Raw genomic sequence first — 143224 nt, 5'->3', positions numbered from 1 at the left:
CCGAGGTAGTTGATGGGAGGACATCGGCTAGTTGGCTGAAGCGATGGGTGAGCCAGAGAACGAGGGTCTGCCCCGGGGCGGGGTGGGGGCTGGAGCGGGGCAGTTCCAGGTCCTGGGGAGCCGGCGTGGCTCAGCTGCTCACCACACCCCACGGGGGTGCCCGTGCTCCAACTCTTTATTGTTCGTGGCTTTCCTGCTGGAAGGGGAGATGTTTGTCACATATCTCTCTGTTTTAGACGAACGGTCCAAGAAGTCGAGTTTGGGCCAGCCGTCTAAGAACGGGCAGTGGGCAAGTCACCTGAATTGAGGATGCCCTGAGACTGTACCTCCAAGAAATCAGGGTGCTGTGACCACAGAATTAGGAATCGATTCGGGGGGGGGGGAGTCCTGCAGACAACCGACACCCATGGCCTTGGGCTCAGAAGACAGGCAGACCTGGATTCACATTTATGATCTGCCATGTGCAGTCTGAACCTCGGTTTCCTCATCCACAAAATGGGGATAACAGAATGCGCTCTGAGGGTCAGGAGAAGCATCACCAGATGGTGCTTAGGAAGCCCCTGGCCGTGCCTGGCACAGGCTAGGACCTCAGGTAACAGGACGCCGGGAGGTCTGGCTCTAACCCACCCCACTGTCCCCCAGAAGAGACTCCACAGGTTCACTGTAGACAAAGGGGCTGAATTCTCCAGACTGTCTCCAAGAAGGCCTGATTCCTAGGATGTCCTGTAGCCCCAGAGGCAGGAGACTCCTGGCAGGACAGCATTTATCAGCAAGACATGCAAGAGGTCAGTCTGGGGTGGGATGAAGAAGGCGCGTCGGACCCTTCATCTATAAGACCTGGAACACCCTGGACCACCTGCCCTGCCCTACCCCGGAGTCAAGGAGATCTGCAAGGAGTGTGGAGAAAGCGACAGGGAGACTTTGGGGCAAACAGGAGGCTGCCCACTGCTAGGTGTGGGAAGGACCTGTGGGTTTCTCGGGGCATGAGCAGACCTGAAAGTAGGAATTCAGGGCTCAGGTCAACGTCACAGCCCCCTGCTGAGTTCAGGGAGGGATGCTGGGAGTTGTAGCTGTGAGCCAGCCTCCAAGATCAGGGACGCTAGGAGTCAGAGCCGAGAGCGGACCCCTGCTGACCGTGAGCACTAAGAGAAGGAGGTAGAGGCTGAGCCAGGGCTGCCTCCAACAGGCACCTCTTCCTGAGAGAGCCTCCCCTCAGGCACCCGCCTCACAGGAGGCAGCCTCAACGTGTTGGACAGAAATACAGGCAAAACCCTGGGGCAGAAGAGTAGTAAAGCTGCTATCTCTGACACGGGGCTGTCCGCAAGACGCAGCCGGTCTGAACCGCCCAGAAGAGCAGAGCTCACCTGCAGGGCGCCAGCACACGAGGAGGCAGCTTTCTCTGGGACCAGACTCCAGACAAGGAACACACCACAGCACACGCACGTATGTTCACATGCCCAGGTATGAACACGGGTGCACGTGTATATGCACGTGCAAACACGCCTGCAGACACGTGCACAGGCACACATGCACACTCGTGCCCCCCGCCAATGCACACGCAAGACCCTGGTGTGGAGCCCAGCGTTCATGTGAGATCGACGTTTTAAAATGAATCTTAACGATCAAAATGAAAAGATTCTTTTCAATAACCACAAGTGATCAGAAAGTAACAGGACGGGCCTGTTGTCCTGAGGGGAGGCCAGCCAGAGGATGAGGCTCAACGGAGCACCGTGGGAGCGGTTGTTAGACAAAGTAAGATGCGTGATCACCTTTCCCTGTTGACCTCGAAAGCTGAGGCCCTTCATGCAAACCGGCTTCATTAATTACCTTTGTTGCCCCATCTCAGGCCAGGAAGTTTCGTTGTCACCCTCCCAGCACACGGAAGACATCTCCGTTAATTTGGGAAACTGGTGCATAAGCTAAAATTTGGGGGAGTCGGAGGATTTCTTGCTGCAACTTAGCTGCCTTCATGCCGAAGAGTACGTTTGCAGAGAGGTTCACCAGCGTAAAGGGGCTAGAGAAACTTCTGTACCTAGTCAAGGTACAATAACACTCTCCTCCATACACTGTCATGTTCCCCGCTCCCCCACCCCCTTCAGGCATCTCCATTTCCTCCCAAATTAAAATGAAGTATGGGAAGGAGCTGGGGATGGGAAGCCCGCTCCTGGCATATACCAGCTGTGTGACCTGGGACAAATCACTGCCCCTCTCTGATCCCTGCGTCCTCACCTGTCCTGTGATGATAACGCCCGGCTCAGGGAGGCTGTAAGAAGAGCAGACGGAAGACCCTGGATGGGAAAGGCCCCCTCGCGGGTGGTAACCCCCTAGACGTGCGAGTTACTCCCTTTCTAAACATTTTCGTGACCCCAGCTACTTACCCGCCACTAGGAACCAGATCTGACACCGTAAAAATTCCCTTGTTCTTTCATTCAAGACCAGTAGAGGCAACTAAGAGACTTGGTCCCCGTCTTCTAAAGAGACAGGACACTCTCTCCACTTTGTCCTAACGAAAGAAGTTTCTGGGTGGGTTTGTTTTTTTTTTTCTTTTTTGGCAAGCCCCTCTTTTGCGCCTCGCTCCTACCACCTGACTTCACACCTCCTGCCTGGGGGAGCCCGTGACAACCCGTATGCTCTCCCCCTCCCACCCCTGTTCACAGATGGGGCTCACCAGGGCTGCTCGGACAGGACCGCAGTGCTCCTTCGCTTCCCCCATCAGGCTCCGATGCTGACCGAGGCCTCCGCTAGCCTGACCTTCCTCTCCCTGGGAGGGACTCTGCTAGAAGCTCAGGCTTTTCCTCTCTTACCACGGGCTGTCTTCCCCATTCACTGATCCTCTGGCCCATGAATCAAAGCTTGTCTTTTTTTTTTTTTTTTTTTTTTTTTTTTTTTTTTTGCCTCTGCTACCAGCCCTTGAGTTTCTGATTTCACCATTAGCTCATTGAACAGTGGCAGCGTTCCCAAGCCTCATTCAGGAAGGCTCCATCATCGGCAGGAGGCCGAGCCCAGGGCACTGGGGCAGAGCCGGAAACGGACCTCTTCCCCTCGGGGAACCTCATCCCCAAGGCCACCCCCAGAGGCAGGGTCTCGGGCCCAAGTGTGACTCCCTGGGCCTACATGTCCTCATCTGTAAGGCTGGGGTCGGCATCCCTGATCCCTGCAGATGCTTTGTGATGTACACACTGTAAAGTTCTAGAGGAGTGAGGGGGTAGCGATGTGTGGTGCAGGATAAAGGGCTTCGTAGGCTGTGAAATGCGACACCCGTGCCGGGCATCCGTGCCTTTGCAAACACCGGGGAGCTACTGGGTTGTGCCTTTCACGATGTCAGGAGAATGCTGTCCCGGGTGTGGACAAGCCACTGGTCCTGGGAGCGTGAGAAAAAGGGCTAACAGAACGATCCCCTCCTGGAGGCCAAGGACACCTGGGTGTGTCTTCAGGCCCCCTTGTACCCTCAATTTTCAGGGTTGGTATTAAATAGGGTAATAATAATGACTACAATTGCTTTTTTCATCTTAAGGCAGGTGACCCTCACACCATGCTCAGGGTAAAAGGGAAGCAAAAGTAGGATTTCCTCCTCTGTAAATGAGGTTGTAGAATCATCTGTCCTCCACGGTGCCTTCCCACGCTGGCTTTCAGGGAGCCCCGGAGTCACATTTCCTAGGTCCGTGGGACTGGTCAAATGCAACCCCTACGCAATTGTCAAAACTGTATTTACTAAACCCTTGCCCTGTGTCAGTTTCCGTACACACAGAGCCTCTGGTCATCCTCAGTTCAACCCGACGAAAGGGAAATTGAATCACCCCATATGGCCGAGAGGGAAGTTTAGGTTTTCGGGTGTATAGTCATTTGCCTGTTGTCCCATAGCTGAGATTCAAAACCAGGCTCCAGGTCTGAGCTCCTTCCGTCATACTCCGCCACCTCCCCACCAGGATGGGGCGCGGGGAATGGATTGTTAAAGCTGCTTCTCCCTCTGAGTGGTGCCCTGTGAGCTGCTATGGTCATGATTCCTACCTCACAGGGCAGGACACTGAGGCCCAGGTACATGCCCATAGTCACAAATTGCCACCCTCTGGCCACAGAGCCTATGAGCTTAGCCATGGGGCTACACAGCAGTCCCCATGTGGAGGCGCCCCGGAAGATGCTGGGAAGGAAACAGTGGGAAGCATGGGGGTGCCAGGCAGTACCGTTAGGTATGAGAGAGGTTCAGCATGGAGTTTCCCCAAAAAGTTGAAAATAGAGCTACCCTATGACCCAGCAATAGCACTACTGGGTATTTACCCTAAAGATACAAATGTAGTGATTTGAAGGGGCAAGTGCCCCTGAATGTTTATAGCAGCAATGTCCACAATAGCCAAACTATGGAAAGAACCCAGATGTCCATCAACAGATGAATGGATAAAGAAGATGTGGTACGTATATACAATGGAATACTATGCAGCCATCAAAAAACCGAAATCTTGCCATTCACAATGACGTGGATAGAACTAGAGGGTACTAGTTCTAACTAGTACTAGTACTAACTAGTAATAACTAGAGGGTACTAGTTCTAACTAGTACTAGTACTAACTAGCTAAACAAAATAAGTCAATCAGAGAAAGACAATTATCATACAATCTGACTGATATGAGGAATTTGAAAAACAAGACAGAAGATCATAGGGGAAGGGAGGGAAAATGAAACAAGACAAAACCAGAGAGGGAGACAAACCATAAGAGACTCTCAATCTTAGGAAACAAACTGAGGGTTGTTGGGCGGGGAGAGGGGTGAAGGGATAGAGTGGCCGGGTGATGCACATTGGGGAGGGTATGTGCTATGGTGAGTGCTGTGAATTGTGTAAGACTGATGATTCACAGACCTGTACCCCTGAAAGAAATAACACATTATATGTTTAAAAAAAGTAATAATAATAAAATTTTTAAAAGAAGAAATAACCAAAAGAGGAGCAGTTCCCATCCCAGACCAGGACAACAGGAGTCTTCCTGTCGGGAAGTGGGGGTGGAGTCCTGCAAGGTGAACAGAACAGGCACGGCAAAGGAAGAGAGAGGAGTTCCCCACACCATGCATGTGGGGGGACAGTATATGGCTCAAAGGACATGAAGTTTGGAAAGCTGACACTAAGTCCCCTTCTGGTGGGCTGGAAACCAGGAACAGGGCTATGGTGCCCAGCAGGGTGGGGACACGCCTCCCGCAGGCAGTGACAGTGGGTGGAGAGGAAGATGCATGCTCAGGACATGTGAAGGAAACCCCCGATGCTTCCATAAGAAGGAGTCCGCAGTCACAGGAGACCCAACACCGACAGCCCTCAGCCCTCAAGGCACACCAGCATAGGCCAATCTCAAAGCCCTAGAGCTGTAGAACGTGTTGAGTGCTCTCGAATTCAGCTTCCCAAATTCGACTTGCCACAGGACTTGCTGTCATTTTCAGTCTGACACCCTAGGAAACATGCAATGGAACTAATGGAACTAATGTTCCATTGGAATTCACCATGAAGAAGTGAGCTGTGGGCATGCACGGGTCGAACAGAGGAACGTCTGGCACACAGTGGGTACCGTGAGAACGTTTGTTGGCTGGACGAGGAGACACAGCTGAAGCAGTGCCCACCATCCGGGAAGGGTCAGGGCTCCGGGGGAGGCTTTCTGTCAAACCCTCCCCCCCACTCCAGACCGTGAGCATTTATGGACCTTACTGTGTGCCAAGCACTTTACTACATATCTTACTTACAATATCTTCTCCCGTTCACATGACAGCTCTATGACACATGGAGAAGATAAGAAACTAGGGGCTCCCAGTGGGGTCAATCAGACGAACATGCGACTTTTCATCTCAGGGTTGTGAGTTCAAGCCCCATGTTGGGTATAGAGATTACTTAAATAAGCAAACTTTAAAAAATATGCCAATCACCATTTAACAAAACAAAACCAAGCAAAAAAAGAAGATTAATAAACCGGCCAATGGCCACTCAACAAAAAAGTGGCAGAACTGGAATTATGACCTAAATTTAGCTAATTCCAGAACCCTTTTTCTCAGCTGCTAGATGTTACTGATTCTCCAAAGTCCACATTTAAGCATTCACCCCTTTGACTTAAACATCTGCTGTTCAACATAAACATTTGAGGTCTGTGTCACACTATCTTATCAGGCATTTACAGTGGGTGTGAATGTGTATTTTGGGGTTTTTTTTTAAATATGATTTTTTTTTTTTTTGGTCAGAGAGAGAGAGAATGAGAGCACAAGCAGAGGGAGTGGCAGGCAGAGGGAGAAGCAGGCTCCTTCCTGAGCAAGGAGCTGGGTGAAGGACTCGATCCCAGGACCCTGGGATCATGACCTGAGCAAAGGCAGACACCTAAACAACTGAGCCACCCAGACATCCCTGAATGTGTATTTTGAAGAGTATCTGTTATGTGATTATACTAATACAAACACCAGTATTGATATCATCCCTAGTATGTCCCTGTTTTCACAGGGTATTTGTCATTGAACCCATATTACGTGCCAAATATTGTTATAAGCACTTAAAAGTTATTATCTCTTTTAACCTTCACAACAAACCATGTCAAAATGTGATAGAATTAGTATTCAACAAAGACTGACCTCCCCCCCTACTATGGGGCGCCTGGGTGGCTCAGTGGGTTAAGCGTCTGCCTTTGGCTCAGGTCATGATCCCAGGGTCTTGAGATTGAGCCCCATGTTGGGCTCCCTGCTCAGTGGGGAGCCTGTTTCTCTCTCTCTGCCCCTCCCCCTGCTCGTGCTCTCTCTCTCTCTTTCACACACATACACACCCACACATGCTCTCTCTCTCTCTCAAATAAATAAAATCTTTTAAAAAAAAAAAAAGTGAGTTTGGCGCTTAGTAGAGCTTCAGGGACTCCTCCCAGAGAAGGGCACAGTCTCCAGGGAGTGGGTTCCACGGAGAGGCACTCAGGCCGTATCAGCACATCGGTGGTGAACAGTTGCTGAACTCGGATAAAGTTAGCGGCCACCCTTAGGGAGGATGGCACTCCCAGGCCACGTCCTCCTCCACCCCCCTGAGGAGGAGGGAGGAGGCAACGGACCAGGGAACAGGAGAGCAAGAGAAGGAGAAGCCCGCATACAAGAGATGGTGTGGAAGGAAACTCCGTGCTCCGGACCATGGAATTATTTTATTTAAAAAAAAAAAAAAAAAAGCTTCAGGAACATCACTTTGTGGCTCCCTAAGTCTCGTTTAGTATCCTTGCTGAGCCAATAGAATAATCAAGGCATCCAGGAGGGATGTGACTTGTTTGAGATGAAATAATGAATCGTTTTCTCAGTCAGTAGGAATCCAGATCTCTCTCGCAAGTCCGGGACAAAGCCCAGTTTGAAGATGCCACTAGGTGTCTATGTGCGAGAGCTAGAAAGGTCCTTTTCATGCCTGGGATCCACGCTCTGAGACGGGGAAAGTGAAACCCAGAAGGGCCATTGTCCTGGAGAAACTCACAGGGCAAGACCCACCGGATTACTCTCCCATTGAAATTCACTGTGATTCTCACTTGTAGGAAACCATCCCATGGCAAAATCCAGAAACCACTTTTGCATTAAAACGTTCATCTCATCATTCTTTATAATCACGAAGAATGGAAACATCCTTACCACCAACAAGAAGGAAATCGGTCGCATATGTCCCCAACTACACAGCCTCTGGATTTGGGGTCCATTAAACTGCTCTCCATTTTTGGAAGACTTGCCACTTCAAACTTAACTTCATGTCTTTGCACATGCTGTTCCCTCTGCTAAAATTCCCTTCCCTGCATTGTCTGTCTATAATTTCCTGCCCACTCTTCAACACACAGCACAGACTTACCCAGAAAAATGAACAATGTATTTTTATATGGCCCCCACCTAGCTCGGGCTTGGCATATAGCTTGACATATAGAACTGATCACTTAGGGACGCCTGGGTGGCTCAGTTGGTTAAGCAGCTGCCTTCGGCTCAGGTCATGATCCCAGCATCCTGGGATCGAGTCCCACATTGGGCTCCTTGCTTGGCGGGGAGCCTGCTTCTCCCTCTGCCTCTGCCTGCCATTCTGTCCGCCTGTGCTCGCTCTCTCTCCCTCTCTCTCTGACAAATAAATAAAAAAAAATCTTAAAAAAAAAAAAAAGAACTGATCACTTAGCAATCTATTGAATAAAGGAAGGGACCATCTAATGAAATAGCAAAGACAAATATGAAGGTGTCCTGAATCTCTATCCAGAGCTATTTATTTCTCTTGACTTTTTTTTTAACCTAGCACCCAAAACCAAAAAACAAATGTCTAATGTCTAAATTATATAGTTTGGCATGAACTTTCACCAGATCTTTACCCCTTCCACCATCCTCCCCAAGCAGCCTCCCCTGGCACCCAGGCCTTTGCTCCCTGCAGCCTGGCTATAGCTGGGGCCATGTGGTCCAGTCCACGAAGATGTGTAACAAAGAATCAATCCAACAACCAAAACACTCCAGATAATCCATGCTCCTTCCTTATGTGTCTCGGACACAGCAAAGGAACATACACTGCAGCAAAATGTCTTAAATCCACCTTCCCATTGGCCTCTCTCACCGCCCCTATAGCTCCTTCTATGTGCTCTCCTCCAGCACCCTGAAAAATTCCTCCTGAGCCTTAAATGGTGGGCTTCTTGTCCATTTCCTTCTGTCCCTTTCTTCTTGATTCTGTAGCCCCCAGGATGCCTCCCCACCGCCCCCCAAAAAACTAGTCAGGAATCAGAAGGAAAACAAAACAAAACAAAACAAACAAACAAACAAAAAAACCTCAGCCAAACCTCACAAGCTGACAGCCTGAAAGGAAAAACCAGGAACACTCCTTCAGAAATAAACTGTTCTTTTCCACGGCATCCTCTTATCCAAAGAATAAGTTTTATTTTATAGCCTCTCCGTTTTGTCCACCTGATGTTATGTCCTCAGCTTCTTTTCTTCCAACTTGCAACATCACAAGCGATGCTACTATGAAATAAACCAGCAAACGTCTATGCCCTGAACCTTGCTCATCCACAACTGACACTCTCCTGACTCGAGTCAAAATGGCAGAAGGGCCCCTGACCCCCATTCACATTCCCCCTCTACCTGCGTCAGTGTGACTTGTGTAAAGGCTACACGACAAAGGTCTGGGTATTGCCAGCTTCTTTTTTCAAGGGAAACATTGTGCTTGGGCACATTTTATCTACAGAATCCATTGAACTTGACATTGCTGGATACTTACTTAGAACAAATACAAACTAGCAGGAACCACATCAAATATTCAGCACACACAACGTGAATCTGATGCAAGCACTTACCACCACCTGCGCCCCTGACAACCTGCCCCGTGGAGGCTCCTGACATTTGCACTGTTCAACCAGGTAAATTCAACTCATCGGAGGTCAGCAAGGCCCGGCCCCCAGCCTCTCACACACACTTTTGTGTCTACACTCGCTTTGAGGAGTCACCAACCACTCGCTTCCTATGTTTCCAGTTGATTTGGCATTTTATAGGCAGCATAGATCAATTGGAAAGTGAATTATCCCTGGTAGTGACTAATAATAAGATAATAACGTTATAACCACCTCAAAAAGTGTGTAGGAGCTGGAGAAAATGTGGCAAGAGCGGAAAAATTGAATCAAGTTATGCAAAAAAAAAAAATTAAAGCGGGTGACTTTGCAAGAAGGCAAAGAGCAGTTAATTTGGCTTCGGAATTAAATTATTCCTCTGTTACAGACGAATTTAGCAGGGCAAAATGTAGGAAAATGTATTTAAATGATCATTGAGGTAATAAATCCAATAAATCGTTTTGATCCTACTGAGTCTCTCGGTTCCTTTGTTTGAACCTATAAATGCCGTACCACAGTCTGCAGTAAGATCTCTCCGCACCACTGTGCCTACACCGCCTTCCACCTCACCAGCCACGCTCCAGCCCCACCAAGCCTCCGGATTCTGTCTCGAAGTCTTTGCACCTGCTAGTCCTGTGCTTGAATGTCCTTCCCAGATCTCCACACGGCCTCCCCATCTTCTTTCAGGTCTCGGCTCCTTGGAGGGTCCTTCTCTGGTCACACCTGCTGAAGGGGGACTCTGCCCCCTCCTCCTCCCACTATTGGGTGACTGGTCTTCTTTCTCTCTTTCCCACAATCCTACCTTTTTATCTTTCATAGCCCTTCCTGCTATATGAAATTATTTTATTATATATACTGTATCATATTATGTATTACATACATAGCTCTTCATTTATAGTTTCATTGGAATGAACAGATGTAGAAGTAGAACATAGCAGGGGCGCCTGGGTGGCTCAGTCAGTTAAGCGTCTGCTTTCAGCTCAGGTCATGATCTTGGGGTCCTGGGATCGAGCCCCATATCGGGTTCCCTGATCATCAGAGAGTCTACTTCTCCCTCTCCCTCTGCCCTTCCCCACCCCATCTCATGCTTTCTCTCTCTCTCACTCCCTTTGTCTCAAATAAATAAATAAAATCTTTTTAAAAGAGAAAAGTAGAACACAGTGTTGACAGCAAGGCCTTGGGGTCAGAGAGCTCTGCTCCCACCAGCGGGGATCCTGGGCGAGTTACCGAACCTTGTAGAGACTTGTTTTTCTCAACTGGGATGATAATACCCACTTCGTAGGGCTTCCTATGGACTGAACTGTGCCCCCTACTGTCACCACCACCACCAAATTCATGTGTCGAAACCCTAACCCCCAAGGTGATAGTATTTGGAGGTGGGGGTCTATGGAAGGAGCTCTCAGGATAGAATCATGACCCTTGAAAGGAGACATCAGAGAGGGGCACCAGGGTGGCTCAGTGGGTTAAGGCTCTGCCTTCAGCTCAGGTCATGATCTCAGGGTCCTGGGATTGAGACCTGCATCGTGCTCAGCGGGGAGCTTGCTTCCCCCTCTTTCTCTGCCTCTCTCCCTACTTATGATCTCTCTCTGTGTGTCAAATAAATAAATAAAATCTTTTTAAAAATTTTTTAAAAAGAAGAGATCAGAGAGCTTGCTCACTCGCTTGCTCTGTGCTGTGAGGACACAGCAAACAGGCGGCCATCTGCAGGCAGGAAGAGGGCTCTCCCCAGGAACTGAGTCTGTCGGCGCTTTGATCTTGGCCTTCCCAGTGTCCTAAACCGTGAGAAATAAATGTCTACGGAATTTTGTTCTAGAAGCCCCAGCTGACTGAGACAGGGCTTTTTTGAGGACTTGATGAATTAATGGATGTGAGGCAATTAGAATAATGCCTGAAACATAATAAGCTCTGTATGCGTTTTTAAAACTTTTTATTATGGAATATTTCAAACACAGACAAAAGTAGAGAGAGTAGTATAATAAATATTATACTATGAAGCCATTAAACCCTGTGAAACCATCACGGAGCTTCCATAATGATCAATTCAGCCTTGTTTGAGCTGTACTTCCATTCAGTTCTCCCACCCCTAGCTTACTTAGAAACAGATTCAGACTTCATATAATTTTATCTGGAAATACTTCCAGATGCATCTCTAAAACACAGGGACTCTTGGTATTAAATCTAACCACAATATTGTCATCATACAGAAAAATAATGAGCACGATACCACTGTCACACCTCAGAGCCAAACTTCTGTCTTGGCCTTGGCTACCCCCAGACCTAGATTAAGGTCTGGCATACAGTAGGTGTCCAACTAACAGGGGTTGGAGAAAACCAATGATTCTTTCTCTTTGCTTCAAGTGTCTATGAGAGTCTCAGTATCCCTGAGGCTTTCTCTAGTTAGAGTCATCTACTCTGTCCACACGTTCGTGTTAACTTCCTTTGAGCTTGCATTGGTCTTTAATATCTTCTCTAGTCCTAGAGGAGAAGGGCAGCAACAGCATTCAATCAATATCTCCCGCTCCCCAGTTAGTTGCTTGACCCCACGTAAGTCACTGGGCTCCAGGGGTGGCCAGCATGCCATTGACTAGAATGATCTCAAAGTTCACCTGGAGGAAGGGAGACCTGGTAATAACCAGATCCAATGAAAGGGAAAGTATCAGGGAAGAACACAGTTTACTAGAAGTGAGAACGTATTGAGGCCCCTGTTAACCAAATTCAGCTGGAGGTGGTGGGGAAGCCATGGGGGCAACAAACCGAGAGAGGAGGACTAGATCAACAATTCACGGGGATTTAATATGGGGCAGAGACAGTATTGCAATTCAGTTGGAAGAGGGGTAATTGTTTAATTAATGAAATTTGCACAACCAGCTCTCTTTTGCAAGGAAGTTGAAACCTCATTTGACCTCAGATGGATCAAAGTGTTGACATCCAAAAAAATAAACCAAAACAATAAATATCTTGGAGGAAAAGGTGGAAGAGGACAGGGTCAGTCATAGAGCATTTAAAAACAAGAAAGTCGGACACCTGGGTGGCTCAGTCGGTTAAGCATCTATCTTCAGCTCAGGTCATGATCTCAGGGTCCTGGGATGGAGTCCTATGTCGGGCTCCCTGCTCAGCAGAGAGTCTGCTTCTCTCTCTCCTGCTCCCCCTGCTTGTACTCTCTCTCCTGCTCCCCCTGCTTGTACTCTCACTCCCTCTCTCTCTCTGTCCAATAAATAAATAAATAAATCTCAAAAAAAAAAAAAGGAAAAGAAAACAACAAAGTAGTATGTAAAAAGACACCTTACTCTCCAAAATTACTTTTGCAGGAACAGATTCCATTCACAACATCAATATGAAAATAAGGAATTCAAGTATAAAACTATTTGGCATTTTGCAGCATATACAAAAATTAAATCATTGTGTTGTGCACCTGAAACTAATATGAGGTTATATGTCAATTATTCTTCAATTAAAAGAAACTATTCCCAACATAGTTGTCAAATAAAAAGTTAATATTTATAATAGACAAAGAGCTCTTATAAATGGATAAGAAATTCACGAAGAGGATTGTGTCAAAGGGTAAGACTCAGGAAGACAAGGTGCAAATCCAGACGGCCAACCAACACATGGAGAGAGGCCCTAACTCACTAGTTGCACGGGAACTTGAAATGACAGTAACTGTGAGATTTCATTTTGTCCCCATCAGACTGGCAAAAACTAAAAATACTACTAACACCTATTGCTGGCATGGATGCGGGGAAATCGACTCATAAGATTGTTGTTGGAAAGGCGACAAGTTACAGCATTGCTGGAAAGTGATGTGAAATTTTTAAAAATACATATACCCTCCAACCGAGCAATCCCACTCCTGGGTCTCTAGTCCATCGAAATAAAAGCTCCAGCTGCAGGATACGCATACATGGGTGGGTCCTACAGCACTGCTTACAGGCTCAGGGTGCAGGGGCTGACAGGAAGTAGAGTGAATGCCTGTCCGTCAAAGACCGGATGAAGAAACGAGAGTGACTGCTCACTATGAAATATAATGCTTGTAATGCATTACAGGAATGAATTAGGGCTGATCCAGCTGACTCAGAGCCTCACAGGAGTTGCTATTTGAATGATAAAGCAAGATGCAAAAGCGGGGGCCTCCTAGGACCCTGCTTTGTGAAACAGCACTCAAGGCCCACACGTGCGGGGCACAGGAATAGGAGCAGGTGGGGGTTGACGGGCGCACTGCTGCAGATACTTATGATTGTGTGAACGCCTAGGAATACACAGGATATTAACATGGGGATGAAAGGGATGGGAGAGAGAAATGTGTACGGAGGAGGGAGACAGGCCAAAGGAAAAAAAACGGGGAAAGAGCTAACATGGTGATGTGGTCCCTGTTAAGCCCTTCTGCAGATCATCTGCTCGCCAATCCCAGTGGGGAGGTGAGAGGAGATGTGTGAGAAGGGGTAGCACCAAAGGGCCTGGCTTGATCAGAGGAAGAAGGGGAGCATGGCTGGAACTTGGGGTATATGTGGGGGTCGGGGGCTATGGAGGGAATAAAGCAGATGAGATTGGAGGAGACGCGGCCAGGCCTCACAGAGCGTAGACCCCACTGAGGATTCTCAGCAGGGAGATGCTACCATCTCCCACCTTTGCCGGGCACCCTCTGTGTACCCTCTATGCACAGCTCTAGGTGCGTGATCTGAATTAATCCATACTATCTGAGGCGGCCGTGTGATTTCTCCCATTTCCAAGCTGGAGGAATTGAGCCTCTGAGAAGGGAAGCATCTTCCCCGAGATCCCTAGGACTCTAACCCCGTCTTCTAGTTCTAGACTCCGTGTTGTTCCCCCTACCCCATTCAGTGTGGTCTCTGTAGCTAAGTACAACCCACTACATCAGGGGTTAGGACTAGGTGTGAGGCCAGCAAGAAAGCAAGAGCTCAGTAGATGCCCACCTGTCACTGACTCAAGGAAGGGGAAGGACAGGTGCCCCGCAGGACCTCTCCCCTCTCTGGGGCAGAAACTCTACACGGGCAGAGCTGTGGGCAAACCATCATGAATCTGCCATTTGCTGCTTGACTTGGCATGTTCCCCTCCCTGAGCCTCAGTTTCCCCAGGTTTTCTGTACTATTAAAGGATGATGAGGCTGGCACACAGTAGGCAGTCAGCAAAAACGAGACCCTACAGCGCAAGAACCTGAGGGCTGGCATCTTGACTGTCTCATTTCCTGGCTGTGTAACCTTGGGTAAGTTGCTTACCCTCTCTGTGCCTTGGATTCCCCATCTGTTGAATAAGAACTATGACAGACCTCCCCTGGAGGGCTTACTGTGAGGGTCACGGGAGTTCACGTGACCTGAAACAGACCTGGTGCACAGGCCACGCTCAACCAATGTGGGAGCTGGGTGGTCAACAGACCCCCCGTCATTGAAGAAAATGTGCTCCTCTATCACTTTTGCTCCTCATCTCTCTCCTTCCCCCCAGCCCCCCCCCACCATTTATCAACCAACATGTTGTGGTTTTGTGCCTGTTTTGTGCCCAACTCTGCGCAGGATGGAAAGGACAGAGCAATGCTCACGAAGACAAGAGTGCAGTCTCTTGGGACCCAGGACTGACCAGGAAAGACGAGGAACAGTGTTTGCAGCACAGGGAAGTGAGGCCCCAGGGAAGGAAGCTCAGGGTGTGCAAGAGACTCCGCTGACACCAACGGGGGCACGCACAGGCGCACAGGGATTGTTGAAGAGAATGCTACATTGGGGAAAGACGAACTTGACACCCTGCAAAATTCACCGAGGTCAGGAGGCAGGGTCTTCTCTACCTGCCACCACTGATTGTCCCCATCAGGCCTGGACAACAGGTGCTGGGCCATATCTGGTAGGCTTTGGACCTGGCTACCCTCCCTGCCCACCACAGAGCCCCCTTCGCCATCTTGACCCCTCCTACAAGGAGCCAGGTCAGCTCACTTACAGAATCAGCAATGAACTTGGTAGAGCATAACAACCAATCGTTCGTACTGAAAACTTCCAAGGGGGAGACACACACTCGATCGATCTTCATGATGACAACAGCCCCATAAAGTCACCATGACGTGCATTTTACAGATAAGCAGACAGAGGCAGAGAGGGGGAAGAACCCATCTCAAGCTCACCTAGCTTGTGGGGCAGGCGTGAATCAGGATTTCTAGCCCTTGGCCCTAGCACCCCCCAGGTTCCCCACGTTCTGGTCTTTGGGTCAATAGCTCAATATGGTACCAGCTCCTCCTTCCCTTATACCCAAGGCCTAGAGAGAGAACTCTGCCAGGCTCAGAACTCTTCGCTCTTGAGCCATTCTTGGGTGTGATTAATGCCCCTTTAAGCCCCTTTAAGTTATGGAAGCCCATCCCTAAAAGGCAGGACCGTCGGCTTTGGGACTGCTAGTCCACTGGAGGAAGAGGCAAAGGTCACCTCCTCCATGAAGTCCTCCCCTCTGTTGTTTTCTGGGCTGTCCTCCTGTCACACCGGGGACTGCCCTCTACCACTCCATCTTCGGGCATTGGTTCCTGCCAGTGACGGCCTTAGTTTTGCTCACTTTTGTGTTCTTCGCACAGAGCTCTCACCCAGCTAGCACTGCTCTTGATTCAATACCCTCCCTGATCTGGCCCACCTCCCCTGCCAGCGTGATCTCCGCCAGTCCCTCCTGGCACCTTAGCAAAACAGAATTACCTGCAGTCCCCCCCACACACACATGATAGCAATTAAACAATTAATTTGTAATCAATTACCCAAGGTCTGCTTCCTGGGCGTGTGTGATCCCGGGGGCTGGGACCACGCCAGTCTCACTCACTATGTGCCTTGGCACATAGCAGGTGCTCAACACCAAAAAAAAAAAAAAAAGTTAGAGGATAAAGATTTTATTTTTAACAAATGGTTTGCAAAAATCACAAACACCTCTTGGGTTAGAAATAATTAAAAGATTGAGGGATTGATTTTCTAAATCTTTTTTTTTTTTCAAGTATTTATTTTCTAACAAATTCTTGTTGTGGGAAAGTTTCACCTTCCCTGTCTTTTCAACTACTGTTCCTTCTGCCTGGAAAACTGTGCCTGGCCTTCTCTGTCCCTGTCTCCTGTTCATCCTTCCAGACCCAGCTCCGCAGCCACGAAGTCCCAGAAACCCTATTGCTGAATACCCAGGTGACACTGCCTTGCCTTCCTCGCCGTGTCCGCGTGTCCCCCTCTGCCCTCCGTCCACATCATACTGACTGCCACCAGCAGGTCTCTCTCCACTTGACAGATTGCCTCTGAGCAGGGACCACATCTTTTTTCATTTTTGTATTTTATTCAAAGCACGTAACATCCAATAGGAGCTCAACATGTAGCTAATATTTATTTAGGGCTTACCATGAAGGAGGCACTGGAAGTACTTTTTTATTTCATTTAATTGTCAGCATAACACCTCGAGGCCAACGACACTGCCCCATTTTTCAGACAGGCCAGCTGAGACTTGGGAATGTCTGGTCGCTTGCCCAAAGCCACAAGGCTAGGGAACATCTGATCCCCATCCTTCGGCTCTTGTGGACCTTGTGGTCCTGCTCCGCCACTCAGCTGCCCCTCCTCTGGATCTGCCCAAAATCTACAGAGAGAGGAGTGCCCTCCCTTCTCTTTGCTGCTTGTCACCTTTCCAAGTTCCACTTTGCCAGGGGACGTTGGAAGTCCACCCCCCCTTCCTCCCAGAAACCTCCAGCACCTTCTGAAGACACTGTTGGCTTCCCTGTGCAGAGTTCCAGGCCAACTCTCCTGGGATGTTCCAACCAGGCCATTCTGATTTCCTGCCTCCTCTTGCCTGCTGGAGCCTCTGTTTCTCTTCCTACTAGCCCAGGGGCTTTCTCGAGCAATACACAAGTATTTGGTGAGCACCTGCCATGTGCTAGACAGTGTGGGGCCAACACCGTGGGGGAGGCAGGGAGGATAATAATAATACGGCCAGACCCTTGTCCTTACACTAGAACTCAGAGGATAGATGTATACATAAGGTGTGTGGTGCAGGGGTGCTACTAAGGGTTAAGGAGAAAATTTCAGCAGGTAAAGAATGAACGATGATAGAGGAGGGGCAGGTAGGTTTCTCTACCCAGTGGTCGATTGGGTCTCTGAACAGACAACTGTGGGAAGGAGGGACTGAATCAGCTGCCAGGGGACAGGCATCCCAGACACCAAAACTGTGATGCAAAAGCCCTACGGTGGATGTGGGGCCGTGGGATCCAGGCATGGAGTCTGGATTGACTGGAAGAGAGGAGAGAGGGAGGGAAGTGGCAGAGGAAGGACTTCGAGGTGGCTGAGCCTGGTCATGAGGGACACCCAGGACCCATTCTCTGTCCCCTCCCAAACCTGCTTGTCCACACACAAGGGCTCCCTCTCACTTCTTCCACCACTGGATTCCCCCAAAGAGTCACTGGAAATCGCCTTTTCTCCCTGCCCTTCTGCCCTACTGTCTCTTGTTTTACCTCTGCATCTTTATGTATCCTCTTTATTGTATTATTTTTTTCTACTCTGTAACTTTCTGATTGATTTTCTATCATCTTATTCTCTATCATGGCTCGGTTCCTGGAGAAACTGCACACTGGCCGGGGACCCAGGTGTGGGGGAGCACTTCGGCGATTCCGAGCTCAGACTGGGGCTGTGAGTCCCAGGTGCGAAAGCCACTTCTCTGTGGGACTTCCGGTCATGGCCACGTCCATGTGTGGATGTTCAGCTTCTGGTTCTCCCCAGGCTCAGGACTAACTTCATGTACTCCTTTACGAGATGAGCTGGTCCCACTCTTCCAGCCCTTTCTGGCAGTAAATACTTGGGTCTCCCTGAGGCTCTCTCCATGGCCCTCAGCACTGCAAGGCATGAATCCCGCCTTGTCTCCTAGCATTGTCCTTCCTCCCAGCCCCACAGGGCCTCCCTGTAGTGCCTGCTCAGCATGAGGCTGAACAGCCAACCGCACGAGAAGTCTCTGGTCATCCATGGTGGCCTATGCTTGGGTTAAGAGAGCAGAGAGCAGAGGAGAGCAGAGCAGGCCCACGAGGGGCAGCGCAGAGAAGCCAGGCCAGCGCTGGCTTCCAGTCTTCCCACAGCATCTGGGGGCCACCCACACCTCCCTCTCCCCACCCCATCCGCCAAGTGTCAGGAGTTTCTAGAGGCCTGCTCCCACTATCTTCCAAATGCTTGTATCTGGTCCCTACTGTTTACTCCTTACAACCTTGACCTTATTCCTTCATTCAAAAAATATTCTCTGAGCACCTACAATATTTCCAGCACTTTCAAGCATTGGGGATACTGTAGTGAACAGGACCAGTGTGGCCTGACATCCTGGGGGAGGCAGGTGGCTAGGGAGAGACTTCAGATAATAAACAAGAAATGTCAAGTTGTAAGAAACACTATGATGTGAACAAAAACAGGCTAATTGGGGCACCTGGGTGGCTCAGGCATTAAGTCTGCCTTCGGCCTGGGTCATGATCCTGAATCCAGCTCCCTGCTCAGCAGAAAGCCTGCTTCTCCCTCTCCCTCTGCCCCTGCTTGTGTTCCCTCTCTCACTGTATCTCTCTGTCAGATAAATAAAATCTTAAAAAAAAAAAACAGGCCAATGGCATATAGAGTGGCATGTTAAATTGTGCGACCAGCAATGACTTCCTGGAGGTGATCTTTCAGCTAAGACCTGAATGATGAGCTGGAGATCCAGTGTTCAGGGAGGAAAACATTCCAAAAGAAGGAATAGTAAGCGCAAAGGATTTAAGGTAGGAAAAAACTCGGTACCTATTAGCCCCACTTACAGATGAGATAAGCTGAGGCACAGGCCAGTTTCTGCCAGGAAGTGGTAGAACGAGGATTCAAACCCAACACTGTCTGACTCCGTGGCCTGTCCTCTTCCCACTTCAATGCTTCTGCCCAGACAAGGGCCACATGGACAGTGACCCCAATGGGTGCCCATTGCCCCGGTACCCCTATAGGTGACCCATCACCCTGGGCACAGTGGTCTCTCTGGAGTCAACCCCAGCCTTCCTTCCATTCCCATCAGCCACACCAACCTCCTGAGGTCCTCACACTGCTTCAGATCCCTTTGCATTTGTATGTGCTGTTCCTCTGCTCCAAATGCCCTCCTCTCTTCCTTGACCCATATGACCTTTCTCCTGGCCTTTGAGAGTGAGCTCCTTAGCAAAGCGAAACCTTCTGAGATACTCCAAGAGAGAAAGAAATGTGTCCTTCTGAACTTCACTCATTCATTCATTCATTGGTTCAGCAAAAATATATTGTGGACCTACTATGTGCCAGCCGTTAAACAGAAATTCCAAATCTGGAGAGAAGTACCACAAGAGGATACTCCCCAGGGGGCTGTGGGAGCACGGTGAAGAATGCCACATACACCCCAGACCTTCATTGGGCAGGGTCACACTGCCCCAGGAATTAGCCGTCCGCTTGCCAATCTCCCTGATTTGGGTATTTTAATCTCATCTGCCTCCCTTGCACCTCAGCCTATGGCCTGACCCAGAGCAGACATGCATTTAGACGCATGCATTTAGATTTTTGTACCAATAAAGTAATTCATTTTTATAGAGCACCTACCATGTGCTGGCAGGATTCCAGGTGTTGGAAATATAGTACGAACATGACAGACCAAAATCCCTACCTTTGCAAGGTTTTACTCTGGGAATGGAGTTGGGAATAGAATGTAATTGAATGAAGGACTGATAGTCCTAATTAATGAATAAACATGCGGAGAAGAGGAAGAATGGGAGCAGGGAGTGGAGAGGCAGTAGAACGTACCAGAACCACACTCAGGACCACAGCAGAATTCTCAGTCTCCCCACACCCCACATCCACCCCCCTCCAGGCTGCTTCTTTCTCAGAATGACTATCTCGGTGACATGCACCAGTATAGATTAATTTGCTCCCCAGCACCCCCCAAACCTCCACTTTTTTCCATCCCCATTGCCACTACTGGTCCAACCCACCACTCTGTATTCCCGGGAGCCCCGTCACAGCTGCCCTACTAGCTCTCTGCTTCCCTGTTTGCTTCTCACATGCCCCGTCCCCCCAGCCTCCTCTGGATAGCTTCTTACCTTCCCACCTCCTTTCCACAGCCTCCATGTTCTGAGCCTAAAACATTTCCTGTCACTCTCTTTAGATCAGTCATAGTTAGCATGATTTCCCTAAAACCGGCCAATCATCTTTTCCCGTCTGTGCATCCTTTTAAACCCTGGCCCATGCTGTTCCCTCAGCCTAGAACGTTCTTCCTCTTCTCAGTTCCTCTTCACCCTCTCACCTGCATCCTGGCCTAGCTCTTTCTCATTCCTACATCTCAGTTTAAGGACATTCCTCCAGGGGCAAGGAATGACCTAGGTTGGGTTTGGTCTCCGTCACCTACAATTCTCCTCGCCTCGGTGTGGCTTTTCCTTAGCTGTCTGCTCTTCCTGCTTGTCTTCGGGTCCTTGGAGGAAAGAACCACGTCTGCCCTGCTCAACATGCCCAGGGAGTAGCATGAAGTTGGACACATAGTACATGGTTGATTTTTTGAACCAATAAATGAACTGCGGGGTTTGGAGCTAGCAGAACTTAAAGCAACCTGAAATATTCCAATCCCCATCCTTCCAGTTAACTTGATACATGAGCTTCTGCTCACTCACCTGCAGCATGAGATGTAATCTGCATTGACAACGTTGTTGGAAAGGTAGGTGTAAGCATTCTGTGAAAACACCCAGCACCTAGAAGTCACTCCCTAAATTCTTGCCAAGTCTGTGGATGAGAAGTAAAACCCAGTGGAACACCCTCATTCAGATAGTTTGTGTCTCGGGTCAAGGCTACAGTTAAGACATAGGCCCTCAGGCTCGGCTGCTGGACTAGAATCTCAGCTCTGTCACTCACTAACTGGGCAGCCTCAGGCCAGATACTGAAACCATGACGTGCCTTGGTTTCCTCATCTGTAAAATGGGAATCATGATCGTACATGTCTCATAGGGTTGTAGTGGGATTCAGCCCAGATCTGTGCCTAGTCTGTTGGCTTCTGTTACTGCTATTAACATGTGATACTGACAACCACACTGTAATGTTCCTCCCCTGGTCCTCCTTGACAGATGAAGAGAGGTTCCCAGAGAGGTTAAGAGACTGCCCAAGGTCAAAAATGAGGAAATGGCAGTCTTGTGCTTCAAGGCCAGGTCTGCTGCACCCAAATCCCATGTTATTTCCACTCCATCAAAGAAGGAGCTCAAAATAGGCCTGTGGCATTTCAGCTAATTTCCTCTAAGCCTTTCCCAAGTAACCAACCGCAGGCACACAAAGCTGCTCCCCTAAGAGCACCCATTCAGCAGCTGCTAAGTCTGTGTGCCCGGTGGACCCAAACCATGTAATGGGGCTCACACCGAGCCAGCTCTTCCCAGGCAGCCTTGTTGGGTCTGCAGAAGGGACCTGAGGAGAAGGGTAGGTCAGTGAGGGGGAAGGGGGCGCAGAACAGGAGTTAGAGCGAAGGACGCTGGAGACCAAACTGGATGTAAAAGTGGGGAGAAGAAATGAGAGGCAAGCCACATTTATTGAGCGCCTACTGTGTGCCAGGCACATCACCCATCTCATACTATAATCATTCAGCCATTGCTATCAAGCATCGGCTATGTCTCAAGCCCAGCACGAGGTCCCCAAGACGTCATGATGAACAGGACATAAGGGCTCACAAGTCAGTGAGAGAGATGATGCCTTCACAGTGAAGTGTTGGAAATGGGATGGTAGAGGCCTGAGCATGGTGGTGGTGGTGGCAGCGGTGAAAAGCAGGGAGTAACTAGGAACCACTCCAGAAAGGAGGAGGAAGCAGTACCAATGCTTTTGTTTTATGTATGGTAGACCTGAGGCTCTAAGAAGCCAACTTATTTGCAGTCATGCAGTTAAGCAGCAGAGGTTAACCTGTGGCCTCAGGCCTGTTCTGTCTCCAGAAGTCTGCTCTGTCCATACTGACAGCCCAAAGCTGTTACATTCCCCCCAACCCCTTTTCTTCTCTCAATGATGATCTGGCCAGGAGATTAATCAATGCTGCTAAAGCTGTAGCTACCGTCAGTGGCTAAGGTGTTACCAGCTTCTGTGGGCAAACTGAAGTTCCTGAGCCTCTGCTACTGATTCCCTTTGAGCAAAAGATTCAGGGGTTGGTATGTAATGGGATGGGCAGATAAGGAGGACTCTGTCTCTAGTCTGAATGGACTTTGTGGACAGGTCAGAGGCTATCAAGGTGACAAGCATAGGAGAGGGCAAGCTGCTCAGTCCTGTGTGGCTTTAGCCAACCCTCTCTCCACTACCCCCCTACCCCCGCCAAAAGGCCTAACCCTCCTAAGAGGCCTTCCTGCTTGTCCTTCACTTCCTCCCTACAGACCAGAGCCAAGAAAATCACCCACCCGAACCACGGGCTGAACCTGCTAAGTTCCCTGCTCAGTGGATCAGCACATTAGCCCCTCTCCCACCCCAATTCCCATCCCCGTCCTCAGAGGATAAGAAACAAAACTGGAGAAATCCTCAGTCTGCAAATGTCTTGCTCTATCCTAAAGGTACCTTAGCAGAAGTTGTTGAAATTGTCCTTCTGTTCTCCAGACACCAACACCGTATCCCATATGCCAGGGGCACAGCAATTGCCCCTCGTAAGAGGCCTGCCCTTCTGAGGAAGAAACGGAGCATGAGAAAAGAAGTTTTCTGCAGGATGGAGAAACAGGTCGGGTTTCTACACCAGTTATACCTGCAGACCAACTTCCTAAGGGAAGGAAGATAGACAACACCAAAAAAAAGTCTGTTTTTAATTCGATCACCTATCACATACTCTTTGATAATCACCAAATCACTGAGAAATTGTGATCTTGAGACAAAAATGGAGGGAAAGAGAAGAAAATATGGAATAACTGAGTTTTGTGATTAAAACATCTGTAACCCCCAAAGAACCCGCCAGACTTACACCTCTCTGTAGGCTCCTCCCCCCAAAAATGAAAAACTGCACCTATCATGCCTCATGTTCTCCCACTCACTTAACTACGAAACTGATCAGAGAAAATTGTAATCAATAGCAGTACGAATCTGACGGGCTTCTTTCTCCAGGAGTCACATTAAGGAAAAGTTGCACATGCAGAAAGAAGTAGCGCTGTAATTAACCCAGGATAGCATTCTGCTGAGGAAGAGGGGAGGGTTGTGATGTGTCTCGGGGTTCACAGCAGGGAGATTTATATCTCCTCCAATCCAGTTTATGAATGACGTGGAAAGTTAGAGGGATTCACATCTCTCCCACTTCCCCTGCAAACATGTTCATCCCTGCAATGGAAATCATTGCCCAAACCCCAGCCACCAGTCACCCTTTCGCACCTCTTTTTCCATGAATAATCTTTCCAAAATGTCTGCTAGTAGGAGCAGATTCAGAATTTCACCGAGAACTAGAGAGACACACACAAGGCACTATACACCCCCTGTGAGCCGGAAGAGACAAAGAGAGGAGAGAGGAACCACCAAAAGGAGACGTGGCCAACATGCCAATAAAATAAAACGAAACAAATCCCCCGAAGCAGCAAAGTGAAAACACATATAGACGGTGTTTGTAGTTACCCATCCAGGCTATATTTTCACCGCTTCCAGGCAGAGAAACGACGGGTTGAAGTTTTGTGCCCATCTGACTGTGATGGGAGGGTTGCATTTGAAGCTCTGGGCACGTAGAGATGGAATGAGAAGGAGGCTGAGCTGGAAGAAACACCAAGGGGGGAGGGCAGGGGAGAGAGAGTGAGAGAGAGAGAGAGAGAGAGAGAGAGCTATCTCTAGCTACGCCTTCCTCTGAGCTCCGGGAGCCCAGGAGAGCGCTCATTTTAGGACTGGGGAGAAGGGTAAAAAGAGGAAAGGCAGCCCCCCTCTCTGCCCTGGCCTTGCCACCCCCGAAGGGAGGGAGGACTCCAGCCCCGCGCCCCCCTCCTGGCGGGCCGCCCAGCGAGCCGGGGAGCGCGCGGAGCAGGCGGCGCAGGGAGCTGTCCAGTTCAGCACCACCCGGTAATGCAGTAGGTGGGAGCGCCTCCGCCGGGGGCCGAGCCGGCTGCGAGTGGGGGGGCAGGCGGGCGGCCCATCCTGCAGCAAGACGCCGGCTCCCTTGCTTCCAGGAGCTTTGCAGATAGGGGGAGGGAAACCCGCCTCGATTCTCCGGGAGAAACCCCTTCCCTCCCCCACTTCGCCAACACTACCCCCGCCACCAACAACAATAACCGCCGCCGCTGCTCGTCCTGCCGCCGCCGCCGCTGCCGCCGCCGTGCCTGCCCGCCCTGCTGCCGCCGCCGCCGCCGCCGCCGCCGCTGCCGCTGCCGGGGCAAAACCATGGAAGGCGAGACCCCCGCACCTGTTCAGCTGAGATCAAGGGCTTACAGAATACTGGGAAGTCTGGTCTGAAACGAAAGCGCCCGAGACCCCTCCAAGGAAGAGAACTGGCGAAGCAAAGGATTTTCATGGCGCAGGCCGCAGAGCCGAGCACGAAGACCGAAGGTTGCCTCCCGGCTTTTACAATCTCTAACTGTCTAGGTCCCGACCATGAGAGATTGTGTTGAGAATGCGGCTGTTCCCTGGTTCACTGTGGAAGCCATCTCCAAATTAGCTATCACATATGGAAACTGGAGACCAGAATTTTAGGAAAAGAGATTAAGGCATCTCACTTGGGGGGGTGGGGGGTGTCTTTTTATTTTTTTCTTTTTTAAAAAAAAAATACTGCAACTGGAACAGTTTCTGATCTCAAAAGGCAAGCCTCTCTTCCCGTGTGATCTTTATAATTTACACTCTTTTCCGTGAGCTTTCTTACCTCCCTGTTTTTATATCTCTCCATAGTCTCTATTCACACATATATCCATTATATTAGTAGTGGAATTATTTTTATTTATTTATTTTTTTTGCTTTAGTACTTGTACCCTCACACCACTCTCCCGAGAACCAGAAGTCGGTTGGGTGTTTATATAATGAAGAATTATGGGGCTGTTTGATCGAGGTGTTCAAATGCTTTTAACCACCGTTGGTGCTTTCGCTGCCTTCAGTCTGATGACCATAGCTGTGGGAACAGACTATTGGCTCTACTCCAGAGGGGTTTGCAAGACCAAAAGTGTCAGTGAGAATGAAACCAGCAAAAAGAACGAGGAAGTTATGACCCATTCTGGATTATGGAGAACCTGCTGCCTAGAAGGTATTTGATTTCCCATCTCCTCCCCCTCTCCACCTCACCCCTCCCCTTCTCACTCCCCCTCCCCACCCTCCTCCAAATAAGTCCCCTTTACATTCCACCATTTTCTTACTTCACTCCTTCCACCACAGATCAAGGTTGGCTGGGTTAGTTTCAGAGGAAAGAAAATCAATAAGCAAAAACCATACTCAACTCTCAAACCTCCACCACCCCCTTCCCTTCAACCTCTTCATTGGAATCATCTGTGATATGATGAAAACAATCAGAGATTGTCTTTAAAAGTCGAATGAGCTCTGCCTGCTTTGGAATCATTAGGATTTGCCATTTGGTGTAGCATTGCCATTTACAAGGGGGGAAAATAATTGCTTCTCTCAACACTGCTCCTCTTTTCGTAATGAAGAATTGGAAAATGCTCTTCCTTTCCCCCTCCTCCACCCCTTACTCCCCAAAAGTCCCAGACACATCATCATCTGCAAATCTCCTTTAAAAAAAAAAAAAGAATCTGTTGTTTCTAAGAATCCTTATTTGGTAAATCCTAATTATTCCAGGATCTCAAGCTGAGTTCAAGAGCATTTCGTAATGTCTATGAGCCACACATATCTTTCGGGGCGACTGACTGCGTGTGTGTATGTGTGTGTTTTAACGTTTACAAAGTCTAAAAATACATACGTCTCTCGCAGGAAACAAGCCCAAGTTCTAATAAACAGCAATTCACTTGAGGGTTCGTCTGAGAACCAATTCACTTGCACGCAGAGTGACATGTCTGTTATCCAGAAGGGACAGCAGCATTGCAGCCAGCTTGAGCATCAGACATTTGTGCAGGGAGGCCAGGAGCGAGGCGAGGGCTTGGGGAGCCTGAGAGGGGGAAGGGGGGGCAGTGGACCTGGGGTATCAGCTGTTTGCCTTGATTTTGCAGGGTCACTGAGACGTGTGTGTCTGTGCATGTGCTGTGGGCCAAGGGGTCCCCGCGGTGTAAAGCCTGGGAGCTCAGGGTACAGATGAAGGCATGTGTTTCTGAGATACATTAACAAGCACAGAAAAGAAAGAAAGAAAGAAAGAAAGAAAGAAAGAAAGAAAGAAAGAAAGAAAGAAAGAAAGAAAGAAAAAACTCCTGCAGGTCATACAACCTGCATTTAGCAACAGACTTGAATATGAGGGACTGCATTCAAACGGCTATGTATATATATATACCTATCTGTATGTACAAGCTACAGCTACCCATAGAAGGATGTGAACAGAGAGCTACATGTTTGTGTGGAGAGAAAGGCTTATGTGCTTTGCTTCTGACATGAACCAGTGCCGGAGGCTGTTTGAGGCAGCGCTGGGAAGCGGGGACTGCAGGATTGTTTGTTAAGCTCAACATGGGATAGCGATGCAGGCACTGGAAGCCAGGAGATGGGGGAGAAGAGAGGGAAACGGATTGGAGAGGGAGAAACTGATGTGGCCCCAGGGTCTAACCCAAACTGTGCAAAAGCCGCTCTTTGGGAAATGGTTATGTCTGGGAAAGAGCACCGTTTCGTGCCCCCCTCCCCACATTCTTGGTGCAAACGGTTGAGTGATGGCCGAACATGTTTTGAATAGCTAAGTGACTTCATTGAGCGATGGTCTATTTGACGCATACTGCATTTTGTGCCCTTTCTCAATCCAGACCGCTGCCTTGAACATAGTCTGCAGAGGAGCTGTATGCTGAGTGCTCTGTGCTCTTCCCCAGCCAGAGAATCAATATCAGGAAATTAATAGGGACTGTTTTAAACACACCCGTCCTTAAAAAATGAAAAGCCTTTCAAGCAGCTTGTCATTAGCAGTGGAAAGGCTTCCATTTAATTAAACATTTATGGCAGACTTCTCTTCCCAAAGAGAAGAAAAGCAAAGTGAATGAGAGTTGCTTTAGGGAAATGATCGTAGTAGCAATTTGCCTTCCTTGGATTTTAGTTAGATGGATGGAGCCAAGAAATTAGAGGAAAGACGGGACATTATTTTAGGAGAAATATACTCAGAAATTGGTAAGTTAGCATAAATATACTTTGTTATCAGGGTTTTACTTGCAAATTCTTCAGACTGTGTTCTCTGAAACAGTTTATAATTCCCAGAAGGCAAGAGGACTAGAGGTGGCTTTGGATCACTTGTGTATTAAAAAGCTGAAGTATTTTCTTTTAAATTCCATCTGTTTGGTGCCTACGTCCCCAAATTTGCTGCCCATCCCCTTTAACTTTCTCTCCATGCTGCACCTCCTGTCACCTTCCACCCCTACCTCTCCCCACCCTGAACTATCGGTAAAAGGGTTAGCATTACAACACTTTCCCAAGGGTTGTGTGATGCTCAGCGGGAACTGTGGGTTTGGCCCCTCTCCCAGGTCTGGGGCTTCCAGGCAGTGAGGGCAGGACTGGACCAAGCTCCCTTCAGGACTCTATTCCCTTTCCACTTGTAGCCAAGGCCCAGGCAGGAAGGGTGGGTGCTTGGAGACCCCCATTCAACGTGGCCTTCCATTTCCAAAGCATCTGTCCCTGTGGGGCTCTGTGGGTTGGGACCACCTATGGAAGTTGGGCTTTGGACCCTTAGGAAGTGGTTTAAAGATTTTAAGCCACTTATTTTCACAGACTGCACTGATTTCCGAAGACTGTTCAGAGCATTTACTTCTGAAGATTGGCATAGACGGTTCTCATGGGGAACCGTTCTCCTTCCTTTCCGGAGCATTCAAAATAGGGTCAGCCTTTACGGAGATCATGTTGTCAGCATTTCACCCGTCCCCCAATCTATGTTTTTTTGTGTGAGAACTTGGACTTTCAAAAAAGACTCCCCAGTCACCTCTCCATTGTGTTTCCTGCCCGCACCCCCCAAAAAAGTTGTGAACAGACCTCAAATCGCCCCCAAGATGCTGCTGATAACTCCAGATGAAAAACAACCCTGTCGGCTTCTGATCTCTTCTGCTTTCTGGCTTTCACTCGGGCTTTTTGTCGCCTGAGATGCGTTTTCTTCCATTCACTTATTGATGAAAATAATAATCAGGAAATAGTTCCCTGCCTCTGTTGCTCCTTCTGAAGTGAATCAGTCTGCTGACGAATGAGGAGGGTCGGGACCACCTGTTCGCGGTTGACACCCAGCAGGAGAGGAGAGGAACCAAGAAGTGACAACCTTTATTATGTTTTCCTCTGCATAGTGAACAGCAGCGTCTCTGTGTGTGAACTTGAGCTCTCTAGCAGACTGCGAGTCCTTAGTGGGACTGAAGGTGTGGGACAGGCTGCGAGAAGATACAGGTAGGTGGAGCCCGATAGGAGAAGTCCTTGAACTTTTCAGGAAAGCTGTGCTAGTGCCTCCGAATGGAGAGATGAGTTGGCCCTTTCAGGGAACCGTTCAATAAGATCCACAACAGGACCCGAAAACATCATTTCTGAGCGAGGCATCTCTGGGCCGTGCTGTGGCTTGCTGCTCAGGATATTAACCTCTGTTGTCACCTAAAGGAATCATCGTCTCCAGGGACAGCAAGAAATTCACTCTGTGTTTGTTCTCTCCTTCGCCTCCCTCCCCTCTGCCCTGGCTCCACGTCTCCCCTAGAGGATTTCCAGCCCTGCAGAGGAGGAGCCAACGGCAGTACAACGTGGTCTATAGCAGAAACCACCCTCCCTCTCTCGCTCCTTGCATTGCCGTGCGGCAGCGCAGAAATCTTCCTCTCTGTCTCCACTGTTTCATTCTCTCTGTTGGATTTCCGAGCTCCTCTTTCATCCACGGTTTCTCCCGTCTTGGCTTCCGGGTGCTGCTTGCTCACCGTTGCTACCTCCCCACTCCCTTTGAGCAAGAAGTGTCTCCATCTTCTTGAACTGTCTTTGCCAAGCTGAGAGTTGCATACCCTTTGCTTGGCCTGCAGGGTGGCAAGTGCTCCACGCTGGGTCCGGCCCTGGCTCTCTGGTTCTCCAGAAGGAAAACATCCATCTTTTATTTTAGGGATGACAACAGCTTCCCAGATAATCTTGCCTTTTAAGTGTGGATGCTCTGAGTATGGAATTTCCTAATGGGCCATCGCTTGATGCAAATATCACTCGAGAATCCCCAAGATAATCTGATTCTTTGTAGGCACTTTGCACACCATAGGTGCATAAAAATATTTATCAAGGGATGGATTTTGAAATTCTTCAAATTATTTAGGTAAATTCAAACATCATAAGGACATGTGACAAGAGAGTGATCAAGAGAGGGACAAGGGGGTGAGGAAGTCAGGATGGTTGGTTTGTTCCTCCTGGTGCTTCTTTTTTAAAAGAATAATAACGAGTCACAAGATTCATTAATTCAGTTCAGAAGGAGTCCGTCATTAGGGTTGTGCAGCTCCTAATTGGCTAGTGGAAAATTATCAGCAGACTCTCTGCAAGCAAGGAAAAAAATAACCGATCGATTTTCTCCCCTTTTCTGCTTTGAAAGTACACCAAAGTCCAGTTGGATTGTAATAGTCACCAGAATAGACACTTTGGGTAGAGAGCAGCCATTATGGACCATCCCCATTTCGGTACTCCAGAACCTTCTATTCTCTAGCAAACCTCCCCCACCCAGCACCCAGGACCCTGAGAATAGTCCCTAAGGTCTTAGGTTCTGACCATCGGTTTTCCAAAGAGCCAAGCCCCACATTCCTAAGCATCCTCACCTGGGAAGGCAAACTTGAACCCTTTACTGTGGAACACACTCTGGGAGTCCTTGCCCACTCACAATGCCCTTCCCGCCGCCACCCTCCACCCACAGCCGCCCTTTACAGCTGAGCAGAACTAGGCACACAGAAGTGACATCACGTACCACGGCCACATGGGCAGAGCCATTCAGAACTTGAATCCAAGCCCCTCGCTTCCACCCTGCGCGCCTTCAGAGGGCTCTACGCACATACCCTGGCCTACTGTGGCCCTGTGCTCATAGTCACTGTTAGCCCTGGATTTTATTCTGTGTCCCATTAAGTGTCCCCCATCGAGGGCCCAGCCTGAGCTTGCCGGGAAATCTGGGTTCTGACACGCCTGACTCTCCAAACGCCACTCACTCCAGCTGCCATGCGCCTTGCGGAGTGACCCTTCTGCCATAACCCCCCTCATTCCTGCGAGGCCGAGGAAATGCGACACTGAACTTCAGGCCAGACCCACCAAGCGCCTCTTTGGGTTTTGCCCTTTCATTTTCGGAAGTATCCTCAATGTCAACTATCCATTGGTTTTATGTTTGCAAACATGTTTCAGGAAACAGCAAATTTCGGTCCCCTGGAAGTCATGGAAGTCTTCAGAGGAAGCTTCGTGGCGTGTGGGGTGGTTGAGAGAATTTCGCAGCCGCACGGGCCTGGGTTCATTCCAAACACTGCAGCCTGGGAGATCCCGGGCGGGCTCTTTCTCCTCTCCAAGCCTGTTTCCTTCTCCGAAATAGCGTTCTCACGGGGTGGTTTCTCTGACGGACTTGCCTGCGGTTGCAATCAAGCACCCCAACCTGCACCCCTCCTACAGCCCTCCTGACTCTGTCTTCTTCTTTACAGAGTACTTACCACCTTCTAGCACAGTACCTCGTCTCCTCATGATATTTGGTGTCTGTCTCCACCCCCGGACTGTGCGCTCCAGGAGGGCAGGGACTGCCATCCATTTTTTGCATGTTGCTGTAACCATGGCAACCAGGACCTTGCAAGCCACCAACCCGCCTTTGTTGGGGCAGGAAACGTAGGACAGGTGGGGATTCGGAAATGGCGGTCCCGTCACACCATCACAGGGCTGTTCTTTCAGTGATACACAGTGATTGGTGGTGGCAAAAGCATCTTTTTTTTTTTTGACATTCCAGAAAACGGTGAACTTGACACAGAGGAGAGCTGGCAGGGGAGGCAGGTTGGAGGGGGGTGGTTAGGGTAGGGAAGAGAAAGAGAGAGAGCAAGAGAGAGAGAGTGGTGTTCAACACACAAAGGATAAGAATAAGGAAAGATAACAAAAAGGAAAGTGGAGAAAAAATAAATGCCTGAGAAGGAAGTGCTGGGGGGATGAGCGTCCTCTAAATAGATCCTGGCCGCGCTTTCCTGCCTCCACATCACTCACGGTGGCTGGCACAGGGATGCTCGGGGACAGCTTCCCCTGAGTGTTCGCTTTCAGGTCGGGGAGCGGGGGGGGGGGGGGGGGGGGGGTTTGAGGAGAAGATCCCGGACGAATAATGCAAAAGATTTTTAACCTGTTCAAAATTCGATGGTTCCGTTTAGCCTCAAATATAAGTATTTTGGCCACAAGACCTGTATTCAAATGATACAGGCATTTTCAGTTTCTCGGTCAGTTTACGGGTATGGATCAGGCCATTCCTTTGCTCATTTATTTGTTAAATCTTGGATGAAGTTCTGCAAAATGCCAGGTGGAAGTCAGGATGGGATGAGGCTCCTTTCGGGGTCACTGCCCTCAGTCCTTACAACCCACTGGGAGAGATAGTCCCTAATTCAAAGAATAGACATTCACACATACATGTGAATTACAACCATGATAAGGGCTCTCAAGGGAGGTCGCATGGGACTGCGAGTTCATAATATCAAGATTATATCGAATCAGAGAAGACTTCCCGGAGGAGGGGACATGAGAATGAATATTTGAAGGAGTAGGAATTAATTGGGTAAAGAGAGGAAGAAAGACCATTCCGGGTCAGAGGGCAGTGAGTGCAGAGATCAGTGAGGAAGAGGAAGACAAGGCCTGAGTGAAGGCTGGTGGCTGGAGAATAGAGCTGGGGGGCGGGGTATAGGGTTGGGGGACAGTGCTGGATGGTGTAGGGATGGGGGTGCAGAAGTAGTTAAGTCCCAAAGGTGTGTTAGTCTTGTTAAAAGGTTTTGCTCTTTGACTTCTGGCTTCTTGCTTATAAGCTGTGTGACCCTGGATTAGTTAATCCCATCTCTGTGCCTCCTTTGTGCCATCCGTTTAGTGGAGACGACAGTAACCACCCTTTGGGTCAGGTTGTGAGGATTCAAGCCCCACTCCCTGCTCTTCCTGTCATGCTCCTCCCACTTCCATCCCAATCTAATCATGCTGGTCTCTCTGGCCTCCCAACTTCCGCTGACAGTACAGAGAAGGGAGGGAATAGATCGACTCAACTCCAATCAAACAAAATTCAAAATCAGCTCAGTGGAAGGGTTGACTGCAGATGCCAGCCCTGAGCTAACATGGGAAGGCAGTGGGGAGCAGGCCCCCACCGGCCTGAGAACCATCCAGGCCAGTCCCCACCAGGGATACCGAAAAACAGGCATCTCAGTCCATACCAGACATTTGAGGTAGCCTGTTGCCACCTCCACTCCCCCTCCCACAAATTCAGAGAGACTCCTGGCATCTCTCCCAATCGGTTAGGATCATCAAGGATTCGAGCTGGAATTTGAATGAGGCTCAATTATATCCAGCAGACTTTTTGAAAATAAGAATGAGAGAGGAGAGATGCTCATCCCCGATGCAAAGGAATGCATGTCAACCACTGTGAGATCATCGGTGAGCTGCGTGGGTCTCACGGTATCCTGGTCCTCTCTCCTGGGTACGAGAGGACCTTCTTCTCCCACTTCCGTTCTCCCCTTGGTTCCAAGGCACGATCAGTTATAAAGTGAACTATCAACTAAAACAGCTTTTGGCGGAGGGGAGAACGAATTTAATGGACACATCGATTGTAAAACACGCTCGAGGTTCAGAAACCTTGGAACCTAAAATATGTGCCTTAGAAGCAAAGGAAGATGGTAAGCTATCTTGCTGGCAGAGGGAAATGCAGGCAGGGTGCTGAGAGAGCCCGAGGGATTTCGCCAGCACACAGCTGGTGCCTGTCCCGTGACTCAGGGAGCAGCAGAGGACAGAAGAATGTGGTCCCACCAGCACCTTTCTTGACAAGGTATAGGGTGATAGTGTATCTCTGTCCAACAGCCGTTCCCTGAGAACTAGCAGGTACTGTGCGAGGGTCTAAGACGGAGTCAAAGGCTCTGTCCCTGCCCTCGGGCAAGAGGGACTTCTCATCGAGCACAGGAGACACACCAGTGAGCAGAAGACAACAACAGCACAGCACGAAACATGAGCTCAGGGGATTCTGGGAGCACAGAGACTAGGGAGGTAGTGGATGCCGCAGGAGACCGGGTCCTGAAGGATGCATAGGGGTGAGCAAGGTAGGGAGAGGAAGAGCACCTCAGACTGAAGGAAGGGCCGAAACAGATGCCCAAGCCACCATGCCGAGGGCCCCGCGCTGCTGGAAGAGAGAAGGCAGGGAGGAGTGAGCATGGGAGGCCGTGCGGATGTGCTCCCAAAGGAATAGAATGGCTCACAAGGCAGTATGTGCTTCAGCATGGGAGAAAAGGAGGCCCAGTAAGGCACAAGCAAGGGCAGCCAGTGGCTTTGCCCATCAGCGAGCTCATTGAATGTGGAGGCTGTCTCGGAGGGCATCAGGGCTTGGCCGGAGCTGGTGAGCTTTACTGGGAAGGGGTGAGGCACGACGTGCAGGTTGTCGCAGTGAGCAGGTGACTTCTGCAGAGCTGGTTGTAGTAAACAGAGGGAAGATAGAAGATTATAAGGGATGCACAAAACAGGTGCATCGAGGTCCTCCCTTCTCTTCTGACGTCCCAGTATAACGCCCCACCCCCCGCCACCTGCCATGGTTGCAAAGATGCAGGAAATCTCTGCTCAGATGTCACCTTCTTGAGGAGACTTCTTGACCACCCTATTCTAAAGAATCCCCCAGTCCTGCTACCTTCTTTCCTTTCCCTCTTCAACCTTTAACACTGACTTTTCCCTTCCTAGCATTTACTTGTCTGTGATCTGTGCCCCTCTCTAAGACTGTATGCTCCATGAAGGTGGGCACCATGTCTGCCTTAGCCCAGAGAGAAAGAGAGAGAAAGAGTGCCACGGAGCCCCACATTGGATGAATGACTAAAGAAACAGCTCCTGCCCTCAAGGAGCTCCCATCGAGGGAGGGGACAGACAGGCTCCGACAAAAAGTCCCAGCATCCTCTTGACAAGTCTTGACTGGAACCACACAGTGAAAGACTCGAGAATAGGCAGGTGTTCCCACTTGCATCCTGCACCCTGGGAGGCTCTCTGGGGCGGGGTGAGGGGTGCCTCCTGGCCACAGCTTTGGCATAAAGCCTCAGGAAGCTGATACGCTGCCCAGCGCTAGCTCTTTCCCGGGAAGCAGTCACCTTTTCTTGCGATCTAAATCCTTGTTCATTATCACCTGGCCCAGAGGCACTGACTTAGCAGTGCTGGGTCTGCTCTGAGGAGCCAACAGTCTTTATTCCCTCTTCCCTGAACTTCCTTGACCTTGGGTAGTCTTCCAGCTGCTAACAAGAATGCTGAGGATTAGGTGTGCGATCCCAGGTGCATGGTTGCTGCGGTGTCATTGGGCGGGGAATCAGCACCTTGCTTTGCTACACCAGCGACAGGCCATTTAAGTCCCCCAGCACCAGCCTCTCTCTGGCCTGGCTATGGGGCAAAATTCACTAGTGACTGCTAGTGAGACAGGCTGCTGCTGACCCTGAGACCTTTATTCCAATCTTGCCCTATTGCTCCCCTCTCTTGCTTTCTCTGCACAAAGGATCATGCATTCTTTTCTGTCACTTCCCTCCCCGCACCTCTGATCCTTCATCCTCCTTGAATTGATCCTAAGGTTGGAAACCCTTCTCCCCAGTTTTCCTCCGATATCTATTCATCAGGCAACCTCGGCATCACTTCGAAACTCACAGTAACTCTAATAGTAACAGCTAATCATTCACTGAGTTCTTCCTTGGTGCTAAGCACTATTTAGAGGCTTTTCAGAGGTTAGCTCTTATTTAACCTTTACGATTCTGAAGGTATGTGCAGCGATGCCCATTATCTCCATCTTAAGAGGCTCAGAGAAGTAACTCAGCCAAGGTCACACAGCAGAGCTGGTAGGGCTGGGATTCCAGCCCAAGCCTGTCCATCCCCAAAACTTGTGCACAGACTTCTGTTACACTAAGTGTATTTACAATGTTCCCCTAGCCCCCAGATATATAGATAAGTTTCTCGGAGAAGTTGAAGGCAAGACCGAGCAGAAATTGTCATGTACACTCCACACATGATGAAGTCTTCGAAGCCGTGACACTTCAGTCGGATAGGCTCCTTACCCAGGGCAGAGTGGGGACAAGAGGAGGGGCTGCTAGTTGTTCCTTACTGCTTTGAAAACAGAAGAATGCCTCAAAATGCACAAACATCCCTTTCTCTGTAATCTGCGGATATATATATATGCACCCTCTCCCCAACCTACTGCCCAGAGGGCCTGTTCCCAACCACATTCTACTTGTCTCCAGGATTCGACTAAATTCCCACTTCCCCAACACCTCAGCTGCCCCCCACGTAGGTGACATCCCATCCCTCTTTCCTTCCACAGCGTCCACACATGCCTCTAACACATCGTCCATCTTCCCATTGCTTGTTTCCGGCTCTGTCTCCACTTCTAGACCACAAGTTCCCTTAGCCACTTCATCAACAAAATTCACTTGGTTCCTACGTGCCAAGTACCACTTAGGCTCCGGTTTAAAAAGGGTGAGAGGATGTAGCCCCGCCCTCCAGGAGCTTTTGCTTTAGTGAGGGATGTAGGGACCCAAGCAAGCACACTCGGGGTGGGGACCCTGCTCCAAGGAAGAGGTGTGAGAGAGCATGGAGTGTCCAAGGGACCACACAAGGTTTCTGGTATTGCTCAGAGGGGTGGGAGGGGAAGGTATTAGTACCAAGGGATAAAACTGGACAGAGCCCACATCGTGGAGGGACAGCTACGCTGTACAAAGAGACCAGAGAGGAGATTGTCAAGAAGGGAATGACTCTGTCAAACTCGTACCTTGGGAGGATGGTTCGGGAAGTAGGGATGGGAGGAGGAGGACAGAGAAGGGGTTCCAGGAAGGAGAGGACTGAGCAGTCTGGCAAGTGATGAAGCAGCTGACCCAGGGCAGAGGGCTGACCCCAGAGGATCCACAGGACCTGGGGACTGTTGTTAATAAGATGTGACCGTGAGTGACCTTGTCCGAGATGGGGCAAAGAAGAGAAACTTGCCTCTATCTTGGATAGAGGAATTCCATACCTGTGTCCCCCCAGGCCTCGCCCAGGGCCAGGCACGTAGTAGGAGCTCGGTGAGTGTTGTGTTGAATGAATGAATGAAGAAAAAGGCATAGAACGTAGCTTTGCATCCCGAGATCGGGATACATATTAATGTCAGATTTTCCCCAGCACCATCATAGTCAAAGGGTAGTCCTGGGTTCAAATCTCGGCCCTGTCCCTTACCAGCTAGGTGACCTTGGGCAAGGAATGTCACCTCACTGACTTGATTTCCTCAAGGGTAAATGGGGAAAGTTATATCTCACTCCTGAGCTGGCTATGACATTTTTAGTAAGATGTTCCGTGTCAAGTGTTTAGCAACAGGCTAGCTCAGAGTGCGTGCTGGTTGAATCCCAAGGGCGTGCTTATCCATCGGGGGCTTGCTACGGATCACACCTCCTGACCTAGCCAGGGGTTGCAAACGGTGACCTGCGCGTGAGTTGGGTATAGCCCTCAAATCTTCCACAAATGAAGAACTTCCCTACAAAAATCCCTATTTTCAGCTTCTCTTGAGAAAAACGATCTGGTTTTTGTAAGCATGGGCCCCTTTTCCTATCTGGCCACAATTGGCAGGGGCGCAGCAGGCAGCAGCTGTCCCGCCAGGTGTGGCAGGGGCTCTGCGGTTCCCCCCAAAGTCCCCTCTGCTCCCAAGTGTCTTCCCTGGCTGCCCGCCTCGAACGCCCAGCTCTTCTGATGCCAATGGCAGTTTGTAGACGGAGTCTTTGTCTTCTGATGGCCCCCGGTGCTGGAAATGTAAGTCAACCAAGAGCGGCCCAGGTGGGGCAGAGCCACCAACGGAATGAGGGAAGCTGTGCCTCTGGAAACAAACGCACACGGGGAACCAATGTCCCCTGGCCTCGGCTGCTGACCAGATTGATTAGGGGGAGGGGGAAGCCAGCCTCATTGGCCCCCTTTCACAAAGCATCTCTACAGTAACTTGCTGCTTGTAAACAGAGGCTCTCACCCATTTTATGCCACCCCCATAGCTTCTCGCTCAGAGGTTGACATTTTCTGACCTTGACCCCGGTTCGGGGAAGCGCACCCTGTCGTGCAGACCACGTGGTGAGCTTTATTCAATAACTAAATGGCAGGCTCCGGGGAGACAGCCCACACTGTCGCCCCGGCTGAGGAGAGAGGGCGGGGGTGTTGCTGGAGCGCGGGGGCACGGGGGATTCTCTGCTTTCCGTGGTTGCCTCAGGAAGCTTCAGAGAGAAGAGGGAAATTTCTGGAGTCTTTGGGGTTGGGGGGGGCGGGAGGCGCCCAGCCATTGCTCTGGACGGATAGGATACGAACGTGAAGCCGTGCAGCTGGATCTGGGGGATGCTCACATCTGATCCCGGCTGACACGTGTTGGATGCTTGGTATGCCAGGTTCTGTGCTGATTCGTGGGGTTCGGAAACCTGGGGAAGGGGTTCTGCCCTGCTCCCGACATCGCCCGTCCTCTTCCCTGCCTCTCCTCCCTACTTCGTTGTCTCCATCATACTTCCCACTCCCTGAATTTGTGTACAGTGTATATTATTTCTCTCCCAACCAGAACAGAAACCCTGGGGGACCAGGGTCCTTTGTCCTATTTACTGCCATAGCCCCAGGACTGAGATCAGTGTCTGGCACATAGTAGGTACTTAGTAAACGTTTGTTGGATGACAAAATACATGGCCCCGCTCTGAAAGAGATGGAGGCCTTGCAGAAGAGACAGATCCGTATGAGAAGCATTGCCAGGGAGCTCCCACGCCGATAAAGTTGTGGGTATGGGAGGGACGAGACAGCAGATCTATTTGGGGAGGTCAGGAAAGGGATTCTTGGGAAATGCCCTCTGCAATGGGCTTTGAAGCATGAATAGGAGTTTGCCCAGTAGATCTGAAGAGAATGGCCCAAAGAAGGACATGACACTACCTGAGGATGCCCCCATGCAGGTGGGGCCAAGGAGAGAGCAGGGTGCCTGTTCTAGAGCAGCATTTTCAAACACTCATGGAAACACTAAGCCCCTGAGAGTCTTACTGACCAGCTGGTGGTGATTCAGGGGGGCTCAATGCAGGGGCTGAGATGCTGTTTCTAGCTCCCAGGTGAGGGTGATGTTACAGGTCTGCAGGCCACGCTTTGAGAAACAAGGTTTTGGAGCATGGCCAAAGGACACGGATCTAAAGCCTGACTGTGCCACTAGCCAACTGGGCCTGTTTTTGCTCACCTCTGGAATGAAGATAGTGGTCTTCCTCCCAAGCACTGAGTACGTTCAGAACACCTGAGTTTGGTAAAGCCATTAGTTCAGTCCCTGGCCCCTCCCATCAGTATGTTTCCGCTAATGTGATTATTTAGGGTTAAAGGTGGTGCCCACAGGTGTGACAGGAATGGATGGTTTTCCCTGAGAGCTGATGGTGTTTGAGGGTCTCCTGTGTGTTGGGCCGTGTCCTAAGGACCACATGCATGTCACTTTGCTTAGACCACAGAGCACTCTGTGACGTGGGTGTCATGATTTTTTTCTTCCCAGTAGGAAACAAAGGGAGCATATTCACCTCCTATGACTGCTATAGCAAATCACCCCAAGCTTAATAACTTAAAATAATACCAACTTATCACCCTTAGAGTTCAGGAGCTCAGGAGTCTGGAATTGGTCTCTCTGGTCTGAAATCAAGGTGTCAATGGGGCTGTGTTCCTTCTGGAGGCTCTAAGGGTGAATCTGTTTCCTGGCCTTTTCCAGTTTCTAGAGATGGCCCTTGTTCTATTGGGGCAGAAGGGCTTCCTCCATCTTCAAAGCTGGCAAGTGCCAGGCACAGTCCTTCTCATGTTGCATCCCTCTGACTCTTGACTCTTCTGCCTCCTTCCTCCACATTTAAGGACCCTCGTGATTACATCGGGCCTGCCTGGATAATCCAGATAATCTCCCTCTCTTAAGATCAGCTGATCAGCAACCTTAATTCCCCCTTGCCATGCAGTGGAACATATTCGTGGGTTACAGGAATTGAGATGTGGGCACCTTCAGCAGGCCATTACTCTGCCCAAAATAGGAAGTGAGTGTTTAAAGATCCCCTAATGCCACAACCTCAGAATGGTACTCCTGGAGGGTATTTTGGAGCTTGTATCAGGAAGGATTAGACTTGACAAGTAACAGAAACATAAAATGAACAGAGGCTTAAATAAAACAAAAGTTTATCCTCTCTTAAGTAAACCAATCTGGAGACATGTAGTACAAGCTTGGTGTACAGGTGCCACAAAGAGGTTAGCAATGCAAGCGCCTACCAGCTCCCTGCTCCACCATCCCTCTGGTGTGGCCTTCAACCTCACAGTCTATGATGGCTGCCAGAGCTCCAGCCACTGTCCTCATGTTCCAGGCATCAAGGTGGAGAATGGCACAAAGAGACACAAGCAGAGGGCACCTGTCACATGGTTCTTTTTTTTTAAGATTTTATTTATTTATTTGACAGAGATCACAAGTAGGCAGAGAGGCAGACAGAGAAAAAGGAAGGGAAGCAGGCTCCCTGCTGAGCAGAGAGCCCGATGCGGCGCTCCATCCCAGGACCCTGGGATCATGACCCGAGCCGAAGGCAGAGGCTTTAACCCACTGAGCCACCCAGGCGCCCCTGTCACATGGTTCTTAAGGGAGTTTCCTAAAAGATATCACATAACATTTTTGCTTCAGTCATTGGCCAGAAGTGTCACCTGACCATACATTCCTTCTAAGGAAGTCTAGAAAAGAGCATCTTTATTCCAGGTTGAGGGAAAATATCTACCAGTACAGCCAGAGAGCTCATCTAGTCCAGACCTCGTGGCCAAAGAACTTGAGGCCCAGAGAGAGAGGGGACCCCACCAGTGCCATCAAGCCAGCCAACACTCCAGGACCTGTACACCCTGCTCCTTCCCGGCATTTAGTGCAGAGCCTCCAGCACCCAGCAGGGCACTCAGGACGTAGTAGGAGCTCAGTAATAGTTGTGGGACTAAAGAACTTTTGCCATCCTGCAACACCAAACAATCCCCCGTGGACCACACACGCTGCCTCTCTCTGGGCAGGGCTGCCTGTGCTCCTGGATCTCTATCCCATTGCTCCCACCGATACCTCTGTGCATCCTTGGGTGAGCTCCAGGCTTCTCTACCTGTCCCATGAAGTCACATGGAAGGGCAGCAGGATCTGGCCAAAGGGAACCTTCAGATAGCACTGAGACACAGAGGGATGGGGACATCTGCTTGGAGACTGGGCTTTATGTCTGGGGGGTGGGGATGGCCAGAAACTGTCTGGCATTCCGCAGTGGCAGAGTTCACGCCAACACGGTGAAGTGGGGGACGGAGACTGATCAAAGCCCGAGGCCAGGCAGCCACCCATCTTCCCACAGGCTGCAAAAGCCAAAGGCTGAGCGTCTGCTGCCCCTGCAAGTTCAGATGTGCGCAAAGACCTTATACTTTCTCAGGCTTCTCTGTTTTCAAGCCTCTGTCTCCTCAAGTAGGTAATAAGGCTCTTGAGACAGGGGACTGTCCGATCTGCCTGTGTGCCCCATTGCCCGGTGGGGTGCCTAGCACATGAACACTTGGTCCATAAACATGGGACTGGACAGTCAGTCAGAATGAAGTAGCCGTGCCAGCGTCTGGCACATAGTAGGCTCTCGGCAAACTGTTCTAAGGAAAGAAGAGATAAAAGGAGGAAAGGGGGGAAAGATGAAAAGATAGATGCAGGAAGGGAGGGATCAATTGGCTTGAGTCTTGGCTTGCTGTGGAAGCAGCGGCTCGGAGAACAGGCTGCTCTCCTGGCCTCCGCCCCGCAAGAGCAGAATTCCTTCCCCCAGGACTGAGTTCACAGGAGAACAGAAGAATCTGGCCTGGAAGATCTGTTTCAAAGGGCCTCCCCTCCAGCTTGAGAACACTGTGCCTTTCGGGCTTCCCAGGGGGCCTCGGTGGCCACGGCGCCTGGCACCAGGGTTCCACGGACCTGGCTAGAGGCAGAATAGGTGGGGTGACAGATGCACGCGAGGGAAAGAGTAGTGAAGGGGAGAGGACACCTCCCCACCTCCAGCTCCATGTCTAAGACAGTGGCTTAAAAAGGGAGAGCCCAGGAGAGCAGGAGGCGGGACCAAGGAACAAACAGGAAGCAGAAACTCAGCAAAATGAGGTTGGTGCTGAGGGGAGAGCCTGCAAAGGATGGGCAGAGGGTGCTGGGAGGGAGGGAAGACAGCCGGGCATGGGGGCCAACCCCTCTCAGAACAGATGGAGCAACAGAGCCACAGGGTCCGTGACAGTTCGTCGGAGAAAAGAGAAGCAGCAGCAGAACTCCAAGAGGGGTCTCACCCCAGGCAGGGACAGACACCCCTTTCCAGCCCCAAAAACACTTCAGGAGGAGAATTCACCCACACCCAGAGAGTGCAGAGAACCACCAGGCAGGGGAGGAATGTTCGTGGACTGAGGGATGAAGCCACAAAGCCTGTGGCCAGGATTTGGGCTAAAATTACAGGCCAGGTGACAGGACCACACACCAGAGCAGCCTGGGACCATAGATTTTCCCTAGAACCCAACCACATCCTGCCCTAGTTTCTTCCCTGATTGATTAAGCAGCACGATCCAACAGAAAGAGCTCTTTCTTTAGGGCATCAGATGGGCGTGGGTTTGAAACCCGACCAGCTCCGCAACCCTGGGGAGGGGGTTATTCTCTGCCATCTCTCATCTGCCCCAGAACATAGGAATTATAATGCGTACCACACAGTGCATTATAAAATTTAATATAATCTCTATAAAGCACTTGTACACAGAATAGGGGTTCAAAAGATCACCGATGTTGCAAATCGAGATTTACCAGCCTTCCGTCATTTGGGTACCCCCTTCTTTACGTTTGCTGTATCCAGGTACCACCTATATTGTTATTAATTGAACAGTTCTCTTTAACTGACCCTGTTTTAGCCTCATCCTAAGCAATAATAGGCAAGGAATCGTTGGCTTGATGCACAAGTGAAAATTATAACACACGTTAAAAATTCTCCACTTAGATCGGTTGAAATGTTCATCCCTCTACCAACTAAATTCATCCCAGATACCACAACAGCCCATCATTCACTTGGCAAAAGCACCATTCTGACTTATAAACCATCCACCAGGTTTGAAGAAGATGGAGAGACTGGCGTCCCTTCATCCTCATTACTCACTGACTTTCTTCTTTAGTGGCAGGGGGTCACTGGCATGGAAAGCAAAGAGAAAGTCAGAGGCCAATCCACAGAAATTGCTTGGACTCCAAGAGCCTTTCTGTGGCATAGGGAACACTCAGCTCTTCGTTAAAATTTGACCCATGCTTACATCTCTGGAAGGGCAATGGTGTGGACTACAGCCCAAAGAGAGGTTGTGAGCCTATCTCCCTTGCTGACAGATGGGCTTGAGCTGGAGGACTTGCCCTCTGTTTTCCCATAGGGTCTTCAGGAACCTGAAGAGGGTCAGGAGATGTCCCCTCACAAGACCACCTAAGTGAAAGGAATTCGCTCTTTCCTCTGCATCTACTGGAAGTAAAGGGATTTCCTTCTCTACTCTAGAGTCTCTCAAACATCGAGGGATTTGCCCCTAGTTTGAAAAAGTGCTATGAGATCTCTCAGTAACGATTATCCTTGGGAGTGAGACCAGCCTTGTAGGAATAGTAATGATCATCTAGCATGACAGTAATTGCAGAAAGGACTTGGACGGTCTGGGACAAGTTCACAATAATGTGAGTTAGGACTCCAGGTGTTGGGTCAGAGCGGAGGAACACAGGTACGTCCTTTTCTACTTTGGGTCCTGACTCAACCACTTGGTTTCCAGGCTCATCTGTAGAGCATGCTCTTGAAATTGTAGCTCAGAACGTCACCCCAAACATGTTTTTCCTGGAGATCCAGCACTGTCTTGTTACAGCCTAGACCGCTGAGAAGAGACAGTCATTTCTTAAGCAGTTGAACAAATCAACACATTATTAAAGGTATAAACTAATTGCGGGGTATTAACGTGGGGGCCTAGAAATAAATCACCCTCTATGCGGCCATGAATGCAGAGGCTGGGAAAGAAAGAAAGGATGCCTCAAAGAAAGAATTGAGAGCAGTGTGCCTTCCCTTTGGAGGGGCCTGAGCTGACATGAACTAGTTGGCTCTAAGAGCCCCCTTTGGGATGACAGGCGTGGGGGAAGTAAGCGTTCTCGCAATGAAGCTGATGGGATTTTAATAGCCAGACAGATGGCCTGAGAAAAAAGGGAAGATTTTTTTTCAAATGAGGGAAAACACTTCCATAGCTTTCCTTCAATTAAAACAAAGTGAGAGCCCTCCGTGTCGGGAAGATTTATCACCATTATTAGTATTGTCAGTTTGGAGGTCTTTTTTTTTAATAATTGCATGATTAAGCATCAATAATAAAGTAGGGTAGTATTTTACAACAAATTAGAGGGTGTAGATGTCCACTGACTTTCAATGCAATTATTACCACTTTGGCCTCATTTGATTTCACAATAATGATCCCAAATAATTGTGTTGTTGCTCTTCTTATTTATACAATCAAATATTTATTGCTTATTGGATTTTTTAGTGGCCATCCTCCTAGCAACTGCAGGTTCCACACAAGCCACCGGTGAGCAGCCAGCATCTTGTACCACAAAGCCTAGTAAGAGGAGGAAATGCAAAAAAAAAAAAAAAAAAAAAAAAAAAAAGGAGGCATTCAAAAGAAAGAGAGGCTAGAGAGGAAAGGAAGAGAAGAAAACATCTGCTGAGCAACCCCCCTAGGTGCTGAGGGCTTTCATTGTATCCTCAGAACCACATGTAGCATCTGTCTTAAAGTCTCGTGTAGCAGGGAGGAGACTAAGGAGCTAAGAGAATAAGTAATTCATCCAAAGTGGCACAAATAACAGGTGCAGAGGTGGGGGCCAGTTTCAGGGCTCCCTCTTCACCCTCTTCACTCCAGCAAGGTGCTTGCCACCCTGTAACTCCTTCTCCAGGTATTACCATACTGTGAGAATCATCCCTGTCCATGGAGAAGGGCTATCCAGGGGTTAAAGGCAGCAAATCCACAGGGGAATTCTACCTCCAGGTCTGCCTATGTTACACTTCCTTAATCCAATGAACTGATTCTCCTAATGGCTAAACATTGTAAAGATAAGCTGATGGTAGAGGGATTGCTGACCCCCAAGACCATGCAGCCCAGGCATCCTTTATCTGTGCCCAAAATGGACACTATAGCAGAGGAGGAAGTGATATTCCATAGGAAATATACATGTACCAAGTACATGTCTAGCATGGGCTGGGTACTTTGGGAGCTACCACTGTATAGACTTTCTTTCATTCAATCTCTACCATGTTTCCTGCATGGCAGTAATTCCCATTGCACAGATGAGAGAACTGAGACCAAAAGAAAAATGACCTTTTCAGGTTAGTTGCTGGTGGCGTTGGAATTTAAATCCTAGATACCCAATGGATTCTAAACATTAGTAATCAATTTTACTTCAGCATCAGGGTCATGAATTTCGATAAAGGACAAAAGGAAGGAGTGGGAGAGATTTAGGATGTGGTCTGAAAAGAGACTAAGAATAATGGTGGCTGCCCAAGGGTCTACGGGTTTAAGTCCTCTCCTGCCTGAAAGCTGACACTCAAGTCCAATTCAGCAAGCACTCACTGGTTGTCAACAATGTGCCCATCATGTCCCTAAAGCACCAGGTGCCAACCAAAGGTTTGGATTTACTGCCTTCTTCCATTTTAGAAGCTTTTGATGCTGAATAAAAAGATGTACTCTTTTCCCCACAGAAAGATAAAATAATTGAGTTGCTCTTCACTGTGCTGTTTCCAAATAAGAAAGTTCTGGTCTCTGTACTAGGGCGTTTGGAAGCATTCTCTATGTGCTAGGTTGCTGCATTGGTTCGCTTTAGGCTTTGAGCTCCAAACCAACTGCAAGTGAGGGTGGAGGTCTGAAGAAAAAGAAAAAGGGAAAAGTCACTGAAATGCAACCCAAAAGAGAAAGAAGAAGATGACAGGTAGACAGATGATGGATAGTTTGATAGATAAATGGATGGATAGATAGATTGATTGATCAATTGACAAGATAGGCAAATCTTGAGTTTCTAACTTATGAAGAAAGCAGATAAAAAAATTTTTAAATAAAACATAAGACATCATATTTCTATTTTTCATTCCTGTTCTTTATTTAAAAAATAAATTTATGGGGTGCTGAGTGACTCAGTCAGTTGAGCAACCAATTCTTGGTTTCGTCTCAGGTTGTAATCTCAGGGTCATAAGATGAGCTCTGCATTGGGCTCCATGCTCAACAAGGAGTCTGAGTGGGGTCCTCTCCCTCTGCCCCTGCCCCAGCCTCTGCTCTCTCTTTCTCTCCCTCTCAAATAAATAAATAAAATTAATCTTAAAATTTTCAAAAGATAAAAAATAAATTTATAAAAAGGTTGACAGGAAAAAAGAATAAGAGTGCAGGACAGATTCAGAGTTGTTAGATGTGGTGTGCTGGTAAAAATAAAGGTACTGGTGAAGAAGGTGATGGTGGTGGTGGTGGCAATGATGATGATAATGGTGGTGGTGGTAATGATAGTGTTAGTAGTGATGGTGATGGGAGTAGTGGTAATGGTGGTGATGATGAAGGTGGTGATGATGAAGGTGGTGATGGTAGTACTGATGGTGGTGATAATGGTTGTAGTGGTGGTGGTGGTGATGGTAGTGGTGAGAGTAGTGGTGATGGTGGTGGTGATGATGGTGGTGGTGGTGATGGTGTGATGGTGGTGGTGGTGATGGTGGTGGTGGTGATGGTGGCATCCTTTATCTGTGCCAAAAATGGACACCATAGCGGTGTCCACCACCATCACCATGGTGGTGATGGTAGTGGTGGTGGTGGTGGTGGTGGTGATGGTGCTAGTGATGGTGGTGATGATGGTGGTGGTAGTGATGGAGGTAGTGGTGATGGTGGTGGTAATGGTGGTGGTGGTGGTGATGATGGTGGTGGTGATGGTGGTGGTGGTAGCAGTGATGGTAGTAGTGGTGATGCTGGTAGGGTGATGGTGGTGGTAATGGTGGTGATTGTGGTGGTGATCATGGTGGTGGTGATGGTGGTGGTGGTAGTAGTAATGGTGGCAGTGGTGATGGTGGCAGTGGTGGTGATGGTGATGAGAGGTAGTAATGAAGGTGGTAATGATCGAGATGGTAATGACATTAATGATCACAGGGATTGTCATCATAAGAACATTTGGAACAGTCTTCATAGCATCCAAAGCCTTTTAACTCATGTTACTTCATTTTAGAAGAGAAATTCTGTTCATACCAATATGCTGGATTTATCAAAACAACAACTATCTCTAATTCTAGTTCCACCTCGAGTGTCACCCAGCTCAGCCAAGTTCAGAGAAAAGCAAGGAGAGCAACAGGCTCTTCCTGAATCAAACACAAATGGACCAGTGGGCAGGGACGAGTAAACAGTTACAGAAGGGAGGACGAGGCTCTGAAAGCCCTCTTGTGCCCTCCCTCAACCACCTGCCCCCAGACCAAGGTCATTCACCCAAATCAGTCCCCAAAATTGATAGTACGTGATATCTTTGTCACCTGATAGCTGCTTAAGAGCTTTTATGAAATGCAAAAATGATGGTGGTCTGGTTCCTAGTGGCTAAATAAAAAATCATCTGTGATAATTAAAACATATTTACTTTTTAATTAGATAGCAACCGAGAATGAGGAGTCCATGGAGAGCAATCTCCTATAACCTCTTAAGGAGTCCCACTGACATGGCCAAGGGGGCATATGGTGGCTGGTGCCTTTGCTCTTTCCCACATTTTCCTGTAAAGACCTTCAGCCCTGAGCTGTCCACAACACCACCAGAACCGTTCACACATCATATTTTTTTATAAAGAAAATTCAAAATGCTGATGGATATGCTGCCAACAAAATGATTTCTTCAAAAATAAGCTAATAACAGAACATTGGATTAAGGCACAGGCAGCTGTGCAGTTTCCTCTGGTCATGCCAGGTGCCAAAACAATTGTCTGCCCTGGGTTGTGCTGAAAACTTTGGGAATGTTGGCTGTGTCGAAGGGCTGGACGTTCCAGCAATAACACCACCCACGTGTCTTTGGGAAGAGGGGGGTGCTATGATATTGATGACCTGAGTAAAGTTTGAGGAGTGGGAGAATCAGGTCAAATCCCTGTAAACGTACCTGGGGAAAGAAAAGATTGCCGCTAACGGTAGAGCTGTGTCTTCAGCCCTGAAAGAAGGGACTGGTGTCACCTGTACAAAGGGAAGGTAAACGTCTGGCTCTGGTCCACCGGGGCAGGGGAGGGGAACAGGTGTGAATGACTAGCATGGAGGTGGAAATTAGGTCAGATCTGTAGTGTGGGGAGGCGTAGGGGAAATGTTATCGCATGTGCATAGGGAAGGATGGAGCCAAATTGGGTCACGTCTTTGTGGAAATGATGAGAGAATTGGGTCAGAACTGTGGGGGAGAACGCTCGAGAATTGGGTCGCGTCTTTGGATAGAAGGGGGAATTGGGTCAAATGTGAATGCGTATGGAAAGAGGGTAGTAGAAGGTGATAGAGAGAGTGGGCTGATCCTCTAAGATCAGAGGGGAAGGGGATGAGGAAGAACCTTTGATGCACACAAGGGTTAAAAATTGAGCTTCTGACTGATGGTCCTTTTTTCCCAGTTCTGTGGACTTGCTGGCTCCCCTCACGTAACATTGGACAAAGTCAGGCTTTCCTCCTCCTACCCCAAATTGTGTGTCATTAACCTCAGCCAGGACAGGGTGTGATTCATTCTTCAGCGCTTTGCAAGCCAACCCCAATCGGCATTTGGGGAGGTAACAGTTCCATAACTTGGTGTGGCCTCATTTTACCTGGGATGTGAGCCTGGTAAACAGCCACCCTCCCTTTGGGCTTCAGCGTATCAACAGATCCAACACCAATTTTCGCTTCTTTCCACCCGCTGGCGTGGTTGCCTGACCTCATGACTCGGAGCCTCAAAGTACATTTTGTAAATAACAGCTGAGTAATAAGTTCATATTAGTGACCTCCAAACTGGCTTTGTTCAAGTCTGTGCAATCAGGGGCGGCCGAGCCACGACAGTACTCAAAACCGTACTTAAAAGGAAAGTACTTTTATTAATTAACTGAGCTCCTATTGGCCACTTGGTTGAATAGAACTATTCTCAGGGCAAAAACAGAATGTGCTGTTCACAACTCTGTCCGCGGTGACACTCTATGGAGAAAATGTATTAAATCCGCAGAACTTTATTACAATTGAACAGAGCCACAGGGTCAGCACACGCCAGTATAAACTTCTCCAGTAATTTCAGCTTCATTTATACCCATGTGGGTTAAGCAGGGTTTCTATTAAAACGGATGGTACCCCCCTGACCTGCCAGGTCCTCCTGGGACCTAAGTAGGGAGTTATAATGAATCTGCCCAGATAGGACCTCATTGGTTAAATCTGCATTTTGGCTTCTTCTGAGAATTCCCTTGTATTGAGATGGATCATAGTGATTAATGACATAGACTTCAGTGGTGTGTGGACCACTCTGGCGCATCCTGGAGAAAGATGCTCGTGGAGACAGTACAGTGATAGGGAAACCATATTATTCCCTGTGCCCCATACAATGTTTAAGACATGAGATATCCAAGCACCAATGCTTTCTATTCTTAAGGGGATTCTAGGGGTATTTTGGAATTACGGGGATGGATGCCTGACAAATATACGTTTAGATCAAATACGTTGACTCTGGTTTTCCTGGTCTCTTGGAATCTTTGAATGTAGAAGGATCTCGCAGAGTCTGAAAGCCTTCACCAGGAAGCAGAGAGAGAGGGACTGAAAGAGAGCCATTCCCTCTGCAATTCAAATCAAACCTTCATTTTCCGCCGCAGAGTTATTTTAAGTCATTCATTATTATTTTTCCTCTGAAGCGCAGGTCGTTTGATACCGCAAGATTGTTAGAACCAAAGAGCATAAAGAGGACACTGAAGTATTATTCCTGCTGCAATTTCAGATGAATTTGGTGCTGACAAAAGATTTTTAAAACACACATACGTGTGCGTGCACACACACACTTCATATTACAAGAGGCAGAAAGAGAGACGAGTCTTCCGATCGGCAGCTGAGGGAAATGAGGTCCCTGCCATTTTTCCAGGGTGCTCGCCGAGGCTGGCCGGTAGATGTTCCAAGCAGCAGGGGTAGGGGAAATGGCACCAGATGTGGAGGTCTGGGCTAGAGGCCGTCTGCTTTTCCACTTCTGGGTGGTGTGACCTTGACGGAAGCCCTTTCTTCCCCCTCCGAGGCTGTCTGCCCCTCTGGAAAACAGATAGTGTAGGTAATTCCTAACACCTCAGTAGGGAGCCACAGCGTACAAAGGACCCTCTTGCAGAGGGCCTCCTCCGAGCAGTCTCCCTGGAATGGGGTGTTGACAAGGTCTGGGCTTCGCAGGGTAGATCTGAGACTACAGTGATTAATATAGGGAGTCAGCTGGTGACCTGAGGCCAGTGGCTTCTCCTCTCTGAGCCTCGCAATTCTCATCAAGACGAGCGATGCCGCTACTGCAGTGACGGGGGACACATGCCTGACACACGGCAGGTATACCGTGAGTGGTATCAATTTGCCTTAGTCACAGGCGGCAAATTCTCTTCTCCTAAAGAGAGGGCCATGGTCCCAAACAGTGAAGGATCTGCGGCTCCCACTAGAGAGTCAGGTTTGGAGGGACTTCAAGACCATAGTAATTAAAGGGAGGTCCAGACGGCTGGTGTGCGGTGACAGCAACAGGGAGCACGAGATCAGCTGCGTCTGTGTGGCCGGCTGTACATATCGCATGTCTGACTTCCTCAGGAGATGGCGTGAGGCAAGCCTCCCCCCCAAGGGCTGGGGCAGGACTGCAAGGGGGCCTGGACACCCCTGCAGGTCCTGTGTGACTGGTAGGCACCCACTGCCTCCAAATCGGCTTCCCTCTTGGTGCCTCTTTAGAATGAGGGAACGGGGGCATGCCTGGCTCCTGGCGTCGCTGTGAGGGTCCAGCCCAACAGTGCAGAGCGTGGTCCGTAAGGATGGCAGCTGTCACTGCCATCTTGTTGTCTCTGTTGTCAGTGGTAGCTCAGAAGATTCAGATCAGCCTTTCTCTCCCTCCCTCTCTCTCTGTCTCAAATATCTCCCTATGGAAAGGGAAGGAGCAGGGAGCCGGGTCCTTTGGAGCCCCTGACACCGCAGTGACAGCCGTGTCTTCAGCTGGCAGGGTGACATCGGAAGCTTAATGTCACCCAGCAGGCCCGTGGTTTTTTGATGGGACGTAATTCCTAGGACCGTTATCCATACAAATGAGACTTGCCATCTTGGATGTACTCCCAGCTCTCTGAAAAAAGTCAACATCCAGAAGCACCCATGTCACAGGGTGGCATTCACTCCCACGTGGCTTCAGGAGCTCTCTGAAGCGCACCTGTTGGGTCAGAGAAGGAGACAAGGGGAAAGGCCCAATACTTTTCAATCCCTCACCTCCTTAAGTTACCATATTCCGCACTCCCCCAGGCCGACAAATACCAAAAACCAGAATTCACTGAGCACCTACTATGTGCGGGGCGCTGTTCAAAATGACGGGCTTGTATTATTTCACTTTAATCCTGATTACCAACAACCCTTGGAGATGTTCCCACGATCAAACACATGAGGAAGGAGGCTGCGGGAGAGTCACACAGCCAATCAGCCGAGAGCCGGTTGCAAATCTCGCTCCAGGGTGCCCACCTTGAACCCCTGCAACTTGAGTCGAGCACCATGATTCCGAGCAAGGTTTAGGGACTCAAACTGCCTGTGTTCAATCCAACTGTTTTGGTGGCTGCCCAAGGCCTTGGCTTCCCCATCTGTCAAATGGGAATGAGTTTACCCTGGGTCCTCGCTGAGGAGGAGGTGAAGTCGCTTTCCCGTGGTCACCCCTCCCCCTGCTCAGAGGCAGTAGAGCCAAGATGGTGGCCCAGCCCCATGGCACCATCACCCATGGACCAACATCAGTTCCACAGCTGTCCACTGCAGGGTGGGGGCCCAGCCAGCTGATCTCCTTGGTCTCCAGGGCTGCCTTGACCAAGCACGGGCATTGCCAGGCCTTTCTTGATCCTAAGGAAGGGATGGGCCACCAGCTGCCCAAGCCCCATGGTCCACCAGCAATCAAGGGCAGCTGCGAGAGACTCACATGGCCCATTACTAGTTTACCCCATTCCCTCACTCACTGCACTCTCCCCTCCAGATGCTCGCTGCCACCTCTCCCACTCCCCTGAGCATTGTCAGTTCCTAGAATGACAAGCAGAGATGACATAGGTTAGAACTCTGGTACTTCATCAACTGTAAAGTGCGCTACCCAGGTGGGGGCTTGGCACGGAGGCTGGAACCGCTGGGCAGAGTCCAACGCCCTTCTTCCCCTACCTGAGCTCACCAACTCCGCTTCCTCTAGCAACAGCGCAGCAGCAGGGTGCCAGCCCTCTCTGCTTTCTCCCAGCTCTTGGGGGTCACACCTCCTTCTTCTCGTCTCCCCTTGCCCCCCTCTCCCTCCACCTACAGTGTTCTTGCCTCTTCTTTCCACCAGAATGACCCCTCCATACAGATGCTGTTTCTACTGCATTTAAGAATTTGTAAAAGAGATCAGTGTGCCTTCTGCAAGATACTTTCTTCATAGGCGACTGTCCCCATAAAAGGTTTACCAGTAGTCCTGCCATTATTGGCATTCAGAGAATTCGACCTCCAGGCTTTTCTACCTTCTCCTAATCCTTGCTGCCTATTCAGCTTGATAGATCACCTTCCTTCCCGTCACTGGGCCCCGTCCCGACTCCACTGTATTTGCCTCTGCAAACATTCATTACTGCACTCCTTCAACATGGATCTGTTAAGGATGTGTCCAGCCCTATTAGCAAGGGAGATGCCAGCCTCAGCCCACACAGCCTACAGTCCTTGGGTTTGCTTCTCAGACTTCAGAGAGCACAAGCCCCACCCCCACCCCAGGGTCTGGTTAAAACACAGATCCAGATTCAGGGGGTCTGGGCGGGCCACGGCTGTGGGGAACACACGTGTAAAAGGGGGGATCCAGTGAAGTTTGATGGTGGCGAGGATGTGGGAGGTAGCATGTCTGCTGGGAGCGTGGGGAAGGAGGACTGACCATGTGAAGTGAGAGCTGGAAGGGAATGGAAACTGCTCCTGGGTTCAAGGTCATCCCAGCAAGCTGGGGGAATCTGATATCCTAAGACCCAGCTAGTTAGCGTTGCTGCTCTCTACCTGCGCAGAGCCACACTGAAGCCAGCCTGGCGGAGGACGCCTCCGTGCTCGCGGCTTCTCAGCCTCCTGCTCCCCATCTCCTCTCCATCTGTTCCAAATGTTGCCCCTCCCTGGGCTCCTTCCTGGCCTCCCCTCCACACACTTCCAGCAGCTGTGGCTCTAAGTAAGTTCTCTGTTCCTCTCGTCTCTTCTACCTTGGGCCCAAGGAAAGGTTTTTAGCCTCTCTATAAATTGCATCTGTCTCCTTCTTGCCATCACTCCTTAGTGCCCTTCTTCCTCGCCTTTTGTTGGGGTTACCACCGTTCTGGCCCTCTGAGCCCCTCTCCCATCCCTGCCCTCTTATCTCTGAATATACCTCTCTTCTCTTCAAAAAGACTTGCCAATTTTCCCACTAGTGGAAGCATCTTTCCTGGGTGAAGGGCTGGGAGAAACTGGAGTCCCACCTCCATAGCAGAAGCTCTGGGTTCCTAATGGCCTGGGAAGGAGATGGAAGCTTTGTCCTGCAGAACATGGAGGGAGGGGCTCCAGGCAAGCCCTGGGAGCACACGGCTCCAGTCACATCTGTAACTTAGAGCACCAGCACCTCGGGTGCTGGAAACACAGCCAGCCAGGAAACACAGCCAGCCCTCTCCCTTTGGTCGACAGGAAGGCTGGGAAGGCGTATGTGTTCTGAATATACAAGCTATTGTCTGTTGACCAGTCCATGAGTTACTGAACACTGAGGTCCTGACACAGAGAGTTGCCTTACGACGCTGGGGGAGGTAGCAGGTCTGAGCCCGTCTCTGCATGTCAGCCTATAATCGCCTGTCAGTCACAGACCTCATCAAGCAAATGCCAATTCCAAGCAATAGGCCCCACGAAAGGGTATGAATTATTTAAACCAATCAGCTGTCAATGAGTGGCCCAATTATGGGGGTCGAATCCAAGGGGAAAGTAGAGTGGTATTTTTCAGTCTGCTTGCAGATTGTCAGATTAATTTTCACTTATTTATTTCTGACCTTATAGAAAATGTATTAGCACAAGGTCAAAACATTTCTTTCTTTCTCTATAATTTTAGAACTTCAGAAACATAGGCACGGACACCAGTAGAATAAAGAACAGACACTTTGGACCCGGCTGGCAATTCCAGCAGCCTGGCCTGCGCTTTGGGCAAATGACTTAAACACTGAGCCTCAGTTTCTCCTTCAGAGAAATAGGTATGAGAAGGCCTGACCTGAGGTGTTCTGGACACTGAACGCATTGTGGGTAGAGCCTATTTTAAAGCTCAGTTATTTAACTACTGTGATAATCAATCTTTCTGTAATAGCCCAGCAAGATCATCAGGTTATAAAGATACAAACTTAAAAAATAGATCCCTCCAGGGCGCGTGGGTGGCTCAGTGGGTTAAGCCTCTGCCTTCAGCTCAGGTCATGGTCTCGGGGTCCTGGGATCGAGCCCCGCGTCAGGCTCTCTGCTCGGCAGGGAGACTGCTTCCCCCTCTCTTTCTCTGCCTGCCTCTCTCCCTACTTATGACCTCTCTCTGTCCAATAAATAAATCTTTAAAAAAAAAAAAAATAGACCCCTCCAAACAAGTCAACTAGCCAGAAGACGCAAGCTGTAGAATCGGTATTTACACTTCATGTTCAATGATATCTGTAAGTGACCTAATTTGATACGTTAGGACAAAAGTTGGGTTGTGGAGTTTTGAGCTTCAGAAGATGATTTGCTCCCCAATCTTTTGGGTTTTTCCTTAATTCTTTCTTCGTGTTTGCCCTCTCATGAACAATCAGTCATAGTCCAGCCCAACACCCCAGTGCAGGTCATGGTGTCTGGTGCACAATGAATGTGTAATACAGGCTTGTTAATTGATTTTTTTTGAATGAACGAAGTCTGTGAGGGGAATCTTATAGTTAGATCAATGTTCTATGGGAGCGGAGAGACACAAGGAGACTTGATCCCTGTCTTCAAACAGTGTATAATCTAAATATGGAAAGAGAGTGATCACAGAAGCACACACATACGTGCACACACCTGTTCACGCACACACTCATACACATGTTCATCCATGCACATACACACTTGTGCACACGTGTTCGTGCATGCACACACCTGTTCGTACATACGCACATACCCACGTGTCCAAACATGCACGTGCACATACCCACACGATGTTCATACATACACACTCATGCACACTCGTATTCATACATGCACATGCAGGCACTTGATACACACAAGGTCATACATGCACGCATACTCATATTCATACACACATACTCGTGTGCACATGTTCGTACATGCGTGTACTCGTGCACACATGCACGCACATGTTCACACATGCACACGCACACACAAGTTTATACATGCACGCTCATGTTCATACATGCCACTCATGGACACCTGTTCATACATGCGCACGCTTGTGCACACATGCACACGTGTTCATACATCCACATGCACACATGTGCACACACAAGCAGTGGACTGCCAAAGATTAAAGCAGGTGGTTTGGACGCTGAGTGCAATGTGAGTTCATATAGAACTTTCTGGCAGTCTTGACTCAAGCCAGACCTCAGAGGCTGCATGGAGGATACAGACCCGAGGCAGGTGGACATCCCGGGGTGAGTGGGCAAGAGTACCCGGGAGGTAGGGAGCCCAGACCGTGGAGCTCTGGCTTGTGCCTGGGAAGCCACATGCTTCATGTGGCCAGGATGCAGAGTGGAGCAGGGACTGGGAAATAGGGGCGAGGGGGAAGAGAGGGCCAGGAGCTCAGCAAAGGTGGCAAAGGCCCTGGAAGCATTAACCAATAGTATCCCCTGCCTCCTGATTGTGCGGAAATCTGAGCCGTCCGAGTGCCTGAACCGCTTAGACCGGCACCAGGCACCAGGCAGGAGCCGGATGTGCTCGCCATTTGGTGGTGATGGTGAACATGACCCTTGAAGAGCTTGAGAAGTAACAGCATGGGTGAACTGCTTTAGGAAGCCAAGACTGGCAAAGCAAAAAACCAAGATAATTACCAGATATTTAGGCCAGAAGAGAACTGATTAGCATAGCTCTGTAAGGCATATTTAACAACACCCAGTGACCTAATTTCTCGAAGGAGAAACATGAACCCTCGCTTTATTCCTCCTTGATCCAGAGGCGATGTGATGGCAAAATGCAGCATTCCCTCCCCGGCTCTTTGTCTCAAAGGGTTTTTAACCAGGGAAATCATCTGAACAGCCTCTCAGGGTTCTGCACGGACTTAAAACTTCCCCCTCACTGGGCATGTTCTTACTTTATAATAATAACTGGTTTGCAAGTGCCCCCACTGACCTACACTTTCTCCTTGTTAGATGGGCATATTGACTCAGCAGCCACTGACTGAGGCACAGTTCTATGTCCTGGACAGCACTGGGAGCTCAGAAACAAGGCCCAGACCCTAACTGTCGAGTGGGAGACAACAGCCATGTGAGCAGGTCAGGACAATGAAGTCATGAGGAGACCCGGGGCCACACTCTGCAGGGGGCTTGGTAGAGGCACTTAGAAGAGGGAGGGGTGAGTTCTAGGGTAGATGAAGGGGTCCTTCAAGTTCTCCCCAGGGCAGGAGCTGAGTCTGAAAGCTAATTTCATGTTGCATATGGTCAGGGGCGGGGGATCCTCACGGAGGAAGAAGTACCAGGAGGCCCAGCAGAGGGAAAGAACAAGGTGCTGGCAGGGCCTGTTGGTCCCTGGGTCCAGCGGGGGACATACAAGGATGGAGCAACACAGGATACAGAAAACTTCTAGAAGGGCCAACAGAGGCCAGATCACAAAGGTGTGGGTTTTTCTTGGGGTTGTGTGGTTTCCCTCGGAGGGCAATGAACAGCCTTCACTCATGGGTTTTAGAAAGAGGAGTGCTAGATGCCGATTTAAAATAATGAAGGCAGTTCATGCTAACTGAGCATCTACTATGTGCCAGGCTCCCTCTAAGTGCTTCAGGCACACTGGCTCATTCTAGCCTCATTGACAACCTCGAGTCTGGCCCAACCTCAACCTTTACTTCGAGATGAGGCATTGGATGTCCAGAATGGGTAAGTAAGCTTCCCACGGTCACACAGCTTGGGAAGGAGCACACCAGGCTTCAGACCGAGGAGGCTTGGCCCCAGGATCCACGGTGCTAATCACCAGGCTCTACTCTTGCTAGAAAAATCACTCTGGCTGCATGTGAGGGTGGACACCGGGAGGAGAAGCCAAAAGTTAGAGATGAGCAAGGAAGTGTTTCGAATAAATACAGCAGGACCCTCAAACCTTCCCTCTAACGAGTCTCCCAAGGGCCCCTATGCCCCATCCTGGGGTCCTTCCAAGTGGGACCTCCCACCCCCAGCAGTGCCCCCAAGGAGTCAACCGCCCGGTGCACCAGGCATCCCGTCGTCAGAGCTGGGTTGTAAAATCAGGAATCGATTTCTTCTGGGTCTATTCTCCTTACGTTTCAGCCTAAAACACATGCTTTTCTCCCTGGAAATTCCTCTCTTAATTCTGCTTTCTTGTTCTGTAAACATTAGAAGATGATGCTTATGAGGAACTCCGTTTTATTATACCGCAGTCTAGCGAACATAATCGAATTAGGTGATGTTTTATTTGAGCACACTTCACCCGGGTTCTTCCTCCAGGATTGCACCAGCCGCCCCAGCTCGGAGTTCTCTGTCGCCTCTGAGCAGTGAGCAGAAAAGGAAGAGGCCTGGAAACCAGGCTCTGATCCTGGTCCCCAGCCTAGCTGGTGCCCAGCCTAGCGTGCCGCCTCCGCCTCCGACAGGCTGACCTCCCTGAGCTTAGCTCCCTGGGGCAGAAAGTGGGAGTGCCCTTTTTGCATTGCACTGTGGCTTTAGCGAGATTAACCTGTGCCATTCTGGCTCCTGGAGAAACTCCCCGAAGAACACTGGGATGAAAATAAGCTCTGGGGGCCAAGAGCTTCAGCGATCCTATCCGCCCCTGCATCCCCCGTGCCCAGGACAGTGCTTAGCACCGAGGGGTTTTCCGTATTTTTGAAAGAATGAATGTCAAAATATGCCTCTCCGTTTCTCAGCATGCATACGCGCATGCGTGTGTGTGTGTGTGTGTGTGTGTGTGTGTGTGTGTGAGAGAGAGAGAGAGAGAGAGAGAGAGAGAGACCCTGCAACTTTCTCGGCTCTCATATCCTTACTAGAAAACTTTTCAATTCCGTCGCGCACGCCTGAACCTGTCTTGCGATTCCTGACTCACTCAGTCCATGGAATTAGGTCTGCATGGTATCCAGTTACAGACCTTTCCCGGTCTGTAGCGTGCTTGGGCGCAAGCGCGGCTATAGGGAAGGAGGGGTGCGGAGAAGCGCTCAGCCAGGCCGTGCAGAGGAACGTCCTCGGAAACCAGGGTGTTGATTAGTGGCTGTGCTCCTTAATGAACTCAGGTGTGCCCCTCCCCTCCCCCCCCAGGCATGATTTGTGCTCGTCCCTGCAACAGACAGCCTGGTTCCTTCTGAGCCTCTTCAGGGCATTGGTGCCCTTGGTTAGAAGCGGGCCCATGTGACCGAGGCCCGTGTCCTGAATTTCCCGTGTCATCCAGCCCCCCACAGATGGGAGCTGGGTTAGGGCTGCCTTGTTCTTGCCCGGGACACAGCAGGTCCCCGTGACGTGGCTTTGCTGGACTCTGAACGGTATCAGGCAGTCATCTGAGGCGCCCGGGGAGGCTGAGGACCGCGAACAAGCAAGCTCTTTGCATGTCTGCTTCCCACAGCTCGTGGGGAGAGTCCCCCCGGAGACACATTAATAAAGATTAAAGGTCCCTCCAGTCCCTGTGATCTTCGCCATGTCAAAGGGAAAGAGTCACTTTCTACCCTTCTCGCTGCCGTTTATTAATATTACAGGGCTTTGCTCTAAAAAGAAAAAAAAATTCCGGATGCTGGAGAAGATGGGTGTTCTGAGGGCTTTCGCTTCTGTATTGCTTTGTCATGTCTCACGGGTGCGTGCGGTACTCATCGGACCTCCAATTTCTCTGATTCGCGGAGAGCAGAGATCTAAATACCGCCCTGGCTTAAACCAAAGACCTTTGGGTTCGGGGGTCCCCAAGCAGACTGGGATCACAGAGAGCAGGGCTGTCTGAGATGTCACCCGCAATGGGGAGACATGTCCGTGTATTCTGAGCGTTTCCTACGGCAGGCCCTGGAGTGGGCCGGTGGGGACAGATGCTGCATGGGTCTGTGCTCACCGGCCTTCTGTCCTGATGGGCCCTCATCTTCAACCAGCCTGGAGAATGGAAACCCTGGGCACTTGACTGAGGTCTGTTCTTTTTTTTTTTTAACTATTATTATTCTAGAAATACCTCATAGTGCTCAGAATTCATTCAAAAACTATTGTTTGAATCCCTATATGGTGTAGGGCCCCAGGAGGCAGAGACATAAATAAGCCAGGGTCCAGCAAAAGAGACAAGTTAAAGGGAACGCGTACCCAGCTGCCTCCGGGAGAACTACCCTGTGTTCAAATCCTGTCTCCTCAACCATGAAATGGAGAAAAGGGCACCTCCATTGAGGAGGGGCACAAACAGCCTCGCACAGGCCCAGGAGAAAGAAAGTGCCGAGGAAGAGGAAATTGAATCCATTTAGTCCCCTGCAGGTGGTGAGAGCCTGCATCTAGGGGAGGCCAGGCTAAAGGAATGCCTACCTCTAATGCCTCGGCAGGAGGGCTTCCTGGAGGAGGAGACACCTGGGGTGAGCCTTAAAGGATAGGCAAGACTGAGTCAGGTGGAGGTAAGGAGACAGCCAATTCAGGCAGAAGGAACACAAAGGCAGAGAGGCGTGGGTTGGCCTGGAGAGTTGGGGGTAACCTGAGCAATTCAGTCATGATTCCCATGTACAGGGGAGTAGGAGATGAGAGCAGAGGAGGGAGCAGGGACCAGGTCAGGAAATGGGATGAATGAGTGACCCTGAGCAAGTTACTGACCTCTCTGTGCCTCAGTTTCCCCAACTGTCAAGTGAGGCTATAATCGTCATAAGTACATCACAGAGTGACTTAGAATAGTGCCTTAGAATATAATTAATAAGCTGTTATTAATTCTCTAGTCTCACAAAGAGAGGTATTATCACACCCATTTTTCAGGTGAAGAAACTGAGGCTCAGAAAAATTAAAGAAGTTGCCAAGGCTCCCCTGGGAGTGGGTGTGGAGAAACCATTCAAATCCGGCAGCTCCAAGTCCCCAGCCCATTAGGCCACTTTGCATCTAATCCCAGAAGCTTTGTCCTATGACAAGTTCTGGACCAGGTCCCCCCACCTAGGGGACCATCAGTTGTGGTGTCCCCTTCATTTGGTGACATGCACTGGGGCTAGTTCCTTCCTTCCAGCCCTGCCTTCCAGCAGGGATAACACAGCCCTTTGCAAAGGAGAGCTCCAGGCAAACCCCAGAGGCTTTGGGACAACAGCATCACTGGTATGGTGGCCGCTCTTGGGAACAGACCCCACCAAGCCCCTGACACCCATACCACCCTGAGTCTTCCTGAGACAGACGGGGGCACAGGCACAGGACAAGAGTCGTCTATCCCAAGTCACTCAGCTCCCAAGTGGCGAATGCCACACGTTTTTCCTCCCTAGAGACTTCATGATCTTCCAACAAAGGAGTAGCGCTGTTTCAGTTCTTAGGAACCCAGCATTTAAATTTTGCCCACCAGCCTGCAGGGAGGGCCTGGAGAAAGCCACTATTAGGCCAGTAATGTGTCTAATAGACATGTCAGCCCAGCTCCTCGTTCCATTTCTCGACACTGGATTTGGATGGAGCCTTCATCCAGACCTGCTCTCACACAGTGCACCTGGGAGGGTCCGAGCGTGGAAGGGATGGTTTTCCCAGTAAAAGTGCTTAGAGTCGAGGAACATACCACCCTGCGAAGGCCTGAGCTCTGGGAACAGGTGCTAATGCCGGCACAGGACGTCAGCGTCATCGCCAAGACTTACTGAGTGCTTACTGTATACCAAGCATACACGGCACTCGCATTGTGTCTCCTTGAATCCCCACAGTGAGGTGCCAGGGCTGTGACCTTCTCCATGTCCCAGAGGAGGACACCGAGGCACAGAAAAAGTAGGTAGTTTACTCCAAGTAGCGCAGCTAAGTGAGAAACTAGAAAGAGACCTGATGCAGGAAGCCCTGGGTGAGTGGCGAGTGAATAGGGATGGGAACACGGTGAGTGTCCAGGTTGTTCCCTGGGGAGCTGGCCTCTGTCTAGTTCACGACCCACCACCCAAACCTGGGTGCACCCGCCATGGGGGAGCCCAGTGGGTGACAATGCGGCCGGCCAGGCACATACGCTGCCCCTCTTGCCTGGGTGGGGGGCCCAGGCTGGCAGAAGGGAGGAAGCCCTCCAGCTGAAAGCGGCAACGTCTTTGTTTGTGCGGGAACCCAGTGCCATGTGCTCAATTCTGCTTGAATCACGTTGGCAAGAATTCCAGGAGCAGTGTGGAGTTTCCTTGTGATTTTCCAAGACAGAAAGTGAGAATGGGCTGGAACGGAAGCATTGGGAGGAAACAATGCCGAAATGTGGCAGGTGCCTCGTGCACCTCGCATCCCAGGGCTGCTGAGGCGGGGTGAGCCTTGCAAGTACCAGCCGGGGCCACGGGGCTCTGTCTCCACCAGGGACCATCCCAAGGCAAGGGTGGGGAAATTTCCCGTTCGATTAGGAAGGGAATTCAGCAAATACTTGCTGAGCAGCCCCTGTGTTGTGCCAGATCCTGTCATGGACACCAGGGACAGGAGATGACTCAGGCTCATCCCCGCCCTGCAAGAGCTCACAGTCTAGTGAGGGACGGTGAAACATGGACACGCAACCATGTACAGTACAGCAGCATAGGTGTGTGCTGGGTGGTGAGGGACAGGCGGAGGCTTCTGCACGTAGCACCCGAAGAGTCCCGGTGGGATTGTCCCATTCTGGCCCCGGAGGGGGCTGGGCAGTCAGACCAAGCTAGAAGGTATGGGGCCACTGGACTACTGTCCTCCCTGCAGCTCGGGTGGCAGGGAGCCAAGGTGAATGAGTCAGGCTCTTCTGGGGGACTGCTTACTCAGGCAGCCAGAGGCAAGAGGAGCCATGGGGGCCTCCTCTCTGGGTGGCAGGCTGGGGGAGGGGCAGCATGGAGAATGGGGATATTCAAGACGTTCTCTCTACCTGCTGGATTTTAGCAACTGGGACAGGGGGGATTTGAACCCAAGTCAGTCCGTCCAGAACTCAAGGCCCAGCCCAGTACACCAGAGTTCCACCTGTGCCCCCTTGTCCTCTCACCATCCACCCTCTCCCCATCATCACTCCCCTCCCCCAGAATGACCCCTAGGTCCTGCTCCTTTAGTCCTGCTCCTCCCCTAGCCTGGCTGGTCTGCTGCCACTGAGCCTACTTCACAGGAAAGAACGTGGGTTTTGGAGTCAGGAAAGCACAGCACACCCTTAGTAGCAGATTGACCTTGGGCAAGTTACTTTAACCTATCTGTGCCTCAGTTTCCCCCTTGGAGACCTGGGAGACCTCTAGGAAGTGAAGCAGGGAGAATGGTTGACACACAGTTCTCGGCAGAGAAGGCATCTGATCAAGGTTACCTCCCTCCCTCCTCTCCTTTCCTCCTCGGTGAGAAATGCCATCGGGGTCTCCACAGTAGATGGGCTCCCACCCACACTGGTCCCCACCCACTTGCACTCCCAGAGGGCTCCACCCCAGCCTCTTTTCTGATCTGGGATCAGAGCTCGTGCTGTGGGAAGACAGCCTGTTGTCCCATAGAAAAGATGTCCCACAGCCTCCCATAGAAAGGATGCAGCCCCGCCTTCTGTTTGCCTTAATGATGCGTTCGGAATCTCTCCGTGGAACTGTGTCCACACCTGTCAGGAAGCTGTTGGTATTTTCCAGACCCCATCATCTCTTTGACTTCCAAAGACCAGAAGTTTCCTACCTACTGAGCAGGGCAGTATTTCCTCTTCTGACTGGAGTTCCCCTCCGGCAAAGCCCACATGCAAGGGCCGAGAGGCACACACTTTCGAGATGCAACTTCTGACTCCCTCTCCCTCCTGCTCACTCCTGTGACATGCATAACCCCTTCCCCCCAACATCACTACTGCTCCCCCAGGCCAGATGCAACCCACACCTGGCCCTTCCCGCGCAGGGCTTCACATTATCTCTGTCCCTGACCCCAAAACCTGAGGACAGCCCACTCCATTCTCTCCCCATGACTGCACCTTGATTGCCCCTCTGTGGTGCTACCACAGCCATGACAATTGGTTCTGTTTTGCTCATTACAACGTCCCCCGGAGATCGGAAGCCCCATGAGGGCAGGAGCATTCCTGCTTTGGCAATGGCCAGGTATCCAGCACCTGAGCAGGGCCTGGCACAAGGTGGGCCCTCGATCCAAATGTGCTGAAGAAAGGAAGGGACTGAATAAGAGATGGCTGAGGAGGTCAGCCTTCGGTCTGAGCTCCATCCCAACACTCGAAAGAGATAGTAATGATCTACTTCTGAGCTTCATTGTCCTGGTCTAGAAAGTGGGAACAATAACGATTCCAGGAATTTTTCTGGTGCTCTCAGACATGAAATGTCTGGTACGTGTTGGGTGCTCCTTTCTGAGTGGCTTCCCTCCCGGTCCCATCACAGTCTCCAACAGTCTGTCCATTGGGGTGTCCATCTCTCCCCTGTTTTCTGGCAAGGGCACCAGATCCCCTAAAGTTAAGGGAGGAATCTGCCTTGACCTTGGTTCTTGTCCTGATTTGAAATTCACAGTCCAGGGCTCATCTTCTTCCCAACAAGGGTCAGAGTATTTTCCCTTTACACCTGCTCACACTCAAGTTCATGGGCCATTTTTTTGTTCACTCCGGTGGCTTTGTGAAGCCTTTGTTCTTATTTGCCGCGTTTCTTCTGTCAGGATTCCCAGGGACCAAGCTGCAACCCACTGCAAAGCAGGACATGCTGTAATACTCCAGCAGAACACACTTACAGACGACAACCGAAGAGGGACATTGGGATGGCCCCTAGAAATAACAAGTCTGTAGGCTCATCCCCACAGGCACAAAGTCCATGCCAGTCCTCCGTCTCGCTGAACCTCTGTGGGGCCTTGGGCACTCAGAGCAGTTAGACAAGAATTTGAGAAGCGCATTGTGCCCCTGGGCACCAGAACCATACCAGGATTTTGCCATCCTGCCTGGTTCACTAGGGTCCCAGATATCTCTGCACCAGCTTGATATTCTGGAACCCGAAGCTTCTATTCTCTGGGTCATGGCAGAAGAAAACCGCCAACCTCAGGATATCCTTCCTCATCGCAGCACTGCCCGTCCCCGGGCCAATCTTATCATCCAGTTCAAAAAAAGAGCTTAAGATGTATTAAAATGAAAACTCTGTACAAGTTTAAAAAATATTGTAAGCACAGAGTATAAATCCAGTGTCCAGTCCCATCCAATTTAGGAAACAACATCTTGCGAAGATAAGCTCCTCAATCCAGGGAACCTCATCTGAGTGCAGGCAATTCCAGCCCAGTGTCCCCCAGCCTGACTTCCGGAGCAGCCTCCACACCCCTCTCCTCCCAGGCAGAGGCTTCCCAAGTCCCAGCCGAGCTCCTCCATCCTCGACACATGAGCCAAATGTGTCCTCAGCGACCAGGACCTCTCCTCTGAGGTTCTGTGTATTCCAAGGTCTAAGCACAAAGCATAACCTCCTTTGGTTTCCATCCACTGTTGGAACTCCAGACATGGAGGCCTGGGTTCTCTTTTGCTCAGCTGCCCTTCCATATGCCCAGAGCTACTCGATCTCCCTTAAAGAAGGCAACCAGGCAAGAATTCCACATGAATCCCCCACACTTAGGCTGCAGACATTCCACGTGTATAGATGATCATCTTGCCACCATCATTGTGAACGTCAGAAACCAAGGCTCGGGCTATAAGGAGCAACCCACCCATTGCCTATTGCCCGTGAGACCTCTTGATATTTATTCCCTGATCACCGTCAAGCACTTCCCTGTGCCAGGTGCTGGGATGCAACGGTGGGCAGAGCCCACAAAAGTCCTCCCCCTCATGACACAATCTCATGCTCCAGGAGATAGACAAGAAACAAATAAAAAAGCAAAATATAGGTCAGATGGAAGTGCTCTGGAGAATTCAATAGGGAAGGAGGCCGGGGCGGGCCAGGCAGAGGAGCTGCAGTCTGCACTGGGGAGGCCGGAGAAGGGAGGCCTCAGTGGGAAGAACATAAAGAAGGTGAGGGGAAAAAACCACACAGATATCTGGGGCAGAGCCTTGCATGGCAGGAGAAATAAGAATATGCTCCATGCATTTGAGGAAGGGTGAGGAGGCCAGTGTTCCTGGAGCTGGGGGAGGCTAGGGAGGCAGCAGGGGCCAGATCGAAAGAACTTTCTTTGGCTTTTATTCTGAGTACAATGGAAACCATAAGAGGGCTTTGAGTGGAGGAAGGTCATGATCTGGTTGGCAGGTGGGGCACAGACTACAGGGGCCTGGGTGGAAGTAGGAAGACCAGTTGGGAGGCCATTACAACAGTCCTGGTAAGCGAGGTCGTGGCTTGGATTGGTGGACCAGGAACCGGGATGGTGGTGAGAAGGGGTGGGATTGGGGCCATGTGTTGAAGATAAAGCCAACAGGATTTGCTATGGATTGAATGTGGGTGACAAGAGAACAACAGGGGTTGAGGATGAGTCTAAGTTTGGAGGGCAGCTTAGAATCATCTGCAAACTTACCATCTTTCCAGTCCCAGAATCATCTATAAGAAAGTTGACTACAAGAGCTCAAGACCATTTCCTGGTGTTACATCCATTTCCTAAGTTAGATCAGTTCCCAGAGGCAACAGGTTAGAATCTATTAGACTGTTTCATCCTATACTGCCTGAATGTTTCCAGGACTTAATTAAAGAGAGATTTGGAAGTCTTAAGTGAATCACAGCCATTGGTAGCCTCATACAGTCACTCAAAGCACATTTACTGATGACCTAGTGTGTGCCAGCAAGTAGGTAAGGTCTTAGCGATGGCTGAAACTGTAAAGAGCAATAAGATGTAGTTGGTCCCTATTCTCCAGAGCCTTCTGGCCAAGGAAGGGATACAAATACATAAACTGATGAATTACCATATCGAGGTGGGTGGGGTGGGTATGAACACTAGGACAGAGCCATAACCACATTGGAGCTAGCTAATTGCTGAAGGATGGAGGAAGGCTTCCGTGGATCCAGACTCGAATTGTTTAACTAAGGCCTTGGTTAGAAAAGTTGACATTCTCCTTACAGGAACTATTCTATCATAAATCCAGTAGAGCCTAAACGTGTGGGATCCTAAAAAATAATAGAGCTCCAAGTGGCTCAGCTCTGCAACGTCACACGTGAGCCAAAGAGTAATTAAAAGAATTCTAAACCAATGTCTACTCCTGATGCCTAAAGAACATGAAAGAGGACCCAATTCCCAATCCACAGAGATAGCTCTCACATCTAGAGCCTCCTACACCAAACCCAGAATTCTCCCGCCCAGGCCCCAGCTTTCTGTTCTGGCCCCTCCCTCACCTGCCTTTAGTCTGGATAAATTTGGGCTTCCTTGCTCCTTGATCCTCGGGTCCTCTTTCTGCCTGCCTCCCTGCTTCTCTCAACTTTTCCTGATCCCGCACAACAAAGCTCCTGACGCCAGCTGGGCAAAGGCTAAGTTGGGGTAGAGAATGTGTCCTACCGCATTTGTGTAAGAAATCGGAAATCCTGCCCTTGACAATTAGACTGCCCAACGAGGACAAGAAACATAATCCCTTCAAGTTCTAAGAGATCCTTTTGAAATTCTTGTAAATGAAGATCACTCTGAGACCATAACAAGCCTGAATTGGGTTGGAACATTTTTGTAAGGTTGAAGTGAAGACGGCCATTCTTAATGGATCGGTATAGCTGGTTTGGGCTTGAGGTTTTCAAAGGTATGGCATTCTCCATAGGCTCTCCAAATACGTGTAACGAGCAGTGTTATCATGGACTTCTTGTAAGTATAGGTTTTAAAACTACAAGAAGAAAGGGAAACGTGTGGGAGAAAGCCCAAAGTTACTTAATACAAACCAGTTGAGGAGGGAAAGAAAAGTGTTCCTCAAAGAGAAAGGTTGACACTCTTTTAAGAATATAGGAAATATCACTCATATGAGGCATGCATGAGTTTGGACCACAGCTCTTGTATGTGAGAAAGCTGCACTACTTTGTTCTAGAACGACTTAGTTCTCTGACTCTGAAAGTCCCCCCTGCCCCCCCCACACACACATCTGAAATTCGTTGTGTTCTTGAGATGCTGCTTTCTCTCCCTATTATCTTGTAGGAATCCTTTAGGCCAGACACTGTTCCAGAGCCTGTAAGCAAGGGCCTGTTGTTTCCAGGCCATTTCTTCATCCATGTCCATCCCATCCTGAAGGTGGGCAGCTCCATGGCTGCCACAAACTTGGACCCAGGGGACCAGCCCAGCCTGGGAGCCTAGTGCCTGGGTCCCCTACAGAGCCCAAAGCCTTTAGAGTCTGCAAACACCTCTGGCTTCCCAGGTTGGCTCTCCTTGACCTCTGGTAGCCCTTGGAGCCCTTTTAATTTCATATAATCCAGCTCTGTTTTCTCCGAGAGCCAAGGCTGACACCACAGAGAGGCTAGGCAGGTAGCCTAATGGAGGAACCTTCTCCCACCCCACCAAGCAAGGACTGCGGGCAGGTCCCACACACGGGTCCCAGCCAAGGCAGCTCAGGTTAGCTCCCGCCAACTGCCACACTGCAGACCCAAGATTACAGGATCTTTCAACTTTTCCAAAGACGCCAAATATTCAAATTCTTATGTGAAACCTGACAATTTTTCAGGGTTAGCAACTCAACCAAATTTCAAAAAAGAAAAGAGATACCGCGTGGACCAATTCTGTGCTGGCCAAACAGAGTATCTCTGCATACAGCCCAGGCCCTCCAGCACCAGGGCAACTTTGCATACTGGCTCTAAGGCTTTAACGCCATTAACATGCCCCCAGGCTTGAAAGCTAACTAGCCACTGAAGACCCAACCTAAATTAATTGCTCAGCAGGGCCTCCCACCCAGCCCCGGTTCATTCACTTGAGAAGCCCATTGAGCACCTGCTATGTGCTCCCTGACTGCCTCGTGGGCAAAGATCTCAGAGGTGTGGTCCCTGGTCAGGGGTTCAGGAAAAGGGATGAAGGTGACCAAGAATTAGAGGGAGTGAAGGGTGTTCTGGAAACAGGGGACAGAAGGGTTTGCATGCAACAAACAAAAGGCATATTTGCAGGATCCAAAGGAAGTCCAAGAGGCAGCGCTGCTGAGAGGGCGGGATGTGGCAGAAGAGGTGGACAGGGCTGGATCAGGCAAGGACTTTGACCTTCATCCTGGGCTTTATGGACAGAAGGCAGTAACTATGGGGAGTGGATGGAGGGGACATAGGGGGATGGTGGAGACCAGTTAAGAAGCACGTTATAAGGAGGTATCCAGGTAGCTTGGCTGATGGTGATACAGAGGAAGTGGAGAGGAATGGACAGATCCAAAATAAGGAACAGAATGGGTGGAACTCAAATGTGGGGGTCTGGGGAGGTTGGTAAGTGTCAAGGGTGACTCCCAGATTTCTGGCTAGTTGAACTGGGAAGACTCAGTTATTCCCAAATATTTTTCTCTTTTCTCTTTATTTAAATTCTACTTAGTTAACATACAATGCAATATTGGTTTCAGACATAGAATTCAGTGATTCATCACTAACACACAGCACACAGTCCTCATCACAAGTGCCCTCTGTAGTACCCATCACCCATCTAGCCTGTCCCCCATCCACCTCCCTCCATCAACCCTCAATTTGTTCTCAATTTGTTCTCAATCACTAAGTCTTTTATGGTTTGTTTCCTTCTCTTTTCCCCCCTCCCATATGTTCATCTGTTTTGTTTCTTAAATTCCACATGAGTGAAATCATATGGTATTTGTCTTTTCTCTGACTTATTTTGCTTGGCATAATACTCTCTAGCTCCATTCACGTCATTGCAAATGACAAGATTTCATTCCACTGATGGCTGAGTAATAGTCCAGTGTGTGTGTGTGTGTGTGTGTGTGTGTGTGTGTGTGTGTGTGTGTACACCAAATCTTCTTTATCTGTTCATCAGTTGATGGACATTTGGGCTCTTTCCACAATTTCATTATTGTTGATAATGCTGGGGTGCATGTGCCCCTTTGAATCTGTATGTTTGTATCCTTTGGGTAAATGCGTAGCAGTGCAATTGCTGGTCATAGGGTAGCTCTGTTTTTAACTTTTTAAGGAACCTCCATACTGTTCTCCAGAGTGGCGGCACCAGCTTACATTCCCATCAACAGGGCAAGATGTTTCCCTTTGATCACATCCTCCCCAACACCTGTTGTTTCTTATTCACAGATCTGTCTTGAGCAGCTACCCTATATGCAGCTCTGTTCTAGGTCTAGGGTTACAGTGATGAAAGGAAGAGGTGAGGAACTCTGTCCTTGTAGCTCACTCTCAGGGGGGGAGAGATGCAAGCAACAAAATAAGTCAAGTATATAGCATGTTGCTGGGACCAGCTACATAATGTTTGGGATCAAGGCCAAATGAGTTTTTGGGGTCCCCTGTTTAAATAAGGTATCTTATGAATTTATAGTCAGCACAGGGTCTGTATGACTGCACATGGTCACACGCACCCACGAAACGAGCCCTACATACTGCAGAGATAAGTTCTAAGGAGAAAAATACATTAGGGACATAGCCTAGAGTGTTTCTGGGGCAAGGAAGTTGCAATTGTTTATAGAGTGGACAGGGAAGGCCTTAGTGGGAAGGTAATGTTTGAAAAACTACCTGAAGGAGATGAGGGAATATATCTAGGAAACAATAAATAAATAACTATCTAGGGAAAGATATTTTTGGTAGAGGAAACAGCTAGTGCAAAGGTCCTGGGGCAGAAGTGTGCCTGCTGTGTTGGAGGAACAGCAGGGAGGCTAGTGTGGTCAAAATGAAGCAAGCAACACAGAAGGGAGTGGACAATGAGAATAATAGGTATTGAGGTGAATGGGGGGGCAGATCTCATCAGCCCTTAGCAGCCACTGTGAGGAGGTTATCTTTAACTCCGAGTGAGGTAGGAGCCATTGGAGGATTTTGAGCAGAAGGGTGACCTAACCTGACCTGTTTTAGCATCAGGACTCCAGATGCTGGGGTGGGGGTTTAACAAAGAGAGACGGGTGGCAATGGGGCAGAGAACAAGTACAGAAACGGAAAAGTCAGGAGGCCGTCACCACGGTCCTGGACAGGAGTTGGTGGTGGCCTGGACCAGGGTGGTCACAGGAGAAGCCGTGAGGGGTGGCCAGATCTGGGGCACATTCTGAAAGCAGAGCTGACAAGGTCTGCCAGCTGATCGCAAACAGGGTGTTAATTAGAAGAGGCAAGGGGGACTCTGAGCTTTCTGGCCTGTGCACCTAAGAGGCAGGGAGCTGTGGAAGGACAGACTGGGGACCGCAGGGGGTTGGGAGCTCAGCTGAGATCATGCCAAGTTTGAGACACCAGAGGGGGAGATGTTGCATGGAAGGCCCCCAAGTGAGGACAGCAAGAATGGGAAAGGCAAGAACCAACTCGTGTGGGGCTTTGTAGGTCACGGGTTGGAATGTCTTCCTTGGCAAAATGGGAACTCGCTGAAGAGTCTTAAGTACGTTCAGAAGACTGTGCCGGCTGCTGGGGAAGAAAGGAGGGGAGGACCGCTGGAAAACCTTTCAGGGAGGATGGTGGTTATGACCAGGGCAATGGGGTTGCAGGAAAGGACCAGATTTGGGGCAGGAATTGCCACCGGATGCAACGACGATCCCGTTACTGCGGATGCAACGACGATCCCGTTACTGCATGAGCCGATGGAGGGTGTGACTGGGCCATTTACCCAGACGGGAGGGAAACGTTAAAATTTCAACTGGATAAGGAAAGGCTGTTGGATGAGCTGTTGCTTGGGCAGGAGAGTGAGAGGATGCTTGCCCCGGAGGCCTGGACATGGAAGAGCAAGGAGGAGACGGGAAAGGTGGGCAGTTTGAAGCAGAAGGAACCACGTTCCCGGCATGGACTTGTTTGGGGTGCTCTGAGCAAGGTCGTGCTGGAGCAGGTGTGAACAGCGGATGGCCGGACAAGCTAGACATGCCAGTGGGAACCTTGTGAAGGAGGGACACTTATTTCAGGTTACCCGGAGGACTGGGTCTCTGGGATGTTTCCAAATCAGTGGTTTCTGGGCTATTCACTTCACTGGTAAAGAATCATCATTGTACAATTGTATGGCATTATTTTATCCTGTTGCTTGATTTGGAAATCATATGCTCTTTTTTAATTGTTTATTTGCATTTAATTACGGGCCTCCCAGACACTTGCCAGGATGTGCTGGAATTTTTTATAAAGGGCTGAACTTACACTGGGAAAAAAAATAGCATCATTTCTCAGGTTGATGTTGAGGACTCACTGATAGTAGAACGGGTGGTAATGTTACCTGGATGATGAACACCTTCTTGGCAGCTGGGAAACAGACATCTGAGCACATGAATTTCTTCTGTGGCTCCTGCCTTTTTAGACAAAGATCTTAAATTTATCCCATAGTTACTCATTTATTCAACATTTTTTTTTCTAAATTGTTACTTTGTTCCAGGGGATAAGGTGGGGAGCAAATGGCAGAGCCAGTTCCTGCTCCCATGGAGCTTAGACATACACCCCCTAAACACACACACCTGTAAATCATCCTAAGTATTGTGAAGGAAAAAGCACTGGGAGTCAGGAGAGTGTACAAGCAAAGGTTTAGCCTGCCTGGGGAGGCTGGGCTTTAAGAGATGACTGGTGGTTAGGTGAAAGTTGAGGAAGAAGAGTGTTCCAGGCAGAGGCAACAGCATGTGCAAAGGTCCTGAGGCAGGGAAGCAAATTGAGATCATTAAGAACCAGGAAGGAAGGTAAAGTGGCTGCAGCAAAGATAGCAAAGCAAGACTTGTGGAAGAAGAAACAAAGACAGATGTTTATTTTTGTCCTTAAAGCCCTGACAGCCACTGAAGGGTCTTAAGAAAACCATGGAAGTGATAGGATGTGCATTTAAATGAGCTCACTGGTGACAATGCAGATGCAGAGATAAGAAGGAGCAAGAATGATTGAGGGCAGACCTGTGAGGAGGTCACTGCAGCTGTCCAGGTGAGCGATGGCGGTGGTCAGGACTAAGATGGTTAGTAGAGAGGGAGAAGAGTGGAAGGATGTGAGAGATAAATCAATAGGACTGAATGCGGTTAAGTAAGTGACAGCATCCCTAAGAATTTTAAATGAAGATCTGCCAGGATTGTTTGACTTATTGATCATTTGCAATATGGCTAATCCACTAGGAACAAAAGCCATCCGGAGCTGTTGTGAGCCGACAGGCACTGGATAGTTTGAATAAAATGGTATTTTTGGCCATCAGACCACCATACCAAGGCCCAGAAGCAAATAGAAAATAAGGGTCTCCACCCTCATGAATTAAGCCCATGCTCATTTATTCATTCTTTTCTTTATTGATTACTGTATGAGACATCTCATGACACACAAAATATTAGGGGGCCCCAGAGCTGAGACCATCAGTGCCTGGCGCTGGTAAGAGGGAGGGTCAGGGGGAAGAAAGTGGTGGGGAGAGCTGATGAGAATTCCAGACCAAACAAAAGAGCATAAAAGTAGAACATCCAGGAAGTGTGTGGTGTGGCCTGAGCTCAAAGTGCCTGCTTGAGGAATAAGAAAATGGTCATTAGTCCAGGTTTGGGTTTTACACTTTATTCATAGAGAAGAGGCAATTACTGGCTCTGTTTTATAGACTAACATAGGCTTCTTAGATTTTATGGGATTTTTAAAAACCAATATAACTGATTGCAAATCAATTTGTGTGAGGCTACAGATAAACCTTGGCAGAGAACCAGCTAATGGCAGCAATGATGGCATTCTTATCTGATTCAGACTTTATCACCATTTAAATGACTCGCAAACAAGGTCTCGTGTAGTGCTAAATTTCATTCTAGTCAATTTTTTTAAAACATTTTATTTATTTATTTGAGAGAGAGACAGTGAGAGAGAGCATGAGCGAGGAGAAGGTCAGAGGGAGAAGCAGACTCCCCATGGAGCTGGGAGCCTGATGCGGGACTCGATCCCGGGACTCCAGGATCATGACCTGAGCCGAAGGCAGTCGCTTAACCAACTGAGCCACCCAGGCGCCCAATTTTTTTTTTTTTTAGTACGCCAAGATCGGTATCACTATCTCAAACTTCAGTTAGGAATCAGATACATCAGAGGGAGGTTGGTAGGCGCCATTGGCTAACCATACCCATAAAATAGGTATTTCCCTATAAAACGGGAAAGTAGATAACAAAGAAAAAACAAATGCATACCTAACAATGGAAAGATATTTCTCAGGTGGGATCTTGCTATTAGTCATTTCACACAATTTTTTAACACATCAAACCAAGCCAAGACTTGGAGGAACCCGATAAAAAATTTCAATTAAGAGTTTACACCTATCCCTAACTTTTTTTGTTTCTGCTTCAAAATTTTATTTCAACCCAATGTTGCCCAACCTTTAGCATAAAGTAATGGGAGGAGTGTTCTATACAGAAAAAACTGACTCTATGTGGGAAATTTTATGTAGAAATATGCGTGCCCAACTTTCTTAACACACACATGTATAGGACTTATTATTTGCCAGGCAGTTTTGAAAACGCTCAGTAACTTATAACTCGTTTGGCCCTCGCAGCTACTCTTTTTGGGATCAGTATTAGTATTAGTATTAGTATTAGTATTAGTATTAGTATCATTATCATTCTTACTACTACCACCATTTTACAGGTGAGGAAATGAGGCACAGAAGGCAAAATCTGTCAGGTTCTGATAGGTGCTGTGCAGAAAGTTCCAGCAGGGTAAGCGGAGAGGGAACACCCAAAAGGGAATGCTGTGAGAGAGAAGGTGGCCAGTGTGCAGGGACTCTCTGCAGAGCAGGGTACAGTTGGGCAGAATGAAAGAGAATGAGCCATGTCACTATCTACGGGAAAAGCATTCCATTCTGTTTTACGTAGAAATATGGATACACACGGTTGCTTCTTACAATGTTTCTTTTCACATGAGTTTCACTGTGGAAATAACAACTGAATGAGAGGGGAGGTACAAAAGCAAAAGAAGAAATGCTCCGTGTACATTTCCCAATATGAGACTCCTGTAGCTCTAGAGCTACATCTCCATAAAGTGATTTGACATCCATAAATGCCAATTTACAAAGCATTTTCCACTGCCATCAAGGAAAAGAAAACCATATTTTCCCTCTCTCCCGGCCCAATATGTAAACCTTGAAAACAATTACCAGCACATGTAATAATAATACAGCAACCTGCATTTCTATAGCAACTTTCACTGGAGAATTTCTCAGTGCTTTGCAAACAGTAATTAATCAGACCCCCTAACATCCCCGCAAGGAGCCCAGGGATGTGGGTATGTGCTGAACATTCCCCCAACACAGACTCGCTCTCACCCCTGGGGTGGATCAACAGCTGTTGTTTAAAAACTGTAGAGCAAACAGAATTCAACATTTCAGAAAATTGTTGGACTCGGAAGTCCAAGATGTAAAAGAAAATTGCGTCTGGTGCAGGCTTTTTGCCTTGTCATGCAAATGCAATAGAGGTGAGAACAAGACACTGTTTTCTACATCACCCACCATCCCTGCATCCCCTGGAGCTAGATTTACCCCATGGCACGAAGTTACTCTGCTGGGTTCATTGTCCCAGAAATGACCCCGTTACCAAACCATTTTGCTCTAAGAAATGTAACAGACTTTCTTAATACACACGTATAGGACTTATTATTTGCCAGGCAGTTTTGAAAATGCTCAGTAACTTGTAACTCACTTGGCCCTCACAGCAACTCTTTTTGGGATTAGTATTAGTATTAGTATCATTATCATTCTTACTACTACCACCATTTTACAGGTGAGGAAATGAAGCGTAAAAGGCATTAAGGAGGGGCCTGGGTGGCTCAGTGGGTTAAAGCCTCTGCCTTTGGCTCGGGTCATGATCCCAGCCAGGGTCCTGGGATCGAGCCCCATATCAGGCTCTCTGCTCAGCGGGGAGCCTGCTTCCTTCCTCTCTCTCTCACTCTCTGCCTACTTGTGATCTCTGTATGTCAGATAAATAAATAAAATCTTAAAAAAAAAAAAGAAGGCATTAAGGAATCTGCCCAAGGTCTCTCAGCTTCTGAGCTGCTGAGCCAATGCAGTCCAACTCCAGAATCCATTCTACACACTTTATTAACCCTGTGTGACCTCTCAGGATTGGTATCACCTGTAAATAAACTTGAATGGGTACAAACTGGTATATTTTCCCAGCTTGGTCATGCAGTTTGTCTCCTATTTTGAGGAGTGGGGTTTTTTGTTTTGTTTTGTTTTTTTCCCACTCATGTGGTTACCAGAAGTAGTGACTCAGAGGCAAGCAGCCAATCCAAAAAGTAAGCGCCACTTGCTTCAGCACCTTGGAGAACGCCCCCCACCCCTGTTTTTCCCAAGCACTGCAGCACCCCTTCCAGACCTAAGAGGCTCCACTGCAAGGAGGAAGCCTGAGAATAGGCAGAGCCAAGCTAATGGGGGTGGGAGGGGGAGTTGTTTTTCACTTATTTCTGCCTTTATGACAACAAGAGATGGGTACAAGATTATCAGACTAGTTTAGCCGGGGGCCATCTGAAGCCTGAGACCTAACACCCCTGGTTTCCCCATTCTTGGGATGTCTTGGGTCTGGAAGCTGATGAATTAAGTACTTAATATCATTTTCCCACTTCATGTGGATGTGCCTCTCCCCTTCTTTCCCTCCCAGATCTCTGGCAGGAGACCATCTCCTGGGGCAATTAGGCTTTTGCCCAAGGACCATTCATGTACTTTTCCAGTTTGCCCTGGGGGAGAGACATTGAAGTCACTGACCCTTGAATAACACAGGTTGGAACTGCGTGGGTCCACTTACATGCAGATCTTTTTTATATCAACACAGTACAGTACTGTAAATGTATTTTCTCTTCCTTAGGACTTTATTAACATTTTCTTTTCTCTAGCTTCTATTATTGTAAGGATACTGTATGGAATACATAGAGCCTAGAAACTGTGTTAATCATCTGTTTATGTTATCAGTAAGGCTTCCAGGAAACAGTAGACTATTAATAATTGAGTTTTGGGGGAGTCAAAAGTTATATTTGGATTTTTTACTGCACAGTTCAAGGGCCAACTGTATCTGGTTAAGAACACTGGCTCCGAATTTAGACTGCTGAAAATTCACTTCAGCTCTGCCACTTTCCACAAGTGACCTTGGAAAAGGCACTCAACTTTTTTAAAGACCCAGGTTTTCCATCTGTAAAGTGGGGATAACAATGGCCACTGAATCATAAGATTGTTCCAAGGCTTATTAAGTAAGGTCCTAGGATTAGATAACAGATTTTATTGTGAAAGGAAATAGGGAAAGTGGTGATATCCCTTTCTGAACAGTAAGACTCATGTGTGTGACACACTTGCCCTCTCCACCTTGGCCGTCAGGGAGCCCCAGGCCTAAGTTCCCATTTAGCATTGGCAACTCTGTAGGACCCTATGGATTGCCTCATGGTATTTCTTTTCTTCTCTGATGTTGACCTTCCCTTCTCATTGACATATCCTTTGATCCTGATGTGTGTGGGTGTGTAATTTTATTGTCTGCGTTATTTCAGGTCACTGCATAAGACGGACAGACAGATGGATCATTAGAATATAAGCCCCAAGTGAGCCAAGAGTTTTGTCTGGTTGGTTTGTTGCTGTCCACACAAAAGCCTGGGAGGTACAAGGCAACTGCATCTGCCCGTAACCGACGCTTGGAATAATCCCTTTCCTTGGATATACTCCACTCACTAACCCAGTAGCTTTGCACTGGTGCCGAGTTAGCTGGCTGCTACAACTTCACTAATTATCTATAATTCCAAGAGTCCTTGCCAGGCAGACGAGCTGCAGGAGACGACGCTGTTTACAGCGCAGTCTGTTCCCCTCCCCCCACCCCCAGTTGTCTAAGGACAGAAAATGAAGAAGCAGGAGGGGAGGTGATCAGGGAAACTCCTCTTTATCAGGATAAACTACTCTTGGGATCTCAGCTGGTGCAGACCCCTTCCCTAAAATGCTAGCAAAGTTTTATCAAGGAGGTAGAAACAAGAGTAGTAAAATTAGTTGCAGAAACACGCCCTTCTGACTCAGAGACCCAGTGTGTGGGTGGAGCGGGGCAGTCTCCTGTGCTGGGGATATCCCCTGGGAAGGGCTGGATTCTTCCCTGTGACACAGCCAAAGGCTGTTGCTCTTGGTGACAGATTATTAGGTGATATGAATGCACCAGCGAAGGTGGGAGTTGGGGGGGGGGGGGGTGCGGTGAGACTTGGTTGAATCAGATCACAGCAGCTAACACAACCTCCAAACCCTCATCGGCCAAATTCAACTCCAATTCAGTGTACATTTCCTGAGCGCTTACTATGTGCTGGGGACAGGGAATTGCTGATGCCGCAGATTTCCAGGCATTTGGCTGTAAGAAAACAACAAAAATTGGAAAAGATGCTCACACGTCTCCCTTTCTCCTCCACTTTTTCCCCTCGGTCTGTCGGCCCTGCTCATCAGATTTTTAACACCCTCCCAAGTAGGAATCAGCTTCCCTTCTGGTTTCTGGAAGGCATCCAGCCTGCTCTCTTCTCTCTCTCTGCAGGGCATCGTGCACACAGCAATTCCAAGCAGGCAGGGAGCGCTTTCCTTTCTCCCACTTCAGGAAATCTTCCAGCTCTGGTCTTGTTATAAGCATCATGCATTTGAAGTCTCCCTGGGAATAAACACACGTTTCTGATAACTCTAAAGATTAAGCCAATGAAATAAAAATTCATTTTTGAGACATAAACTGTAAAGGACCGGGATTTTCCACGGCAATATTGGCACTTTGGTGAAGGCACGGCAGCCCTCAAGTTGACAGTAATTTGCTGCAACGTGCCAGGCAGTCCTGAAGTCGTTCAATAGACAAGACATCATCAAATACCACATCTGAATTCTGCTCATATTACTAGAATGAAAAGGGTAATTCAATTCAATTGCCTGGAGAATCGTGGAACACAGGCATAAACAGAGCTGGCCAGAGGCAAAACTGCTTAGCAAGTGGAGTGCATCTACAGGGCCCTTGGCTTGTCTTCCTTCACCTCCCTCCGCAGCCCGGTCCTCCCCTTGGCAGGAACCCCGTGTGAACTGAAATCAACGCGTTGCCCCTCCCAAGGGTATTTGCTTTTTAAATGTCCTTTCTAGTTTGATAATGAAGGGATTAAAAACTCACATTTATCAAACACCTACAATGGACCAGGCCCATTTCCACAAACAATGTTAATCCTGGGGCACACTCTGCGATTGTTCACTCAAAAAACCACTATCTACACTGAGCCAGGAACTGTGCAGGGTGCCCGAGATCCAGCAGAGATCAGAGAGTCGGATCCTCCCCTCTCGGGCTCCGGGCTCCGCAGCAGCCCGATGAGAGGAAGGAAGCAGTAAAGGAACAGATGCGTAAATGTTTGTCAGGCTCTGAGAGGAGCTGTGCAGAAAGATCCGGCAGGGTAAGCGGAGAGGGAACACCCAAAAGGGAATGCTGTGAGAGAGAGGGTGGCCGGTGTGCAGGGAGTCTCCGCAGAGCAAGGGACAGTTGGGCAGAACAAATGAGAATGAGCCATGTCACTATCTGGGGGAAACGCATTCCAGGCTGAGGGACCAGGGGAACAGCAAGAGCAAAGGCCCTGTGTGTTCCAAGAACAGAGTGAACAGGGGAGACAAGGGGGAGACAGGAAGGGCTTACAGGCCAGGACTTTAGGGACTCAGGGTTATTGGAAGCCATCGGAGGGTCTAAGGAAAGGAGAAACCGTCCACATTCGTTGACTTGGGTTTTCAGAAGCTTGCTCTGGGTGGTGGGTGGAGCGCAGCCTGTATGGGAACCAACATGGACACAGAGGTATGTCAGGAGACAGCTGGCAGAACCAGTCGCCAAGGCAGCCTGGATAGGATAGGAGTGAATGGTGATGCTGAAAGGTCAGACCCCCCCCTCCCCTGGAGAGGATCCCCCATCCGGCAAGTGAAGAAAGAGAAGCAAAGAAGGGGTAGATAATCCCCCACCATCAGGTGGGTAGGGAACAGCCAAACAGAGTCCTTCGGGCTGCCAGCGGCAGAGGCCCGGCTCTCTCGACTCTGCCCTGAGCTCCTTTCTCTGTTGCCATATGATGAAAGGCAGTGAAGAAGGAATTTCAGTCCTCAGAGAACGGAAAGAGGGATTTGGGAGGCTGGGGATTTTTCTGGACCCTTGCTTTGGCACGGTTCCACTGAGGTCTCCTGATAAGCGTCAACACACGTCAGGCCATTACTGTGCACAGGGCCGTGTTCTATGGGCTTCCCATGGGTTAGCGCAACCATTCCCCACAACAGGTGCCACGAAGGGACTACTACCATTATCCTTCCTGTTTTATAGATTGGGAGACGGAGGCTCAGCCGTGTGAACCAGTCCAAGGTGACAGAGCCAGCAGGGAGGTTCCCAGGGCCCCAAGCCTTCAGCATAACACTCTTTCTTCCTTGAAAAGATGTTTGCTTTTCAGTACTTTCCTACTGAATTTTGGGCTTGGAGACTGATGTTCACATGACTGATGCGTGTTGAAACTGACCCCCACCCTACCCGCCGCCGACATGACCTCGGAGCGCAGTAGAGAGTCTCCAGTAGTCCCCCCTCAAGGCTTCCGGCCCAGGACAGAAGGCAGATGAGGGGACCCAGATGGGTCCCCACCCATCTCCAAGTGGTTGCTAAGTCTCATATCCCTGGCTTGTCCATCCTGGGCACAAAGCTCCCAGAGGCTGGGAGAAGAACCACAGCTACCAGCACCTAATTCCATCTGATGGATGACAGAGACGTTTCCAAGGCTCCATTCTTCCCAGTTTTGAGAGGAAAGGGGAAATAGAGGTACAAGCTTGGGGGGAGGGGAAAAGGATGGGAACAGGGGTGAACGTGGAGGAGGCAGGGTGAATGCAGGGTTTCCAAAGATAAGCTGAACTATTCTGAGAAGAGAAGGGGTGTGTGCCCCCCAAGGAGGGAGAAATGGAGATACGGTGATTCTCAAAACGCCATAATCCAGATTCCCCCAGAAGTCCCTCTCTGCTGTCGCACAACCTCCCCCCCACCCGCCATCTACCCTGCCTCAAAGGCACTTAATCCTGTATTCAGGCCTCCCTCCCCCCTACCCCAGTAGAGGACCTACCTCCCCCTTTAGGCCCCACCCAGCTAATAATAAAAATAACATCTCCTCTCTGTTGAGCTTTGCTTTTACACACTTCATCTCATCCCTTTTAGCATCAGAATGGCCCTGCCAGATGAGTCTCCTTATCTCCATTTCACAGAGGAGCCACTCAGGAAGTGAAGTGACTTGGCCAAGGTCACACTCTGAGAGGCTAGAAGGGCAGTGACCCCAGCCTGACTCAGAAGCTCAGGCTTTGTCTCTGCCTCCCCCTCAACCCGTCCTGCCCTCCATCCATCTCCACCCCCCGCCCCGCCGTTACTGAGTTCCTGGAGGCCTGGCAGCTCTTCTCATTCGGTTTTGCACCCTCAGCATCCAGCATCCAGTTGGCACTTAGTAAAAATTGAGGGAAAGGACACACGGCTGAATACACGGCCGAGAAGGGCCTGAGAATGAACCGGTGCTGTAAACACACTCACGGGCACTTACGCTGTCAGAGACAATGCCAACAGTTTTTGAGAACCATTTTTTCTATAAGATCTTATTTATTTATTTGAGAGAGAGCAAGAGTGAGAGAGCATAAGCAGGGGGAGCAGGAGAGGGAGAGGGAGAAGCAGGCTCCCTCCTGATCTGTTTATTCATTCAATGGATAAAGCACACACTTATCGGAAATGCGTTGAGTGCCGGGCCGTGTGTCTGATGCACGGAGGTTATGGGCAACAGTCCTGGTGCCTAACCTTAAAAAGCTCATAAGGGGCGCCTGGGTGGCTCAGTGGGTTAAGCCGCTGCCTTCGGCTCAGGTCATGATCTCAGGGTCCTGGGATCGAGTCCCGCATCGGGCTCTCTGCTCAGCGGGGAGCCTGCTTCCCTCTCTCTCTGCCTGCCTCTCCATCTACTTGTGATCTCTCTCTGTCAAATAAATAAAATCTTTAAAAAAAAAAAAAAAAAAAAGCTCATAAAATAGAGGCGAGAAAGACCAAGACCAAAGCAAGCGGCCAGCAATGTCACCAGAAGAAAAAAATGGTTGCAAATAATTGATAAGCAGTGAAGGGAGAGCGGGGACACTGAGGAGAGGGCTTTGGTGGACAGGAATGTTCTCTGAGGAAGAAACGTTTTCAAGGTTGAATAGAAGTCACCCAGGAAAAAGTCAGGGAAGCGTTTCCAGCAGAAGGAATGGCATATGTGAAGGCCCCAAGGCAGGACTAAGAGTGTGGAGCCTTCCAGAAAGTACAGGAAGACTACGCGGGTAGAGCCAAGAGTCAGGAGATGGAAGGAAACGGAGCAAAAGACCCAGGAGGCCCTTGAGGCCTCGTTAAGTATCCTGGATCCCAGCCTCATGGCAAATCAACCCTGGGAAGGGTACAAAGCATGAAAGTGCTCTCCTGAAATCCAGTTCTGCTCTGTGGGTGGTGGGGAGTGGCAAAGGGGCCGACAGGTTGGCTGGGAGGCTATACTCGGGCCAGGGGTGGTAGGGAAGTGGATGCATTTGAGATCTCCTTTGGAGACAGGAAACAAAGCAAAGCAAACAAGGTTGACCCAACTCGGCCATGTCCACAAAGGCACCCACGATGGAGTAAGGGCAGAGTGGGCTTGAAAACAGACCAGATTCTAACCCACTCTCTGTCTGATGCTCTGTGGTTTCAGGCGGGCCATGAAGCCCGTGGGAGCCTCCAGCCTCCAGGAAAGTTGTCACTGAGACAATGCATGCAGCTGTGTAGAGCATGGTGACCTTCCTCCCCCTTTGCCACCTCCAGAGACCTGTGGCCTGACTCCCCAAGTGGACCCATAATACATGTTTAAAGACAGAATGAATCCCCATATACTCCATGCCAAAGGCCAAGTGCAGGAAGGCCCGCCAGCTTCCTGCCACTAATACTTGTCACGGCCACAGCGGCTCATCCCTTTAGCAGTAATTCAATTACCCATCCCTGGGCACCTTCCGGCACAAGTTCCCCTGGGTCCCCATTGTTTTCCTGAGATGCCAGGACACAAGTTGGTGCCTTTGTCCTAATGAGAGCTTTTCAACACCTGACAGTAAGCCACCGAGGATGTGCTAAGTGCAGTCGTGAGGCCACCCAGGCTGCCTCCCAAGACAGAGGTCCTGGTACCCAGGAGGTGCAACGTGGGCTGTGGCACCAGGGGCTCACACAGCAGATGTTGTTGCCTTCGCAGCCGGGCCAATTATGATGTTAACACCCTGGACATTAATCCCTGGGCCCCTGCCAGCCAGGACCTGCTCTGCTCTCGGCTTCATAGCACATGTCCTCTGGGAGGCTCAAGGAAGGGTCCTGGAAAAGTCGCAATTTCCACCGCTCATACTCAAAGCACGACTTCTCCTCTGCATCACATCTCATGTCTGAAGAACCCCCAAATATTTTAGCAGCAGGAAACGCTGGCCCCAGGCACCACAGGGCGGTCAGCAAGCAATGTTATTGCAACTGAGACCCCGAAAATTAACCATCTTACTCAAGGAAATAAAACCCACTTGCGGTAGTTCCCTGAGTACAGATTTGCTTTCCTGATATCCAGATTACTGAAATGTGTTAAATAAAAGGTAAGCTCCTGGAGAACAGGGGAAAGAACACAGGGTCTGGCACATGGTAAAGATTTTTGGCACAAATGAGCAGCCCAAATCAAATTCAGTATCGCAACAGTGCCCCAGGCTCCACACCTGGTTGTGCAGGATATCCATTCTGCATTAGCAGGGACAAATGTTTTTTAACACCTGACTCCTCACCATCCAGAATGCCCCGCGCCATCTTTGCTATTGTCCAGTCTGTGTGTAAGACACAAAGCAGGTACCCAAGGAAACTGACCTAGATGCAGAACCATGGAGGGCTTCCTTGGGGTGACGGAGTCCAGGGGATCCGGAGGATATAGAGACGTGAGCCTCGCAACGGTGTGTTCGGAGGTGGGGGAGCAGGTTTGGAAAGTGCATCCGGAGCAGAGAGAACAGCTGAGCGATGACGTGCGGCTGGATTGTGCAGAAGGAGGCGGAGAGGAATAGCAGGACAAGAAGGTAGAGAGATAGGCAAGGCTCAGACAAGGAGGTAGGAGCGGGCCAGGGAAAGACTCTGGGTCTTTGTTCTAGAAGCATCAGGAAGTCTTTGAGAAGTTGCAGGGTGAGGAACAGCAGGGGTGAAATGCTCAGACACATGTGGAACAGACTGGAGAGGAGCCCAGGCTCCCTCTCACAGTTGGAGATGGCAAGGCAGGAGAGGCCAGAGGAGGGGTCTGGCGGAGGGGCGGGGACTCGTAAGCTTTGGCTGGGAACACTGAGTCTGAGAGGTCTTAGAGACACCCCATAGGCAGCTGGCGATTTGGGAGTGGAGTTTGGAGCAGTCAGGGCCAAAGTCATGGATGCAGGAGCCATCCGTGCAGGCAGTAACGTATACGGTGCACTTTGATGGCGTTTCACAGGGACAGAGGACATCAAAAGGATGCACCTGGGTCTACCTAAGCCTTCTCCTACTACTGGACATTCGGGTCACTTCTGCTCATTTGCCATTTTAAGTGTCCTAGTAATGAGCACCCTTGTCCTAATTTATAGCTTTTCCATATTCTAGGTTACTTTTCTAATGGCCTACCTTGCTAACACGGTTGGTAATGCATAACTGCTCAGGGTGTAAACGTATCATGTGTCCAAAATGAAACAGAATTTTTTTAGTTGGAGACTATCTGTGGTGGCCTATGTATCATTATCATCTCTTCTGATACCTGCTGATTTATTAAATCTTCCCTAACTGGCCCAACCAAAGGGAACTTCTTCCCCTGAATTCTAATGGCTAATCCTAGAGCCACTCCACTCTTGTCCTTCGAGGTCTGATATTTTAGGATCTGCGGAAGTCCCCCTTATCTGCAGAGACACATTCCAAGACCCCCAGAAGACCCCCAAAACCACAGACAGTACCAAACCCTCTATATACAATGTTTTTTCCTAAACCTAGTACCTATGGGTACTACATACCTATGATAAAGTTTAATTTATAAATTAGGTACAGTAAAGGGTGCCCGGCTGGCTCTTGGAAGAGCATGCGACTCTTGATCTCAAAGTCATGAGTTCAAGCCCCCACATTGGGCATAGAAGTTACTTGAAATAAGTAAATAAAAACTTACTTTAAAAAATTAAATAAATGAGTCAGGCAGAGCCCCACATCAGGCTCTGTGCCCAGCTCAGAGTCTGCTTGAGATTCTCTCTCTCCCCTCCCTCTGCCCCTCCACCTCCCAGCTCGCTCACATGCTCTCTCTCCAAAAAAAAAGCCTGCATGATGAGATTAAGTATGGTAAAGGATGTAGGCCTTGTGACACCACATGTGAGGCTATCCGTGACCTCCGGATGACATGTCTGGAGGAGCATGTGCTTCCCAGCCCAAAGTTGCCAGAGGGTCACTGAAACCACAAAAAGTGAAAGCACGCCTAAGGGGAGACGACTACAGATATGCGAGAAGGCTCATTGTTGGCCCCATTGTCCACACCTAGGACTTGAGAGCTGGGACTGTGTTTTATCCTTTTTGAGAGCCCTTGACATGTACTGACTATTCTAGATTAACTCACTAGGCAAGAGGATCATAAGAACTAGGATCTGCTAATCCCTTGCGGCTCACAGAGACCTGTTCTGGGAGCTTCAAACACAAAATGCGTTTCAGCTCTCCCTAAAAACTCCCCAGATCCCAGGGGCTTAATACCCAGAACTTTCTTTCTCGCTGACATTTGTTTCTCAGGCACTCCGAGTCCCAACCGGGCAGCTCTCCTAGAAGCCGAGGTTCGGGGACCCACGCCTTCTGATCTGGTGGTGCCACCATCCCAGGGATGTGGCTTTTGAAGGAGCCAGACTCCTTGGCCTCAAACTAGAAGGGGAAAGAGCAGGAGGGATAGCCCGTGAGAGGTTCTTATGGGCTTCGGTTGCAAGTGGCCCACATTACATTCATCACATTCCTTGGACCAGAACTCAGTCATGTCATAATCAAGTGCAAGGAAGGCTGAGAAAGGCATTCGGCCTGAGTGCTAGACTGCAGGGAAGACAGACGGGTGGGTGGTTCATAGTCGTCTCTGGTCTGTGGCAGGAGACACCAAAGCCCAGAGATGTTAAGTAACTTTCCCAACATTACAAAGCAGAGCTAGGATTCATGCTCCGTAGAACTCCCAAGTCCGTGCTTTCCCCACTATACCCATCCTTCTGGGGCCTCTGTGCTGCACCTACTTGAATCACCTTGGCAAGTGTTTAATTTCACTTATAACCTAACTTCAAACCATGTTGAGAGTGGCAGATTCACCCTAAAACCAAGTTTCAGATGTGTTTCACAGACACAGCTTGTTTCTTCCAAATATGCTCCCAGTGTCCTCCTTCAACAAGTCAATCAATTTGCTGACACATCCTCACATTAGGTAGGCTTAGTCCTGTTCGAAAGTCTAGGCCTTGTAAACTTGACATATTCAGATGCTATGGCTTTTATCATGAGTAAATTAAAGCTCTTAAAATGTCAGAATGCTTCTGTCTCATTTGACATTCTCACCATAGGTCAAACTGCCTCCAAAGCAGACGTGTCTAAATGGTTGTCTAACCATATCGCTCAGGATGGCTTTTTAGGAAGTGCGGGACGCCCAGCAGCACGTAGTTCTGAGGCCCCTGAACATCAGTAATTCTGTTTGGCTCCGTTTCCATGTAAGCAATTTACAGAGCATCTGCTGGACTTGGAAAACCAAGAGGGACCTTGGGAGGTCAATGGCACTCCCTCTTTGCACGCATATACCATAGAATCTTAAAGTTGAGAAAAATAATGACGTCAGTAACAACAATAGCAATGACCTTCTGTGAATATATTCATTCAGCAAAAATTTATGGAGACCCCATGATGTGCCCAACACAGTTGCAGAAACTGGAGGTTCTGTGTATAAAACAAGATCCCGGACCTCATGGGGGTGATGTTCTAATGGGGGAAATGCATGAATAAATATATAATGCATTGCGTAGTGCTGAGCCCCATGGCAGCAGGTTCAGGAGAGAGGATGTAGCTTGATGGTAGGTTATCCAGAGTTATGGGGAGGGCTTCTCCAAAACGGTGACATTGGAACAAAGACCTTAAAGAAGAGAGGTAGTGAGATGCTAGGTAGAGGGACTAGCAAGTAAAGAGGCTTGAACAGAGAGTACACATGGCATTTTCCAGAAACAGCAAGGAGATCAGGTGAGCTGGGGGATGGTGGTAGGAGGCCACAGAGGAGACTGGGAGGAGCAGAATGGCAGAGCCTGACAGCCCATAGTAAGGGCACTGGGCTTTCTGCTTAGGCGGAGAGGAGGGGCATGTGAGGGGTGAGCATAGCTGGAGGAGGGGGTTTGAGGATCGTGTCCCAGGACACTCCATCTCTTGGGGTCTGGAAGATGAGGAGGAGCCAGCAAAGGCAGAAAGGAATAGCCAGAGGGGCAGGAAGAGAACTAAGCTTGGGGAGGGGGATGCCTAACTCAAGTGAGAAAATTCAAGGAGAGTGATGCGCCCGTTCAAATGCCACTTTTATTGGTTGAACAAGATGAGGACAAAGAACTAAATGACAGATTTGACAAGGAAAGCTCATCTATAACCATGTCCATCAGTAGAGGATGCTGGAGATGAAAGCCTCATGGGAGAGAGATGGAGAGAGAATGGGAGTAAAGGTGGATTTCCTCTCCTCCTTCTCTCCCTACCCCCCTCCCTCCCTCCATGCCCCCTCAATTTTTTTCCAGGCACAGAAGCTCCTTATAGGAGTTTCCCAATTTAGTTCACAGAACCAACTGGGGGAAGGGGGGGCGGGGCATTTCACAAAGAGGCTCAGAGAAAGCATGAAAGCTGGACTTGACCTTCATGGATGCCAGAGCCCAAAGCTGCCGTCTTCTTTCCTCTGGACTAGTCCCCATCTCTTAGAGGTCGTCTGGGGCAACCAACACAAAATGAATTCCACTTTAAAAAAATCTCAGAAAATAGGTCATTCAGCTTCTTTTGAACAGTCTGAATCATTCTAATGATTAGCATCTCTCCTTTAGATGTTTAATTAAAGGGGTTCCATAATCCACCCCTACACTACCACAGGGCGGAGTGCTCTTCAAGGAAGTTCTTCCCTCCACTACTCTACTTCTCTCCTCTTTAAACAAACAAACAAAAAATTTAAGTCTCATTTGAATAGGAAAACTATCCATACCAACCTTCCTCCTCCGAGAAGCATGAGCTAGAGTTCTTGGTCCAGCTCACACTCCAACCTGAGCTCCAGGTCCCCGCAGAGTGCCCACGTGCCTGCTGGAAATCCCCACCTGATGCCCCACTCCCACTGGTCCTTGCATCTCCTCAGACGCTCTGGGCTGCTAGTCAGAGGAATGCAAACTGGCTCCACAACACGGAAACGGGTTCCTCTCCTGAACTGAGCAGCCCCAGCCTGGGTCTCATTATCCCCAGGGTGGTGGCGAGACAGCTGCAGTGACTTGGGGCTGCACACCCACCCGAACAGCACCCAGAACACCAGAAACAGTCGCGTCCAAGCGCTCTTGGGTAAAGCACCGTAGCCGCTCTCCCAGAAGCCCCCGGGAAACCTCTCCTCCCATCCCATTGGCCCAAGTGAGTCACATGGCCATTCTCATACTAATCATTGGCCGGGCCGGCACATGCCTAGACAGGAAGACCATCCCTCAGCAGGGGGCGGGGTCAGCCTCCCTTGAAGGATTGGACTGCATGCAAGGAGGGGCAGGGAGGTGACTTGAACAAATCCGTGTTCTGTAGGGAAGAAAGGAGAGCCAAATGCTACTACTAGGGAAGAGACACATCGTATCTGCTCCACTGGAGTCTATAACGTAACTCCTTACCTCCTCAACCCTCCCCATGCTTTACGCTGCCCTGCAGTGAATGGAAACCCCACCCCACCCCCTGAACTTCATGGAACCCAGAAAATGAGAGTTCACCACCTCATCTGCATGTCTAGTGAGGTACTGTGCCCTGCACCTACCACCCACTGAATAGCTCGCGAACCTTTCCTCTTCTCGCCATTCCCCCTTACTTCAGCTTCCAGCTCCACTGGGGCTGTTACAACAGTGTCCTGACTAAACTCTCTGCTTCCTGCCACATCCTTCCAAGCAAACGTCTACCTGGAAGTTCATCTCTCAAAAGACGAAAGCTGACAGTGTTACTCCCCTTCGTAAAAGTCTCCATGGGCTACCTGAGGCCTGCGTTGTGTCTGGCACTCTCCTGGGGCCAACAGGGTCCCTCCTGACCTCTGACTGTCCCCCCTGCTGTCTCTTATCCCTGTCTGTAAACTTGGGTTTATGCTAAGCTTGCCAGCCCCCACTTCAAACAAAACCAAACCCCTTTCTCCCACCTCTATAAAAGGCCATCATCTACTTGCTGCTCAGGCAAAAGCATCCCAGAAGGTATCCTTTATTCCTCTTTCCTTCTCCCATCACTTCTAATCCTTCCATGGACACTGCTGCTTCAACTTCCAGAACATAATCCCAAACTGTCATCTTCTGACCATGTTCATCTTGTGACCATGTTCACAACCACCACCTCCACCCAGGCCACCCCAGCTTCCCACCAGGTCGCAATAGCTGACCAACTGGTCTACCTACCCACTCCTGCCCCCTACAAACAACTCTTAAAGACCTCACCAAGGGCCACAAGTCCTGTAAGATCTGGTCCCTGCTTACTTCTTTGACCAAATCCCTTCCCCAGTCCCCCCCTTCACTCACTGCCTTCTCTTCTGATCCTTAAAGACACCAAAGCTCATTCCCACCTAAAAGCCCTGATGCTTCCTGTTCCCACCACCTCCTTGAATGCTCTTCCCTGGAACTTTGCTGACTCAGGGCATAGTGTGGAAGGTCTGAGTTGGTCCCTGGCCACCTTCAGGCCCACCACATCCTCAAACCACATTATACATTCTTATATTCTTCACAACACATCACTATTTGTGCCTTTTCTTTGTGTACTTGTTTGCTTACTTGTTCATCGCCTGGTTCTCTAGAAATATAAGCTCTCTGAGGGCAAGGATGTTGTTCATTCGATTCTTGGGCTAGTGCCTGGAACACAGTAGGAGCTCAGTATAATGTGTCAAATGAATGAATGAACAAATGACCATTCTGTCCTTCCGGCTTATATGCTTATTACCTGGGCGCCTTTACCTACCTAACTTTTCCTGTCATTCAAATTCAGCTCTGCTGATCATTAGTACCCGTGCCGGCACGTGCACGCACACACACGAGTTGCCTCTCCTCTATCTCCCACAGTAACAGCCCGCATTTACCTCTGTCACTGTAAAGAACACCCTGCACTATAGTTGTGGCTCCGTCCCCCATGTTCTGGGTTCTGTGGGGACATGTCTGTGTCCTCCCCCCTCTGCAGCTCCATCACTCAACTCTCAGCCTGCCCAGAGAAGGCACTCAGCGACTGCCTGGTGAATGAATGAATGAATGAATGAATGAATGAATTCTTCACTGAGTTAGGGCTTTGATTATTCCTTAGAGATAAAACTAGAGCTGTATTGCCCATTTCTCTCAATCAAATCTCCAAGTCTGAGACTTGGGGGGCATCCTAAATTGCCTCGCAAGGTCCCCTTAAGTCTTTACTCTTGCTGTAACAGGCTAACAGTTCTCTAAATTATTTGGGAACTGGAGCTTCCCTCAGCGTTGTATTTCTGATTGGTTGCTATTTGTTTTGACAGTTGTCGGATTTTTTTTATTTATACCAAGCTCTCTCTGGGGTTTAGTTTACTGGATCCTCTCAATCTAACACCTAGAAAGAAGAGAAAATGACTTACCTGTAAATCTTTTTTATTGAAGGTGTGCCATAAAACAGACCTTCCTTCACCTCTCCATTCTCCCCTGAGATTTAAAGATTCTTGGTTTTCATTGCTGTCTTTACCACTCATTTGGAAAGGACACAGCCATGGGAGGCTGGAGAGGCTTGTTAGGTCCACCCAGGAGGGATCTTGGGGCTTACACTCTCCTTGCGGGTGCCCCCAAACAGTGGGAGCTTTCACGGAAATGCCTGACAGTTTCATACCAGAAACGCACAGCAAGCTGAGGAAATGTACTATATGACAAACATCCACAGAGCCTAAATTACAGACCATTTTCTCCTACCTGTCCCTGTTGTTTGATTTCTGGCAGATGTCCATGGATAAAACCATCAGTTTCCGCTGGGAAAGCAGAAACCTAACTATAAATGAGGACTTCGGGGGCTCCTACAGACAGAATCTTTCTCTTGCTCATTCTAACTGGTGTTTCCATAGGAGATGGGGCAGAGTAGAGGATGTGCCAGAAATGAATTATTTCAGAAACTCAAATGAGCAGTCCCTCAATTTACTCCTACTCCCACCTCTCTCTCCAACATCCATCTAGGCTAGAATGTTGATTAAGGTCAACAGGAAATTGCTTAATACCCTGCTTTATTTGGTCTCTGCACATAATAGTCACTGTGTATTTCAAAAACATCTCGTCCTCAAACATCTATCCTTTTTTAAAAATAGCAGATTATTCTTTGACTGTATAAGCAAAACATGCACATTATAAAAACCTCGATAATACAGAAAAATATAAAGAAGACAATTAATTCAGCCAGAAATGCGTACTGATAACATTTTAGAAGTACTGCAAATTCTTGGCCTTTTTTTTTTCTGTGACTACAGATACACATCTTAATCCAGGCTTAGATCATATTGGGTACACAACTTTATGTTCTCTTTTGTCTAAACATCATATCAAAATTTTTCTCATATTGTTAAGTTTTGGAAAGCATGACTTTTAATGGGCTAATATTTTACTAGTTTTAAAATCCATCTTACACAAAATAAACCCTAAAGAAGTTACTGGGAGACAACAATCCAGCTACCTCCAAAGTGAGTCCAAAAGTTGAAAATCAGTTATTCATGTTAACTGCTTTTTGGTGGTCTCCATGGCAACATGCCAACAGGCAAGGCTAGGGCGAATTTAAGGTATCGAAGCCCAACAATGCAGAACTCAAAACCCTGCTGTGGGTCACAGTTCTTTCTGGTTTGTGGAATTATGGGCTGTTTTTACTTCCTTTATTATTCCTTTCTGTACAGACTATATTTGTTACCACGAGCATGCCTTGCTTTTAAAATCAGAAATAAATCATAATGCTATTTTCATTTTGGAAGCAAACACCTAATCACACATTACGCGGTTTTATCGTTCTCCCTCTCTGTTTCTGTCTATACCCGCCCCGCCAAGGGACCCCCACCCGGAGCCCACTGCCCATCGCCCCTCCCACTTTTCCAAGTACAGAGCCTCCATCCCCACCTGTCCCGGGGAGGGAGCTGGGGGAGGAAGGGGCTTTTGCCTGATCCCCAGCCCTTTCCTGTTGGGCTACAAGCCACTCATCTCCAGCCTGATGCCAAGAGGCAGCATGTTCAGCAGAAAGGAGACAAACTGATGGAAATAGGCTTATGACGTGAGAAGGACTGGGTCATTTCCTGTCTGTGTGGCCCTGGCCAGGTCACCTTACCTCTATGAATCTCAGCATCCCCTTCTGTAAAAGGAGGATAGGATACCACCTTGCACGGTGGTCTCAAATGATCAAATGACGTCATCTCTGACAAAAGCTTGCATCAGATAAATGCCTTCCCCATGTGCTCACTGACCATCTTTGGGGCCTTAGTCTTCCCCAGAACTGCCAATCCTCCCTCTGGCCAAAGCCGAGGCCGAGATGTCTTGGCTGTAGCTGCAGACTCTTAATCAGCTGGGACTTTTCTGCTTGCACAAAACCTTTTAACATTGAAGCCGGAAACTCTTGCAAAGGGCTGGGAATTTGGTTTCAAAAGCAAAACAGTGAGTAGATGAAAACCAAAATATTACCGGACTCTTGAGAAAAAAGCTCTCTCCTGATTGGTTATGATTCTTAGCTTGCCTTTGCAGTGAAATCCACAAGATCTTCTGTAAACACTGTCCTCATTGATAAAATGGGAAGCAGACCCACAAAAGCCTGATAGTTTCTCTCTTCTAATCGCACATGTCATCTAATTAAAAATTAAGAAGAAAGAGGGATGGGGGTAAAGATGCAGAAGGTGGAAGAAAGGAGGATAAAAATGGGCAAGAGTGATATGGATCAGATGATTATTTTAAAAGACAAATAAAAAAGAAACAAACAAGAGGCAAGAATGAAGTAGGTCAATGCTGTCATCCTTTGCCAGAGGAGCAAGCTTGGGTCCGGCATTTAAGTGACTCATTTCAGAGACTAAAACAAGTCAGGGTCAGAAATAGGATTAGAATCGGGAGCTCTTTGTTGGTCTGCAATTGACGCCAGTGGTAAAGATGTCAATGCCAACTTATAACTGGGTTTTCAGGGGCAGCTAGGGCACTCTGCTAGATTTCTCATGTATATGCCTTTAAATTCCCAAACAGCACTGCCTATTATTAACACTTATTTTCACTTTTTGCTTTTCTCCAAGAAAACGACTAGAGGTAGAAAAAAAACACAAAGCGAAATCATTTTCAGAAGGTTTTGCTAAAAAAAATTTTTTTTCTAAACTGTAGTTAAAGATAAACAAGATTTCTCCAAAGCTGAGCTATTCTATCAAATCAGACAAAATATAGTACGGTTTCTTTTAGGACCCTGGATTAGTTATCGTTGGTGATTATCTGGATCTGATATGTGACAGTGTGCAGACTGGAGCCGCCTACTAGATGCAGTCATTCATTCTACAGTATTTATTGAACACAGAGTTTGTGAGAGGTGCTGTCTAGACCTTGGGGACCCTGACCAAGGCAAAGGAGGGGTACCAGAGCCCTGCCTTGAAGGACCCCACCCTCTAGGCAGTGTGAAGTGACCCCCAAATTGCAGAGCCCAGAAGGTTCCTCTCATCCGTGAGGTCCAAAGAGAGGAAGGGACTTGTCCAAGGTCAAAAAGTAAGTTTTGGGGAGAGCCAGAATGTGTTTGCAGATTCCACACCCAATGTTCTTTCTTCTGTGTAAAGCACAGATTTGAGTTGAAAGTATGAAATGCACTATAGTTCCACCCCCGGATTTCTCCAAGCTAATGGAGCTCTAGATGTCCCTTCTGAACACATTCAGGATCCTAGCCTCCAAGACTGCTAGATCCAGAAGGGACCCCCATGGATCACCTACCTGGGCCTGTGGTTCATAATCAAGAGGGCACATCACCCCAGACCTACCAAATCAAGGTCTGGGGGTTGGTGTCTTTACTGCCTCTTAGTACTTTGAAGGAGCTTATCAGACCTTCCCTGGGGTACCAGGCACAGGTTTGGAGAGAGACCTGTAGGATGAAGGGGTGACTCGGAATCAGGGGAAAGAGGAAGAAAAAGACCAGAGAGACAGTTTACAGTGATGGTCACTGGCATGGGCTTGTGAGGCAGACAGGCCCGAATTCCAATCCTGAGTCTGACCTTTGAGCTGGGTGACTTTGGGTGAGCAGCCTGACCTCTCTGGGCCCGTTTTCTCATCTGTGAAAGGGATGGCTTACTACAGGGCTCAGGGAGCTCAGGGGGATGACATGTGGTGCCCAGCAGGCAGTCAGTGCTACAAAAAGGACAGCGGCTGCACCCACTATCAGGGTAGGCCAGGATGGTACCAAGAAGTCTCCTCCCAGTTCACAGCTTCACTATGGGCTACCCTGCCCCTTCCCAGATGCCCAGTGTGCAAAGGTGCTGTATGGCGGATAGGATTCATGAAGTGTCTAGAATTCCAAATCACGAATTCCAGGGAACCTAGTCCTTTGACACCTGAAGCTCAAGGGAAAGGAGCTCCCCACTCTGGGAACCACCAAGGCTTTATGAATTGACGTGTCTTAATGACTGGGGACAGCAGTCCCAGGAGCAGCACAGCCCTTAGAGAACATCAGGGCCAATCCCATCCTGGAGGCCCACAGAGGTCAGGCAACTTGCCCAAGGTCAAACACTGGTCCAGGGATTAACCCCATAGACCCTCGGTTTCTTCATCCCAGAGGTAACAACTGGGATTACTAAAAGAACTCAGTAGAATTTTGCACAATGACTGGCCCACAAATATCTCAATGAATAACATTAATAGTGGTTATTATTATTATGACCATCATTATTAATATTATTATTAACATCAGTTTGTAAGCAATTCCCCAGACTCTCAGCCTATCTCCCTTTCAGTGGCTTGAACCTTACTCATCCAGACTCAGTCTTTCTGTGTTGTTGACAAAGTCACTGACAAACTCGGGGCCAGGCCTTGCTGTTCTAACTCACTCATCCCTCCCAGTGAGCATTATAAGGGAGGTACTCCTGTTACCCCAACCCCCAAATTGGCCAACTAAGCACAAGACAATGAAGTCACGTGCCCAAGATGACACCTGCAGGAAGGCTTAAGGCTATGACTTTTGCTGAAATGACAAATGCTCTACTCTTGCCACTTCGAAACCTTCTCCAAAGCATGCCTTTGTTACTTCTCCAAATTCCGAAGACTGAGGGAGATGTCTTGCCTTAGAGGTAATTTAGTGTTGGGGTGGGGCTGGCAGAGAGGAGGAGCCTAAAAGTTGTTCATTCTTCCCTCTGAAGTTTCAGAGCTAACTTTCTGCTTTCACTGAGCATGTCCTGGGCACCCAGCCCCACTCACAGATGGCCCGTGTCTACATACCTTGAGGAACTCACTCTTCCTGCTCTAAGGGAAAGGAAGTTAAGATTTTAGAGTGCGTCCCCAGCCCACTGGCACCAGGAACTCTGGCTCCTCTCAACGCTCTCTTAATTGGAACCTCTGGGGCCAGGGTCCAACAGTCTGTTTCAACAAGCCCTCCAAGACTTGCTGGGGGTACACTGACAAGTGAGAAGCATAGATGTAGTGATTTTGTGCGACACCTAGTCAGTGCTCAGTGCCCAGTGGGGACTCAGGAAAAGTAGGTTGAGCCAACAGGCCAGGTCTGAGTCCCGCCCCTCCACCGACTGGCTAAGCAACCTTGGTCAAGTCACTTACCTTCTCTGTGATTCGGTTTCCTGGTTTCTAAACAGAACAACAGTGCCCATTTGCAATCACGTCTGGAGGGCTAAACGAGACCACAGATGCAGAGCACTGACAGAGTGAACAGCAGACAGAGAGTACTCAGTAAATGTCACCTGCTGTTTAATTGTTGTTGTCATAGGCAAGTATGTGAACCAACGTGCATACTTAACATGGTGGCGAACACACGTTTGCCTTAAATGGATGGAGCTCCAGTTGTCTTTTTAATTCAGCTAGTCAAGAAATACTCACTGAGCGTCTGTTACTTGCCACAGCAGTGTGAGGCCAGGAGGAGTAAGACACTGTCCCAGGAGACAAGTGCAATGACGCTGTGGGGAGGCGGCCAGGGACAGGCATGTGTCACAGTACCTAGGGGGCGCACGGAGCAGAAAGGGGAGGCTCCTGGAGAATGTGTGTGTGTGAATGCGCACAGACTCTACTTAATCGTTGATCTTTTTTTTTTTTTTAATATAAATCACATATAGGCATTAGGGATGGAATGCATTCTGTTCTCCTGGCTTCCCTTTTATCAGTTTCAGGGATGAGCTCAAAACCTATGCAGTATCATTATTCCTCATTCATCTAAGCACCGAGTGTAATCCAAAAACAAAAATCTTCTTTGTCCTCAATTCACTCCCATTAGATGTAAAATTCTTTTTTTTTAAGATTTTTATTTATTTATTTGACAGAGAGATATCACAAGCAGGCAGAGAGGCATGTAGAGAGAGAGGAGGAAGCAGGCTCCCTGCTGAGCAGAGAGCCCCATGCGGGGCTCGATCCCAGGACCCTGAGATCATGACCAGCTGAAGGCAGCAGCTTAACCCACTGAGCCACCCAGGCGCCCTAGATATAAAATTCTTAAAGACAAAATAGGAGGTCAGAACAGACAGGCTTGGACTTGGGGGCAAATCCAGCAGCAGGAGTACGCTTCTCTCTCTCTGTACGCAGAGAGTACGCAGGTCTCTCGCTCTGAGCTCCTGGAAGCAGGGAAGGCATCCCAGAGGAGCTGCAATCCTTAGTGGGCTTTCTTGAAGGATAAGGACTTGAATTATTGAATATCCCTTCCTTTTGGCACTCCTACTGGCCTCTGGCCAGATGCTAGAGAGAAGTTGGTGAATAATGCAAATGTGATCTTGTACTGGGTCTCAATGATGCAAGTCCCATGTAGAACGTTTAAAATGCACCCCTCTTGTGAGCCCCCTCCAACAAATCCAGTAGGTGGCCACACATTACCACCAGTACCATTTTACAGATTTGCAAAAAAAAAAAAAAAAAAGCAGAGTTCTTTTAGGTTCCCAGACCGAATTCCAATGGGGGGGGGTCCCCCAATGCCCACAACACCCAGCAATTCTCTGACTCCAGCAGGGTGTTAAAGAGTTCAAGTCAATTCTGACATTGTCTACCCAGAGACAGCCCCAGATCTCACAGGGGGAGGCCCACCCCCCACCTCAGAGCCAGTCGCAAGCCCCTTGCGAGGGACCTGTGGTTCCGACCCACCCACTACAGACTGGGGATTCCAACCACCTCCTCTTTGGGGTCTTTTACTTTGCTAGGGCAGCTCACTGAACTCAGGGAAACACTCCCTTAGGTTTACTATATTAACAGATACGATAAAGGATTTGCGTCAACAGCCCAATGAAGAGATGCATAGGGCCAGGTCTAGGGAAAGGGTGTAGAGCTCCCATGCCCTCTCCAGGAGAACCAGGGTCCCCACTCCTCCACGCGTTCCCCAACCACGGAGCCCCTATGCTTAGGCCTTCTGGGTTTTATGGAGGTTTCATTGCATAGTCTTGATTGACTAAGTCCCTGACCATTGGCTGATTCAGCCTCCTGCCCCTCTCCTGTCCCCTGCAGTCAGGGGCTGGGCTGAAACCTCCAACTCTCTAATCACAGGGTTGGTTCTCCAGGCCACTACCCCCTCCTCAGGTTACCTAAGGGCTCTCCAAAGGTCACCTCATTAACATAGCACAAGATGCTTTCCTGGCCCTTAACACGGGCAATTCCAAGGGTTTGAGGAGTGAGTCTGGAACTCTGGACAAGCCCAAATACCTAGGAAAACTATATTTTGGTCATTGGAGTGACCGAATAGATACTTTTCATCAATCACAATATCGCAGAGGTTAAGTAACCTGCCCAAGGTCACACAGCCAGTAAGTGGTGTGGCTGGCTCTCGGATCCTGGGAGCCTCCCTCCTAAGTCTATGCTCTTAAACACTCCACACCATAGAACAAACGAACTGGCAGAAGGGACCAGAGAGGTTTTCTAGGTGAGGGCGTTTAATTCAAGGAAAAGGGAGAAAACACAGAATCCTTTTTCTTCAAGTGTACCCAGGGGAACACATCTCTCCCCACACTGTCAGCCTCACTCCGGAACCAGGGTTTGCTATCACTTGGTTGAGAGTCATTCATTTGTCTCCCAGAGGACCACCTGCCTTAAGTTATCAAGCCAGGAAGGGAATGCTTCTCTGAGCTGCTTGCCCTCTGCAAACAGATTTGGAAGGTTTGCACTGAAAGCTAAGTGTCCAATTACTTGTCTTTGCTGCTCTAATCTGAGCAAAGTCACAGAAGGCAGGGGAGGATTTCCCTTCCTAGACTCGCAGTCCAGGCACTGGGCATGTGTACACACACATGTATGTGTTCTCTAGTTGATGATAATCTTTTAAAATCCACTTACGCATAACTGGCTTACGCGGATCTGCGGAGGCCCCTCTGAACACCCTCGCTGCACAGGAGCCGGCCTTTGTATAAAGCAAGGACCCCAAGTGGTACCATTTAATTTGTAACAGCTGATAAACATACCCAGCCTCCAGAGGCAGGCGGATCCGACTCTCAAGTGACCTCGATCGGCTCTCAGCTTGAAATCGGCTCCATTATAAACTTCTCTCTTCTGCTCAATGGAAATATTCTGTTTGCAGAATACTGCTTTCACTGAGATTATCTGATGACCTGAGACTTGGCTCTCGCGAAAGTAGTTGGGGAGGAAATGTACCCCCTTAGTTGTCACAGACTAATAGAAAGGAGAAGCAATCATGGATGATGGGCTCCGGTGAAGGGGGGCCTTTATGGAGGAGGGTCTTGGGATGATTCACCGTAAAAACATTGGTCAACAACGGAGGAATCACTTGGCATGTCCCAGCCAAGGCATAATGAGCTCAAGAGAGGCCTGGGCGAAATAACGTCCTCCAACACGTTACATCAGGGCTGTTGATTTGAATTCGATCAGTACTGCAACACAGCAGTTCCCTGGCACTTTTGTTTACATTTTACAATTGTCTAAGACCTGTAAACTTGGGCTGCATGCGTAAGAAATTTGCAACCTGGCAATTATATGCTTTTACAGTTCAAACATCAGACTTGTTAAAAATCTGTCATCCTGCAGAGCCCTGAGACTTCTGTGCATGTGCGACAGCCCTACACTAGTGGAGTTTGAGAAACCCCAATGCAGTGCAATGAGCACAGATCTGGGGGTCTCACCGAACAGAGGTTAAGTCCCAGCTATGCCCCAGCCGCTGCGTGATCTTGGCCAATGAGTGATTAACCTTCCTGGGACTTAGTTTCCCCACCTGAATGGGAATAATGACACTGCTCCCCACCTCAAACTGGTCATGAGACTTTTAAAAGATCTTCTGTGGAAAGTGCCAGGCATGCAGTAGATCCTAAGAGTGACTTTCCGGCCCTTTCCTCTAAGCTTTCTCCCTATCTGCACGGCATTCTGTTGCTTCTCTCTTTCAAAAGTGGAGGCTAGACCGGGAACAGCAACCACATCCAGTCTCCGTGACAACTCTGGTTTAATGTCAGTCAGCACCGGGGGAAGGCAGCAAGGAGGAGGGAGACGCGGCCCAAATACCTGCACCTGTCTCCCCAGGAAGGGGAGAGCCGGTCACTGGCGAGAGGGCAGGGAGCAGACCTGGCAGCAAATCGGGGCAGCCTCTTCAGCCTGGGATAGAGCGGAGAAGCAGCTGCCTCCAAGGGGCCCCTGCAGGCACACTTGGCTGCTCTCCTCTGGGTTCCACCGGGGTTCCAGCCCAGCTGAAGACACAGCCATATGGCAGCAGGCTCTTCTTCAGGAAGAAAGGGGAGGTCGGCCCTTCCAAAACCCAAGGGAGCAAAGTCACAGAGGAGAGGCTGGCAGCGGCCCGGGCCCAGAGTCCTGGAGCCCATCCAAGGGCCGCCAGATGTCACCAGCAAGCAGCTCAGGATTCACTCTACCTGTCCCTCCCCTCTGCCCTCCACCTCCATGGAGGATGGCTTCCGGCCACCTAAAACTCAGGGACAGTCTTGCAGCGCATGTGTACCGGTCAGCTGCTGTGGCCAGAGACACACCGCGAGGCTCTCATGCTCACACTCTGAGCAAACGGCTGAAACATACAGGCTTCTAAATTTTAGACTGACGGCTAACAGAGCTACCAGACCCCGGAAGGCGGCAGGTGTTCAACATAAATGATCTCAACTAGAGATCTTAGATCTTAGATCAACTTAGAAATCCTCAAAAGCAGGAGCTATTATCCCAACTAGAGGTGAACAAATAAACTCAGGTTGAACAGAGGGGCGATGAAGGCACAACTCAGTCCTTGGACCGTCCAATTCCCAAGCCCATATCCCTCCCTCCACAGCACACTTGCATTTGAGAGGGGAAAAGAGACTGGTGTTTTATTGAACACCTACTCAGGACCAAGGGCTGGGATTTTATACCGATTTCTTCCTTTTATCTCCACAATAAGCCCATGAGGTCGATATGATTAGACATCTTTTTCAGGGGAGGAAACCAAGACTCAAATGGGTGCAGCTAGCGGCTCAACATGAACTAGCTGTTGACAAAGCCAAGCTTCTCATGAGGTCTGTCTGCTTTCCAAAGCCCTTGCACTGCGCCCCCAAGTCCCTCCTCGGGCAACTGCCCAGCTTACAGCACTCTCAACACGACTAGGTTGGCATAATAACTCTACCTACCATCAAGGAATTTACAATGAGTACCTATGTTGCTTCCAGCCCTATGCTAGGCTCTAATAATTTTTTTAAAAAACTGTTTCTGTTCCTAGCCCCCAAGGAATAACCATCCAGACAGTCAGGTAAGACATGCAACACAAAGACAGACTGGGAAATACTCTGGTGCTCTGAAGGACTAGGCGATGGGGAAACTTCGGTCTCCCCACTTCCTTGTCCTCTGCGTAGCTAGTTCCTGGTCATCCTTCAGGTCCCTACCTCAATGCAGCTTCCTCAGGGAGAAAGTCACTGAAAGCCCACCTTGGTTCAGGTCCTCGGTACCCATCTCCAGGATTCTTAGAACTTTTTCTTCCTGGTACCCTCCACATGTGCCATAACTTCCCCTCCCACCAGCCTAGGTATGTCTTGAGTGCAAGGATGGCCCCTGATTCATTCACTCTCTCCCCAGTGCTTAGCATTCCCAAGGCCCGGCACGACACCTGAAAAGAGTATTAGATAAATATATAAAGAAGAGTAGAAAGTAAGTAAGTCGTCATGTAATAACTGAATAACGACTTAGTCAGGAAAGACTTCACGAAGGACACGGGATTTTAGTTGTGCCTTGAAGAACATGGAAGATTCAAACCGGTCATGAGAGGGGATATGACAATTCAGGAGGCCAAACTAGCGGGACACATGGCGCTGTGCCAACGGGATATGCACATGGGGACCACGTGAATGGCAGCCCCTACTTCACACCATACATAAAAAAGTCAATCTCTGATGGGTCACGGGTCCAAATGAGAAAGAGAAGGCATAACGCCTCACCCAGTCCTCTAGTAGTGACACTCCCACCTCTGGAGACTTACTCACCGGGAAGACAGAATAACATGAACTGGAGACAATAAAATCTAGTGAATCATAAGGCCCTACTTTCTGTGGCAGAGCTTTACCAGGATAAACTCAAGAGTAAAAGACAACTATTTTAACATAAATCTCCAATGCAACTGCATGAAAAATACATCAGAAATTCAAGGATGGAATTCTAATATGGGGAAATTTCAATAAAAATTCAGTAGGAGAATAACCCAACAATAACTGCATTTAAAGAGTTCTTCGTATGTGTCAGCCTCTTCTCTGAGCACTTGACCAAATTAGCTCCTTCACCGCAAACTGGGAGGCACATACTTTTCTTATCTCTATATCAGATGTGAGGAAACCAGGGCCACAAGAACGTAAATGATTCAAGGATACTGTCATTCAGGAGAAAACCGACTTGGAGTCTTTGGGCAGGTGACTATTTTTCTGAGCCCTGGGTTAGGACAATGGGACATGAAAACTCTACCAGCCACCTAGGTAGTGGTGAAAAATAAATGGGGGCAGGGGGAGGGGCGAACATTTTCTTACTTTTAAATGCAGTGTGCCAGTAAAGTCTTTTTAACTGATTTCTCGGCTGGCATTATTTCTTTAGAAAGTAGAAGGCTACATCAGAGCACACACAAGATCTATTCACGTAATCCACAAGTATTTACTGAGCACCTGCTATGTGCCAGGCACTGTTTTAAACACTGGAGCTTTTATAGAATGAACCAAGTAAAGCCCTACGCTCGTGGATCTTCCCATCAAACGAGGGAGACAGAGAGTCAACACCTAAGCGATAAAAAGGCGACCAGACTTCAACTAGTGATTAAATAAGAAGCAAAAGAAATCCAGCTAAGGGAGTAGAGGTGACAGTCAGACAGTTTTTGTTCAGAGACAGGAATGAAGCAAGAGAGGCAGCCATGTGGACGCATAGTAAAGGCATTGCAGGCAGGGAGCCCCTGGTGCAAAGGCCCTGTGGAGGAAGTCGGCTTGGTACAGTTATGGACAAACTGGCTGGAGTGTGGCTGGAACCAGGGGAATGGGACAGAGTGGCAGCGGAGGACAGCAGTCCATCCCCACGAAGCCAGCTGGGGCCCTGTGGGCATGGTACCGATGAGATGCATAAAATGTATACAGTGGGTGCCAATCTATGCAGTTTGCTCACCAGGTCTTCTCAGCATGAGACTACAGCCAATCACAGCCAACCTTGGGCAAACGCTTTCCCTCCTGGACAGTCAGATGGGGGGTTATGTGCTGTCGTTGGCACAGGGCTGTGAGCACACTGTTCCATTCATTCATTCCCCAGACCTTCGCTGAGCACCTGGTGTAAGCCAACGCCCTTGCTGGGCAGCAGGGAGACCTCGGGAATGCTCCAAGGACAGGCGTCCTCTAGCAAGGGAGACAGAAAGCAAACCGAGTCACGGTGCCTGGTGACAAAGGCCCTTGCTGCCCGTCTGACACTGCTCAAGGGGTGAGGGGAGGCCCGAGAGAAGCTGGAGAAGGAGAAACGGGTTCTGCCTCCAGGATCCAAAACCTCCCCCGGCCCTTTCCTGTGCAGTAGGTCCAGGCCGTATGTCCGTGTTCCCAATTTCACAGCACAGCTGGTGAGGGACAAACGGATCTCTGCAAACCACAGAAAAGCCCCAAATCTCACTGAGTCAATAGTTGTACCTTCTTCTTCCTTCCGCCAGCACTCAGGAGAGCCAGCAAAACTGACTGCAATGCGTCTGTCCCCAATACCTGTTGCCCCCACCCTCCGTGCTCTCTGGCAAGGGTCACACGGCGCACAGGCATGTCTGGAGACACAGAAGGTGGGCGGGCTACCTTTTGCCTCTAGATGTGATGGTAAACACAACAGATTTTGAAAAGGCTGCACTCCCACGGAGGGGCTTGGCAAGGACACTGGCCAACAAGGGGCTTTTACAGAATGGGCTAGCACAGAGTGCGGTGAGGGGCTGCACGAAACAGAAGAGGGGCTGGCAGCTCTCTGGGAACATGAGGGGAAAGCAGACCTGAAGGAAGCCTTCCTAGAGGAAATTGCGTGTCAATTGAGAGCGGAAGCTTGAACAGGAGGCAGGGAGGGAATGGGTGCAGAGGAGGGACAGGTGTGGAAGTCCAGGCGGAAGGCTAACGAGAAAGTCTGAGATAGGAGTGTGCCCAGTGGGTGGTGGGGAATGGAGTGGGCATGAGCGAGGCAGGGAAGTCAGCTGGGGTTTGGAGCTGCCCTAATAACGCGGGGAAAGGACGTGGGCTGGACTAAGGCGTGGGTGATTCTGGGACCTGTTAAAGAATTAGAGGATTAGAGGTTAGACCAGAATGGGGATGGAGAGGTCAAAATCAAGGATGACTCCCAGATTTGCAGCTTGGGAAACCAGCTGGATGAAGAGAGACCCTCTGGGAAGGGGGTCTATGGGAAAAGGAGTGAGTTCAGGCTAAGGCTCATATAACTGTGGGTATTTCTGGGGGGACACCAGTGCACCGTGAAATCAGGGCTAAGAGACAGGTCTGGGAGAGAGACAGAGTCTCGGGTCATCACTGCACAGAGGGAAACTGAAGCCACAAGATGAGGGGCTCCAAGGAACTTTTATGAACGGGCCAAGGGGAGAGTCCCAAGGACACCAAAATTTAAAAGATAATCAGAGGAAGGGGAACTTGTGAAAGACTATGGAAATGAGCAGGAAAAAACACAACTGACAGAGCTATCTCAGGTGCCCAGGGAAAAGGGCACATCAGCAGGCTGGGTCAAATGACGCCAACAGGACACAGCAGAGGCACAAAAACGTGTAAAAAGCCTTCCACGCTAGCACGCAAAGGATTAAAAGCTATTGGAAATGTCTGTATCTTACTTTTTCACGACCCTCTGCTCTCCATGAAAGCATAGCTAGAAATTCCAAGATTCATTCAGTGCAGTGCTGCCCAAAAGATGATGGGAGGAACCCAGCACCGTGAGACAGAAGCCGCACATGCGCAAACGCAGTCTGTAGTGAACACAAGCTCAGAAGGGCCGTGCACTATATTCTCCCATCAGGGTTTGACGATGCAATTAGCAGAGCCAAGGCTCTGAAAAGCCCAATGGTAAAAACACCTGTTCAACCTCATTTCATCCAACACTTCCCAAACCTATTTGACAACGGAACCCCAGTATGGTGTATCCCCTACCAACATCTCTTGGGTGGGCATCAGCAAAACGCACTTTGGAAACTGCAGTGTTAATGGAAAAAGGCACATATAACTGATGAAATTTCCGCAGCTGGTAAACCACTGGGGAAAAGCAGCCTGTCCCAAGTTTGTGACAGAAGGAGTCCTTGGGCTGGGTCCCCCCACCCCATTCATGCATTGATTTAGAATGCATGGGTGTCTACTAAGTAGCATCATAGCTAGAGGGTGGCAGATGTGGCACATCTGGGGAGACAAGAAGGGTGTTCTTTGGACGTGCGTGCTCCTGGTAGAGGATACGACCAGTCAAATAACCAGGCAAATGCCAACCCACGTAGCAGGATAAGGAAGAAATACTGCCATGGGGTGACCTTCTGTCCTCCAAGAAGTTATAAGATCTGGGGGACTAAAAACAGTAAGGGAAACATGGTGATAAAGGCCAGAAAGAACCCCAATAAGGACTAGACTCCAAGTGGTTGCACCTGCTACCGTTTATTAAGCAACTACTATATGCCAGGAACTCTACACAATAATGACATAACAACGGCTAACATTTACTGAATTCCTTCTTTGCACCAGATACTTTCCTCAGTTTGTCAGCTTACTCCTCCTTCCAATAACCCAGGAAATATTTATTAGCTTATGTACCAGACAGAGCAAAGGAGATGGTCAGAGGCGACACTCCTCACCCAAGGCCATGACCAGCAGGGTCAGAGCAGAGACTTGAACCTAGACAGTCCGCTCCAGATATTTCACTCTCACAATTCTGCATTCGAGACCCTTTAAAAACATCCCACTGATGCTTGAACTTGGATCGCTGGAGTGTGGATCTAAAGCGCCCACCGCTATACTCTGGAAACACCCACATTGTTTATGTTCTTTGATCTTCACGACATTTTGACATACGTGTGATAAACTCCATTTACAGAGGAGGCTCAGACTATTAACCCAGCTCCTAGCAGCTCCTGAATTGGGGTGGGGTGGGGTGCAGTCTGACTCCAAAGCTCAGACTACTAGGTCTCTAACGTCTTGCTGTCCAGACTGCTGTCATTTTTACAGGCTGGAATTGAGGTGATAGCATAGGGAGGTCTGACAGCCTGACCAGCCAGAATATGGACACTGGATCTGATGGGAGGACAGCATCCTGGAAACACCCATGCGTCAGGCTCCAACCCTTGATTTGCTGGGGGTTGGGGGCAGGGTTGTCCAGGAGGTCCTGGAAGAGGGTCAGCATGGCCACAGGGCAGAGGGAGAAGGGGAATTTGGGGGTGCTTGGACAGCAGTCATTTTCCTGACCGATATCTGACATCCAGCGTAGGGGTATCAGTACACACGTGCAGACTGTGAGCCCTGCCTGGGACCAAAAACCTGATTGGTTACCAGTTTCCAGCAGCCTTGACCTTCAATGTCCCTGGACTCAAGGCCATGTGGGCTCCAAGTCAGTTCCCCCCTGCAAGTTTGGCCTCCTCTGAGGAGTCCTCCCCTGAACCAGGGTCGTGGCCTTGAGCCTGAGATAGGTCAAGTTCATCTACCCCTTTCTTGGGTCACAGGCCATAGCCCCAATCCCACAAATGCAGATTCCCCGGCCCAGAAGAGCCAGGACCTTGCAGCCCCTCTCCCAGAGAAGCCAAAAGCAGGGACTCTGCATCGGGACCTGCAGACCGCAGGCCTCAAGGCTGGGAGGGGCCAGCCGGTGCAGCCCACACAGCCCACGCAGCCCACACAGCCCCTTGCCTGTGCCACACACACCAGGCCCCGAAGGAGCTCCTAACCAAAGGGCCTGCAAAGCCCTCTGTGCATTGTGGATCTAATTAAGTTCTGACATCATCTCAAATTGAATCCTTTTATTAAACATTTATCTTCAGATTCTGGAGTGTCACAACACCACATTGTTTTAAGTGACAGAAATGCAAACAGTGTGCGCCTCCCTCACAGCAACTGAAGTCCTACTCTTAGCAGTCAACCAGCAACCTGCTCTCCCTCCGCCTTGGCCATTGGCGGGGGAGGGGGGGTGGCTTGGTGGTCCCCCTGCCCCAAGCTTGCCCCGGGCTCTTGGACACACCTGCCTTCCTCCGGATCTCCCGAGGCTTCACTGAGCTGTCTGGATCAGCTGCAACTCCTCTCAGTAATTTTCCTCACCCTCCCCAGAATCTTTTCCTCCCAGGGATTGCAGTGGAGAGGCTGGAGGCGGCCTTCACTGTCTTGGCTGCTCCCGCTCTGTGCACAGGCTGGCTCTGGGGGGCTGGGGCTCACGGGGTCTACTCCTTGTCCTCCCCCCATCCCCACTCCCGCCCCCAGATTCTGAAGGCTTCGGAGAAGATTCCAGTGTTTTCATCCTTCCCTGCTTCCCTAGCAGAGTGCCATCCTAGCACAGAGAAGGCTGCCGATGTGTTTAATCGATGAATGGCTCAATAAAGACCAAGTCTCGTCTTTAGCGTTGTAGTTTTGAGAACTCTCTTTGCACTTTTCCCAAAGGCGATCAAGTTCTAGGAAACTGAGTCCTGCCGGTTAGACTCCTGGGAGACCCACCTTCCCTCTTCTACAAATGCCCCCCTGGGAAGAATTCTTTCTCTTATAGGGAGCAGACAGTTCTGAGGAATCAGAAGCTCCCACCTGGGTGACCTTGCCAAACTAAGGCTCGAGTTCTGACCGTTCTCATTCCAGACATGACAAGACCCACCACTCCTCTGACAACAGTAGTAATAGATCACGTGTTCTTAACAGCTCACAATGTACACTGTCCTAAGAGCTTTACCTGTGCATTAAATGCATTTAACCCACACAAGAAACTCTGGAATAGGTAATGTCTATTATCCCATTTTACAGAAAGGAAACTGAGGCCCAAGGTGGTTAAGCAACTTGCCCAAGGCTATACACCCAGCCATTCTGACAGCATTAGTCCTGAGTTTCTATGAAACTAGGTAATATTCAAGCACTAGCTCACACGTACCAAGGTGTGCAAGCCTCCAGGTCCTCACCTGTAGCATGGGCTCATGAATAGAACCTACCTGACCAGCTGATAAAATTGAATCAGGTGAGACATGCAGTATTGGCACAGAGAGGATTTTCGGCGAATAGCAGAGAATCTCCTATACTCATCAGGAGAACGGAAAGTGTGCAGTTCAATCCCTGTCCTTGATGCGTGCAGAACGCTATTAGGAAAATGACACACAAACTCGTGAAATCCGAAATAACAAGACGGGCCAGCTGTACAGGAGCTGTCATGAGGCAGCCTGTGGCTGACAGCCACATGAGTGGTCTTGGAGGTAAAAGCAGAGTTGGAAGGAAAGAGGCAGCTCTGAGATGTGCCATCAGGAAAGGCTCCTTAAATCCTAGCTTCCAGGGAATAGTAGACCCCCACTCAGAATCATCTATTCCACCTCCCAGCTATTAAAGAAATGCCATCTTCAGCATCCCTTCAAAGGCAGCTGCTACCTTCGGCTTGAATGCCTCCAGTGACAGGCAGCTCACTACCTTGGGAGGCAGTTCTGAAAACCACCACACTCGACCAGGTACTGACCTGACATCTCCTGCCCTACACAAGACCAGGCAAGGTTGAGGTGCAAAACTAAAGGAGGTACTCACTGCACCCCCTCAGCCCCAAAAGGGAGTGTCTCTTAGATTTGAACCTTACCTGTGCATGCCCACCCATGGCTCCTGGCTGTCCCCCGGCAATAAAGCAGGTATTGTTTTAGGTGAAGAAGAGGAAAGAGCTTGATTCTGCTGGGAGAGAAGCTGTAAGCAAAGGTGAGCAAAGGGACAAGGGCAAATGAGTTCCCAAGATGGGCATAGCTGGGAGAGGAGCACGTGAGCAGAGAATGTGAAAAGCTTTGGGTCCCACTGAACATAGCTGGGAATGTGGTCCTCTAGATGTCTGCCCTTTGTGCCACAGGCGTCCGGAGTCTTGCAGATTTCCAACTGAGGGAGTGTGTTTGGCTCGGAAACAAGAGCGTGCGTGATTGGGTATCCCCAGTCCTACGGCTCCTCATCACATAAAACGTTTATATCCTTGTGGGTCAATGGTTTAGATGCTGTTTGACCACTCTGGCCTGGATCTCTGTCACGGAATTGAATGTGCCTAAGCAGTGAAAACGACCCGAAGGGGGCTTGGGGAAAACTGTTGTCAGAAATTTAAGGTGGATTATACAAAGCAGAAGAGGACTCTGGCATTTTTCACTCTATGGAGGAATCTGGACAACATATTGGAGACCTTCATGAAAGATACCTAAATGTCTGAGGGACATGTCCGGGCAGCCGGGCCCCAGGATCTTGGTGTATAGGGGAGCAGAAGAGACGCTATCCCTGTAGGGATCTGTATTTCTCCAGCATTTATTACATGGCAGGCATGGCATCCAGCACTTTCCGGCATGATCTCGTTCGTGTTCACAATAACCTTAGCCCATGTGTCAGAGGAAGCAGAGGCATGGTTGGTCTGCCCAAGGTCACACAACTAGTGAGCTCCAGCACAACGCTATGTCCAGGGAGTGGGAGCGTCTGTGAGGGGAGAGGCATGTGTCGAGCCGTTTCGTTCACTGCAGGATGCCCTGCAGCTCAGCCTGCACTTCTGGCACCGGGTTTGCAAATTACCAAGTGGGTTCATTAGTTCTCACTTCGTTTATTCCCTTATACCATCAGGGAAGCAGGACGGGGCCATGTCCCCATTTGACAGATAAACACAGATCTCACCTCACTTCATCCCTTCTCCCCAGCCCTACCGTCCCCACCCTGCCTGGGCCACCTCCCTTTCTCTCCTGGACACCTGCCACAGTGACCCAGGCAAGAGGCCCTGGTGACTTCGACGGGGCTGGTGGTTTCCAGTCTCACCCCTCCTGCCTGGTCCCCACTTGGCCACCAGCACCAACATCCTAACGCACAAGTCTGGTCACATGAACTCCTGGCTTCAGACCCTTCCGTGGCACCCCATGGCTCCTAAACTCATACTTTGAATGGCTTATTAGGCCTGGAGTAATCTGACTGCAGCCACTATCTCTCCCAACTGGTTACACACACATACACACACACACGATTATATCTAGCACAACCATCTGTCCTTCAGAAAGACGAAGGCTCTTGGCCTCAGGATCCCGTCCTCTGTCTCTGGTTAACCCTTCCTCCTCCCCCTAGCATCTGTCTGCTCTGCCTTTCATCTGCCAATTTCTACTTACCCTTCATGGCTCATCTGAGATGGGGCTTCTTCCAGGAAGCCCTCCTGACAACCCACCACCACCCAGACTGAGTCACGCACCCTTCTGCCCACCCTCCAGCGTCCCACGCTCTGCTGTAGCAATATCACGCAGGAATCACCTAGAAACCCACTGCCTGGAGTCTGGTCTCAGCTCCTTCGCTCACACTGGCAGCGAAGCTTCAGATGCATTCCTCTACCTCCATGCCTCCATTCCCATAACCTTTAAATTGGAAATAAAAGGGTTTCTTGAGGACTAAATGTAAAGTGCTAACTTTAACAAGTCATGCAAGTTAATTATTTGTCCCGGTGCCTCCTGGACTCAGATGTTGGGGATAGGGAATCCTGCTGTACCAATCTCCTCTCTATCGTGGTGCCCAGTTCAACTACCATACCTGGCAGGCACTCAGTGAAAGTTCAAGAACTGGCCGACATACAGACTGAGTCAAAACATGTACAGCTTGCCCAAGCTCACATAACTAACAAATGACAGAAAGGGAGCCAACTCGAGTGCCCTAAGTGACAAGGCCACCTTTCCACCACACCACAAGGTCTCTCAAGACGAACGCAGAGCTGTTGACACATGACAATATTTATTCATTACTCATCTGCCTCTGGGGCTCTGGGGTTGGCAGAATCATCTGAACAACCCTGTTTCATAGGACCCATGCGTATTGTGTTCCCATACGGCCTGGGCATGCCTCCACCAGGGAGCTCTCCTAACATCTTGGTAGTGTAATCACCACTCTCTCTGGCTAGACTGCGAGCTTCCTGAGAGCACCGACTGTCGTTTGATCCATCTGTGTCCCCCAGCATGGAGTCCAGAGAAGGCACTCAGCACCTACCACTTACCTAGCATCTACTAGGTACCAGGCACTGCTCTAAGCCCTCTCAATACGGTGCTTTGGGCAATTCTCACAACGCTATCAGGCAGGTCCCACGGCCTCCTCATTTCACAGATAAGACTGAGGTTCAGAGAGGTCCAGTGGTATAACTGGGATACAAACCCAGCCCATCTCCAGACTCTGAGGCTAATCGCTGACCTTCATCGCTGCCTCCCTAATAGTAGGAAAGGAACTAATTGAACTGTATTTTGGGAAAATTCCTTCATGGCCTATGACAACACCCAAGCCTACAGGTCTATTACTTCAAAGAGTATGGTTTAGGTTGTTTCCTTACGTGTGGGGAGAGTCCTTAATCTCATCTAGAACAGGCTTTCCATCACATTGTGAAGCATTTCTGAGGTCTTCCTGTCTCCAAAGCCTGCTCCAGTGTCAACGCTGTGGGAAGGAAAGATGGGGTGGGGGGGAGACAAAGTTGGGATGAGGGCGCTTAAGTTCAGGACCCAGATCCTCCCCCATCCTATCTTAGTGAAGTCAGGCCCGTATCAGTCCACAGGGTAGGGCCCTGACGGCCACCACCTCCAGCATCACCCGCCAACCCAGTCTCTAAGCCGGCCTGCTGGTCTTCACCAGACTCTGTTGCATTCTTCCTGCTTAAGGTCAACCTCCCATCCCCCCACTTCCCCCTCCCTTTGTCCAAGGCCTGCTTACAGCCATGCCGTGCCTTCCCTCACCCACCGCCACAGCTGGCACCGTCGCGAGCGAAAGTCTTCCCAACCAAGGACACAGTGAGGAACACGGTGACACCTCTTCCCTCATTCATCCGTTCAGTTACTCTATAGATACGTAGTGAGCACTTGCTGTATGCAAGCACTGAGGTTGTTCAACGAGCTGCCTTCTAAAACTGTGTCTCGTATCAAACCCATAGAAAAGACGATTTTAACATGTATGATTATGTTCATTAGGAGTAGGCTTGGCTCCCAGGGCTTCTTTGATAAACTAAAATTATAAAGAGTGGTTTACTTCTCCTTCATCACTCAGCTCCAGAGGTAAGATACCCGGGGCTGGTGCGGCTCCGTAGCGGCGTGACCTGGGTGCCTCGTGCTTCTTCTACCGTGTGCAGCTCTCCATGCCCGAGGTGGTCTCACGATGCAAGGCGGCAACCAGCCCACAAGCCCAACAAGAACGTTTCCCACCAAGAGCGCTTCCCACACGCAGCTTCCCTTTTCCTGGAAGTCCCACCCACCACTTCCGCTTACACCCCATTGGTTAGAACTCCGTCACGTGGCCACCTGCTTCCGCATGAACCCTGCAAGTTCCCGGAAGCCGTCTGCCGGGGTAAAAGGTGGCCAGACCTAGAAAACGCGGTGCTCAGTGCCGGGCGTAGAAAATAACTATAAAATGAGCCCCCCCCCCCCGCCCCCCGCATTCTCTGTGCTAGGTCAGGAGCTAGAGCATTCCGGGCACTGAGGCCATCCTGGGCCCTCCCTGTGGCCACCCCCACACCTCCACCTAGGGTCCACACTCTCTTGAATTGCATATGTCGTTGCCTGCCCGGGCTTTACCAAATGCGTATTTCTAAACAATCTATACGGCCTGGTTCGACAAGTTTTTGCCTTCTTGAAAATAGAATCCCACTTTATATACCTTTCTGCAGCTTGATTTTCCGTTCAGGGTGATGCGGGTGGGATTCGCCAGTGTTGACATGGAGCTACTCATTTTCACTGCTGTGTAATATCCCGTCTGATCAATATCAGGTGTTACTATTCTTCCGACGGTAGAAATGTGGGTTGCTGCCGGCGTTTCGCTGTTACAGCTGGGCTGTTGGGAAGATTCTCACACACCCCTCCCCTACATGAGGGTTTCTCCAAGGCAAATTTCTAAGAGAAATCGCTGGGTCGTGGGATATACACAAATTTCTTTATGGCTTTTAATAAGACAGGTGCAAAAGCTGCGGGTGCCCCAGGGGTTCTAGTAGTCGGGATAATGTTCCTCTCATTTAGGAGGATGGAAATGTGGAGTATATTCCCTGCCCAAAGGCATGTGTGTTCACACATACACACACACACACACAGACTTATCTGTCCATTTGTTCAATAAACATTTGTCATGCATCCCTTATCATTAATTTTAAGATACCCCATCAATGTAATAATGATTCTTCAGGAGAAAAGAAACACGCTGCTGTAAATGAACCCCTCAACTATAAGGCACATTCCAATTTCAGAAGCACTGTAATGTGCATGTGAGCATCTGAGAATCAAGGGGAATAGGGTATATTCGAGGAGCTCTCAAAACTTTGCCCCTAGGATCTTACAGACTTGCACCTACTTATTCCCAAGGATACCAGAACACCGACTCTGATCAAAACAGATACAAAGTGCTTGAAACCTCGCTACCCAATCCCAAGTGTGGTCCACAGGGGATGCCACAGCATCAGTGCCACCTGGACACTTGTGGGCAATGGAGTCTCCGGCCCCACCCCAGACCACTGAGTTAGCATCTGACTTAACACGAACCCCAGATGATTCCCATACCCATTAAAATCTGAGAAACAGGGGTGTCCGGGTGGCTCAGTGGGTTAAAGCCTCTGTCTTTGGCTCAGGTCATGATCCTGGGGTCCTGGGATGGAGCCCTGCATTAGGCTCCCTGCTCAGCAGGGAGCCTGCTTCCCCTGCTCTCTCTGACTGCCCCTCTGCCTACTTGTGATCCCTGTCTGTCAAATAAATAAAATCTTTTTTTAAAAATCTGAGAAACAAGCAGAGACCCATCGGAAAGGGAAGGAGTCTTTCCAGTCAAGGGCAATCAAGAAAGGCTTCCTGAAGGAGACTTGCATTTGAAAAAGTAAAACAACATTCAGTGAGTGCCTGCTCTGGGTTAGGAACCACACTAGGGAACTTCACTTCTAGTATTTCATTGCATTCTTAGAATCACCCCATGCGGCGGGGATGAATATCTCCATTTTGCAGCTAAGGAAACAGAGGCACAGAGAAGTCACTTAATTAGCTGCTAATAGTAGCAGAACTGGGCTTAGAAGGCAGATCTTTCAGAGTCTGGAATCCAGCCTCTTCTCCTGCATCAGATGGAAAGAACTTACAAAGTAGCTGTGGGAAAGCATCAGGACAGGACACACCTGGAGGTTGTAGGAACAAGTACTCTCGCTGGGCTCAGCACCTCTGGGAGATGAGCACTTAGACCAAACAGAAAGGGCAGAGTCGGGGAAGGACGGCAGGCATCCAGACACCTTACCCCATGATCACCCTGCCCGGTGACTACACGGGAGCTAGCACATAGTAGGCGTTCCAAACAATCCAATGAATTCATGGACGCATGAGCAAACTCCCGGACAACCACACAGGCGGCTTCAAACCCTCCAGCACCAGCTGTCACGGGCGCTGTGCCAGGGGGCTGGGGTTCCAGCCGGGGAGGAGCCCGGCACTGCCCACCCACCCCGAGGTCTCCCAAATCCCCGCCGGCAGGGAGGGCCCTGCCAGCAAAGCAAAAAGCCAGGAGCAGCAAAGGTTTAAAACAGAGAAAGCAGCTCCCACCAAACCCTTCATTTGCTTCACTTAAAAAATTACCTAGCCAGCCAGCCTCCTGCCGCTGCCTCACCCCCTCCCTCCGTGCACCCGCCCAGCTCTGTGCGGTTCCCTCAGCTTCTCATGAATATGTGGGAAATAAAACAGCGTCTGTTCAGCCCCTAATGACCAGGTTTATGAAGAGCTTATTGTATCTCAAAGAAATGAGACAGCAGTTGGTGTTGTGAGATATTAATGCGTTTTTTACAAAGCTGATGAAACCTCCTTTAAACTACTTAATACCTGCAAGCTGAAATTTCCAGTCTGAGGGCAAATTCCCGGAGGCAGAGCTGCGGCAGCCCGAGGCACAGCCCTTGGCTTTTCTGTCTCGGCTTGGCCTTCAGGCCTTTGGCTTTGGGGTCAGCGGAGCACTGCTGTCCTTTGGGGCAGGGTGCAGTAGAGGTTTCATGATTCTCTTGGTGGAATAATCCTTTATAGTTCAAGGGTGGGAGAGTCCCCCCCTACAGCCTCATCCTTAATAGCTCAAAGCCAATGTCTTTCTGGAGAATGGGGGGTGAGACGCCCCCCTCTTCCATTCAGCCTGGCCCACAAGCCCCTGGGGACCTGGCCAGCCATCTCCCACCCTCACCCTTGCCCAGGGAGCCTCTACACGGGACCCATCTTCTTGGGACTCTCCAGTCCCACTTGGAATTCGTGGATCCGCACCAGCCAGCATCTCTCGCAGGTCGCACCTCTCACAGGTCACCCTTCTTGCAGTGGTGTGCTCACAAATATTTAACAACTGGCTCTCCGAGCAGGGAAGGGGGACATCGATTTACAGTACATGCCAGTTCTCGCAGTGCACATCCTCCCACTGTGGCTGGTTTCCAGCTGCTCCTGTGAGTTACGAAGAGGTGCTAACAAGCAGATCCCGGGAGCTGGAGCAAGCCTGCTGGCTTCCTTGTATCCCAACTCTGCTCTGGGGGCCCTTCCCTGAGCCCCTGAGATAGTTTGCTCCCTCTCGTGTGCCCAGCACTTCCCTGCCTTTCCTTTTGCTGATCCCATTCCTAGAAATCTCTTCTCACCACCCACTACTTCCTCATCATGCCCTGAGACACACATGCGCACACACATATACACATGCATGTATGCACTCACATGCACACACGTGCACACGCACTCACACACCTGGACGTGAACCCCTCCTGCGTGCTCCCAGACATGCTCTGCTTCGCCACAGCACGTGTCATCCATCTCCCACCACACGCTGCTAGGCCCTTGGGGACAGAAGGTATATTTTTTCCTCTGTGTCCTTAGCAGGTTGCACAGAACATGGCATACAGTTGGTGCCACACAAATGTTAGCTGAACAACTCGGCTCCCATAAGGCCTTGTGGATTCTCTAAGATACTGTGATTACATTCTAGTAAATTCTATGTTGTCTTCTCCCCCTCCCCCAGACTGTGAGCCCCCGAAGGACAGGGATCAGGTTAGATTTCCCTCCACCCACCTCAGTGCCAGACACTTGGGCAATCCTTAGTCCCTACCTGGGGTAAGGAAGCCTGCCTAAGGATGAGTCAACGGAGAGGAAAATCAGAGATGGAGAGAGATACCAGATTTTTTTTTTAAGATTTTTATTTATTTATTTGACAGACAGAGATCACAAGTAGGCAGAGAGGCAGGCAGAGAGAGAGGAAGGGAAGCAGGCTTCCCACTGAGCAGAGAGCCCGATGCGGGGCTTGATCCCAGGACCCTGGGATCATGACCTGAGCTGAAGGCAGAGGCTTTAACCCACTGAGCCACCCAGGTGCCCCGAGAGATACCAGATTTTTGAGCACCTAGACCCATCTGTACCTGAAGCCATATGAGCCGCTGGGCTTGATGACCACCAACCACGAAGAAACACAACAGATCTCTAGGCTGGCATCAGGAAAGCAAGATTACACACTCTTCACCTACTGTTGGGGTGTCCCACAGATGTTCTACCAAATTTAAACTCCAGGAAAAGTGATTAAATGCTGCTGGAACCACCTCCCCTTCATGAACCTCAGCACCACTTTAATTGGACCATGAGTCCATGGCTACAGAGCTCCAAGGGCTCCTGGAGACCCCTTATGTCTCCAGCCCATCCTTCCCACCTCACTGCCACCCTCAGCCGCAGGGACTATGGGACCAATCCCATCATGACCCCGGTTTACCTCCGTTATTCCTCCCTGCCAGTCATCTGTCCTTTGGGGCTCTTCTCACCTCCCTGTCTGACCCAATCTCCAACTCCCCCCGCCTTCCAATCCCTGGCCCTGGGCTCCCCGGCATTTTGTCTGGATGTCAGCAAACTCCCCATGTTCCTAACCTCTTTTCTTTTCTTTTTTTAAGATTTTATTAATTTATTTGAGAGAGAGAACACGAGAGGAAGTAGGGTCAGAGAGAGAAGCAGGCTCCCCACTGAGCAGGGAGCCTGATGCAGGACTCGATCCTGGGTCCCCAGCATCATGACCTAAGCCGAACATAGTCGCCCAATCACCTGAGTCACCCAGGCGCCCTCTCCTCTTTTCTGCTCACTCTGACAGAAAGCCGGCTGTCCCTTGAGGACACCACTCCCTCGAGATCCTTCATAGGGAGTGTTTCATCACCCACACCCCTGAGGTGGTAGGCCCCTCCCTGCTGCTCACTGCCTCCACTTCATAACCTAAAGCCCTGCCCCTCTGAAACTCACCCAGCCTTCTCTTCCCTGACTCTCTCCTGACCATTCCCAACGTGGGCATCCCCCCCACTCTTTGAGGAGTGAAACATTGGCCTGCCTCATTGTCCAAGGCCAGCTTGCAGCCCTCCTGGATTTCACAAGCAGGCGGACAGCCCTCCCAGTACCTGGCCTTGCCCACCTTGCTCAGCCTGCACGTACCAGTCCTGTGTGGCTGGCTGTTACCTGCTAAATCCTGCATGCCAATGAGCCCCACAAAGTGCAGCCACGAGGGGTGGCTCCTGGCTGGGGCAGACAGAGCAGGGAGAGGTGGCACTGCGACCCCATCTCCTCTGTGCCCCAGGCCCTGCAGCTCTCCAAGCTGTGGGCCCAGCCAAGCCACACCTGCCTCTGCGGAGGTGGGTCAGGGCCCCAGGAACACAGAACCTTCCTGCAGCCAGAGCAGCCGGGCCAGGCTGGGCACACACCACCACCCATGAGAGAACTACCTTTGAGGTCCCCACTCTTCTCTTCCCTGCCCCCACTCTGCCACCCCCAGGAGCATCCCTCCCCACCTCTGGGGTTTCCCAGGACGGAGGGCTACCTTCTGGGAGAGGCATATGGCATGGGACAGGGTAGAAGAGAATTCTGTACTCACTGAGATGAAGCAAGTCTTACTCTAACAGAGAAGTGCTGGAAGCTTCTGGTATGGTTCCGTGTGTCAAATCATGATCCAGACAGGGCCATCATTCAGCTTGAAGGAGCCTCACACCAATAGTTTCTAAAAACCAACTAATGATTTGGGGTTTATCAGAATAATGTGATGAATCCTTTGCATATCAACTTTAACATGGTAAGCAGGTTCCTAATACGTACTTGACTGCATATAGAAAGTAAAAGTGAATGTTAAGTTTTCTCTTCTGTGTTAACTGGGATGAACTTCCCAGTTGCTAGATACTTTGACTGTCATCCCTACCTCCTGAGACAACCCAGTTAGTTCATGGACTTATCCTTGACCCCGACATGACCAATCACCACACACCCCTACAGTCTCAATCCTCAGCACCCACTTTCCGACTCCCACACCCAGCCTTCCAACTCACTCCCATGAGCCCCCACTCCCACAGCTCCTTGACCTCCCACCCAGGCTTCTAATGCATTGACCCTAGCACTCTCCACTGTCCCCTTCCCCAGCTTAGAGTCTGGCCCATCTTCATAACCACTACCTCCCCACCCCTGCTCTTGTGCTCATCCCACAGACCCCACCCTGGTCAAAGGCAACCCTCCAGTCAGACTCAGCCACACCCTAAATGTAGCCTGAGAAAACCAAAAAATCTAAAAGGGAACTTCAAGGCCAGACACACATGCTTCATGTCTTGGGCGTGGTCCATTCTTTCTCCCCGTCTCATGGAGAAAAAAAACGCACTCCTTTCCTCCATTCTCAAATCTCCAACCCTGACTTCCCTTCCTTGTGCTCCAGTAATGATCCTGCTTCCCATCTCGTGGATGGGAAATGGAAAATGGAAACAACCAGAAGAGAAGTGTCAGGGTTCTCACCACATCTACTCATCCCAGCAGATGCTCCTACAGGTGGCGCCTTCCCTTCTGCTACAGCAGACACCCCACCATCTACCCCATATGATGCCACCCTCGCCCTTGTGTCCTGGACCTCATCCCCTCTCTCATTGCTCCTGCATCACTCCCTCCTCTCTCAGGCCATCACATCTTCCCTCTCTACTAGAACATTCCCAACAGCATCACCCACCTTAACACTTCCCCCAACACAGAAAGGACAGCAGAACAGCAGACACCCCACTAGCACAGTGCAAGGGGGGCAGAGGAAGGTTGAGGAAAGGAGATGACGAAGGATGTGGTGGAAGCTCAGGCAGCCAGACCAGCATGGGCAAAGGTCCCGTGGCAGGTGGGAGCATCCATGCAGGCCCACTGAGATGGCATGTGCACAGACAGGGAGGTAGGTGGGAAATAAGGCCAGAGAGAGGTCAGGGTCAGGCCTCTTAAAGACACAGAGCTTTCCCTAGAGCCCTAGGAAACTGCTGAGTTTTTCAAGCTAGAAATGGCTTGATCGGATTTGCATTTTCAAAGGATCACTATGATTACTCTGTAAGGACGGATAGGAGTGGGTGTAAAATGACCAGTGGGGAGGCCATGGCCGTCATGTAGGGAAGCCAGGACGGTGGCCTGGCCGTGGGTGTTGCTGCCAATGGAGAGAAACTGAACTGACCGTTTTGAGAGCTACTGAGCGCTATTGCAGACAAGACGTCCTGAGGGATGGAGCCTGTAGCGAGGAGGAAGAGAAGTTGGCGGTGACAACTGGGCTCAGGCTGGCACAGGCAGCGAAGGAGAGGCATTCCCTGAGCTGGTTGGTGCCTCCAGAAGGCCAGGCTTGAGGGAGAAAGATCCCGAGTTCAGATCTAGACGTGCTGAATACACAGTGCCTATAACACATCTACCAGGACGCATCAGAGAGGCAGGTGGATACTAAGGCTGCTGGTGACTTCGCACAACCTCCCCATAGCATCTCTTGGGTCCTTCCTCTGCACCGGGCCCCCCACTGGGAGCCCAGGGTCTAAGAATGACGGGCACCATTCACACAAATAAGCAGACAGGATGCAGGGGAGCGGGTATGGGTGTGGGAGAGAGAAGTGGAGAGGAGTAGAGGCACCATTCACGAGCCCCCCCGTCCCTGATTAGTAAGGAGCCTCCGGGCACGTGAGCATCGCGCTCTCCACCTCACCACCTGCACAGATCCCTTAGAAAGATGCCCGGCACCGAGTGGGCACTGACGAAATATTTGTCAGATTGAATTGAGAGAAAATGAAAGTGCTTCGCAAATACACCGATTTGTAATTTGAACAATAGGGAGGATATTTTATCCTCTTAGCAGCAGATACAAAGACTTCTCAGGAGAGAAGGGTGTGTGGTGGAACCTAGGGAAGAAGTCCTAGAGGGAGTCCAGACCTCCTGTGAATTCCTGAGGGCAGGTAAGGGAAGCAGGCTGGGCAAGCGAGAAGAGGAATTCCCCAGAACTCTTGGACAGGAGGCAAGCCCCAGGGGAGCATTTCAAGCGAACCCCTGGGCTCCGGAGACCCACGAAGCTTCACTGCCATTACCCAAAGTCTCCATGAGCTCTGGGGACTGGTTTTCTCTTGCAGAAGTCAGGAAAGGAGGTGAATTTGGTGCAGAGACAGCGAATGGGGAGTCAACCAACTTCTCTGTAACATGTAATAGCTAGAAATGTCTCAAACGCCTATCTTTATGAGTACACCTGTATCCTATATAAGCAGGTGCATATATATAAGAATGCCTTAAAATTCCTAAATAATATCTATAGGACACAAGGAAACCTACTTTACAGGATCTGAAGGCTTAGGACTCTACGGGAAATTAAATTGCTGACACATACCGAGGACTGTATTAATTAGGTTATATTAGCTCCTGTCACAGAACAATCCCAAATGTCAGTGGCTAAATATAGTCGGTGTTCAAGTGTCCCTCACAAGGATGCCCCCAAGCACTTTTCCCGACGTGCCAGCCACTGCACTGAGCGCTTTCCCGGCGTCCGCTCTTTAATCCCCACGACAGGCGAAGGGAGAACTCTGATCTCCACTTTTCAGATGAGGGAACAGGGGTCTCTGTGATGCTGAGCTGGACCCAGGCAGCCCAGCTGCGGTTGCTGCCACAGGTCGGTTATTTGCAAGAAAGTTCACCGACATGGGCTGCAGCTGGGCTGGTACCGGGGTACAACGGTGTGTGAAACAGATGGAAGTTTCTGCTGTCCCTAAGCGGACCCGCTCTCTCGCAAGCTCTAATCCACGCATCTGTCCTTAAAACGATTGCATTGCATTCAATGGTTGGCTCGCTCACTTTGTGGTCGCTGGTGGGAGGCAGTGGGGGGTGGGTAGCTGTGACGTTGTGTTTTCACCTGGCCGCTGTTCGCCTTCTCACCCAGCACCCCAGGAAAGATTTAGAGCCAACAGGCCTTCCTCGGAGCATCATTCGAGCCCAGCTTCCATCATTTCCTGGCCATGAGCACTTACTCCCACCAAGGAGCCTCCATGAGCCTCAGTTTCTTCATCTGTATAATGCAGGAGAGAATACCCTACTCACAGGCCTGCAGCAGAGCCCAGCTGAGTTGTAGTTCAAGGGCCTGGCCAAGGTCCCAGCCCCCAGGGCGGCTCCACCTCCTCCCTGCCCCCACCCCTGGAGCATTTCAGCGCAGCTGGGGGCTGGGCACAGAGCATCCCAGTCACTCCCGATGGGAAGGTGCTTCTGCAAACTCACTGAAGGGCCGTGGGAACGTTTGCCATCCTCCATGTGGGGTCTGCCTTCTTTGCAGAGCGATCTGCTGTCTGGCATGCAAAATGCGAGGTGACCCCCAGCCAAGCAGGGGCACAGAGGTGGGTGGACTGACCCGTTCATCAGCCTCCTCGGCGGCAGTCCCCAGCCCCGAGCCAAACCTCTGCTGCCCGTCAAGCTTCCACTAATCTTCAGAAGCCTCAGTGCAGCGATGGAAGGCTGGGTTTTGAAGTCTTAGGCCTTAGATCCTCTCCACGGCACCGCGGGTGTCTGTGTTTTGATTCACCAGGCAGATGTCCAAACAGACAAAGCGATACCTTCCTTCAGGGGCCTGGGAGAGGGCTGAACCAGCTTCAGAAGAGCGAGAAGTCAGCACGAGGCCAGTGGGCGCTGAGCCCCTGGAAACTCTGATGTTTCAAGTGTCCTCTCTCCTCTTGTTTTCCAGGGAACTTCAAAGGTCTCTGCAAGCAAATCGATCACTTCCCAGAGGATGCAGATTACGAAGCTGACACAGCAGAATATTTCCTTCGTGAGTGCATGCAATTTTTTCTCCCTTCTGGGGGCGGGTCCTGTCCATCCCAACCTCCGGGAGCACCAAAGGCCAGGATTATCTAGAGATCCCTGTCTTAGCAGAGGGCAGGAAAAAGCTGAGCCTCCCTCCTTTCCTCCTGTCCAGAGACCAAAACTTCATGCATGCTGTTTCCTCTGCCTACAACACTAGTCCCACCCCCTTTGTCTGATAAACAACTACCCATCCTCCAGGTCACAGGCTGAAACACCACCTCCTACAGGAAGTCCTCAGTGCCCCTGAATGGGTTCCCAGAACACAGCACCTTTGTCATGCCGTGGGGTCCTTGTCTATTTGTGGAAACATCTCCCTGGCAGTCCTGCTGATTCTATGAGGCCATGCGTCACCCCCACCCCTTATCTTGTCCACTTGTTCCTATTCCCAGTGCAGTGCCCCACACATAATGAGCGCTCAGTAAATATTTCTTGAATAACTGAAGGAAGAAACTCTTCAGGCAGTGTCTGATTGGAACTTCTCCCGAGACAATAAGTGAGATTTATTTTTTTCCCCCAACAACCAAGTCAAAATCCTGAAGTAATAGCTGTGACCTTAAATCTACCTGAGGCATATTGAGTCCCAAAGAGAATTTCTCAAGAATCAGCAAAAACTAACACGGTAAAATGCTCCCTGAGAAAGGGATTTCCAGGAGAGGGGCTGAGGGTCCTTGATGCCTGGGACAGCAAAGCCACCTGAGCAGAAGTGGTTGAAAGCTCAGCTCCGGGCTCTCAGGAGGCTCTACTAGAAGAGGTTTGCTCTCTTCCCAGGAGCGTGCCCACCTTCGGCCCCCAGTGCCCTTCCCAGCGGCTCAGAGCCCACTACTGCCTCCCTCCCATCCCCCACAGCAGAATGGCTAGCATCACTCTCCGATCACTTTTATGGAAAGTGTAGGAGGCATTTCATTACATGGATCACCCTGTCTCTTTCAATAACTACTCCTCACATCAAAGCCAACTCCCGGGTCAGCCTGGAATCAACCTGGTTTCATTGAAAAGTGCCCGGAACATGAAGTCAGCCGGGCAGCGAGGAGGAGAAAGGAAGGGAACACGATGTAATTTATAGATTTCTTTTTAAAGGGAGAAAAATATCTTACAATGCTCATCATTTCCTTTTATGAGTTCCCCAGAGACACTGATCTCAAATGGAATTCCTAAAAGACCGTTTGATCATCCTTCTCCCTTACCGTGTTGGGGTTCTTGAAGGAGCCGGGGAGGGGGGCGGGGGGGGCGGTGACATAAAGGCAGCCTGAGACTGACTCTGGGCCAGAGCCCGTGCTCAGGGCTGGGGACATCGAGGGGAAAGAATGGCGCGCCGTCCAGGACCCCAGGCAGGGAAACAGCTGGCCTTGGGAGACAGGCCATGGCACAGACGTAGCCAGCTGGTGCAGGTTCAAGTGGGGGACCAGTGCTAAGCCTCACGCCAGAAGCCCTCATGGTTGACCACAGTGAGGATGTAATACTGAATCAGCTAGACACAAAGGGCTGGGGGTGGGAATTTTGTCTCTTTTGTGGCTGCCTCGAACAGCTTCTAGAATAGAACAGGTGCTCCATAAATGTTGTCTGTTAACTAACGGGCATATATAGGATTCCTCAGTGACTATTTCTACCTATTCTATACCTCCATCTCTTTATTATTATTATTATTATTATTTTAAAGATTTCATTTATTTATTTGACAGACAGAGATCACAAGTAGGCAGAGAAGCAGGCAGAGAGAGAGGAGGAAGCAGGCTCCCTGCTGAGCAGAGAGCCCGATGCGGGGCTCGATCCCAGGACCCTGGGATCACGACCCGAGCCGAAGGCAGAGGCTTTAACCCACTGAGCCACCCAGGTGCCCCCATCTCTTTATTATTAAAGAGAGAAGAGCTCAGAGTGTTTGGTTCACTTGACATCCCTGGACAAAAGACTGGAACTGGTGGTGTTAACAAGGCAGGATTCCAAGGCTCTGATTTAAGCCTACTTAATCCAACAGTACTTTTTGAGTATTTGTAAGAAGAGTTGGCAAAGTTTTTCTATAAAGGGCCAGACAGTAAATATATTAGGCTTTGTGGGACGTACAAGCCTCTGTCCCAACTACTCAAGGCTATCCTTGAGTACAGACAGATGCTCCAAGGAAACCTAACTTTATTTACCAAAACAGACAGCAGGCTGCATTTGACATGGTTTGATCTATAATATACCAATCTCAGGCCAAGCAACAAACGTCATTTTTGAAAGTTGCAAGATATGAGTTCGTATCATTCTCTAGCAGATTCTAATCCTAATTAGATTCTCTCATTTTTACTAAGCTCTAATCTGGTTGCCTAGAGAAGCTAGAAGGCAGGGATCATTCTTCTAGAAGGATCCCCAGCCCCACTGAAGTGGGAGGAGCTAAGGCCCAGGGAGGTGGATGGAATTTCTCCCAGAGGTGGGAGCACTTCTCCCATAGGGAGGTGGGCGGCGCTGTGCCTAGAGGTGGGCGGGGCTGCCGCCGGTGGGCGGGGCCTGAACCCGCTGCCACTTAGGGTCTGTTACACCCATCCTCATTGCCAGCCTGCCACGTGGGAGGGCAGGAGAGGGGCTCACTGCCTAGAAACAGGCCCAGGAAGGTAGCATGTATGCCATGACAGACAGGGTTAGAGGGAAGTATGTGGTGCTGAGGGAGCCTGGCTCCTAACCCAAGCCAGAGATCATTCCAAAAGGCATGAGAGTTGGCCTCTAGCAGCATTGGCTCATTTACTAATGAGACATTCACTAAGCGCTCACTCCATCCAGGGCACTGTTGTCTCGGTACAGGGGATCCAAGGATGAAACAAACAAAGTTGGCACCTCTGTGAGCCTGATGTTCCAGGGGGAGGAAGCAAACAGTGAGCAGAGGCATGAGCAACCAACCCCCTGAGACAGTTTCAGAGCTGGGAGGGGGCGGGCGGAGGGCAGCAGGGCGTGGTGGGGGGGTGTTCCTTAGATGTAGGACAGCTTCTCTAAATGAAGAAAAGGAAGGAGCTAAGAGGATTGAGGGGGAGCACACCCCTGAGGAGAGACTGGCAAGAGCAAAGGCCTTATGAAGGCAGGGCGGAGGCTGGGTGTGTGGGGTCAGGAGGGCGGCTGGCCCGGCTCAGCACAGTGCATAGGGCATCCCACAGCATGAAGTCAGACAGGAAGAAGAAGAGCCCGGTCATGTCGGGAAAAATCGGATCTCATCCTAAGTGTGATGGAACCATGAGCTGGGGACGCTGATTTGGAAAGTTAATTCTGGCTGCTGGCTGGGGAGCCGAGGAGGCCAGCGGGGGGGCTCTTGCAAACATCCTGGACATCCTGATAAGAAGCTACGGCTGTTGGACCAGACTTTTAGCTGTGGGGATGGTGAAAAGTGAGGGGTTGTTTGGAAGACAGGGCTGAGAGGAGAGGGGTGGCCATGCCACGTGGGCTGGGCCCCAGGACAGGACCCTACTGGGTTTCCAAAGGACAGCAGAGGACCATGAGGAGGGATAGGGTAGGGGCAGATGACCTAAGAGGGTGGAAAGGGGCTCAACAAAGAGAGACCCTCTGGCTTTGACCGTTCACACCCAGCCTGCTTCAGACTCAGAGGGCCAGTGGGGCACACAGGGTGGACCCCAGAAAGACGGCTGGAGCTCCTGCTCCTACGGAGGTCAGGGACACAGTCTACCGGACCCTGCTCAACCAAAGGGCAGGATCTGTTCAGAGTCTGACACAGGGCCAGCCCCCTTCTAGAATGGTCAGAGGCCTGACCATTTGGAAGTGTGGGATTGTGGCCTTGCCTAGCAGAGCCATAGTTCCCAAAAAACCCTCTGAGTGTCTTCTGCTCAGCTCTCTGGGGCTGTTACTCCAGATGCCAGAAAAGATCTGAGCCACCAGCAGCCGTGGGCCCTTTTTGGCTGCAGACAAAATAAAGACCTGGCCCTCATGGCACTTGCAATCGATGACAAATGAAATGAAAAAGTTAATTATATAGTCTGTTAAACCATGAGGAGTGATATGGAGAAATATCCAGCAAGATGGGGGTTAGCGGGGCGCCTGGGTGGCTCAGTTGGTTAAGCAGCTGCCTTCGGCTCAGGTCATGATCCCAGCGTCCTGGGATCGAGTCCCACATCGGGCTCCTTGCTCAGCAGGGAGCCTGCTTCTCCCTCTGCCTCTGCCTGCCATTCTGTCTGCCTGTGCTCGCTCTCTCTCCCTCTCTCTCTGACAAATAAATAAAATCTTAAAAAAAAAAAAAAAAGAAAGGGGGTTAGGAAATTCCGGGGTAGGGGTGGGGGCTAATAAAATCCTTCTTGTGAAGTTTGAGCAAAGATCTGAAGGAGGTGAGAGGGAGCCATGTGGAAAGCCAAGGGAAGAATGTTCCAGGCAAAGGGAAAAGCAAGTGCAACGGTCCTGAGACAGGAGCATTCCCAGAATGTTTGAGGAAGGGATCTGAAGCCAGAAAGACAAGAATAGAGTGAGCAAGGGGTGGCCAAGAAAAAGCCCATGCAGAGAGGCCCAGGGGCCCCTGGGGGTCATGGAAAGGGCTTTGGTATTGCAGAAAGCCATCGGAGGGTCTGAGCAGAGCAGTGAACACCATCTCACGTTCTACAGGATCCTCTGGTTGCTAGGCTCACAGGAGACTAAAACAGGGCAGGGACAGAAGCAGGCAGAACAGTTAGGAGCCTGCTGGTGATAATTTAGACAAGAGAAGGTGTCCTGAACCAAGGTAGAAGCAGTGAAGGAGGAGGAAAGGGGTCAGAGCTGGAAACTATTCCCAAGGACCTGCAGATAGGATTTCCAGAAAGGCTGTATGCATTTACCAGGGAAGAAGGAGTCAGGGTTTGAGCCCAAGGCTGGGTTTGGGGAGACTGGAAAGCTCAGTGTCAGCCGCCTTAAGTCCTAGAGGCCTGTGGGACTCTCTGGGGAGATGCTCTGGAGTCTGGGACTCTGGGGACAGGTCTGGCCCGGACAGGAGTGTGCAGTTATCAGCAGGTGGATGAGATCTAAAGCCAGGAGTCTTGATGAATGGACGAAGGCAGTGGTGTAGAGAAGAGGGGCAGGGTCTGAGCCCCAGGAAGCCAAGGCTCAGAGACCAGGAAGCTGGGAAAGGCCCAGGGAAGGAGGCTGAGGAGGGTGGCAAGTAGGTGGCCCGGGTCATCCCTACCATCCTCATTCCACCTGCTGGACTGAAGATCTAGAGCAGAGCGGGAAGGAGAGAATGCCAGAAGGACAAGGCTGGTCAGGAATGCAGAGCTCAATTCCTGGGGTAGCAAAGAAAGTGGGGCTCACTTGCTCTCAAGCCATCAGGCCAGGCTTTGGACATTGTCCAGTGCCTTGTGGGGAACGTGGCAGAAGTAAGGCACCTAATCAATATCTGATAGAGTGAATAAATGAATGAATGAATGCTCTTACCCCTCCCCCCCCTCATGCCCCCATAGGTATTTAAGGAGTTCCACGGCTTGTCTTGAACCACAGAGTCCAGGGGCTTCCTAGTGACAGGCGGTGGTCACAGCATGGGCCTCCCGACATCTGGGCCCCACAAAGGTGTGGCCAGTGCGCCCCTCACCCACCCGTCACTAGCTTACCCAAGACAAATGATGACCAGACCTGTTTTCCCCAGCAAGCTTTGGGGGGGCACCGATGTGTCCGCTCTGGTGCTCCCCATCCTTATCCCTCCTTACCAAAGCTTGAGCGCGGGTGAAGACAGAGGCCGTGGTGACCCAGGTGTGACTTCCTTTGTGTGTCTGTCTTTGTGCATGAGGGGGTGAGTCTGTGCTGTGTTCTGTGTCTTCTTTTTTTTTTTTTTGTTCTGTGTCTTCTGTGTCCACGCATGTAAGCGTCTGTCTTAACATGTAAGTGCCCATGTGCTTGTGTCTGCTAGTGTGTCTGCGGGTCCCTGCAGGGTGTGAGTGTGTGTGTGTGTGTATTTCTCGGCACTCACAGTGTGATTTGGAAACATCTGAAGCCGCCACCCACACTCACTCACATCCACAGAACCAGAGCAAATGTGTCTCCAAACCGGGCTGACCTCCTGCACGCCACACGCGGTGACACCCTCAATTGGGTCCTGGTTCACTTCTTTAAGTGCCGGTTGCACCTGGCGGGCTGACTTCAGCACCTCATCCTGACTCACAACCTGCATTGGGATAAAAACCAGCCCAGAGAACCCCGCGCCCCTCAAGAAACAACACCGGTCCCTTCTGCCACCGTGAGAACTAGCGTTTGCTGGCACTCAGCCAGACCGGCCACTGTTGTAATTGCTTAAAGTGCGTTGATTCCTGATTCCTCATGGCAGGCTATGAGCTGGGTGTGCTCACGATCTCCCTACAGCAGGGGGGACAACAGAGGCTCAGAGGGCAGGCAGCATAGTCAAGAGAGGCACGCAGGCCGCCTCCATCCTGAGTTGGTGTCACTGATCGGCTACCTTGGGGACAATAGGGAATGGGACAGCCTCTGACGCCTGCACAGAGAGAAGCTCCCGGAGCTTCCAGAATTCTTTTCCAATGTCATTCTCTACAGCACACTTGACTTCTTTAGACATTGTCTGTGTTCCCCTTCACGACACCCTGGGAGCTAGGTCTGGTTGGGGTCTCCGTTGCACAGACAAGAAAGGGAAGACACAGAGGCCACACTGCCAGTGGGAGGCACGGGGGGACTGGGATGGGGCCCCAAGGAGGCCACATGTGGAGCCCAGACTCTTAACCACCACTCTCGACTCCTCTCTCTTCCCTCATCCGCTGTCTTGTCCTTCCTCTTCCTCCCTCCCCAAGGAGGGTCTTCTCCGGGAACACTCGCTCTCCCCCTCTTCACCCTCTCTCTCACATTCATATGTGCTTGCTTGCACATACATCTGTGGTCCCGGCCACCTCCTCCAGCACAGCACAGAGGGGAGCGATGACGGAGAGATGCCCGAGAGCTTAGAAGGTTCTCCTGGGCCACTCCTGGGTGATCATGTCCCGCAAGAAGGCACCAAATCCCAGGGGAATAACAAACTTCAAGAGTTGAGCGCTGGCCCCTGGAACTAGGGAGCCCCCCCCTCCATGCACCTGGGAATGACAACCATTCTGATCAAAGGCCATAAGTGACACAGGGACTACATAAGACAGTGCCCTGGCCTGGCTGAATGACCCCTGAGGGGAGGTCTGGGGTGCAGAGGCCCCTCAGAAACAGACATCACCTAGAAATCATCTAATCCAGACAAGGAAGTGGAAGCCAGTCACCCCCACGTGATTTGCACAAGCTCTTCCTGAGCTGTCTCTAAACCCTGCGGTCCTCTACACCCCAAAGCTAGCCTTCTCACTCGTCCATGGCCAGGCTCTCCCATGCTCACCTCTGTGTCTATGATCTCTCATTTACAGTTTCAGCCCAGACCGTGCCTCTGTGCCCTGAGCCCGCATGTCCACCCATGAACGACAACCTCCCCCACAACCCCTGCCGGCCTGGCCTTGGCCCGCCTCATTTCCTTTAGAGCTCCCCAAACCCTACAGGGACTCTCTGTGACCCAGTACCTCCCAGTTCCCTGAGTAAGGATCCTTCCTCCAGCCCTGCTCATGCCGCTTCCTCTCCCTGGCTCTCTTCTGCCCTGTCAGCTTCTCCTTATCCATCAGATGCCAACTCCAACATCACTCCCTCCGGGAAGCCCTCCTTGATCCCGTGAGCTCAGAATAGGGTCCGAGGGGCAGGAAGCACAGGCCTGAGAGCAGGGGAGTGCAGTGGTCAGACACCCAGACCCTGGAGGCAGGCTGTGTGGGTTCACAAACCAGCTTCCCCACTTCCTTGCTGGGTGGACTCAGACAATTGGCTTAACCTCTCTGTGCCTTGATTTTAGCTGCTGTAGGAAGAGGGAATTCCAATACTTACTTGGAAGAGTTGTAATGAGAACTGATGAGTTAATATACATACAGCGCTTAAAATAGTGCTGGTGTACATTAAAGACTGGATTATTATAATCTGGTGACATATATCTCCCTCACAAGAACCTAAGCCCCATAAGGACAAGAACCAGGCCTGTCTTTGAACCCCTAGGTCTCCCACGCCCAGCCTGGACCCCGGTTCCGTGGTAGGCACTCATTCCGTATTTATTCACCGGACTCACAGCTAGTCAAAGGCCAAGCCCCTCCCCACGCTGGACCGCATGGCCTTTCCCCGGGACACCACACTACATTCTCAGCCAGGATGGGCCACACTGCAGCTAGTAGGCCAAATCTGGCCCACCAACTGTTTTTGCAAATAAAGTTTTATTGGAAAAGAACCGCACTCATTTGTTTACAGATTGCCTAAGGCTGTTTTCATGCTGCAACAGCTGAGTTGGGTAGCTGTAATAGAGAGCATATGGCCAGCAAAGCCAGAAATATCTACCATCCGCCCTTTTCCAGGATAAGTTTGCCAATACCTGCTTCAGGTATTTGCAATCTCCATGAGGCCAAGGCCATGGCTTCGTGGGTTTTGTCTGAGGTTTCAGTGGGTTTGTCCGCATGCCAGGATGGGGCCTGGCACGCAGGAAGAGCTCCGTAAATGTTGGTAGGTACTGCGTAGTCCCATATGCTTAGTCGTAGGAGATCAATAAATATTTATTCATGAGATAAATCTGATACCTTCTGCTCCTCATGACAGATTGCAGCACTAAAACCACACCAGCTTCATTGGGAATCAAGATGATTCATGGGGAAGTAGGGTCTGGAGGAAGGAGGGGGAAACAACAGAAGTCAGGAATATCACACCTTTGACTGTACACTTTCCAGGACAGAACTAGGACTGGTAAGATCCAATTTGATCTTGACAACAGCGCTTGTCAAACTTTCATGTGCATATGACTTGGGTTACACACTTTTGTTAAAATGTAGATTCTGGGGCGACTGGGTGGCTCAGTAGGTTAAGCCTCTGCCTTTGGCTCCGGTCATGATCCCGGGGTCCTGGGATTGAGCCCCGTATCAGGCTCTCTGCTCAGCGGGGAGCCTGCTTCCTCCTCTCTCTCTCTGCCCGCCTCTCTGCTTACTTGCGATCTCTCTCTCTCAAATAAATAAATAAAAATCTTAAAATGTAGGGTCTAACAGCTACCAAGTGAGCCCTGAGACTCTGTAGTTCTAACAAGCTTCCCACGAGGCTGGCCCTCCGACTGCCCCTCCAGCAGCAAAGGGGCCTTACATCCTCGTTTGCTGGATGCGTGGGTTCCTTTTCCCATTCTGCAGTGTGCACAAACAGACCCAGAGAGGTAAAGACCCTTGCCCACGGCCACGCTGTGAGGGAGTGACAAGGCCAGAGCAAGAACTCCTGTGCAACTAACCACCCCCCGCCATCCTCACTCTGCTTAGGATGCAGCCCAGCCAGAAAGACCACCTTCAAGAAAATTCTCCAATGTGGGAGTCCTCGCTTGCTCTAAAGTCCCTCCCTGCCCAGCCTGAATCTGGGTCCTGCAAACATCAGCCTCCCTAGGCATGGCACAATTCACCGGCTGTCCCCGGTCACCTTCATCCTGGGCAAACCTCGTCCAAGAGAGGCTGGTGTTTGGGGTGGCCCTGCTGGGCCAGAGAGGCTACTGTCCACACGGCCCACTGGCTACCCTGTCCTAGAACACATTGTAAGCTGCCCGGGACCTTCTGAAGTGGTCCCATTGCTCTCTGCTGGTTACAACACAGGAGTCCTCCCTCTCCAGCCTCCTATCTTGTCTTTGCACACATGTACATGCGCACGCGCACATACACACGACTGCGCACACAGCGTCCCAGCTCCCTCTGCAGCTGGCGCTCCTTCTTTCTGCTGTCTGCACGGCTAAGTTGGGATATCCGGGCTCTGCCGGCAGGCTGAGCTAACACCATCAGGCCCCTGCTTCCTGGGAGGTATTGGCTCCGAGGGTGCAGCCTGGGTTTGCCAAATGTGGGCATACGGTGGGCAGGAAGCGCCTGCTTTCTCAGAGGGGAAAGACTGGAGAGCTTCCTCCTCCGCTCTGCTCCTCTGAACCACCGCTGCTGCCCCTCGGAAGTCACACCAACCCGTCTTTCCTCCTTTCTGCTGTCACCCTCCATTCCCAGCTGGCCAGAAATCACAGGCACACGGAGAGGGCAGAAGCATGAGAAATCATCTAAAGGTCCACACCCACTTTTACACATGGGGAAACCAGAGAGGGCGAGGTACCTGCCTCAGCCACACAGCAAGTGAGTGGCACAGCTGGGACCCCAAAGCCAGATCTCTGGACTCTGTAGCAACCTTCCCAGGCTCCTCGAAAACCCCATAGGGAGAGTACAGGGTGGTCCAATATTGGGACTGAGCTGAACTTGAATCCTGACTCATGAGCTGGGCTGCCTTGGGCAAGTAACTTTGCCTCTCTGAACTTCGGCTTTCTTGTCTATAAACTAGGGCTTAAAAAAACACAGCCCCCCAGGGCTGGTATGAGGATTAAATTAGAGAATGTACGTTAGATACTCATTCAGGACTCAACACAGAGTAGGTGCTTGTCAAAGATTCTCTCTTCTCTCCTGAGTCTTCAGTAAACTCTCCTATCCCCATGTGCTTATGAAGATGAAGATTTCAACAATACTGAGTGTGCACGTCTAGGCACCATGTTTGCGTGTGTAGGGACGCAGGGGATCACGATGGGGACACAACCATTGTCTTAAAGTGGCTTGCAGGTGGAGAACGGCCACTCAGATCTGGGGGGAGACGGCCCATCCCTGCCTGCAGGAGAGGGGAGCCCGATGGCCCAGTAACCCAGCTGCGTCCCGTGTACTCCTCATTCTTCAGTCCCTAGTTCAAGCTCACCCTTCTTCAAGCCCCCTAAAATAACCCATTCACCCCACAGCATCAGAAAGCGGTGTAGACTTCCTGAAGATGCCAGGGGAACAGAGAGGAGGAGTTTTACGTGACACATCAAAGCGAACTGCCTAAAATCCTCTTGGAAAAATTCCTCAAGTTCTATATAGAAAAACTCTGGTCTCCACAGATTTCTGTGGCCACAATGCCACCAAAGGGGGCGGGGAGCGAGGGGAGGCTCTCTTCCCAGCACCTTCCTCTCCAAAACACATCCCCAGTGAACCAACCCCACCACCCTCCCCAGGGGGTTTGAGCCAAGGGGCCCTAAACCTCCTCAAAAGCCATTTAAACAACCCAAACATGTAAAGAAAACCTCCTTTCCCTCCCAGCAACTGCCTCCTACCTGGCCCACAGCTCGCAGTACAGGGACTCAAGGTCCTGGGGTCAGCGCCGCCTTATTTGAATCTGCAGAGAAAGACTATTGTACTCTCCAGAGACACTTTGTGGGGGACAAGGAGCCTCTGGGTACCCATAGGGACACTGCGCCCCACATCCGCCCCCTGCCGGCCTGGCCTGCCCCTCCCCCCTCCCACCCTCGGCCATCTGCGTCCCTCTGCCCTCCCGGTCCTCCCACACGCAGAAGTAAAATGTTCCCGAGGGTGTTCTTTTCTTGTGCCTGTTTGTCGGTCCTTCCTTCTCACCTTATCCTGAAGGCGGTTTTTTTTTTTTCTTTTTGTTTTTCCCTTGTCCTTTTCTCAGCACTATGTCTGCTTCTTTCTCTGTCTGGACTGCCTCCCCACAAATATTCACTCAATGAGCCTGCACTGGGGACCTACAGTGTCTCCAACATCCACCCGGGTTGGGGGGCCGGAGAGATTAAAAAGAGAGAACTAGGGAGAAAAAAAAAAGAACGAAAGAAAGAAACAGTTCTCACCTTCATGGGACCCCACGGCTTATGGAAGCATATATAGAAACATGTTTTTCCTATACTAACTATCCTTTACCCGGCGTTTACTACATGTCCCCAGAGACTTAACCAAGTGCCTTATCAGCATCAGTTCATTTAATCCTCGTGGCAATCTGAGGAGGCTTGGCACTATGACCATCCCCATTTTACAGATAAGAAAACTGAGGCACAGGGAGACAATTCGCCCCACCCTACACCGCTAATACATGTTAAAGCCAGATTCAGATCCTGGCCGTGTGGCTCCTTCACCACGATAACACACTGCCCCAGGGGCCCCAGCACAGAGGAAGGGATGGATCATTTTGCATAAAGAAGTCAGGGAAGGCGTGACAGAGGAGGTGAGTTTGAGTTGAGTTTTGATGGGTGGATAGAAATCTGCTGAGTCAGAAAGAGCAGGAAAATCATTCTAGTAAGAAAGGTCAGTATGTCAAAAGTCAGAAGCATGCAATGACAAGACATGGGAAGTTTGTTGTGTCTAGACCAGAGAGGACATGGGGACTAAGAGTGGGGACCAGGAGGCATGAGGCTGGAGAAGGGTTGAGACCAAGTCACATAGGGCCCCATGGGCCTCCTGAGGCCCTGGCATTTGGTCCTGTAGGTAGACGGGAGTGCCCGAAGGGCTGTGAGGTGGGCACTGGATTGTTCCTCCTCCCTCCCTCCCTAAGCAAACTTGACTGTGGCCCCGAGTCCACAAAACCCCCACCCCATGGGCCACTCTCTTCCCTATGCGTCCTTCTGGCTCACAGCTGTGCGGTTCTCTCTCTCCTTGACCGTGTTCCATAGGGGCTGTGAGGGCCTCGAGCATTTTCCCGATCCTGAGTGTGATTCTCCTCTTCATGGGTGGGCTCTGCATTGCAGCCAGCGAGTTCTACAAGACTCGACACAACATCATCCTGAGTGCTGGCATCTTCTTCGTGTCTGCAGGTAATGGCCTCCGAGCTGGGCAGGCCAAAGCCCGGGCATGCCTGTGGGGAGCAGGTCGAGGTGTGGGTGCTCGGCAGCTGGGAGGACTTGACAGAGATGGGGGGAGGGAGGTCTTGCAACGGGTCCTGTCATAGGCTGTGCTGGGGTTCCTGCCCCACAGTAATGACCAAGCCCCCCATGGAGTCCTCCAGGAGCACCCCCAGACTCTATCTCTCAGCTCCATGGCCCATCTTCCTTCCAGTTTTTAGAAAAACACCCAAACCCCAGGTCCTTCTCAGAATACTGGGCCTATCCTCACTGCCCTGTCCCCTCACTGTCCCACCCCCCGGGGAGCAGGCAAATACCTAAAACCACTGGCCTCAACCCTGTTACAGGACAAGTCACATTGCTTCAGATACCAGAAAAAGCCCGTGGCCCTACTTACTACACCCCAGCCCCAAACAGCTTCACATGTGCTAGTTCATTTAATCCTCTACATGGCCCAGGGAGTCCTATCACCTACCCCCCCCCAACTTTACAGATCTGCAAACTCTGACTCAGGTCACTTTGCCAAAGGCTTTGAATCCAGGTAACTGGCTCCAAGAGCCAGTCCCAAGGCCCTGCTCTACCAGCTCAAACCTCTGTGCAGTCTTTAGAGCAAGTTACTTAACCTGTCCCCAATCCATTTCCTCATTCGCAACCCTCCAGACACGCAAAGCACAGCGAAGTCAGATAGCAAACACTCAATAAACAGCAGCTCTCCGGGTTACTCCGCCCTTCGGTGGTAGAACGCCTCAGCCCTCCCCTAGCTTCGTTTCCATCAGCCCTCCCCTCCGTGGATCTCTCCAATGGCACGATTCAATATTAAGGCCACGCTTGCCACTAGCCCTCTCCGGCACTGGCCACAAAATCCCTGGAGCCGGGAAGGTCCCTGTGGCTGCCCCTGGCCTGACACGTGCCGGGAACTAACCAACCCTCTCTCCGACCCCGCCCGCTCGCCCGGTGTGTGCCCCGCAGGTCTGAGTAACATCATTGGCATCATAGTGTACATATCCGCCAATGCCGGGGACCCCTCCAAGAGCGACTCCAAAAAGAATAGTTACTCGTACGGCTGGTCCTTCTACTTCGGGGCCCTGTCCTTCATCATCGCCGAGATGGTCGGGGTGCTGGCCGTGCACATGTTCATCGACCGGCACAAACAGCTGCGGGCCACGGCCCGCGCCACGGACTACCTCCAGGCCTCCGCCATCACCCGCATCCCCAGCTACCGCTACCGCTACCAGCGCCGCAGCCGCTCCAGCTCCCGCTCCACCGAGCCCTCACACTCCAGGGACGCCTCCCCCGTGGGCATCAAGGGCTTCAACACCCTGCCGTCCACGGAGATCTCCATGTACACCCTCAGCAGGGACCCCCTGAAGGCCGCCACCACGCCCACCGCCACCTACAACTCCGACAGGGATAACAGCTTCCTCCAAGTCCACAACTGTATCCAGAAGGAGAACAAAGACTCTCTCCACTCCAACACAGCCAACCGCCGGACCACCCCCGTATGAAGCCCGCGGGGGGCCTGGCGCGGCGCCCGCAGGAGGGGCGCGCGGCCCTCCCCTCTCGCGTGGGCCCCTGAGGTTGGGCGGGGGGCGGGGGTAGGAGGGCGGGAACCCAACCATCCATGGGGGGGGAACCTTCCAAAAGCAAAAAAACAAAAAAACAAAAAAAGAGAAAAACATAACAAGTAAATTTAAAAAAAAAAGAACAAACTATAAGAGGAACAAAGAAGCAAAACGACAGGAAATGTGAAAAAAAAATATTAACCGAGGGAAAGAAAAACAAACTTAAAAAAAAAAAAAGCGAGAGAGGTTAAAAAAATTAAAAATAGAAAATAAATCTAAAAGAAAATGCATGAATTCCCATGTACCATTATTTTAACATTTAATAAAAACCAATTTAAATGAAAAAATAAAAGGGAACCAAGATAACATTAAAGCAAAAAATGAAGAGCAGAAAGGAAGGGGGAATGTTCTCTGCACTTATCAGGGGTTTATGTTCCTTTTTGTTTTAATGCGGGCGAGTTACTTTTCTGTTCTCTTTAACCCCAAGCGGGCTCTGCCTCCCTGGGCGAGTGGGGGGTGGAGACTCAGGGGCCCCGGGGCCAGGTGAGCCCCTCGGTCACTGCCAGGTCCCTGGAGCCTCTGGATGGGTGCCCCAGGAACGCTGGGCAAGCTCCGAGGCTTGCGAGCCGACTCCACCCAGCATCGTTGGGGCAATTGTAGGCCTCCAGGTGACCCTAGAGTCCTTGGTCCCTCCTGTCTGAAAGGTGCCTGGAGGGGGGTGCACTTGGGGCCTGTCCAGCCCCCAAGTTCCCAGTCCTTAATGGTCCTTAACCCACTGTGATGACTTCCTAGGCCTTGAGGGAGGGGGAGGAGAGGGGATGGCTGCTGTAGGCTTGCGAGATGCCGGAACCCTGGAATCCTCAGGGTGAGCTTCTTGGGGTCACCACCCCAAGCTCCTGCCCTTAAGCAGGAGATGCTCACTCCCCGGGGGGGATATAAAGCAGCTCTCCCTCCTCACCTCTCACCTCAGGGCCACCTGATGACCCTGGGGCGATGGTGGACCCCCAGACTCATAGGCCCCCCCCGCCCCCCTGGGAAGGGGGCTTATTGACCCTTTGGGGGTCCTTGGACTCACTGAAGCCCCCCCTGGGGCCCAGCGGGTCCAACAACGACACTGCAAAAAGGTTTCTTTTTACAAAAGAAAAAGGAAAAACAAGTGGTGATTTTTTTAATAAAAAAACCACAGACTATAAATAAATGTAAATATATAATAAGTGGATTTACTTGCAAGAAAATCAGATAGTATTTTTCTTTTAATTCTTTTCCAGCTTTAAACTGTGAAACAAAACAATGGGGTGGGGTGGGGGACTTAAAATTTAGCAGGGAACTTGTAAAGAGAAAACAGAAAACAAATATACAAATCCATTTAAAAAAGAAAGAAAAAAAAAAAAAAACACCTGCTGGGAGAGATCAGGGCTGGGCTCAAGGGGGAGGCCCAGGAGGAAGGCCCCCGGGGGATTGGCAGGGAAGTCGTAAGACAAGAGATCTCTTCCTTATACCAGGAAGGTGCTGCTAATGCGGAAGAGAAAGAGAATCACGACGGAGAACCAGGTCTACAAGAAGGAGATCGCACACCCACTCACACACACACACACACACACACAGTCCTCCAGGCCCCACGCTCCAATCCACCGGGATACACAGTCTAAACCCTTCCCTCCCCATACACAGCCAGAAGTAGGGTTCAGAGAACACTGATTCCTGCCCTCCAAAGCCATTGACAACAGTAACACCCCTGACGCACACGCGCGTGTGCGCGCACACACACACACACGCACACATGCACACCTCACTGGCATGCATGGAAAGGACCCCAGTCAAAAACCCAGCTCTAGATTCTGGAATCCCTTGCTTCGGTGGCCTCTCTGGGCCTCAGTTTCCCCCATATGTAAGCATATGGATTGACCTAGATGAGCTCCAAAGGCCTATTCTTATTCTTGGTGTTGAGGACTTTAAAATCTGCCACCTGCCCAGAGGAAGATGCCAGGGATGACCGAAATAGCAGCCATCCAGCCCCCAGACATCGAGAACATTCCCAAATCATCAGTCAGCCTCTCAGCCACACACACACACACACACACACACACACACCCCATATGCCTCCTCACTGTGCTCCCAAACCCCTGCCCCCACATCAGATGTCAGAGCAAAAATACATACCTATGAGCAACCGTATCCTGCCATTCAGAGAACGGGAAAGCCACCAGAGGTCCCCAAAGTCACTCTTCATTTTGTGTCCCCTTCTTTAGTGCCCTAACCCAGTCACAGAGAGTGAAGGGGGCTTCTTCGAGAGAAGAGATCAGCTGCCAGGCCTTCCCCGCTCTCTTTGGGCGTCAGAGAAAAAGAGGATCCTCTGGGGTTGGCTGGGAGGGGTTAAGGTCAAGGGGATGGAGGAGATGGCTTTACAGAATTTGGTCGCAGGTTGAGGACCAACCCCCAAAATAAAGCTGATGCCTCGGACTAAAATCTGGGGCACCCCGTGTTGCTCCCCATTCTTCCCAGACCAACGAGGCCCAGTTCAGACAGAGAAACCCAACAGCTTTCAGCCCAGCCTGCCGGCTACTTTGCTGCAGGAGGGGACCCCCCCACCAGACCCATCGGCAGGTCTCGCGCTTTGCCTCTTCCCTGACCCCGGCCCAGCCTGAAGTTCTGAAGCAGGGAGTGGTTCTCGACGCTTTGCGGGCGCTGGCACACTCCCAGCCTCCCTTCCCATGTTTTGTGGGGGAAACGAGAGCTCTGTTTTCAAGTCGTCTGCAGCGGGAACCCCAAACTCAGCCTGAGCCACAAGGCAGAGCATCTGCCTACCCAGCCCCCAAGTGCACCGAAGGCCCCACAGGCTCCAGACAGAGCACGGGCGGCCAAGGCTGGTGCGGTGACGACCCAGCACTGGTCACTCTGGGCAGAAATCTCAGTCTCTCCCTCCCTTGCCCCACCAGCTCCCAAACCCAAACTGGAAAAGATGAAGGACTAGAGGGATGGAGAGGCCCCGAGGAGACAGTAAACAAGTGGGTGCCGTTCCAAGAGCAAAATTGGCCCCAGTTGTAGCAGAGGGTTTGGGATGGCGGCCGGGGCTTCTTTCCAGGCTGAAGCCCAGGGTCCCGGGGCTGCCTGAAGAAGGCCATCTGGGTGTGGAGTGCAGCCAGCACTGCTAAGAAAGGGCTAGCCCCCCCCCCCCCCCCCCGCCGCCGAGGGAAGGAGCGGGTAGTGGGATGCAAAGGACGCTGCTTGCCAGGGGGGACAATTGCTCATGTCCAGCTCAAACCAGTTCAAGAAACCAACTTCTGTTTTATTTTCTTGGTGGGTCCTTTTTTTTTTTTTTCAGACTGTTAACAGAAAAAAAAAATTTTAAAAAGCAGAAAACTTAAAAAAGAAAAAAAAAAAGAAAAAATCCTGGTACATGAAATAAAGATTTTTTTTTATAGCTTGGTCCTCATGTCAGTGGATTTCTTTCATTGCTTTCCCAATCCTGGCATCCCCATTTAACACAGTCCTAAAGCCACAGATTCTGAGAGCTGGGGAATGGGAGGCTTAGAAGCCATGCAGTAGAGTGTCGTCCCCCCCTCCATCATGAATCTCCTCTTAAATATCCCTTAGGGATGTTTGCATACCTCCAGTGACAGGGAGCTCACCCCCCACAATAAGCAGCCCTGCCTGGGCTGGGCAGTGTTTATTCAACAGAGTCTCCTCCACAAGATGATTTTCAATCCACGTCCTCCTTTGAATCCAGCAACACTGAACGAATGCCTTCCCTTTCCAACACAATCATCCTTCGGATATTTGAAGATCGCCGGCATGACGTCCTTGAGTTTCCTGTTTTAGAATAAACCAGCTCCACTCCACAGCCCAGCAACTCTCCAGGGCTTCAGTTTTTCCCATGAAAGTGTGCAGCCTGGAATGAACATGACCCTGCAGGTGTACTCAGAGGGCTCCCTGCACAGGGCTGCTCCCTGGAGAGGACTGTGGATTGGGAGACAAATGGGGAGGGGATAATAGGGAGTCCTGGGGATTCTCCTAACTTGGAGAGCTAGGAAAGGCAAAAAGGGACGTGTCCTAGTCTGCTCAGGTTGCCATAACAACAAACACGCCCTAGTCTGGGAGGCTGAAACAGCTGACATTTACTTCTCACAGTTTTGGAAGCTGGTCCGGAATCAAGGAGCTGGCAGATTCAGTTCCTGGTAAGAACTCTCTTCCTGGCTTATAGATGGCCACCTTCTCTCCTGTGCTCATGGGGCACCAAGCTCTGGGCTCTCTTCCTCTTCATATAAGGTCACTAATGCCATTGTGGAAGCCCCACCCTCCTGACCTCATCTGACCCATGATCTCCCAAAGACCCCCACCTCCAAACATCCTCACACTGGAGGCTAGAGCTTCAATATATGTATTTCAGGGGGCTGCAAATGTTCAGCCCATCACAGGAGGCCAACAGTAGAATCCGACCCTTGACATTGACACTGGCGAAAGGCCCCATTTGCAGGGCGCTAAAGAGCCAGCCCGCCGATGTCCCGCCCTGGTCTGTTCCAACTGCCAGCATCAGCTATCTGAAAGATGGCTATGAACACCTCTCAAAACCCATCAAATACATTTAATCTAGTTCCTTTTAACTTTAAAAAAAACTGTCACATTGGAGAGGAGGGGAGGAAAGAAGGTATTTCAAAATCAAATCAAGATTTAAAAAGCAAACAAAAAAGAACTCCTCTGTCGGCAAATTGTAAAATGCTTCCTTCCTCCTTCTTCTATTGCTTCCCAGGGCCCACCTTTCCATCACCACCTTCCCGAACTTATTATCCTTAACTAGGAAGGTCAGGTGCACGTGACAAACAGGAAAACGGAAAGCTAACCAAAGCTTGTTTAAAAGGAAAACACATTGTTCTGAAAAGAGAAAAGAGTTTTGTTCTGTCTTACTGACATCCACCATCACGGACAAAAAAAAAAAAAAAAAAAAAAAAAAAGCATGGAGGTCTCATTCATGACAATAGCTGGACTTCTTTGGCCTGGTTATTTTCATATTTTCATTTTGAAAGCCAGAAGAGTGACCTGTGTGTGATCTTAGAAACAGCCATGATAACACACAGTGATTGGCACTGGGGAGGGTCCCAGATGTCACGACCCCTGTCCTGACATGGACCCGGGTTTCTTCTTGAGCTCTGGAAGGTGGGGGTCCCTGGGGGGGAGGAGGACACTGTGTACGATGTGGGGAGGAAACTTAGTCATTGTACATGTCTCCTTGGGGCCCAAGAGAAAGGAGACCCAAGTGACACAGATGGGAGAGAAGACTATCCCACACCGCGAGACTCCAGAAAACTCTGCTCTGGAACCCGCCAACATTCAGAAGTCCCTTCTTGGCGCAAGTTACCTGGGGCCACACCGCCAAGCCCCTCAGGTCTCAAGCATCTCTTTCTCCACACTCCCCCCTAATATTTGCAAGCCCCAGGGTAGGAACACAAACGGATCCCACATAGCATAAATCTGAATATTTAACAGCTACAAATCAAACAAACTTTCTTTTTTTTTTAAAGACTTTATTTATTTATTTGACAGACAGAGATCACAAGCAGGCTGAGAGGCAGGCAGAGAGAGAGAGAGAGAGGAGGAGGAGGCAGGCTCCCTGCTGAGCAGAGAGCGCGACGCGGGCCCGATCCCAGCATCCTGGGATCATGACCTGAGCCAAAGGCAGAGGCTTTAACCCACTAAGCCACCCAGGCGCCCCAAACAAACAAACTTTCAAATGTTTAATCCTTCTCTCCTGACAAACATTTCCTCACGATGACCTAAAGCGCTCGGTGCGAATTCGGAAATCTCAACCTCGTCGGAATCCTGTACCCAAAAAGCGGCCTAGGGCAAACCCACCCCGGCTCCTAGCCCCCAGCCAGGTCCCCTGCCCCTCCCACCCCCAGCTCCACCCAGCCGGAGCAAGGCCCCTCCCACAAAGGGGCTACCCCGCCCCACTGCACATCTGCGCTCCAGCTCCAGCCGCCCCAAATAAGCACTGCTTGGCCACACCTCCGGCCGCCCCAGCCTGAGGATAGGTGGTAGCCAACCCCGGAGGCCGGTTCACGATCCTCTGGGCAGAAGTTCTCGAGGAGCAGGCACCAGAGAGAAGTCTGAGAAGCTCAGGGTGAGCACATCCCCATGGAGAGGGGCGTGGCCAAGGAGGGCCAGAGCAAAATTCCCCAAAGCCCAATGCCCGAAGCAGGGGTCCCTCTTGCCTACATCTGGGGTCAGCACAGCTTCTCCCACCCAAAGGTTCTGACGACCTGAGGGCAAGAGGCCACCGAGCTCAGAAGACCTATCTCTTCAGGCAAAAACGCACGCTGGAGTCCAGAGAGGGCAAGCAACACGTCCACACCGGCACAGTGAACCGGCTTCCAGCAGGCTCCAGGCCCCAGGCTCCAGGCCCCAGCCTCCCGACCCCCACTGTCCCCAGCCACCCCTTTGGACAGAGGTTTGAAGAATCCCTTCTCCTTCTCCTGCACTCGTGCTCCAGGCTTAGCGCTCCCTCCTCGCAGGAGTGCTGACCTCCCCAAACTCCGAAGGCACTGGGAGTGTCTGCAGGAGGGGTGGGGGCCCAGGGAGGGAAGGCGGCTGTCTCGGGGAGTGTGTAGACCTGTCTACCAAGGAGCATCAGTTTGGACTGGCTGCTCCAGTCCTGCGAACGCTGGCTGGTAGCCAACAGCAGCCTGCTCCCCTGGGGCACAGGCTCTGCGAAGATGTGTCTCTGGGGGTAGGAGGAACTTGACCACGGGCTGGCTCCAGCGTCCATCCAGCCGTGTGCTGGGACTGCCTCCTACAGGCTCATGGGGGCCAACCCTGCGTTCCCCCCCCAACTCTGTGTCCAAGATGCCACGTGGTGGAACCTCGAAAACAGCTACAAACAGAGTGTTTGCACTACAGAAAGGGGCAAATGCTATAAACTAGGGGACCTTTCTTTGAAATAAAGAGCAGATTATCAAACATTTACCAGCACACCATTGCATAAGACCGTAGATACAGTGCGTGCATATAGGTTCCTGGGACACACCCTCCGATACATCCATACCCCCCTCCACGGCGTGTGTGCCTGTGTGTGTGCTCACTATTACATATTTTTACGCGTGTTTCACACTTACACACACTTACGCACATGCGCTTCTGGAGTTAGACCCCTGACACAAACACATTCCTTCAGTCCGTCAGCTTTACTGACCACGTCCCCTCTTCCTAGTCTTTGATCTTGGTCCAAGTGTACAGACATGAGCAAAGATATGAGCTGTCCTGCAGGGATGGGGACTGTGAACAGGGAAACAGAGGATTGCTGAGAAGTGGGATCAAGCTGGGGCACCTGGGTGGCTCAGTGGGTTAAGCCTCTGCCTTCGGCTCAGGTCCTGATCCCAGGGTCCTGGGATCGAGACCCGCTGTATCAGGCTCTCCGCTCAGTGGGGAGCCTGCTTCCTCCTCTCTCTCTGCCTGCCTCTCTGCCTACTTGTGATCTGTCTGTCAAATAAATAAAAATAAAATCTTTAAAAAAAAAAAAAAAGAAGTGGGATCAAGCTACACCAGGGCGTGGAGAGGCGTGGGAACTCCTCCAGGGTGCGGGGTGACCAGAGCAGGTGCCCAGAGACTCATCTGTGCACCCCCTTCCTGGTGCTGCCCTGGCCTGATTCTCAGAGACAGAACGGGACTGCTCTGATGCTTTTCATTCGTTCATTCATTTATTCATTCATTCATTCAGCTCCCATCACCTGCGGTACCTGCTCAATACTGGGAGGAGTGACCATGAAGACAGACCGGGTCCCAGCCTCCTGTAAGTCCTGTTCCAGAAGGGAAGCAGGAAAATTAGCAAGTTAAGAATCAAATAATCATAGAATCACAAATTTTCATGAGGGCTACAAAGCACATGCATTGAGGCAATGATCTAAAAAGCAGGGTTTGACCTCACCTTCCGTCATCTGCAACTTAGAGGCTTAAAACCACAATAGCCATTTTTCTTATTCCTCACAATCCCATGGTTCTTCTGGGCCCCCGGATGATAACGGGGGTGGAGGGGGGGCTGTGGTCATCCGGGGGCCCAGCCTCAGAAATCTCAGCAAATCACCTCCGCTACATTCTGTCGGTCAAAGCAAGTCTCCAGGCCAGTTCAGGGTGGGAAGGGGGAGGAGAAACCGAGCCATCAGGCTCCACCTCCGAAGGTTAGACACTGGGACCCCTGTAGATAGAACAGTCA

The 143224-nt window shown here is 50.2% G+C and overlaps 1 protein-coding gene and 2 long non-coding RNA genes across 5 annotated transcripts in view; 1 reads left to right on the top strand and 2 right to left on the bottom strand.

The window, feature by feature from the left end:
* Window positions 1-3452, bottom strand: part of LOC125107091 (uncharacterized) — a 9599-nt gene extending 6147 nt beyond the window's left edge. For both annotated transcript variants that reach the window (XR_007129461.1, XR_007129462.1), the window contains exons 1-4: window positions 2805-3452; window positions 2379-2471; window positions 2230-2263; window positions 1828-1919 (exon numbers count right to left, since the gene is read on the bottom strand). This is a non-coding gene — a long non-coding RNA (uncharacterized LOC125107091). The remainder of the gene's footprint in view (window positions 1-1827; window positions 1920-2229; window positions 2264-2378; window positions 2472-2804) is intronic.
* A 21095-nt stretch (window positions 3453-24547) lies between these two features.
* Window positions 24548-135156, top strand: CACNG2 (calcium voltage-gated channel auxiliary subunit gamma 2). Its single transcript, XM_047742667.1, has 4 exons — window positions 24548-25454; window positions 120722-120805; window positions 133295-133435; window positions 134432-135156. The coding sequence occupies exons 1-4, from the start codon at window positions 25244-25246 to the stop codon at window positions 134965-134967; spliced, it is 972 nt and encodes a 323-aa protein (XP_047598623.1). The 5' UTR covers window positions 24548-25243; the 3' UTR covers window positions 134968-135156.
* Window positions 48537-110987, bottom strand: LOC125107511 (uncharacterized). 2 transcript variants are annotated; one of them, XR_007129579.1, is made up of 3 exons: window positions 110544-110987; window positions 110103-110203; window positions 48537-50854 (listed from the first exon to the last, which is right to left on the bottom strand). It is a non-coding gene; the product is annotated as an uncharacterized LOC125107511 (long non-coding RNA). The 2 variants fall into 2 exon arrangements; XR_007129578.1 differs by lacking the exon at window positions 48537-50854 and adding an exon at window positions 74753-77436.
* Window positions 135157-143224: the final 8068 nt, after the last annotated feature.

Source organism: Lutra lutra, chromosome 8, assembly GCF_902655055.1.
Source record: "Lutra lutra chromosome 8, mLutLut1.2, whole genome shotgun sequence".
NCBI classification, from domain to species: domain Eukaryota; kingdom Metazoa; phylum Chordata; class Mammalia; order Carnivora; family Mustelidae; genus Lutra; species Lutra lutra.
Note: the sequence above shows the minus strand (reverse complement) of the source record. Positions and strands in the feature narration are given on the sequence as shown.

Excerpts from the sequence above, each read along its gene's own strand:
- CACNG2 (XM_047742667.1), top strand. The coding sequence starts at position 25,244 with ATGGGGCTGTTTGATCGAGGTGTTCAAATGCTTTTAACCACCGTTGGT. Across the intron at positions 120,806-133,294 it reads CACAGCAGAATATTTCCTTC|GGGCTGTGAGGGCCTCGAGC; the intron begins GTGAGTGCATGC and ends CGTGTTCCATAG. Across the intron at positions 133,436-134,431 it reads CATCTTCTTCGTGTCTGCAG|GTCTGAGTAACATCATTGGC; the intron begins GTAATGGCCTCC and ends TGTGCCCCGCAG.